The sequence below is a fragment of the Nothobranchius furzeri genome, chromosome 9 (genome assembly GCF_043380555.1).
Source record: "Nothobranchius furzeri strain GRZ-AD chromosome 9, NfurGRZ-RIMD1, whole genome shotgun sequence".
Classification (NCBI taxonomy): Eukaryota; Metazoa; Chordata; class Actinopteri; order Cyprinodontiformes; family Nothobranchiidae; genus Nothobranchius; species Nothobranchius furzeri.
The window spans coordinates 30,903,982-31,048,160 of NC_091749.1; the positions used below are offsets into that span (position 1 = coordinate 30,903,982).

Sequence of the window (144,179 nt, forward strand, 5' to 3'; positions counted from 1 at the left end):
TACAAAAACATCAAACATCTTATCAAACAGAGGCAAACAAAGTCATTCACACCGAGCCGTGTCAGGAGTCGCTCACAGGGCAGCGCCTCCTCTACTCAAACATTATTATGGTGATTGGTTTAGTGCTCTCTCTGATGAAGCCTTACCTCCTTGTTCTGTTATCTAATGCCCAGGTTCTCCTGGGCACCCGGTCCTTGTTTGTTATTCATCACACCTGCCACCTGCCCCATAATAGTTAATCACATATGAGGTTCTCCATTTTCCTTGCCAGGTCCTCGTTATCTCCCATTACAGCTCAGCTTTGTGCCCAGCACTTGTTCATGTTATAGACGTCTTGCTTTATTTGTGTGGTTGTTGTGTTGATGTTTACTTATTAAGGATCATTTTTAGTTTTTACAATACTTGATGGATCCTGCTTCTGTGTTTGGGTTTCTGCCTTTCACCATTAGATTTACCGAACGACCTAAACCTTCTCCAAAGTCACAGATTAACAAAGCAACACACACTTTAAAAGTGGTTGGACTCTGAAGGAGAATTCTACAAAAATGTTACAAACAATAAAAATGTTATATGTTGCAGAGGGGCAATGACTGCAGAGGAGTTAGGTGTCCACACCGTCCATGGGCAAGACACCTAACCCACTGGTGGTGGTCGGATGGACCAGTGGCTTCTGTGGATGGCCGTTTCGCTCCCGTCAGTGTGCCCCAGGGCAGCTGTGGCTACAGTGTAGCTCATCACCACCAGGGTGTGAATATATGTGTGTGCTTGGGTGAATAACTGATTGTGTTGTAAAGTGCCTTAGGGGGTTCTAGGTCTCTGGAAGGCACTTCATCAAATACAGGTGATTTGCCATTTAGATACCTTTGTGCACGACCTCAGTTTAGACTCTAAACTTTAGAGAAACAGATTAGCTCAAACTAATTGCTAATCATTGGTCTCTAGATGAATAAAATCCATCTTAACATCTTAAATCATAAACATTTTGTGCCCGTTCATTCAAATGCTATTTTATAAACACTTCCACTGGCATCGGTTTTGACTCAACCAGATACATTGTTTACAAAAGCTGTGAAAAAGACAAATCTGTTTTTAGTTTATTGTTTCTTTATTTTAATTATATTATATATTAATTATTATATATTAAAATTATATTTTAGATTCAGGGCTCTCCTGAAAACTTCCAGGGCTTGAGCCCCTTAACCCCACCCCAGAGCAAGGCAGTATGGAAACTCAAGAATGTTGCATCTACATTAAACGTCATACAGAAGCATCAGCTGGTTGATGCACATCTTCTCCCTCTGACCCTGAGGAGTCTCTTTGCAATCTTCACCTTCTTTAATACTCCTATCATTGCTAACCTCATGAGTGTAAAGCCATGCACTGGTCAGTAAAAAGATATTGCTACCACTGAATCCCCTTTTTCACCCTTTGCTAGTGGATTATCTGGTGAGAAGCAAAAAAATAAAATAAAATTATGCAGTCTGATGGAAGAACCCCCCAGGGAAATATCAGGATCCAACCTGAGAGATGATAAAGGAGAGGGAGGGAGATGAGGTGAGAGACAGTAAATGGCAGAGAATGAGAAAGGCAGAGGTGTGAGATAAGAAGACAGATTTAAGGAGCAAATGGATGGACGTAAAAGAAGAGGAGGAAGGGAAGGAGGAGGAGAGGTGAGTGGTGATGACCAAGCGCAAAAATTGCATTTTGATGGAGGCAAATTGAATCAGGTTTGTGATGAAGGCCGCAGGGCAGAGCGGCAGATTGAGATGGTCATGTCAGCACACAAAGATTACTGCCACCTGTGTGATGCGATGATTGCCTGCTGCCACCTTTTTCAAATGTTGCACCAGGATATTTTCTCTGACACTATGACAGAAACTCCACCTATCATCAGGTTGAATGAACACACACACACGCACGCACACACACCTGATAACTAAAAGAGCACATACAGAAACTTGGGAACAGAGAGGTACGTGAAATTGTTGGGATTTTCAGCTGAAACTGCATCAGGCTGCACTAACAGGATTATAGTGGGGAAAAAATAAAAACGGTGCATGACTGTCTGAGAAAACTTGCTGCTCCGAGTCTGTGACATAAAAAAAAGAAAGTCACATTGGAGAAATTCTGTGCTTCACATTCATCAGAAACTGCTTAAAACAGAAAACACATCTTCCTGGGTGAGTGCACATGATCTGCTTTTAATTTTCACATCAAGGCTGGATTATGCCTCATGATGGATGAAAACAACAGATTGCATGTTCCACCAGAATCATTTCCATTTTTCTGCTTGCTATTGTCACTCGTGGCTCACATGGACATCCTTCTGTCAAGCATCATCTCGGTTACAGCCTCAGGCAGTTTGTTTTAGCAGGCTGTGACTTACAGTCACACAAACATTTTTAGTAAAAAGACTTCAAACTCCAAAACCAACAGAAAAAATTTACTTTAGTTGAAAAATGATGAGAATATAATAACGCCGCTAAAGCAAATTTGGAAAACAAATGAGCTTGAAACATTTTCAGACCTCTTAACAACTTTCCAACATAGTATAGTTATAAGTACAGTGCTCCAAAAAATAAATAATTAAATAAAGGAAACATAAATAATAAAACAAGTCTATCACACTTCTGTGAAATCAAACTGTCCATTTAGGAAGCAATGATGATTGATATGTTCACCTGCTATTGTGCAAATAGAATAAACAACAAGTGGAAATTATAGGAAATTAGCAAGACAGATCTAAAGACTGTGCTGAGATCTAAAGACAACAGTGACTCAGAAAACAATCCTATTTATGGATTTCAATTTTTTTTAGTACCCATGTTAGTTGAATGGCTTCATGACTAATACCATCGTTATTTGTTAATGAACATAAGGAAAAATATAAAAAGACAAATTTATTAGAACCAAGCAAAGTGCCCTGTGGTACTCCACGATTACCTATTGAGAGAAAAAGTTTGACTTTCTGGGTGTATATGTGTATTTTCACAACAACTTGCACAAGCCTCTGTAATAAAAGGTGAGCAGGTGCAGCCAAACTGTTAACCACCCTACTTCAATAAGCAGGAGGCAAAACCTCAGCTCGCAATTGTGCAAAAAGAGATCTCTGACTTCTTTTTAAATTACACTCAACAGGCTCCATAAAAAAAAACTAAATGTAATGAGCACATCAAATTTCCACTGGCCTGTGTAAATGTAAAACAGAGTTTGGTTAAATGTTGCAAGTTTGCCCTACAAATAATTAAAATATAAAGATGTACTGTTTGTTAATGAAAAAATTGCTTGTACCACATTAGACCAAGGACAATTGTGAGATTTGTCCCAATGAAGAAAATCTTCTTTAAATCTGAACAAGGAAACCCTAAACAACTAAAATGTGAACATAAATCTGGTACTACGGTCATTTTCAGAGCTACTGTGATTTTTTTCAGCAAATGAACAAAATATAATTCTAAATAAATTGATAACGTCCTCACTAGTGGGAGTAAAAATAAAAAACATGACTTGATAGAGTTCAGTTTTCAGTCTGAAAAACTGGGTTCAAACCCCTGGAGCTGTTTGTCTTTTCTGCTTGTGAGGAACAAACTGAGTCGTGTGGGGGAGGAAAAATTATTTGTGTTGAACAAGACAAGTCTCTGTTCTGTGTTTCCTTATCACGTTCTAGTATTGTTCCAGGATTGTTGTGTGTTTGATCTGGTTGCAGCATTTTGTGACGGACGCCTTTGATTTGACCTTTGTTTGAGTTGGCCACACCCACACCCATCACAAGAAGCCCATCTTTTATTTACAAGCTGTTTTATTTGAGGACATGCCAATTTTTTTATGTGCTACACCTTCATATTTACAGTATTCAGTCTGGTATACTTCTCATTAAAATCCTCAGTAATATATTTTGGGCACGTATAATTTCATAAAGAGGGAGATAAGAAACACAAAAATGAATTTTCCTCTCCACAGCACCAGCTGCATTCATCAGAGACAACAACAAACACGAGTTTTGTTTCTGCTGAGGCTGAATCCAGTGCAGCTATATTTACAGCAGCCATATTTTATGCTCCATAAAAAGGCGTAAAGATGAAACTAGGGCAGCCCACGGTGAGAGATTCTTGCTTCCTGAAGCAATGCTCTCCAAAACCCTTGATGTTAATAATAACTTCAAGCCCCTGCATAAATTGTTTCCCAACGCCACATTATACTGTGAAAGTTAAGAACCTGATTAATTTTTTGCACAGTATGTTAGTGAGCATGTTTGTAATCACAGGACTTGATCTTTTCTTAATTAGGTTTTCAAATACACGTATGTGACCTAATGATTTACAGCTGCAGTAAGACCCCTGCTTAGCATGCAAACGCAGCATCAACGGGATGCATGGGCTGAGTCACACACCTGGCTGTCATCTAAATTCAGAGATAAAACACAAGCTGAAAATCCAAGATTTTAAAAAGCAATTTAGAAAAAATTGGATGCAACTAATCAGTTCAGACAGTCAAAAGCAGCTACTTTCAATATTTTTTTAATTATTCAGGAAAATGGAAGACTTCCATCTTCAGTCTGCAGAGGTTGAGTTGGAGACTGAAGACCGAGAGTGCCCGTAGATCGCTGTGATGAACAATTGACTAGAGGGAAATTAGAAACTCTTTAATGAAACCAGACTGTTAAAGCACAGCGGTGGTGGAATACTCAATCATTCACTCGTCTACTCACATTCATAGTTGCACACATTTCTACAGAGGATCAAGTCCAAGCTGAGCAACACTGCATGTGAGAAAACCCACTCACCTCAGTGACTGACTCATCAACATTTTTGTAAAAAGCATTCAACAGAATCAGCTTTGTTTAAAGTTTCCAGTGGCATCATGATGGCTGCAGACAACAGGGAGTTTACAATCTGCCATCAAGACAAACTTAAGGAATTTGGTTGTTGTTTTTGACCAGTCAATGTCTCTTGAAGGTCACTCAAAATCGTTGGTCCAAAACTGTTTTTATCACTTAAGAAATATCTCCAAACTGCGAAGGTTGGTGTCAAAACGTGAACTTGAAATGGTCATCCATGCCTTTATCTCCTCCCGTCTAGATTACTGCAACACACTCTTCACACATTTTAACAAATAAGCACTTGGCTGCCTTCAGTTGGTCCAGAATTCTGCAGCGAGGCTCCCAACTGGAGCAAGCAGAAGAGCACACATCACTCCTATTTTAATGTCTCTGTACTGGTTACCCAATAACTTCAACTTCCTCCCTATATTACTGAACTGTTAAAGCCTTATGCTCCAACCCGAGCCCTCAGGTCCACCCACCAGAACCTTCTAGAAGTTCCAAAGACCAGATATAAAAGTCAATCAATCAATCAAATCAATCAAAGCTTTATTTATAAAGCGCCTTCCGCAACCCTGTCAGGAAGCCCAAGGCGCTGAACATGGTAGAGTAGAAGTACAAATATAGTGAATAAATCAAAAATAAAAGCAATTCAAATTACAGAATACAAATTACAAAAAAAAGGTGAAACATTCTAGTACAGGACAGATGGGTAAAACAAGGGATAGAGTGAACCAATGAAAACTGTGAAATAAATTCAACGTAAAAGAGGGCCGAATCAAACATGTTCAGGAAACGCCAAGAGGAGGAGGTGGGTTTTTATGCGACTCTTAAAGGCTGGCAGAGATGGGGACAGCCTGAACTGAGGGTGGCAACTGGTTCCATAGTGACGGTGCTAGGACTGAGAACGCCCGGTCCCTGCAAGTACAACACCTAGAACGAGGAACAGCGAGCAGGCCTTGGTCAGAGGAGCGCAGAGCGTGTGATGGGGAATTTCTGTTCAGGAGTGTGGCTAGATAGGGAGGACCACCACCCTGGAAGAAATTGTAAACAAAGACGAGGATTTTGAATTGTGCACGATAGCAAACCGGAAGCCAGTGCAGGGAGGCCAGAACTGGACTGATGTGGTCCCGTTTCCTGGTCCCAGTCAGGAACCTGGCTGCGCTGTTCTGCACAACCTGTAGGCAACGCAGTGATGATTGACCCAGTCCTGCATATAGAGAGTTGCAGTAATCAAGCCTAGAAATTACAAATGCATGCAGTACCCGCTCCAGGTGGGCTCTCGAAAGCATAGGCTTGATTTTTGCAAGGTGTCTCAGGTGAAAGAAACTGGACCGGATCACTGAGTTGATGTGAGCATCAAATTTAAGTCCAGCATCAATTTTCACCCCAAACTTGTAACAACTGGTTTTGAGAAGGGAGAAAGAGGGCCAAGATCAACATAACGACCCACATTCCTGCTGTTGGGGTGAAAAACAATGAGCTCTGTCTTTCCCTCATTCAGATGTAGAATGTTGGCCATTAGCCAAGACTTCACCTCGTTAATACAGGACACAAAGGACTGGATAGAGTGACCTTTCTCCTGACACAATGGAGAGTAAATCTGGCAATCATCAGCATAGAGATGGAATGATAGGCCATGTTTACGAAAGAGTGACCCCAGAGGTAGCAGATAAATGGCAAACAAAAGAGGACCAAGGATCGATCCCTGCGGGACCCCCCAGCGGAGCCCCTCCCAAGAAGAAAAAACATCACCCAGTTTAACACAGAATGTCCTGTTGTGGAGATACGATCTAAACCAATCGAGAGCAGACCCCTTGATCCCAACCCATCGTTCCAAGCGATCGAGTAGAATCGCGTGGTCAACTGTGTCGAAGGCTGCCATCAGATCTAACAACAGAAGCACCACAGATGTACCCTGATCTAGTGATAGATAGATATCATTTAAGACCCTCAGTAGAGCTGACTCTGTGCTATGGCCAGACCTGAACCCTGATTGGAAAACCTCAAACAGATCAGAGTCAGCTAAATGTGAGACCAGCTGCTGTTAACAACTTTCTCAAGCAGTTTTGATGTAAAAGGCAGGGTAGAGATAGGCCTGTAATTTGTGATCACAGAGACATCAGCACCAGGTTTCTTCAGGGTCGGCCGAACAACTGCTGCTTTCGAAGCAGCTGGGACCACACCTGTGCTGAGGTTCCCATTGATAATCTAACCAAGTGATGGGCCAAGACAAGGAAAGGCAGCCTTCCAGAGACGAGGTGATCGCTCCTTCCAGACTGTTGCACCCCAACTTTTATCCTTCCATAGCACTGACAGTCTGAACACTTAAAAAAGAACAAACAGCTTAAGACCCTTTTATTTAAAACTGCTTTTACATAAATCTTTTATTTTCTTATTTTTAACTCAGATTTGTAGTTATCTTTAATTTGTTTGTTGATATTTTATCATTTTATGACTTTGTTTTTATCATTATGCTTTTATGACATTATTTTTTGTTTTGTTTTTGATCTATGAGAAGCACTCTGTGATTTTCTGTCTGTGATGAGTGCTATATAAATAAAATGTACTTACTTACTTGCCATACTTGCCCTCACTACAAGGAACCTTCCAGTTTACAAGATGTGCCTTCTTTTAACAGATTTGAAACAAATTAACAATGAAACAAGAAACTGTTTTCTTCACATTCACATAATTGACTGTTTAAAGAATCATGAGGAAAATTATGTTAAATAAATGCATTTTATGCCAGTCTGAAACATAATCTGTTATGTTGCATCTGCAGGTTTCTCTTAAATGTAACACAAACTACTATAGTCTGCTTTGTTGCAGTTATCTGTCCCTTTTCTTGGAAAACGTCTGCAAGCAGCAGTACTTCACTGCAGCGGGAACCTCAGCTGGCTATCCTTTATCTGAAATTTGCATATTTTCACTTCACTTGTTTATGTTGTGCTGCTGTTCACCGACAGATGTTAAACCTTTTCCTGGAGTGTTTTATTTTTCCTCCCAGATACATAAAAGAAGGACCATTGATGTTATGCATCAACCCCTCAGAGTAGTTTAATTATGACTTTTTGCCTTTACTTCTAATAATCTGCTTTAGAAAACAGTTATTTCGTCTCTTTTACTTTCTACTTTACACTTCAGGTCATGTGCTTCATGAAGCTTCTAATTGTAAAAAAAAATGCGTCATCCAGAAATAAAACAACAAACTCCTGAAATGCATTACAGCTGCACCTGATTGAACTCAGGTTTTCACCAACTAAATATTGGAGGATGTTTGAATAATTCCCTTCATTGGAAGGTAGCAGACTGTCTGGTTATATTTATGCATCACACCTATTCATTTATGTATAAAAACAGAAATATTTAACATTTAGTTTGCTGTAAATTACACCACCTGATATTGATGATGATCCGTTTTGTTGGATGTGAGACAATCTAGTTTTGTAACGTTTATTTCATTAATTGAAGCTTACTTTCTATTTCTGTTTCTCATAGCAGAGATGTCTTCATTATAGCAGGAAGAAAAGCCCCTTGAGCCTGAATGAGATTACATTCTGTAACTGAGTGCTTTGTTGTATTAACCCTTTGAAAATCTGAAAATCTGGCCATTTGGTAGGAAATCCAGACCTTCCTTTAAGCAAGAACAGATGAATCCAAAACCCTTTTCAGATTGACATTCTGGAATATGTGTGGACAATTCAGTCCGGTTTTTAACCCGAACTGTGTTTTCAGACTCACCACTTTTGTACCGGAACTTGTCCTTTCGGCTGACTTCACACAGCAGGGAAACGTTCCAGATGTCTGGGGGGGGGGGGGGGGGGGGGGGGGGCTGTACCCAGATATTGCGTCAATGTGGTGCAGCGGGTGTACATTAGGGGTTGGTGCCATCAATCGATGTGGTGATGCATCTAAAAGCTTAACATGTTGTTTTGGCATCGATTAATGAATGTCGATGCTTAAAAAAACATAACATCAAAGTTTTGTAGCGAAGCCGGTACTAAAAAAAAACACGTAACCGGAGCCTTAACGCGCGCGCCGCCCGGACTGTTTAGTGAGTGGCACTACCTCTTTGACCTCTTTCTCCATCCTGGAGACTGTCTCCAAACTACCGAAGAACTCAGAGAAGGCGAGGAGCATTACAAAAGCAATAGCTACTTTAATCGCGACGGATCTACGCCTGTATTCAGTAGTAAACAACAGGGGGTTTCGGTTTGTGGTGCGAACCATGGAGCCGCGCTATAAACACCCTCACCAAAAACATTTTGCAGAAAAAGAAGTCCCCCACCTCTACGAGGAAACCAAAGCAAGCGTTCTGGAGTCCATGAAGAAGGCAACCGGGATAGCGCTCACATGCGATGCATGGACATCAGTTGCCACCAAATCCTTCGTTACTGTAACAGGGCATTTTGTTCTCGCATCGGACAAGAACGGGTGGAAGTTGGTGAGTCACGTTCTTCAAACTTGAGGGATGAGTGAGAGTCAAAGTAGCACCATGTTGACATTTGCCCATCTCACACAACAGGAGGATGTAGGGGGACAAGAGGGAGGGGAGGGAGTATGGGAGGACAGATGAGTATGAGTGTCACTCTGCTCTATTTTAAAGTTAAAAGTTAAAGTCCCATTAGTTGTCACACACACAGGTGTGTGTGCGAAATTTATTCTCCGCATTTGACCCATCCCCTGGGGGAGCGGTGGGCTACAGACAAGCCGCGCTCGGGAACCATTTGGTGGTTTAACCCCCCAATCCAACCCCTTAATGCTGAGTGTCAAGCAGGGAGGCATTGGGTCCCATTTTTTCAAAGTCTTTGGTATGACCCGACCAGGAATCGAACCCCTGATCTCCCAGTCTCAGGGCGGACACTCTACTACTAAGCCACTGAGAAAGGTATTTTGTGTTCACCTCACTGTACTGAAGGTCCAGGCTGAATATATGTTCAGTTGAATTATGCACTTTTGTTCTGAAAAAATACAACATATTACCTTCACATATAGCAGTTTTTTTCTGTTACCTACATTCCAGAATGAAAAAGCTGAATTATTTTATTTTGAGGAATGCACTTTTGATCTGTATGGCAGCTTTTTTGTAATGTTATCATTTGCCAGACTCATTAAGTTTCCATGAAATAAATTTGATGGAAGTAAAAATCTTGTTTACTTGAATTAATTATCTCATTAAATCCAGGGCTTGCCTGTTTTCAGTGTTTCCCAACAATGGAGGGGACACTAATGTAAGTAAAGCTTTCGCTGATCGAAGTTAAGTTGGTCAAAGTGTCACGGTCTGAGGAGTATTCCTGCTGTCACTCCCTGTCTCTTCAGTTTTCCCTCTGCAGGTGGGCGTGTCTGGAGGTGACCAAGCTGCAGCAGATCTGCTCATCAGCCGGCCAGGTGTATTTAAGCAGCTGAGAGACTTCTACACTTCGCTGGATGATTACTCTACCTGGGTACCTTCTGAGCCACCTCTTAGCATTATATTCGAGCTCTTTGGACCTTTTGAGATTTTAGAAGTGTTTTGGATTTTTGCATTTACCCTTCCTGCTCTTGTTTACCAGATAAAACCTCCACCTTCATCTCTGACTGACTGAACTCTGGAACTCCTATCATCTGGATCTCCAACCTGCTTGTCTCTCAGCCGCTCCCTGGCCAGAACCACCTCCAGCTGCCCACCTAAGCTTCCTGGACCTCCACAAACTCAGCTCCCTCCACATCTCACCTTTTGGATCTCAGTCCCAGGAAAACCCTCTCAGCTCAGACCGGACCACTCCTCCCTCGAGTTAGTTCCCTCCTCTCCAGACTGTAACGCACAATTCAGATTCCTTATTCCCTCCTCGAGTTGGATCTAACTCCCATCTGTCCACAGATTTCCCGCACCGACTCCCTGGTGAAAGAACTCAGCTTTGTTTTATGCTGCTTCCTTGATTTCCCTTTTAATAAATTCCTATTTAAACACTTTACCCCCATCTCTATGCTGATTCTGTATGTCGTGGGTTAGATTTCTACACTACAGCATGACACAAAGTGCAAATATTTACATGTCATACAGTCATAAAATGAGAATTTTTCTTTGAATAATAGTTAAATGTTAAAAAAATTTATTTACTAACAGAGTAGTTTTAGAGGAACTGAATTAATAGGTTATTTACAAATGTAGATAAAGAAAAAGACAATCTTGTATGAAAAAAAAGCATTAAAAATGTCAAAGAATCGTGGCACCAGTAATCGAATCGAACCAAAAATCATAATCGAAGCATCGAAGCTCCCATAATCGAAATCGAATCGTGAAGTACCCTTTTTGGAACACCCCTAGCGTACATGCGTCATTTACCCAAACAAAGCCATTCAGTCAAACAGAATTCTTCTCACTGATCGGACTTATGTTAAGCATAATTCTGCGCACACAAAGACACAAGAGACCTGGATGATGAAACTCAATGGTTAAAGGAATCATTGAAGCGGTGTGAAGCGCTCTGTCGCGCGTCTAGACGGTACCGTAGGAGGCGAGCTGCCATGGTTCGCCGCATGCTACAGGAGCGAGCTGTCTAGGTGCCCACAGTGTCCCCCGGTCCCCTCCTCCTCCTCCCTGTCCAGAACTCGACCTCACCAGTCTGAAGCAGCCACCTTGTCCGTGACAAGTCCGGACCTGTTACTAGGGGTGTCGTCCGGTTTAATTACGGAAAACGTTATCCGGATGTTTAGGACAGAGTCCTGAACATTTCCGTTTTTCATGGCCTGTCTGAAGGGGGCTCAACTGTGCACAACACCGCCACATTTTTCCGTTAAAGGTAAAATGTCATAATTTTACAGTAAATAAAAACACTAAACAGATTGATGGCTTAACCATGTTGGACGGAAGGTTACATTGAAATAGATTTCTTTCACAGACAGCTGGGGGCTGTCAGTTTTTTCCTTTTAAAAAGACCAGAGATGGACAGTCTTTGTTTACAGTCTGAGCCCACAGGATTGCCGAGTCTGGGCCAGCAAGTCCTGCTAATTCGACATTGGCCAGCAAAACAAAAGAATCAAAGCCAGTCAACAGGAGCGAAAAATAAGTTTTTGTACCCTTAAGAAGCTATGGCATCCTTTTTGTTTTCCTCTAATATCAGGCAAATGCTAACGCTGAATTAACAATGCTAACAGTGAATTAGAAGCAAACGGTGGCCTTTAAAAATATCTTAAGCTACCTTTTCAATTACCAACAACTCAATATTACAGTATTCATCTACTTATCAACCTACTGTGTGGGACTCTGGCCCTGATCCGTAACTGGCAACTCTTATTGAAGTCAAGATTGGGAGTCTTGTGTGTCTTGATGTTGCAAGTTCCCACATGCCAAAAACAGTGGCAAGAAACGGAGTCAACAGGTGGGCCACAGAGATAAGATTGGACCCACACTGAAGTACACAGAACTTGCTTCTGCGAGTAAAACTGGGCAAAAGGTGAAGAAATGTCTGACCCAGCCATCAGCAGGAGAGGTGGGACAAAAGGAGGCAGACTGAAAAGAGCATATCAGGAGAAGACAGGCCTTCATGGAGAGTCCTGGACTTTGGGAGAAGCTGAAGATCAGTTGCAGAGATGACACCATATGCCTTGTGTTAAGCTGATGATATGAAACTGACAAACAATGACATTGTCTTGCTGTCATATGATAATGATATATGTGTAACTAGAAAACTTTTTCTTTGTCTAGGCTGTCCCATGATGAGTATATAAAGGGCAGCAGAGAGAGAGAAAGCGAGCGTGCGAGTTTGTTTTAGTCTGAGACGAAGACTTAGAGTTGGTGCAAGTCAACTGATTATTCTTAGTTAATTTTAGAATTAGCATTCTCCTTGGGGGAAGTGATCAGTCTTATGTCTACCTATTTTTTGTATTTTTTAATCTTGTAATAAACTTTTTGAAAAAGAATCTACATTCCTGATTCTTAAAGGTCCTCTTTAAAGGTTTGAGTGGGAGCCCCGATCCAAAACAATAGGAGAGGTAAGCATATTTTAATCACAGGTTCCTGAGTTTTCAGGATTTGCTTTACAGTTTGTGACAGATTAAAAAAAAGAAACCTTAGGTGAAGAAGCTAGTCTTCTCCTGTCCCGTGGGTAACGAGATATCCTAAGGATTGATAAGCCAAAACATTAGTAGGTTAAAATAGGCTCTGTTTGCAAGTGTGAAAAAGTCTTTGCCAGCGTGGGAAGGTTGGATTAATTAGATTAATTGATAAATCTATGTTAGTCTGATCAACTAACAAGAATCATTTTCTAGTTACCACCGCCCACAAAGCTGACAGAGGCGCAAATTAATCCTAATACGACCCAAAGAATTGTCAGCATGAATGGCCGTCAGCTGAACTTCCGCCTTAGTATTTAAAACCATTAAATAACAGGAGAAATCAAAAGGGATGTGTGCTATCACAAAAGAACGAGTACGGCATATCATTCTCACCTTGAAATAGGAAACTGATTCTAATTAGGGAGTCCAAACCAGGGTCTAATACAATAAAACTCACCAACGCCCCACGAACCCTGAGAAAGCAGCGCAGTCTTAGTTTCTAATGGAACCGGGTTCTAACGGAACCAACAAATAGGACACGCTCTCGACATTGAAACATGAACTGCAGTACCCTAAAAATTGACCACAGGATGTCATGCTTACTTCATTCTTACTTGATGCATCTTTAAAGAGGTTTTTCACCCATATTTTAATACATTTGCAGTCGTTTCTGTAGGACTGAATGCCTTGTAAGCTGTACTCTGAGGAAAAGAAGCTCTGGTACTCCAGTTTGAGGATGAAAAATTCAGCCAGAGGAAAAAGTAGCTTCAGTCGACCACATTTGGAGTCTTGTTTCCTGATATTTGGGCATCTCACCTCTGGTTGGCTGACAGCAGGGTGTCTCTACCACTGACTCCGTTTGCTCTGCAACTCTGATGTTTTATTTCCACAAATAACACAAACCTGAAGGAGTTCTGCTGTGTTGTGGAGTTGCTAATGCTAACAGTTAGCTTCTACAAGCTGAGACGTTCTCTGCTGTTTTCGGAAAGCTAAAAAACAACAGCCTCCTCGTTGCGAGCCAAGATGGGTGAGTCCGTGACAGTGTGATGTAGATCTGTGTTTTACTGTATTTTTTTTTATCAGAAACTAATGCAGGAAATAGGTGAAGGAAACAATTTTTAACATTCAGCCTGCATGTTAAACTCAGAGTGACCGATCATTTGAAAAGAATTAGACGGTTTCTCAGTAAAGGACCTCTTTAAGCTTTGTCATCATTTTCTTCATTAACTGTGCTTTCAATTAGAATTTGACATCACCTACAGTAAGTTTATCTCATGCAACATATTTTTTTCTGCAGGAATCATCTTCAGCTATTCTTATCTTGTTTCTTAAATTTTAGTTTTCTTCCACACCCAAAATGAATTCCTCTTTTCATTCATAAATGCATCCATCTTCCTTCCATCCATTTGTCTGTATGAATGTTGCAGAGCAGTGATGAAACATAATATAAGGAGAATGAAAATGTCACAGAAGACTTATTGCCACATCTCTATTTTTATAGATGAGGCAGAGCTTTGTTATGAACACGGTTGCCTGCAGCTGCCTTCACACTGCAGCACATTGTTTCTGAAAACAAGTCGTAATTATAATCCTTGTTAAATGATATAAAGTACTGCTGTTTGTGTTGAGAATAAAATATCCCAATTATTTACCACATCTTCTCTGCTAAAAACAGGATATTTAGACAGCATTTCAGCGGTCTTTGAACTAGCTGTTGCATTTTATAGCAGATGCTTTCCACACTAATTAATGCCAGCAAAGACAACTCTGACATTCAAGAGCCACAGAGAAGCAAGCTCTCTCTCCAACACACTTTCAGATAGTGAATACAAGGCACTGGTGCTGCTCTTCTCTCTGCTTGGCAGAGAGATAAAGAAACCACCCTTCGTTCACAATTTTAACTAACATCCGGGTAGTTACGGAGGTGTGGACCAATATTTTCCACCCGTTTTCCCCTCAGCTTGGCGCATCTCTGTTTGATCGCGGCTTCTGTCTGCTGCGTGGGCTGGGGCTGCCGGCTGGTTCTCCCCTCCCCGCAGCTCGGCGCATCTCTGTCTGATCGCGGCTTCTGGGGAAGTTACCCTTCATTGCATTTAGGCGATATTCGCACCATCAAATACTTTTTAGCTATGTTTTCAGCAATGTTTTCCACATTTTTAAAGTTGTCACCCAGCTCAGTGGAACACTGGATCTACAAATACACAGAACCACTGTTTTATCAAAATATCCCTGCTCACTAAGAGATTGAGCTTGGTGTAAATATCAGGGTTTACGTTACTACCATAATTGCAACCAAAATCAAAATGATCAATGCTCATTACTGGTTCTCTCCATTTTTATTTTGATAACAGGTTAATTGACAAACAAATCTTCAGCAGTATCACATTTATCTTTACAGGTAAGATCTTCATACATGAGTCATATTGGTCGTTTGTGAAAGGCTGACTATGTCGCTTCAATCATCCAGCCATTCCAAGTCGAGTCCTTCACCCCGAAACGACATCCTGTTTACACCATAGTCAAATTTCAGTTCGTCGTTTATTTCGATGTCTTTTTTGGCGATGAGCAAAATCACAGGTCTCTCTCTCCATCTTGAAACTTCATAGAGCAGAGCCATGGCTTCATGTTGGCATTTTTGCTTGAATGATTAAATTTCCTCCCAAACGTTTGCATGTCAGGGTGACATATGCATGGAAATGTCTGTGCATCAATGCACAGGTTCTCATTAGCCAGTGTTGAGAAGAAAAAAAAGATATCCCATGTCATCTGTAATGTTCTGCATCATTTTCTTCCCTTGCTTTGCAGGAATGATCTCTCCGTGATAATCGCAGATGACAGATCCTCTCACCAATCGTCTGGTGGCAACAACTCCTGTGGGAAAATATGATTAAAAAAAATTAACATTGTATTGTGATCAGCTTTGATTAGAAACATGAAGAAATCAGTTTGTTCACACACCTTGTCCTCAAAATCTTTTATAGCGATCCCAGACCATTTCTGATCCACAACCCTCTTTAAAATCCTCGGGTCCTCCTTCAGTTGACATTTTGGTGCCGGCTTCCACTTGCCCACAATATCTTCAGGCTGTGGGTAGTTTGCCGTCCACCCCTCACATTGGATCAACTTTGTTACCTTGGAGACGGTAGGAGGATGTCTGTAAAAAACACAAGACATTCCATTTAAGATAGTTATAATAATATTAGCCTAACATGTTTTTAACCAATCTGTGGATTATTAATCAATACTTACACAACATGTAACCTTTCCATTTTGCAAACCGAGTGGCCCTCCACTTATCATAAAAACAGCGATCTGCATTAAAGCCTGCATCAGTCCGCTGCATTTTGGTAGGTGGTTGCCCATTCAGTGCAATGGGAAAAACAGAGATGAACTCTTCAAAGCTCTTTGGAGGCTCCAGAGGTGAGTCTTCATCTCTACTTGTCTTCCTACAAGTGTCTCCTCCCACTGACTCATCAGAACTGAAAGAAAGAGTCTCCAGGTTAATCCACCTATTACGCAAAAATAGTGCATTATTTCATATTGACACTCACCTGTGCCCTGCTACTGAACTCAACACAACAGCAGTGTTCACAGTGTCTTCCCGTGTCCTCATTCCGTAGTAGAGTTCTGCCACTGCATTCGTGTGAGCCATGTAGTGGGCCACCCCACGTCTGTTCTTCCGGCAGGGATGAGGCAGTCTGCATTTCAACCACTCCCCTTATTTTATGGCTCGAAACATTTTCCAGTCCGTATCTGTAGGCATGTGAAGACATGTCAAATCCCATATTCACTGTTACACTGTAATTTGAATAAACATAAAATTGCATTAAATCCAATACTCACTGGGCATGAAGACGACTTAAATTGTTTGTTGCACTTCTTAGTGGTGTCCCCGTGCTGCTTATGAAAAAGCGCCCATTGTCATCCCCATCACTTGTCAGCGTATCTGGTCTGATGTACAAGTAATATGCTTCCAGCATATTTGGAAACAAATAAATTTTTTCAATACAATACATTAAAATTGAAACATTAAGTGAAAAACTTACTGCTGCCTCCTCCATTGTTAATGCAAATGATGCAATTTGCATTGTTGCCGTTTTGTGCTGATTAATGCCAATGCACACTCGTCCTTGAACTGTCTGTTGATCCATTCAGAAACCTGTGAAACAAGTCAAACAAAAAAAGTTGTGAAAGGTTGTGTATATTACTGTGACAGTGTGAGTGTCCCGTCACAATGTCCCGACTGATCATGCGCCCTGGCTACTTGGCCAAGGGGATGTCCCTTTGGCTGACTGGTTAGAGTGTATGACTCTCACCCGGGAGTCTGGGGATAGAATCCCGCCCGGGCCCTCGTTTCTCCACCTTCCCACATTACTTTCTGCTGAGAGAGAAACAACTCATGTTGAGGTTGGGACTTACAGAAAAGCCTTCTACTGCTCCTGGCCTCTGGAAATGTCCCAGGATGAGGATTGCTCCACAGTAATATCTGCAAAGTGTTTTCTGGTCCTTGGTCACTGGGTTGTTGTTCATTAACTCCCCAAATATGAGTAACATCTTTTTTTGCAGTCCGCAATAATGTTTGGCACCCAGCCACAGATGTTTGACCTTCAGTAAACTCATCGTACCTAGAGACAGAGAGAGAGAATGTAGATTTGATAACCATTTTTCCCTCAGTCCAAGAGTAAAGGGAAACTGGTCATGTAGTCTGGGCTCAAATCTTACCTCTTTCTGCAAACATTTTTGCTGTTGGCCTTAGCAACAGGTTTCCTCAACGTGCCCAGCAAAGAAATGTAGGATTCGCATCTTTGCTTTAGTGTACGATCCTGGATATCTCTGAGTTTAAGAAACTCACAAAACCTTATCATATTTTTTATGCAATTCTAAACTGTTGCTGGGACGAGCTTGGCTTGCTTTAGTTGGCTGATGTAGTCACTGGTCTCCATGCTACAACCAAGTAAATCCAGGCTAATCTCCTCACCAGCTGGTTGCAGATATCGTATCATCCTTGATACATTGTCAACCTGTAATGAAAAGACTGCAAAGTTATGCTGCAAACAAATTGTTTGGTGTTGTATATGGTGTATGGTAAGTCTGTCATTTGTTAATTATCCAAGATTTGAAAGTATTTATTCATTAGCAGGTCTACGTTAATATTTTAATTTGACTCACCTCCTGTTGACAATTTTGTACGTTCGATGTGTCCCTCAAATGTTTTTTTGAATTCAACCAGCATTTTGTTGTGGTCTGGGAAATTTTTTATGCAAGCCCATCTCATTCATGCGTTCTCGGACACTAGACGTTGGTGGCTGTGCTGGCTCCCTGTAAAAAACACAATGTTAAGATTCTTTAGACATGCTTTTACTCAGTATTACAGAAATGATTTTTTCATTTCATTAAAACTTACTTTTGCCACGATGGATCATCTGCATCCTCGTTGTTATCCAAATTGGCAGTCTCTCCCATTGGTTCAGATTTTATGACTGAACTGGATGAGGGTTGTTGGTCTTTTGCCACATTTGAATCCAGGTCTTCGGGTTGTGGTGCATTTCTTACAAAAAAGCCCCTTTCTTGAAGATCTGCCACCAGTGCAAGACGAGAGGTTTTGTCTGGGTACCGCTTAACCATGTCCAGGTATTCCCATATCCTTGCCTGGCGGGTCCAATTTTTCATGGACTCCTTTGCCCTTTTCAGCTCAGAACGTCTTTGTTCAGGTGTGCTATTTTTCAAACACACTCTGGACAAGTGGGCTGGCAGCATGTTCTGTGGCTTCTGGCAAATCAGGAAGTAGACAATGCAACGATCTTTCTTACTGATTCAAAAGTGAATTAATTACAATCTCTGGAAAACATCAAATGTTAGCACACATTTTTAGCAAAATGTTTGAAATAAAAAATTAATAACAGATATAACTGAAATAATATCATATTATTGCATGCAACAAAGGAAACCTACCCATGTACTTAATTATTTTTAAATTTTCACTTTGACTTAAGACTCCAATCATCATGTGAGGTTGTCATCATTGGACATTAAAGTAAATCATATATTTTAAGGCAAAAGATGCATTGGATTGTGGGTAATTTTTACATCTACAGCATGTGTGATGTAATCATTTGTTGGATGAAGGAGTAATTTGCACATTCAAATCCTTTTCAGCCACAAAACCCAACTCTAGGTTGCAAAAAAACATCAAACACCAGTTATTGCCCTTTTAAAACCTTTTTCAAAATATACATCTATTGTTGCTTGTAAATATGATGTCAAAAATGGTGACATCATACGCAAAAACTATCGACAGATAAAAGCACATTGTGAAATTTAAAATAAACTTACACGGTTGAAGTCATTATCTCCTCTAACAGGTTCAAATCAAAGAAGAAAAAGTTCTCAAAAATCAGGATACTCAGCAGAAGGCGTGTGTCACGTTTAGGAGGGTAGGACCCAAATTGCAGAACCCAGGATGACACGAGGCAGGAGTGGATATGTAAAGTAAAAATCCTTTATTTTGAGGAAGAACAAAAATAAATCCAAATGGCAGGAAGCCAAAATCCAAAAATCCAGGGAGTCAAATAAAATAAAATAAACACCAGAGGAGCGAGCAGATCGACAGAACAAATAATGCTGACAAACAGCAACAATGAACCAACACCAGACACAGACAAGACAGAGCTTATATACACAGGGAGAAGTGATTAGGGAAAATGGTGGCAGGTGTATGGAGTGAGAGCTGGAGGAAAGACAGGTGAACCTAATAATTAAAATGGGCAAACAGAAACAGAGGAGGGCCAAATAAACCTAAAAGACTCCAAAACACAAAACTAAACCTAAAGGCTGCGGGAAGGACTAACACACACACACACCATCACATACACAAATGCACTAATATAAACAGGAATGGGGAATGGACAAGCACGCACACACACACACACACACACACACACACACAATGAACTGGGGAATGGACACAACCCCCCCCCCCCCCACACACACACACACACAAAATGAACTGGGTAATGGACACACACCCACACACAGCTGGGGACAAAGAGGCTGGAGCTGCAACTTGGGGCACAGAGGATAACTAAAGGAACACTGGACCTGAGGGGATGATAAAAAGGTCTACAAACAGAAGACACCTTATAGAGACGCAGACATGACACATGAGGGCGCTAGAGGACAACAAAAGGAGCACCTAGAGAACAAATGGAGGACAAAAGGAGACACATGAGATAAGACGCCGACACAGACCTGTCATGTTCCTGGGAAGGTGTTTAACCCACGACATGAAGAACCATCACAGGACAAAGGCAGAAAGTTCAAACAATGATTTTTTAACCCTAACTAAAATTGCCTTGGAGATATCCAAGTGTGAAGTAGTCGGCAAGAGTCCAAAAGCCAGCAGGGAGGGCAGACGGTGTGACGGGGTGCGTCCAGGAGAGGGAGCCAGATGATGGAGGCAGAGGGCAAGTGAAGAAGGAGGAGAGGTGAACCTTGAGTGTGTAATCCAGGCGGGTTATGGTGACTTCCAGGTAGGTACATCCATCACTGGTTCAGCGATTCCAAGTATCCTGAAGATGAAACAAACTTGAGTCCAAACACCAAAATCCAAGCACAAAAAACCAGAAAAACCCAAAAACTGCGACCACATGAATGTCTGAGAATAGACAAAGCAAAACCTAGAACTGAGTGGCAAGATTCTACCGTGAGTAGTTAATCATCCAGCGATGTGAAGTGGTTCCCTCTCCTCTTAAATAGAGCTCTGCTGCGGTTGATTAGAGGATCTGCAGCTGCCGCTGATCGGTAATGCCCCGCAATTGGTGAGTGCCCTCTCCTGGAATGACAGTCTTACAAAGATGTTGTGGAGAAGAGGGAGTACTCACCCCGTCACACAACAATGCCCCCCCCTCAACGGACGCCACCTGGCGTCCTAGCAACCGACTCCTCGTAGTCCCGAATGAGGGAATGGTCCACGATGAAGGAGCGCGGGACCCAGGAGCGTTCCTCTGGGCCGTACCCCTCCCAGTCGACCAGGTACTGGACCCCACGACCACGGGGTCGGGAGTTGAGGATCCGCCGGACTGAGTAGACCAGTCCCCCCTTGTAGAGCCGGGCCGGCGGCGGAGGCGCAGGAGCAGGGCAAAGAGGACTGGAACCAACGGGTTTAACCAAGGAAATGTGAAATACAGGGTGTACCTTCATATTCCTGGGGAGGTCCAGCCGAACTGTGGTGGGAGTAGGCGTGTCCAGGACCCTGAAGGGGCAGATGAACCTAGGAGTGAGCTTCCTAGAGGAGGCCTTTAGCGGGATGTCCCGGGAAGACAGCCAAACATCCTGACCAGGAGAGTACAGCGGGGCGGGGCGCCGGTGTTGGTCTGCCAGCTGCTTGTTCCTGGCGGCAGTGCGCTCCAAAGCCGCCCGGGTAGAGGCCCATGCCCGTCTGGCCCCCCTGAGAAACTGTGGGATGGAGACTGAAGCCGAGGACTGCTGTGGAAACAGTGAGGGTTGGTAACCCAGAGACGCCTCAAATGGTGACTGACCGGTGGAGGTGGATACATGGCAGTTGTGAGCATACTCGATCCATGCTAAATGTGTGCTCCAGGTGTTGGGCTGGGAGGAGCAGACACAACACAGCATGGCGCCCAGCTCTTGGTTTAACCGCTCACACTGCCCATTAGTCTGAGGATGGTGGCCGGAGGTGAGGGCGACCTTGGCGCCCAGAGCTTCTGCGAACTCCTTCCAGACCCGAGCCACGAATTGGGGGACCCCGGTCAGACAGAATCTCCGTGGGAATACCATGCAGCCTAAAAACATGCTTCACAAGGAGTTTGGCAGTAACAGTGGAGGAGGGAAGACCTTTAAGAGGCACCAAATGACATGCTTTAGAAAACCTGTCGACCACAGACATGATACATGTGAAGCCCTGAGATTCTGGAAGACCTACAACAAAATCAAGCGCTATTTGCGACCAGGGATGTGACGGATTAGGAAGGGGACAGAGGAGCCCAGCTGGGGCTCGGTGGTCTCCCTTTTGCTGAGCGCACACATGACAAGCTGAAATAATGTCTATATACATGGAGGGCCACCAGAAGGTCCGTCGTATCAGAGCTATAGTACGTCCCACACCTGGATGAATGGAAAACCTTCCTGTGTGTGCCCAATGTAAAACCTGCCCCCTAAGCGCCTGAGGAACGAATAGCCTCCCTGGGGGTCCCCCTGGTCCGGGCTCGGTTTTGAGTGCCTCCAAAACCTTGTCCCGGATCTCCCAGGTGATCCCACCTACCACACACGACGAAGGAAGGATGGGTTCGGGCTTGGGTTCTTGGTCTGGTGCATACAGTCTGGATAAGGCATCGGGTTTAGTGTTCTTTGATCCAGGGCGATAAGAAATCTGAAAATTAAAGCGTGAGAAAAACAACGACCACCTGTATTGGCGGGGGTTAAGACGTTTGGCTTCTTTCAGATAGATTAAGTTCCTGTGGTCTGTCCATATTAGGAACGGCTGTTCCGCTCCTTCCAGCCAATGCCTCCATTCCTCGATGGCGAGTTTCACCGCGAGCAGCTCCCAGTCTCCCACGTCGTAACGGCTTTCCGTCGGGGACAGCCGCCTGGAGAAAAAGGCACACGGGTGCAGTTTATTGTCCTCGGGCGCTACCTGTGAGAGGACCGCCCCCACCCCGGTCTCAGATGCATCCACCTCTAGCACGAACTGCCTCTGGGGATCGGGTCTGTGGAGGACTGGAGCGGCGGTGAAGCGCCTCTTAAGTTCCTGGAAAGCAGCCTCGGCTTCTGGGGACCAGACAAATGGGCGTTTCACAGACGTTAAGTTAGTTAGCAGTGCGGCTACCTGGCTGTATCCCTTAATGAAGCGCCGGTAAAAGTTCGCAAATCCCAGGAAGCGCTGCAGCTGTTTCCTGGATGAGGGGGTGGGCCACTCTGTGACCCCGCAGACCTTCTCCGGATCCGCTCTGAGCCTCCCGTGTTCCACGATGAACCCGAGGAACTTGACCTGTGGGACATGAAACAAACACGTCTCTGCTTTGACATATAAGCGATTCTCCAACAACCGCTGGAGAACCGCTCTAACATGTTCTACATGCTGTGCAGAGTCCTCTGAAAAAATCTAAATGTCGTCTAAATAAACTGTTACAAACGCATTCAGGAAATCGCCCAACACAGAGTTCACAAGCGCCTGGAATACAGCAGGGGCGTTAGTCAACCCAAAAGGCATAACCAAATACTCATAATGTCCAATAGGAGTCTTAAAAGCCATCTTCCACTCATCCCCTTGCCTGATGCGCACCAGGTGGTACGCGTTCCTAAGATCCAGACGGCTAAACACCCGTGCGTTCTGCACAGGTTCGAAGGTCGAGCTGAGTAGAGGCAACGGGTATTTATTCTTTACAGTGATCTGGTTTAGTCCTCTATAGTCTATGCAAGGTCTGAGGGTACCTTCCTTCTTTGGGACGAAGAAAAACCCCGCGCCCAGGGGAGAGGAAGAGGGTCGAATGAGTCCAGCGGCCAGGGATTCCTGTATGTAGGTCTCCATGCTCTCCTGCTCAGGTCTGGAGAGGTGGTACAGACGGCTGCTGGGAAGAGGAGCCCCAGGCAGCAGCTCTATGCTACAGTCAAAAGGCCTGTGTGGAGGAAGAGAAGTAGCTCTGTCCTTACTAAATACCTGTGCGAGGTCGTGATACTCCTGGGGTACATTAGACAGGTCAATCTTCTCGGCTGATGGCGATCTGGAAGCGCTGATGTTAGGAGGGGCTGCTCCGAGGTAGGACTGGGAGCATCTCGGGCTCCACCCCTCCACTCTTCCCGTCTCCCAGTTCACCTGGGGATTGTGGCGGAGGAGCCAAGGGTGACCGAGCACTACTGCACTCTGTAGGGAGGGAAAAACAAAAAACTCTATTTCCTCCACATGATTTCCCGACACCCTGAGTTTTACCGGGACAGTCCGATGCGTGATGGTGGTTAAGCTGCGTCCATCCAGAGCCGCCACCGCGAGTGGAGTGGAGAGCCGGGTCGTGGGAATTCCCCACTGACGTACTCGTTCTGTGTCAATCAAAGATTGTTCACAACCTGAATCCAATAAAGCATCAACCGGAAACTGTTCAGCATTAGCGTACAACATACAAGGTAACACACTACGGGACCCCTTGGAGTTACTGCCCACCAGTAGTCCCGACATTACCAGTGGGCACGCCCTTTTACCAGAACCGGGCAGGCTTTGGCAAAATGCCCAGACCCCCCACAGTACATGCAAAGACCTGACCTCATGCGATGTTCACGTTCCTCCTTGCTGAGTTTGGTCTTTCCTAATTGCATGGGTTCCTCCGGGGGGAGACTCTCCGAGGAATGACTTACTGACCCAGTTGCCGGTGTGGGTGTGGGCACGTGAAGCTCCCGGTGCCTCTTGTCGAGGGAGATGGCCAGCTTGATCAGCCCCTCCAGGGACTGAGGTTCCGGGCACATGGCGAGCTGGTTCCTGATGCGGCTGTTTAGAGCCTCCGTAAAGGCGGCGATGAGGGCCTCCTCATTCCAGGCGGATCGAGCCGCCAGGGTACGAAAATCCAGGGTCATCTCTGCCACCGTCCTCTGCCCCTGTGACAGCGTCCACAGCCTCCTGCTTATGTCCATGGGGGATATGTCAGAGCCAAAAGTCAACTTAAATTCGGCCAGGCAAACGTCCAAGGGGCCTGCCAAAAAGGCAGGGTTGTGGCTCTTAGCTTCTGCCCTCCTTAATGCTTTTCCTCGTAGCAGTCCAACAATATAAGAAATGCGACTTACATCAGTGTGGAAGGCTCCAGGAGACCGTGCAAACGCCAACTGACACTGGAGGAGAAAACTGTGGCACTCCTCGAACTCTCCACTGTACGTCTGAGCAGGAGGCGCAGGGGCGGTGTGGTAATAGGCGGGTTCCGCGGCCGCGGCCCCTTCAGTATTGAGCTCAGGAATGGCGAGGTTTCCTTGGGAGGTGGTGGCTCTCTCCTGAGAGGGGTCCTGAGCCTGGAGCTGGGTCAAGCCCTGTTGAAGTTGACGGATCATAGCCTCCAGCTGTTGAGATTGTTTGTTAACAATCTGGAGGTGTTCCAATAAGACCGGCAGGGCCTGTTCCTGCTGAGTTAACCTAGAACTGAAATCGGTGAGTGATGATTCCGTGGGGTTAGCGTTTTCGCTGGATGGTTCTGTCATGTTCCTGGGAAGGTGCTTAACCCACGACATGAAGAACCATCACAGGACAAAGGCAGAAAGTTCAAACAATGATTTATTAACCCTAACTAAAAGTGTCCTGGAGATATCCAAGTGTGAAGTAGTCAGCAAGAGTCCAAAAGCCAGCAGGGAGGGCAGACGGTGTGACGGGGTGCGTCCAGGAGAGGGAGCCAGATGATGGCGGCAGAGGGCAAGTGAAGAAGGAGGAGAGGTGAACCTTGAGTGTGTAATCCAGGCGGGTTATGGTGACTTCCAGGTAGGTACATCCATCAGTGGTTCAGCGATTCCAAGTATCCTGAAGATGAAACAAACTTGAGTCCAAACACCAAAATCCAAGCACAAAAAAACAGAAAAATCCAAAAACTGCGACCACACGAATGTCTGAGAATAGACAAAGCAAAACCTAGAACTGAGTGGCAAGATTCTACCGTGAGTAGTTAATCATCCAGCGATGTGAAGTGGTTCCCTCTCTTCTTAACTAGAGCTCTGCTGCGGTTGATTAGAGGATCTGCAGCTGCTGCTGACCGGTAATGTCCCGCAGCTGGTTAGTGCCCTCTCCTGGAATGACAGTCTTACAAAGATGTTGTGGAGAAGAGGGAGTACTCACCCCGTCACACAACAAGACCATGACAGTGTGGGCTCCAAAAAAGTCAAATGTAGACTGGAATTGGATGTAATTTGTCAGTGTTATTATAGGCCCAAAGCCCAACCCATTTTACAAAGGTGGGGCTGCCCATTCTCATTCTATTCACATATATAGGTGAATTCATCACTGGTGCTCGAGGTACTGGGCTTATTCACTTGTAATCAAGAGGCTATTCACCTATTGACATTCAAACTCAGGGAGTTTGTGGTAAACAATCATTTTCCCTCCATTTTGTCTTCAGGTCTACAAAAAAAATATCCAGACCTATGTGTTTAAATAATTAGACGTGTGAGAATTAAACAATATTGTGCCTAATACCAACATGTTGGATTTATTGTTATCTTTAAAATGAAACCAAACATGAACAGTTCAATTTGTTGGAAAATAAAACAATTTCATGTAACTATTTTTTTAACTATTATATTTCTGACAGCTGATTTTGGGAGAGATAATCTGTTTCATAATCTTATAATCTGTTTAATAATCTTATAATTTTTTTCAGCAGACCCCGAGCTTTCCAAAAATAATAGCCTCATCCCTGTAGCATGAGAAATGAGTGAGCTACATGCTGGTGTGTGTATGAAAATGTTCAAAATGCATGAAATCTGCTCCATTCCTGGACTGCTTTACCTCGTTTTTCTCAGCAGACCCTGAGCTTTCCAAAAATATTAGCTTCATCCCAGTAGCAGCATGTAGCTCACTCATTTCTCAAATCCATTTTCTGGGGTCATTTTTAGACATGAGCGTCTAATAAGTTAGGCCTTTGGATGCCAGTCTTCAGGCTTAGATGTGACAAACGCAATCAGTCAATGCAGGCATGCAGTTCAAGGAAGGAGCATCAGGTTATGATAATTAAATAGCTTGGATTAAGAGCTTCCAAACAAGATATGACAACCTAGAGTTGGGTTTTGACTCGCACACACCAATGAGGAAACATGTCACTACAGACAACATAACCTCTTAATTTTTCAAATCAGACCAATACAGATTGTACTAAAACGGTTGTTACTGTCTGTTCAGACATCTACTGTTCAACTTACTCTAATGAAAGCGTTAAATTTGAGGAAACAGTGGCTGAAAAGGATTTGAACCTGCAAATTACACCTGCATCCAACAAAGGATGACATCACATGCGCTGTAAATGTAAAATTGACCCAGAATCCAATGCATGTCATACCTGTTAAATAAAGCTGTGTAGCTGTTCTGACAAAGGGTTTTAGTGCACTGGGAAGAGTTAGATTGGTAACTATGGTACACACAATAATTTACAAATCTGGCAAATTGTAACACATATGCGGAAATCTAATTTCCCAATATGGGTACATAATTAAAAAAAAATACACTTTTACTTGCTCACTTGTGAACAGCTGTACACCTCACAAGACTCTTTTGGATTATGCATTGCTTGGTCTTAAACTTTTCAGGAGAATCAGAGCTTTCCAGGAAGCCTAGCTCCATGCGTGCACAACAATGCTACAGCTAGAAACAGCCCGTTTCATCAATCCATTATCTGGGGTCATTTTTAAACATCAGCGTCTAATAAAATGTTTCCATGGATTCCTCAGGCTAGGTGTGTCGCACAAACATGTTTCACACATCAAATAAAAGCTTGAAATCGCTCCTTTACATTGATATTAAGCTCAACGGGGTGTGATAAGGCACTGTAATAAGACAGCCCACCTCATACTAGCATTTTCATCATAAAATAACGATTTGTCAATGTTGGGTAAGGGTTAGAGTTAGGTTGAGCTGGGGCTGCCGGCTGGTTCTCCCCTCCCCGCAGCTCGGCGCATCTCTGTCTGATCGCGGCCCCTGTCTTCTGCGCGGGCTGCCGGCTTGTGGAGCTCTGGGATGGAAACCTTTTCACCCGGTTCTCCCCAGCGGCAGCTCTGCGCATCTCAGATCACAGCTGTGCTTGTCTGCTGTGCTTGTGGAGTTCTCGGAGACCTCTGTGTTCCACCCGGTTTTACCCAGCGGTCAGCCCGGCGTATCTCTGACTCAGAAGCTCTGGTGTTGTGCACAGTTAACTCCGGTTGAAGCTAGGTTGCTACCTCCATTAGCTTAGCTCCCACCTCCGCGTTAGCTTTGGGTTAGCTTCAGGTTAGCTTGTAGCTAGTTCGACCGGGTGTCGTCAGTTGATCCCAGCCTTACAGCCCCACCCTCAGCTCCACCTCTCTTCCCTTATGTGGAATTGTCTGGGCTTGATGGAACCTGTGACACGGTCAAAATAGCGGTGGTGGCCACCTCCCATTTCTCCTCAAAAATGTGTTATTGGAGCCTACGGAAACCCATTGTCCAGTATTTATATGTCGATGGTTTAACCCTGTGGATTACATCCCTGTCTCTACGAATCATATAGAAAACATTCATATTGAAATAAAATCTGATCAGAATGAGCCGATTCACTTCTTAAATGGAAAAACAATGGTGAGGCTTCATTTCAGGCCCGCTCACTCCTATCAGAGAAATACAATAACATAATATGCGTGAAGCGGGCTGAGAGGGTCAATTACGCTGTTTTACAAACAAAAAATGATTTGTCACCTGCAGAGATATGACCCCAACCGATTTATTAATTATTACGTAACTCAGGCCGGTCAAGGTCTCCCGGGTTTTAGCGGCGTTCCTTATTTGTACGGGTGCGTTTTATGTTAGATATTTTCAAGACTCTTCAGATTTATATCACCTTTTGTTTAAAAAGTATTTGCTTTGGCAAAGCTGCATCTCAAAAAGGCTGCGACAGGGATCGCGTCAGATGTGTTGACGCAAGCCATCAGCAAAATCACAGAGCCTAATGTCAAACAGGGGTCAGGGCTCATGGTTTTGTCAAGGCGAGTCCGGAAAAGACCCCCGGCAGGCATGAAAAGGGATTTACTTCACAAAACGACCGGCGCTTAAAAGCCGCTGTTACAAAACACAAGCAAAAGAGGAAGAAGTATCAACAGCGAGGCTCCGACATTTTCTTATCATGTCACTGCTTCACAGTAAATCATCAGAATGCACACTGAGCGAATTGGACCTCTTCACCGTGCCCATGATGCAACTGTCTGTTCAGGATAAGGTCTACAGCGAAATTTTACCCATAGCAGCACTGACGGATAACGGACCTGTAGAATTTTTGTCCCAGGGGATGGCGACATTGAATTCGACACTGACCCGTTAGTGCTCGCTGAGTTGAGTTGTGCTTGCAAGAGTCTGCCTGATTATTTTCCTCAGCGCAAGTGCGGCAGAGCGTAAAAGCCAGTTTACCCTTTGCTGTCTTAAAGGAGACATAACATGAAAAACCCACTTTTTTATCCATTAACACAGTGTGTTTCACATTTTAAGTGTCTTAAGTGAGCAAAAAGGCTTATATTATTCACTGGAGTTGCTATTTAGATATTTAATAATTAATTTTTGGGCATATTTGTCCACCCATTCAGTTTTTCAAATTATCTATTACATCAGTAATTTATTTCGTCAGGATAACTACCAAATATGGTAATGGCCCTCGGCTAAACACAGAGCCAATCCGCCATTTTTTCTTCTCGCTAAGATTTTTTGTAGTCCTATTGGAAAAATGCAGAATGTCTGGTTATTTTAGCCACACACAGCTCAAAACTGTTCCTCGTTTTAAGGAAGGGTGGTGTGGCAGTATTTAAACCCAGGAGCTGATGACTCTACTGCTAAAAAAACACAGAAGAAAAAGCAGTGTGTGTGATTGTGTGTGTGAGTGTGAGTGTGTGCGCGCGCGCGTGGCTCGTTCAGTGTCTCCAGGCTAGTGACTTAAGTACCGAGGGCTTCATCCAGTGCTGGACTGACCATAGGGCATAGCGGGCAACTGCCCGCTGGGCCGACCCTTTCATCATTTATGGGCCGGTGTCTGTCTTTTTTTTTTCCTGGCCTCTAGTTGTTGCAGACAACTTGCCCGCGCCGCCCCACGCGACGCCTCGTAAAAGTTGGTGGATTGGCCAATTGGTAACAATACACTCTGGGCTGGACCAATAGCCAGAGGTCTGATGCACCCGCCAGTTGTTTGTGAATCTCAGTAAACAGACAGACGAGCTTAACAAAATGGAGAACAAAAAATGGAAAGCAGGAGCGGAGAAAATTCGACTAAAAAAGAAACTGACCCTCTAGGCTGATGCTGGCACATGTGTTAAAATCTCACAGTTGTTTGGTAGTGAAGGTTCAAGTAAAATCCATTTAGGAAGTGATGGAGCCTCAGCCCAGCGACAGGTTGGAGAAGAAAAGAGGGAGGAGGAGGAGAAACCCGAGCCGGTGTTGTGCCATAAATTGACTCGCTGCCAAAAAATGATTAGCCACCGCGGGATCGCGCACGGTTAGGCAATTGCATTTCTAGACAAAATTCCCCAGGATTTCGCCCTAAAACTCAGCATATCTAGCAATATGGACATTCAGAAAGCAAAGATAACCTCTTCCGGTACTTAAACAGATGTTTATCGCGGATATTAGTGTGGCAGTGTTTGTGGCACCCTGCGCGGGAGCACGAGGACGTGCTTGTGGAAAGAGGGAGGAAGATGTGGCTGTGTGAGCGTCCTGTCACAATGTCCCGATTGATGATGCGCCCTGGCTATTTGGCCAAGGAGTTGTTCCTTTGGCTGACTGGTTAGAGCGTATGACTCTCACCCGGGAGTCTGGGGATCGAATACCGCCCGGGCACTCGTTTCTGCACCTTGCCACATAAGTTTTTCCAGTTCGGAAGTTGTTTTAAGTGTTGCTATTTGTCTTAAACGTTCACAATGAGGATATATTAATCCTTTTTGCAATATTTGCGATTGAAAGATGGTTTGTGCCACAAACTTTGTGGTAAGAACTGGCTTTCTTTATGTTACAGCCTTGATACTAAAAAAATAAATAAACAATGTAAAATGGCACCCTGTATTGAATGTAAACGTTGTATAAATGGAAATAAACAATTCTCCAGCGATTTAATTTTTTCCCCTTCCTTTCTTTAGTCCACTTGACATGGAGCCACAGTTAACTAGTTTGGGGCACATTTTTACTTGAAAAAAAGTATTTAAAATGATCAAGCTTTGGCTTTAATGACACTGTGTAGGTTGCTATTCATTACGTTGCTCTATTTAAAAGTAACAAGATAAAAGCACTTCAGCACATAAAATTAAGATTGTCACGTGCCAAATAGACTACACCCTCCCGTTTACCTATAAGAAATGCCTCAAAATATCTTTAAATTCTTTACTGATGATTTAATTGTAGACAACTAAAATGGCATTTTACTTGCCAAAAAGTGATTGAATCGCTAAGATTTTCATGGAGGCTAAAATTGACCAAATAAGGGTTTTATGTATTATCTGTTGACGTTACTGTACTCATACTGCCTGTGTCATCAAAAACACCCCAAAAAGGGCAAAAAAAAAAAAAGAAGATAATTTCCCTTGCCAAAAATTGATTACAGTGTCCTGGTCACCTGTAAAGGGTTACATTTACCTAAATATTACTTTATTTATTATCTCTTGATGTTATTAGTGCCATCACAGGACGCTGGGTGTCTTTCACATTCATAAACACTTCAAAAATGGCAACAAATGATCATTTCCCTTGCCAAAAATTGATTACAGTGTCCTGGTCACGTGTAAAGGGTTAAATTGACCTAAATATTACCTTATTTATTATCTCTTGATGTTATTAGTGCCATCACAGGATGCTGGGTGTCTTCCACATTCATAAACACAGAGTCCTGGTCACCCATAAAGGCTTAAATTGGCATCAATATGACTTCATTTATTATGATGCTGGGTGTGTTCCACAATCATATTCGAATAAACGTGAAAATATTCTGTCCGAATATCTGTTTATTGTTATAAATATAACAGCTAGAAGGATTTACAGTTAAAATAGGAGAAACACGTGACTCCCCAGGAAGGGTCGTAACACCACTTGCCTCACACACATAAGTGACCAAAACAAAGCAGCATGGAGACACTCCATCTTCTACCACCTCTCAGGCAGCAGCCTGCACTCCCAAGTTCTACACGTCACCAGAACATAACCAACCGCAACACAATAAAAGCAGTGTTATACAAAATGGAAGGCCTGTAGTGTTTATTCTCTTACAGTAACAACTTATCAATTTTTTGGAGGAATTTATTTGAGAATTTTTTGGTTTTTATTAATTGTGCAATAGAAAAGTAATCGCTAGATTAATCATCTAAATAGTCATTAGAATAGTCGACTATTCGATAAAATAATCGTCAGAATAATCATTTTAAAAATAATCAGTTACCCCCAACCCTACTTTTTAGAATACAAGGATAGGAAGGATGGTGTAGGTTTACGTTTATTAGATTGATACATAAATACTACCAATAAGAAAGTGTACGTTGGTGTGTGTCAGAAACAGCATAAGGATTAATGTCTTTTCCAAAAAAAAACAGGTGATGGGCCGGTCTCCAGTCAAAATGCCCGGGCTGAATTTTTGTCCCAGTCCAGCCCTGGCTTCATCTATCTAAAAGGAGTCATTTCCATCTGAATGTGGCAGCAACGGGACACAGCAGCAGAGCGGTAAGCTTCATATAACTCTAAAATGTCGACAAACTTTACTTTAGATTTACGGGCATTAGCAGCACTAAATCGTTAGCATCCGGCTTGCTATCGCTAGCACAGTATGCTAGTAAAGTTAGCAGCCAGATTAATGTGGATTTGGCTGATTTTCATGGAATAAAACGTGATTTCTGATCAACGCCTTCTTTTACACCAGATGATAACCTCCCACTGATTGTAACAGCAGAGAGCCTGTGTGTTATTCTACGTGAGTGTGATGTAATCTTAGCATCCAGTAAATAAAGTCCCATATCAGCTAAAATGCAGCGTGACAGTCATTAAAGTGCGTCAACACAGTGGATTTAATACAAGTTTTAAAGAACAATCTCTGAGTGAAGTGAGGTTAGTTTTTTGTCTCACTGCAGATATAAAAACTAACTCTGCATCAGTCAGACGCAGCAAAGCTCACCGTCTGTATGAGCGTGAGCGTCGGAAAGCTGATTAAATCGGCTGTAAAATAATTAAAACAAAAGTAAAAATGCTCCTTTGCTTTTTTAGTGTCCACATCCAGAAGGCTGGAGCCGTGTTTCACTGACAGGCTGTCAGACTAAAGCCCTGATGAGCTCAGCTGGGACAAACTGGTCTGATGTTTAGGTAAGTGAAGATCTGCTTCTCCAAGGCCTTGAGATGCTAGTAAAAAATAATTTAGCCAGCTTGCTAATGTTACTTTTCTTCTCCTTTAAGGAACACAGAACGTTCAGATGTTGGACCTTCACGTCACCTACTGAGGAAGGAGACCCACCAGTAAAGAGACGGTCTGGACCAGACCAAAGTGAGTGATGACACACTTCAGCCACCTCACCCCGTGAATCACTCCATCTGATGACAGCAGAGTGATTTATTTGATGTTTTACTTGTTTATTCTGTTTAGAAATGATAGAATTACATTATTTTCTGTAATCGACCATCTGATCTGGATGTGTGCAGAATAACTTTCCCCAAGTTCAGCAGCAGCTGGCCTACAAAAACAGCTGCAGCATGTAGTAAGTCTGTCTGCACTGCTCTCTAATGAGCTTCCTTTCATAAGGAATCATCTGTATAATTTTAGTGTCACTATTTTATTACATTTGTAAGAATATGAAGTCACTGCAGCAAAGTGAACTTGTGAACAAACACAAACGTGACTATAAACATGAAAGCTAAAGAAACAACTTTCCTAAAGCTGCTTGTAAACAAAATATGTCATTAAAGTTATTGTCTATCATTGCAGAATATGGCGATGACATCATGGAACTGGTCTTTGGAAAAGTTTTCCCTGAACCAACTCCGTTTCTAGATGAGGTAGAGAAGATCTGCATCTCACCAACCCTCTGGTCTCAGTATTCAGACAACGGAGGTCTCCCACTGTTATCCAGGACCAGTTTGAAGCCCACATACTGCCCCTCCCTCATCATCAGGAAACATCAATCCGTATCCTGAGGACAACAGAAGACGGCAGGAGGACAGGAACTCTGAGACCTAGATACCACCAGCACCGGGACACAAAGCACCTGTGTGCACAACGCCTGTTTAACTACTAAAGCCTGTTTATTATATTGTTCTACTTATTTGCTGTGAGGTTAATACTTAGAAAATTTGTATATTAATTAGTGGTGGGCATAGATTATTTTTTTTAATCTAGATTAATCTCACTGTAATCTTGGAATTAATCTAGATTAATCTAGATTAAAATGGCTCATTCAAATTCTGCCAAAGGCATATGTGTGTGCTACCTAGATAATGAATAAAAGCAAGTCTTTGAGAATGGAGGCGTATTTCTTGTTTCAATAATGCATCACAGACTGATTAAGCAGTTTTACTACGATAACTGATGATGAAAATAAATAATGATCAATAAGTATTTGTGTTTAATAGCTTTTTATTCAGTTCAACAAATTCTGCACTGTAGGTCTACAGAATAGGTCATGATTAACTATTTACAGCCAGTAGCATTTGGTCAATCAGTCCAAGCTCTATTTCTCCTTCTTCCACCAGTCACTCAAGCAGACCAGCTTGTTCACATTGTCTGGTGACAAACTAGATCTTCTCTTCTGCACAATATGGCCTGCTAAAGAAAAAAGTATATATATATATATATATATATATATATATATATATATATATACACACACACACACACACACACACATACATACATACATACATACACACACACACAAACTATCTGGCCTGGGGAGTGGGTTAAATTTCTGGGGTGCCCTTCCAATGCCCCCCTTTAGTTTGCATGTAGGATCGCCTCTGGTGAATTGGAGCGAGAGCTGGAAATGCCACTGCTCACCTGTATGAGCAGAAGCCAACTGTTGCTGTTGTTGTCTCTGAAAACGGCAAGGGGAGTTATCCTAGCTCAACTTTTCTAAACAAATATAAAAATTTATGAGTAAAACGTTTATTATTACAGGTGAATTTGTCTCGGTTTTCTTACATCCGAGCGGTGCTTCGGCCGCGGACGGTGAAGTGTGGCCCGGGGAAAGCCCGGCTGAAAATGTCGGAGGTAAACAAAACAAAATAAAAAGAATGAAAGTCGGATTTATGGATTAAACTCTGGTGAAAGTACATAAATTGTTTACTTGTCCCGCGCGATGAGAAGGGAGAAGCGCTGCTGGTGGCGAAGGTGCGACTGTTCGGCTGCATGGGGAACATTAAACTCCGCGAGCCTGGCGTCCGTCCATACGTACGATGATCCGCGCCGAGTATACATCCGCGCCAACCAGGTATCCATCCGCGCAATGTGAAAGTCATCATAGCTTAGTATAGACGCAGATCCCAACCCAACTTTGAGAATAGATTAACGGCGTCATTTTTTTTATCGCGCGATAAGAGTCTGGCTTTGCCGCAGCGCGTTAACGCCGATAACGGCCCACCCCTAATATTAATGTAAACAATTTAAAAAATCACTGATTGTATGTTTTATTTTAGATGTAATGGTCCAAACTCAGCCTTGTAGACATTTATTGCATCCTGTAGGTAAATACACAGAACAGGCTCAGATCCAGGATGGTCCAGCATGCTCTTCTTCCATTCTGGCTGTTAGGGATTGTATCAATAACTCAATGCCTACTGATGTTTTCACCTAACGGTATTTATTTAGAATGCAGGTAAGATTTAACTATATTTGTTAGCAAAGCAGACTGATCTTGGGAATTTCACTGCAGCACTGATGTCCACCTCTCTGTACACATTAGAGAGAATTACCACTTTACAGCTAAACACATATTTAATAAAGATATAGGCTACGCATTGCAGACAATAAAAACAAAGTTGTAAGCATTAGAATTATAATGATCACATTAAAGAACATTTGGAGGAATGTTCTTTATTTTTGACTAGAATCGCAAATCTTTAAATTAAATTGTAACTGCTTTTTATCCATTTTCAGCCATTAAGACACCCAATATAAAATAAGACTACTTATAAAATTATGTATAATTATATGTATGTATATAGATAGATAGAGATCTTAATAAAATATATTCTTTTAATGGTGTTTTAATGAGCTGTATCATTTTTAAAACATTTTTTTATAGAAATAAATAAGCAAGCAGCATTCCTTGTGTGTGTGTGCGCGCGCGCGTGCCTGCTCGTTTGCCCTTCCGTCGGCCGTGACGGGTGTGTGTGAGTGACTACAGACAAATGCATGAAAGCGTTAGCAGCCTTGAAACAGCTTGATGAACTACTCTCCCCACATGTTTTTAAAATGCTAATATGCTATGCTAAATCTGCTATGCTAAATAATGATTTCTCTATAGAACTACAAAGTCCGACTGGGGGAGGAGAGTACAGGTCTGCTCTATGGAGGGGGGCGGAGTTTACAGCTCCTCCTCCAGTTTAAAGAGACAGTACCCAAAAAACGTCTCGTTCTCTCCTCAGAACAGGGGTAGATGAGGGTCTGTAGAGCAACAATAATGAGGAAATCAGACCAAAGAACTGCAGTTCCACTGTATTTAGACCCCAAATGAAGGATTTAGATGTAAAAAGGAATAACTTAAAAGCATGTTATGTCTCCTTTAAAAGGTAGAACAGGAAATGGATCTCTGAAAATTTTCACGAGTTTGTGGATGACCAACGGGGGAACTTTGTGTCGCATTTACGACTCATACCTGTCAAGTTTTGGATTTGAAAATAAGGGAAAATTTACAACACCGGCAGCGAGCCAACCAGCCGCCACAGCCGAGCGCTAGTATATCTTACATTGTAAGATAGGTGTACAAAAAATCTATAATAACCACTTTTCAACCACTTACTACAATTCAGTGATCAGAATCTGAGGCCTACCTTTGTTGACATTGAAATGCTGTGAACATTCTGTTATAATACAGCCTAAATGAAAACACAAAAGGGGAAATGAAGCATATTTATTGATTTTACATTTTTCATTTTATATACAAGTCAACACATTACTTCCTGTTCATTTCACATTGCTTGTCTTTAAGTTAAACATTTACATTTTATTTTCATTACACATTTTCTTTAGATGTATCATGTTCACTCATGTGGCTCTCTGACATTCACTAATGACTTATTATACAAATGTGTTGCAGATTTAGCATTCTTTAACACTTTTTTGGAAGGAGTGTATTTGTAGGCTGGGACAGAGTGGTTGATTTTACATGACAGTAAAGCACAAACAGTGCTGTTGTCTAATGACATCCTATTCTCTGTAACAATCTTTCTCACCATACTAAACACCCTTTCAGAACTGGCATTGCTGTGGGGAATGCAGAGTAAAGCCTTCATTAATCTTGGCAGCTCACTGAACCTCACATCCTTCCCTAGCAGGCCCCAGAATCTGTCAATGTTGTCTTCTTGGGGGAGTTGCTTGCTATCTGTCACCTGGTAGTCAATGAGTTCCTCTCTCAGCCTATCTTCACTCAAGCTCAACTGAGGAAACATGGCCCCTAGCCTTTCCACTGGAAGATAAAGAAAGTGTTGCAAATCTAAACCATGCAATATTTAATCAATTCAATCATTCTATCAATGGAGAACTGCCCTAACATCTACCTGCCCCTGGAGGAATGTCGAGGCGAGCAGCAGGGTCCAGCACTTTCAAGTCCCTCAGGAGCGGATGGTCAAGGGGAAAGGAGGAGAACATCTTCTGAAGCGCTGCTTCATAGAACCTTCTCACAGATCTACAACAGCGTAAGAGTAAAAAACTGCATAGTGGCAGCATTTTAGGCACAGTACAGCATATTCTCTCATACTGATGATGACCATTATAAAACAGCTGGGTAATATACTCACTGAAAGATTTTCTTCTCAGTGGACATGGGAAGCTCTACGCTTTTCATGAAGGCCTTTGTGTCTGCTCCAATAAAGAGCTCCTCATCAGCCAACTGATGTCCTTGTCCATACTCCACCTCCCTGAGAGGTATACCTACGATGGCCCTGGCTGGTATGAGGTAGCCCAGGATCCTCCTAATCAGCCTGCACATTTCCTCTTCCAGTCTGTGAATTTGTACTCCCTCTGACTGTAGAAAATATCATGGGTCACAACAAAATATCAGTGAATGCTACAATTAGCAAAATCACATTTAATATTTACACATACATTCAATAACACTGACACCCACCTGGAAGGCAATATTAAAATCAGATAAAGGTTTAAGGGCAGCAGTCAGGAACATGAAGTAGATCTTCATGACTGGATCACGCAGATGGCTGGCTAAATCATGTATTTTGGCGCTCCTCTCCACCTCCTCATGACTGTTGAAGTAGGCCTAGAGTACATGGGGAAACAAGGTGGCAATAGTTAAATAAAAGGAAAACACAGAATAGTAAGCTGTATGTATCTGCTGGAGTTACCATCCTTACCTGCAGTGCGTCCCACTGGTTCAACACTCTCTGGACACAGGTTAATAGACTCAGCCATCGGGTGCTGCAGTACCTGAGGAGCTTCAGGTGGTCTGAATCGGTAAAATCTACAAATTCTTTATAGATTTCACATCTTTTTGCACTGTAATATAGACAATTATTTAGTTAGTGGATGGAAATGTATGTGTATGTCTGAAGAGTATCAACTGCAGGCCTATTTATTTATAATAATTTACCTTTTATCAAAGTGGGTGTATATCCCAACCAGGAAGTCTTCCACTGGTACCTGTGCTGCTTTGATGGCACAGCCAGTGGCCAGTTGTGCTAGGTGGCAGATGCAGCCAAGGTCCTGGACATGGGGCTGGCTGGTCTTCAGTCTGCTGATAACAGAGTTGTGTCTGCCTTTCATGACACTGGCGTTATCAGAGTTAAAGGCTATCAGGTTCTCCCATGGAATTCCTCTTTTTCTATTGGAAATATGAAAAAAAAAGCCATAAAATGCCTTACACTAAATGTAAGATTATAATTAAATGCAAATTACTACACACGTCAACAACACATTGCAGTTCCCCTACCTTAATGCTTCACTCAGCTTTTCATACAGATTTTCTGCATTTCCTACATTGCATATGGGCATCTCCATGAATTTTGTAGCGACCTGCAGAGTGGCCTCATCATAGAGTCTGGTCAGGATGACGAATTCTTTGTCCGTTTTTCTGTTGTTCGACTCGTCACACATCAATGAAAAGGGCTGCGATCGGCATGTTCTGGCCAACTCCTCATCTAGCTCTGCTGCTATGGCACCTGTTGAGTGAATGCCCAGTAACGTTAGCTAACAATTTACCACCAATATGCCTGCTGGACATGATTATGACTATGTATACGCTTTCATAATATTTATACTTAATTTAAATCAACTTACCTTTGATAAGTTGCGTAGATTTGGTTTTCCCCGCAGAATATTTTCGTGCAATAGCAGAGTCCGGGAACATCTCAGCTACACACTTGTTGAAGTCGTCACAGAAGGTGAAAGAAACATTGTTTTTGGCACACAGCATTGCCATTTTAACCTCCGCATTTATGACCTGGTCAGCCTCTGTGGTATTCCTTGTTACAAATGCCGACATCGTCTGGGCATGTTTCTGTGCTTCTAGCCAGCGCTTGTGCTTGGTTGATTTCTCATGCTGACTGACATCATTCCTTCCCCCGTGGGAGACACTAAAGTCGCAACTGCAAATCTTACAAAAAGCGTGACTTTGTCCCATCCTGCTCTTCTTTAGAAAAGTAAATTCGCTGTCCCATTTTTCTAGATATTTACACGATTTCTTTGATTTTTTGGCAGGAATGCCTTCTTCACTTCCATCCATCATCGCTCTCGTTTGTTGTTCCTGTTATGTTCCCGCTGTCTGCACAAATCTCGCGACAACCAGTTCTCGCGAGGCTACAGATAATTTTAAAGAGGCAGAGGAATTTTAAAAATACGGGAGATTTACGGGAAAATAATAATTCGGGAGGACGGCAGGAAAGCAAAGTAAAATACGGTAGTTTCCCGGCCAAAACGGGAGACTTGACAGCTATGAATTTACGTAAGGATAGAGACTTGTAAAATTGACATAGTAGATCTTTTCATGGCTCTGAGCTGAATATCTGAGACACACGGGGCATGTCCTCCTGCCGAACAGCGCTTTGCGAGGTGAGAGCGGAGCTGGTCGGGGCTCAAATTCCTGCACAAACTGCTTCACCACTGGATTTGTTTTCATCATCTTGGGCCATTGATGCTCTAAAACCACAGTCACTTTTAAATGGTGCACTGATTCCAGCGTCTGCAGTTTTTCAACTGTTTTGTCATAAATATCACCAAAAGTGATTTTTCTCAGAGGACACGTTGCAGACGGTAGGAAGCATTTTGGACAACCGTGAAAAAAACACCCTAAAAACTCAAACGCGTGTGTGGCTCCTGCAATAACCACAAATCCATCGAGAAAAAACTCCTACTTTCCGCTCCCTGGAAGGTTTCAAAGCGTGCTGAATCTCTACAAGTTTTCCACCTACTTACCTGACACCACAGTGTGTTTCTGAGAATGAGGGCCGAAAAAGAATTTGAAAAGAATTGCTGAGCTTTGTCTACTGATGCCTTCATTTACATGCAAAGCCAACCCAAATGGTGTGTGCTTGGTTGATGTCTTGAATCTGGTAAACTGAGCCTGTCCACCCAAATACTTCCTGACACTGCTTAGAAAGAGAATGAGCAGTTAGTTGCTTGGCAACAACCCACCACCACCACTGCTTCCCATGTACAAGATGCATTTACAGAACAAAGGTAAGTCGATGCTTGGTAAGTGAAATGATTGGGAGCCAAGAGTATTGGAAGCCAAGAGTGTGTGTGTGTGTGTGTGTGTGTGTGTGTGTGTGTGTGTGTGTGTGTGTGTGTGTGTGTGTGTGTGTGTGTGTGTGTGTGTGTGTGTGTGTGCAGGGTTGGAGGGTCTCACGTATGAAAGGGAGGGTCTGTGAGAACTGTGGGGTGAGGTATCCTAACACAAAACAGTTATCAATCCTAACTTGACGTAAAGTGGTGCAGATTGAATACATCAAAGCCGATCATCAATATACATCTTGACAGAAGGGGTCTCGGGGACTACAATCAATAACTTCATGGGTCATTACACAACAGTCATCAATTCATTTCTTGACATATGGGCTCATTAAAGGTCATATCACAAAATGTCATAAAACAATACACCTGTCAAGTTTGACGTAAGGTGGTTTGGGGGAAAGGTCATAAAGGTCAAAGAACAATAGACCTGTCAAAAATTGTGAGGAAGGGTGGTTTCTTCATCTCTCTCTTGGCACATTTACACAAGCTATAGGTTAATTGACTGATCCCGAGTGGATGGAGGAACTGATGATGATGAAGAGGCAGAGAGAAACTGAGTAAAAAAAACAGAGAGAGATGTTGAGTAGGACAGAAAACAATTAGGGGTAGAAGAGAAAATGAGGGAGGCTTCGGGAACAATTTACCGCCTTCTCCGGTCATTAACTGATAGCTGTGGTGGGTCCTTAGCTGAGTCTGTCCTGCAAGCTGGTCTCATGGTGCTGGATGAAGAACACCTGCTGAAGGTGGCAGATGGCAGAATAAGGAGCCCAGAAATAGATGTTCAGTAGGGGAATGTTGGCTGATTCAGCTCCTGTTCTAATTTTCTAATTAATCATTTAAAAACAGTGTAATGTAGAGTGTGTCATCACTGAAAAGTTTAGATTCATCAACCTGGAAGTGGAAAAAATAATGGCATGGCACATGACACAAATAGCCATGGAAACTAATGTAGAGCCAGACGTTTATTAATTCTTTTTAGTGATTGTCCGTATGTATCCAACTTTTAATGCACTGATATTATGGCAAGATTTTATTTTATTGTGATTTTCAGTAGTAGATCTTGTCTTGTCAGATGGCACCAAATCAGTACAGAAGGAAGCAGCAACATAGTCTAATGAACATACCACAGCTGATAATCAAGCATCAAACCACAGAAAACAGAATTAACTACATCATAGAAAATTGAAATAAATTAAAAGTTTGCTCCACATGTGAATTTTCTTCTGTGAAAAGCCCCCAATTTTATTTTATTATTATTATTTTTTTTTTGCTTTCAAACCACATAGAAGATTTTGCAATATTTTCTTTAAAAAATATTCCCATCTCCTGTCTCATCCTTCCAAGCTCGGGTCCTCTACCAGAGACCTGGGAGCTTGAGGGTGCTGTGCAGTATCTTAGCTGTTCCTAGAACTGAACTTTTCTGGACTGAGATGTCTGATGTTGTTCCTGGGAACTGCTTTAGCCACTCCTCCAGTTTGAGGTTACTGCCTCGAGTGCCCCTTATGACCACGGGCACCATTGATGTTGTCACTCTCCAGGCTTTCTCAAGTTTTTCTTTTAGGCCCTGGTACTCCTCTAGTTTCTCGTGTTCCTTTTTCCTGATGTTACCATCATTTGGTATTGCCACGTCAACCACAACCGCTGCCCTCTGTTGTTTGTCCACCACCACAATGTCTGGTGGGTTAACATCACCATTTTGTCAGTCTGGATGTGGAAGTCCCACTGGAGCTTGGCTCTCTTGTTCTCAACCACCTTAGGGGGGTGTTACCCACTTTGACCTTGGGGCTTCCAGTCCATACTCTGCACAGATGTTTCTGTACACGATGCTAGCCACTTGGTTCTGGCGTTCCATGTCCGCATTCCCGGGTGATTTCTGGCCTGGAGTTTTGGTGTTCGGCGCATCCTACCTGTTCTCGGGGTGGTCGAAGTCCTCTGGGAGATCCTGGCGCATCCCACTTTGTCTTCGGGGTGGTCAGGGTCATTCGCCACCTGCTGTTTTTGCCCCGTCCCGTTCTTCTCCTGAAGCCGCGGATCCTGGAGCCTCAAGGGAATTACACCCCCTACGCATGCCATTATTCTCCGGTGTGGTAGGGCTGGTCTCCCCGCTCTTTTCCGGTGGATCCTGGAGCCTCAAGGGAGCTACACCCCCTACGCACGCCATTGTTCTCCGGTGTGGTAGGGCTGGTCTCCCCGCTCTTCTCCGGCTTCCCTTCACCCGAGCCTCCGCCGATGGACCCAGCAGATCGGGATGTGCACCTGCTCTGATTGGGATGTCGAGTACCTGCCGCCAAGCTGGGCTTCCACGCGTCGCTCCCGCTACTCAACCATTTTCTGGTCCACGCCTGCAGGTTCTCCACGCAGCAGTTCCTGCTGGGGCCTATGCCTGCTGCTGCAGTTCCTGCTGGGTCCCACGCCTGCTGCTGCAGTTCGTCTCTGTGTTCCTGGTGTCCTGTGTTCCTGGAGTCGTGTCAAGTCAGGCCAAGTCAAGTCAAGTCTACGTGTCAAGTCTACGTGTCAAGTCATCGTGTCAAGTCTACGTGTCAAGTCTACGTGTCAAGTCTACGTGTTAAGTCTACGTGTCAAGTCTACGTGTCAAGTCTACGTGTCAAGGTCATCGTGTCAAGTCATCGTGTCAAAGTCCCTGTGCCCAAGTCAAGTGTTCGAGTCCCTGTGCCCAGTCTTCGAGTCCGAGTTTCCCTGGTCTACGTTCTTGGACACGTCTGTTTGGTCGTAAGACGGAGTGCTGCCTGAACCGAGAGGCCCCTGCTCCGCAGCCCTGGATGGTGTTCCTTGTTCCCTGGTCTTGTCTTCTGTGTTCCCTTGTCATGTGTGCCCTGGTCTTCGTTCGTGCCCGTGTCTCCTGTGTTTTGTGGCTTGTGGGCGTTTGGTATCCGCCCCTTGGGGGGGGGGGGGGGGGGTACTGTCATGATCTGCCCCAGCCTCCCTGACTGTGTCTCTCCTGCCCTGATTTGCCTAATTGTTCTCACCTGTCCCTGATTACTCTGCCCATGTGTTCCTGATTCCCTTGTGTATTTAAACCTCCCTCCTGGTTGTTGTCTTTGTCGGTTCAATGTCGTTGTCCATGTTCGTTCGTCCTGTTGCTCCCGTCCTACAATAAACATCTTTTTATTTTTTACATCCGTCTGCCTGCTCATCTGCCTCCGGAACCCACCACCACACATGGTCTGCCACCTCCACCCGCAGAACATGACAATTCAATGTATTGTCTTTATTTTCATGACCATTTACATTGGTAGATTCTCACTGAAGGCATCAAAGCTATGAATGAACATGTGGAGTTATGAACTTATCCAAAAAATGAAAAAAACTGAAAGCATGTTTTATGTTCTAGTTTCTTCTAAATAACCACCCTTTGCTCTGATTACTGCTTTGTACACTATTGGCATTCTCTTGACGAGATTCAAGAGGTAGTCACCTGAAATGGTTTTCCAACAGTCTTGAAGGAGTTCCCAGAGGTGTTTAGCACGTGTTGGCCTCTTTGTAAATGTCCATGGTCATTGTATGAGAAGGTGTGCCCAGACTTGTGGCCAATACTGTGTGTGTGTGTGTGTGTGTGTGTGTGTGTGTGTGTGTGTGTGTGTGTGTGTGTGTGTGTGTGTGTGTGTGTGTGTGTGTGTGTGTATGTGTGTGTGTGTGTGTGTGTGTGTGTGTGTGTGTGTTTGTGTGTGTCCTCAGTGATATTGAGCAAAAACAGAGCTCCCACACTGCTCTCCAGGGCCTCTCTGATAGGCTGGCTCTCTGTCAGCATGTTACCATGTAAATCAAAGGTAGGAAGGGAAAAATGCTTCAGATAAAATACAACTGGTCCACCAGAGAGCTGCTTTAAAACACTGGAAACTGGTAAGAAATTTACTCAATGTGACTTCAAATATTTTCCTTGGCTGATTTCAACAAAGAAGTAAAATGTTTTATATTGATTTCTGTAGCTTTTAAAATATCGTTTTCATTTTCCAGTGGATTTGAAGCATGGATTTTATCATGGGAAGAATAAAAAGTGAATAAGCGCATTGTTTGTGTGGCATAGATATTTTCTCTGTAGAATTTTGAACAGGTAAATAAATTTTAAGGATTTTTTTTTCAGCACAAAGTTACAGAGAAGCTTTTCCTTAGAGGCTTACTCTGCAACTATTTCATATTTTTAATTCATTTTCTTAAGCCAGTATGTGCTCAAATGACTCTTTACAGGGTTAATGAAATGTCACTCAGACCCCCACCACCCTCTGTCGCCAGAATACTGAATTTGCAACTTCAGAGTGCCAGTCCAGTCCCTCCTGGAGTTAGTAAAAGTGGAGCTGACATGCTAGCACTGAAGTCTGCTTTCAGCACATTTCCTGCATGTTTTTGATAATGAATACAGCAGATTTGTTTAATTTAGTGATGCACCACTGCAGTAGACACTAATGGAGACTGAGGAGACACTTCAGCTGTTAGCACACTTGTCTTTGTGTGAGTGTGTGGTTCAGGTTAGATGTTTGCTGTGAGGTTGATCATTTTAAGATAATCCTACCATGTATGGGACAGGTTTTTTTTTATAACAGTTTGTATTTGCTTTAGTGAAGAAGCAGAGTCAAAGCTATCACTTTACCTATCAGTGTTCTAGATTGTCTTTAGTGATGAGCTCCAAGCAGTGTCCTAAATAATAATTCTGCAAGCAAGTGGTGCTGCTAGGTTGCCACGGAGCCCTAAGTTCTGCTCTATGTTCTGCTGTCTGCAGACTGAGAAGGCAAGTATCGTCTCTTGATTGGCAGTTCGGAGGGGGAGGGTCCCTTCAGGGAGTGTGAGACAGCCAACAGTTCTATGAAATGACAGCTTTTCACTGTCTCACTACTGTTGCAGCTCTTACTTCAAAGCTGAGCAACCCTCTGGGGGAGCCCCTTGTAGCCTGGGCCCCCCCCCCAGCAAATGCCTGCCCTGCCTGTCAGCACACAGCATCTATTTGCAAGCACAAGTGCTTGAAATGAGCTTCCTTTAAAAACTTAACTCCCCCTCAATGGCACAATAGAGCTCCGGGAGTTGACGTCACTTCTCCCGGCATGCAACAGTTCAAATCAAGACGGCGCCATATTGGCATGCAGAAGCCGGCAGCTGGACTATTTGTTATTGTCAGAAAACTCAATCAAACGGGAAATATGGTAGATTCCTGTTGTGCCCCAGGATGCAGAACAGACGCGGATGACATAAGGAATGAGCCATCTACAGGATTCCCCAAGATCCGGAGCGCCGCAAACGTTGGATCATTGTAATAAAACGCGCTAGTGACCGGGCTAAAATGAAACTGTGGGATCCCGAGAGTAAAGGTTTTCGCTTATGCAGCGACCACTTCATATCAGGTACTTAAACCAACGTTTCCTCAACTGTGTATGGTGTTTATTTTAAATGCTTTTGTTATGATTCTTAGTGGGCTTCCTAAACTTATTTTGGCGTGGCTTTTTCTGTCTTATTACTCATAGCAACAAGTAAACATCACGTAAAACGTTGCCTCGTGAGTTCTGCGTGCTGCCGTTTCCGTGTTTTATGATCACAGCAATTAACCGGCTAAGCTGTATTTAAGTTTTAAGCAATGGTTGACCAATTGTCAGATCACACATAACAAGCACTTTGGATTGCTATTATCTGTCTCACCGAGACTACCTACGTGTAAATCTGTTATTTGTCCGTCCATCCATCCATTTTCATCCGTGTATCCGGAGTCGGGTTGCGGGGGCAGTAGCATGACTTCCCTCTCCCCAGCCGCCGGAGCCAGCTCCTCCGGGGAAATCCCAAAGGGTTCCCCGGCCAGGTCCGGTAAGAAGTCCGCTCCAACAGCTTCTGGCGTTTTTAAAAAGTATCCCAGGGGCACGGTAAGGGTCGGAGATGTTTAGTCTATTTAATTTCTGATTGTATAAAACGATTTCTTCTGTTTTAAAGTGTGAAGTGAACTCCGACGAAGTAAAATCCAAGCGGATCCCGTTCATGTTCATGGTTACATCCGTGTTTGTTTACCTTTTTTGCATGCCAAAATGGCGTCCACTAACTGAGAGTCACGTGGGGTCCGGAGCTCTATGAGCAACTTTTTTTAAACTGAGTTCTAAGTTGACATAAACTAGTAAATAAAGAAAGAAAAAGAAGCAGAGAGTAACACTGAAAGTTTCAAAGTTACATAATTTTTAAATAATGTCTGAGAGACCGAGTTTTTTATGGAACAATTTTTTTTGTTTCTTATTTTTGCCTTTTTTTAAATAAAACATAAAAAAAAACAAAAATGGAGTGTTTTTGTTCATTTGAATCCAGAAAGATCAACTAGATTTGGTACACACACTTTAATACTGATTTTCATTCATTTGAATGTTTGTAAATACTGCCATCTTTCTAGGCTTTTTGTTTTTTGCACTTTTGTACAAATTCCTCTGAGAATTGCAGAAATGTGTAAACAAACCCTGCTGTCAAAGACATGGTCCCAATCTTTGTTGGCTTCTCGCTCTATTGCCATCCCGGTCAGAGTGGATGCATGCCACTCATCTGACATTAGCTCTATTTTGCCTCAATGCTCTGCCCACTCTTTTAATTCTATATCCATTTGTTGGCCAAAGCTCAAAGAGCACGGCAGTTTGCCGAGAAGAGTCCCGTAAGCTGGGATACAACAGAGCGCGGCAGCCTGCCAAGCGTTGGCCAAGAAAAGCAAAAACACAGGAGGGATTTAGTCAAGTGCTCATTTAAATCTGAGTGAGCAACAGACAGTTGAATTTGAATGAGATTATAAAAGGAAGACTGAGTGGGATGAATTTCAGTTTCAGGGCATTACATGTATTCCCTGTTTCTGCGTGTCTGCACCCATCGCTTCATTTGCTTCTCCCACCAGACTCCCAAAGGTGAGATAATGACGCCCAACACTGAGCAGGGAGGAACTTGGCAGTCCATCACCACAATGCTTCTTACGGTACGGCTGCTCCTCGTCGCCAATTTATTTGTGAACACACACACACACACACACACACACAGATCTGGGTTAACAGAGCATCATATCAGGGTGCATCTCGGCAGCAGCTTCCACTGCAGTGGTACGCACTGCACCTCTGAATACACCTCATGAGATCTTAGCATTCACATTATTAACATTCACACATAAATATACATTGTGTGTGTGTGTGTGTGTGTGTGTGTGTGTGTGTGTGTGTGTGTGTGTGTGTTTGGGTAGCCTTTAGGGATCACTTTGTCAATATTCCAAGGTAACAGCAGCAGGTAGAGAGGAAAAGGAGGGAGAATGAGGCAGATGGAGAAGAAACAGTGATGGGGGATTTAAAAAAAGAGCTCTGAGGGTGGGAGAGCAGATTGAGAGAGGCAGAGAGGGGAGGGTAGGAAGAGAAGAGGTGGGATGAGAGTAGAGGAGGAGGGGAGATTCATCCAGTGAGACAGAAGTTTCGGCTCTGCGCTTCACACACAGCAAAGGATAGAGGATAAAACACACACACACAGGTGAGGCATCTTCTCCTTTCTGTAAGCTGGTTTTTTTTAACTGTTCTGCATGTGGAAGAAGGATGTTTAAGTGTGAACGTGGATGCAAAAGAAGTTCAGATTAACTTAGGAGTGTAAAAGCATGCAACGTAAACACTGGCGCGCCGGCAGGGGTTTCGTTGTAATTATCCATTCAGGATGTGCTTTCTTTCTCTTCTTTCTCTCTGCTTGTTTAAGAAGTGTAAGCAGATTTTCCAGATGAGCTTAAAACACAAAAGAGGTAGTAGATGTTGCTGATGTATAAAGGGATGCTTTGAGAGTGTTGGTGGAAAAGCACTCCACTGCCAATGAGCATTGAGCAGTCGTGCCACGTCTGAGCAGCATTCATTATTTATCTGCACCGATCTTCAGAAACAGCGATACCTCTACAGGGACAGAAGGAGGAATGTATACACTGTGAGTGTTAAGATCGTAGGTTATTGTTCAAGAGATGTGAGGCAAGGAGTGGAAGGACAAACTGCATCTATTATCTGTTCATCTGAGCCACAAATGTCTGAAAAATATTTTTAGGCGATCTGTTATAAGGAGCATGCATGGATAGCTCATGGATTATTTAGCTGTGATCACCATGGTGGAGATATCAGAGATTCCCACGCAGGAAGAGAGGCTGAGGTGTTGAGATCTGGCTTATCTTTAGATGGGAGTTCCACTCAAAGGAGGCTGACTCCTTTTGTCTGCAGAGTATCTTAATCCATATCAGTGTCACACATGGCTCCTTGCAGGCATCAGATTGATCATCCAGCTCAATTTGTCGGTCGAATATAAATTTGTGAGCACACATGCTTGTGTTATTTACAGCGTCTGTGAATATGAGCATCCAGATGCTTTGTAACCTGCTTTTACTGGAGGCAGAACGCAGCTGCTCATGTCACGAGAGCAAAGAAAGAAACCAAGATTTATGAGAAGTAAAAAATAACCGCCTCTTACAAATAAAAGGTACTGTACTCAATTTTATTTCTCAGTTGCTCAAAAGTTGGAAGTTTCATTAGACTACAGCACCTGCAACTGATAGTGAGGGGTTTATTCAAATGGACTGAATAAAATGTGAAAATCATTTTTTTAAATAATTTTTTTGTAAACTGACTGCAGCAGTTTTTCCTTAGTCAAATAAGCTTTCTCATTAAGTGTAGTGAATAAAAAAGCGTTTTTATTTACAGTTTATGTGATCAGACCTAATCAAGATGGTGAAAGCAATAAAAGAAAATCAATAGAAAATATGTGTTTCACAGAAACCATGCTAGGCACTTCATAAAAAAGCCCAAAATAGGTTAAATAAACAAAGACCTGGCTACATAATGTCAGGTATAGGGAACTGGACCCAAAAGCAAGGCTGGAGAACGAGGAGGTAAAAGGCAAATGTCCTTTATTAAGGCAGAGGTCAAAAAGCAGGTAAATACTCCAACAAACAAATCCAAGTTAGCTGGCAAAATGAGCAGAAACGGATGCACCAAAACTAAGTCACAAATACTGAGAGCAAACACTAATCACGGCTGGAATGAAGAGCTAGAAGACAACAACAAACTGGCAACTGACAAGGAGAACAGAGAGAGGTTAAATACAAGTGAACACAGCTGGGATGAATCTGGTAAACGAAGGACAGGAAGTGACACAGAGGAGAGAGGAGGATGTCAAAGTAAAACAGGAAACAAAGAGCTGGGCTCCTGGCAGGGCGTGACACACAATCATCAGAACATAAATCCTTCATATTTCTTCTAATTACTGTTTGTTAGCCGATGTTCATAGAATAAAGCTAGAAATAGCTAAAAGTCAAAATTTGCGAGAAATTTTCTAAAGAGTTTGTAAGCAACAATAATAGATGAAAATCAGTGTGATCTACTGGAAACATCTCTGAATGTTTTAGAATTATTTTATTTACAAAACCTTTTGTGAAATAGAAACTTGAGGACCAACCAAACCTTCTCTTCAGTTTGAGCAACAATGCAAAACTACATAAATGTTGTGTCTCGAACACAGATATGGAAATCCTAGGACTGAACCTCTGTGGTGCGCTGAGGTCAGGTGTTGAGGCAGGAGAATAAAATTCCTGTAAAAATGAGAAGTTGCTGGTTTCCTTTTAAATCCTTAAAGACAGCTTTTCTTTATATCTGAAATCTATTAAACAGGCAAAGGTGAATTATTTATCTAACTTTTGGAATCCACACATCCTTTTTAATACTTTATATTGTGAACTGAGCTTTGGAGTTCCATCTACTGAGAGTTGTAATGGCTTTCTGCACTTTTGGTTGGTAAGGTTGTCTTCTATAGCACTGATTGTCCCCCTGATGACACTGGTGCAGCCTTAACTTTCGTACTATCACTTTGCCGGAACTAGAACAGTTGATGACTAATATGAAACCCACTGGTTCATTGAATGATATTCTTCCAGTACAGCTCTGAAAAGAAGTCCTTGCATCGTAGTAGAAGGTACAGCCATTATTAGCGACATGATTAATATTATTTTTTTGTCAAGAGTAGCTCCTACATTTTTCCAGGAAGCAGTGGTAAAACTATTATTAAAAAGACCTGGTCTCAATGCCCTGAAGTCAAGTTACAAACCAGTATATAGGTTGCTTTTCGTCTCGAAAAATATCAAGAAGGTTGTATACAAGTAATTAACTCATTAACTGCTGGCCGTATCCTGATCAATTGAGTTGTCAAATCCAGCTTCCTCCATTTGAGACAGTTGGCAAAGGTAAGGCATATTTTGACTAAAGAGGATTTTAAAACTGTAATCCATGCTTTTATTACAACTTGTCTGGATTACTGTAACTCTTTGTATTTTGGTATGAGTCAGTCCTCACTGTCTCGACTTCAGCGTGTGCAAAATGCTGCTGCTCAACTTTTAACCGGTACAGGAAGGAGTGAACACATCACTCCTGTTTTATCGTCACTGCACTGGCTTCCTGTCCATTATAGGGTTCATTTTAAACTTTTATTTGTTTTTAAGTCTTTAAACGGTCTTGCCCCGCCCTACCTCTCTGAGCTATTGCACGTTCACTCCTCCTCTCGGTCGCCCAGGTCATCTGATCAGTTGCTCCTGGTCGTTCCAAGGACACAACGTAAGCTCAGAGGGGATAGGGCCTTCGCTATTGCTGCTCCCAGACTATGGAACTCTTTGCTGGCACATGTTAGAAAGGCCTCTTCACTGGAAACTTTTAAATCATCTTTAAAGACCCACTTTTTTAGCTTAGCTTTTAAAACCGTATAAAGTTTGGATTTCTATTTGATTTTAGTGTTTTTGTCTTAGTGTGCTTTTAATTTTAAACTGTATTCTATGTTATTCTGTTTTATGCTTTTATGTTTTATGTTCAGCACTTTGGTCAGCGAGGGCTGTTTTTAAAGTGCTTTATAAACAAAGTTGGCTTGGCTTGGCTTGGCTGATCAGCAAAGCCTCTCACTGCCAGCGTTTTTTGAGTGTTTTTACTGTTTTTTGAAGGGTCACAGAACGTTTAGCTCTATGATGATGTTGACGCCAAAACTACCAAAACAAAGAGGAGACTCACTTCTTACATCAGGAAGAATGCGTGTGTTTCAAGCTTTAGTCGTTCTTTCATATTCCGTTGTCGAATCATGAGCGGTAGAAGCTTTTCCAGTTCACGCCTCACCGTTTTTACAGCAAAAACGATCTTCTAACACATGGATTTTCTGCTTCCTGATCACGTGACATGTGACGTATGCAGAAGATCAGCTTTAGAGTTGTGATGTTTGTTCTCATGGTGTGGGTGCTTGTTCCCATGCCCACACAGTCAAAACATGCAAATGGCAGCTTTAATTGTTAATGGATTTATGGTAGGATTTAAAATGATGACTTTTGTCCTCCATGGCAGTGAATGAGTTAAAGATATTTTATTTTAATCATCTATAGCTGTGGCCCCACTTGGGACACAGGCCACCCATCTACAAGCACTCTCCAGCTTGTCCAGTCCTGGGAAAGCCTCTCAATCTGACCACATGTAGCCAGTCCTCTTCAAGGCTGCCTCCAGGTCACAGCACCATGAGTGTTCCTTATCCTTTTCCTTTATGGGTTCTAAGTGAGGGCTCCACTTGTGATACTGAATGTGTGTTATGGAGAGTGGCTGATCCACCAACAGCGGCTTTGGAGGCTCTTCTTTTCCACAATTTTACAACAGACAACTAGACCGGGACAAACCGTTATCATTCTTATGGGTGATTTTAATGCCAACATCATCAGCAACACCCGGGGCTGCGTAGACGTTACGGGGAAACAGGGTCTTGACACAAAGAATGACAACTGAGCCAGATTAGCTAACCTTAGTGTTCCGGCCACCTGGTTCGTCAACCACAGGAGGATACACAAGGCAACTTGTTGATCACAAGACTTGTCAACTAATAATCAGATTGACCATATTTGTATGCTCTAGAAAGATCTAGCTACATTGGAGGAATTCGGGCTTACTCTCCAAGTTCCAGATCATACAGGAACTAAAAGAGGATGAAACAATCAATGGTAGCCTTGCAAGTAGTGAAGGAAAGAGTTGTGTCAACCTGATTTTCTAGGTTCAAAGAAAGCCAAAGAAGTGGATGGCAGGGATTCTGAGCATGAACAACAGCTGCACAAGAAGAGTATGCTGAGGTAAACAGTAGTGTGGACAGATACCTCAAGGCAGATACAAGCAACGTCTTAAGGTTGGTTTATGCTTGACGCGTCCGTGAGGTCCGCACGGCTCCGCGCAGAAAAGTTGCGTCATTTTGCGTCATTTTAACAACCACGCCCCTCCACCGCGCCTCCGCACGGCCCAGAATTTCCGCGACGCGCACCTCGGAAAATTTCTAACCACGCGGACGGACGGAAGCGGAAAAACATGGCGGACCGGCAAGAACTAGTACGGCAGAGTTCGTAAATACAGACATGTGTATGATTCTGCTCTCAAAGATCACCGTGATCAACATGTTGTTAATAATTCTTGGAGAGAAATAGCTCGCACTGTCGGAAAAGACGAGGACACTGTTAAAAATGCTGAAATACCATGTTGTAAACAGTCTTTTCTACTTCTACTATGGTGTAGTGTTGGATGCATGCCGTAGAGCTCCATGCTGCCCCGTTCAGTTTGGGAGAATATTGGCTCACCGCAGAGACGAGCCGCACGAACCATAAACACTGCGAGTTGTGAAGCGTGTTCCAGCCGCGAGCCGCATCACCGCGCGGAAAGTGAATGCGTCAAGCATAAACCAAGCTTTAGAGACCTTTGCAACCGAGGCAGAGGACTGGGAGCTGCCTACTAGGGAAAAGACATGTACACTAACATCAAGAAGCTCTCAGGCTGTTGTTGATTTATTTTCCAGGAGAGAGCAGATTGCATCTTGACTAGCTGAAGCTAACCATCAGCATTAGCAACTGCACAACACAGCAGAACTCCTCCGGACTTGTGTTCTTTGTGAAGATAAAACATCAACATTGCAAAACAGTCAGTGGTAGAGTCAAAATGCTGTTAGCCAATCAGAGGTGAGATGTCCAAATATTAGGAAATACGACTCCAAATCTTGCTGCTTTCTGCTCGCCTCTCCCCAAGCTAACTACTATTTTCTAAAACAGAAGCACAAGAGCTCTTTTCCCCACAGAAAATGACTCACAAGACATGAATTTATAATAGAAACCAATGCAAACTTTTAGAAAAAAATTGTGAACTTGGTCTTTAACCCCTACAATTCCTGGGCCCATGAACGCGATATGCTTTGTCGCATGGGCAGGACACTGATGCTAAAGGGTTAAGCCCAATGAGCGGGTAGATGTTTGGCCAGCGTTAGGCCCCTATTTGCTAAACCACACCTATGGTTATTCAAGTTTATTACAAACTTTAAATTACCACTAAAAATTTTTATGTAATATATAGACCAATACATGTTGAATCTCATTTGCTGTACACCGTTGCAGCCTTTATCTGTTTTTTTGCTAAATAACACAAATACCAAAGAAGTTGTAGCAAAAAAATTGAATTTTTTGTTTTTTGTTGTTGCTATCCTGTTATACTCTGACAGGATATCTTTATTATGACAGCCTTCATTATTTTATATTATTAGGAGAGTAATGACCTGCTGTTCCAACTGTGGCATGTGTTCTTTTTCCCAGTAGAGCTACTTATTATTCCAGTTTTAAAACCTTCATTTAGCATTCTCGAATTAAGCCTGGATCATGCTTCCACCTGCCATTCATGTAAAAAGCTGAGCAAAACAGCTCTATTTCATTTCAATGCTGATTTGTTTTTTTAGCCAAACCTTTATTTAAAAGAAAAAAGTGCAGTGCACATGCCAGAGATTATAAGAGATAGACGCTGACAAGTACAAAACCAGGCTGTCTTTTTTACTGAGTGAATACTCACGATTTTCCTTAAAAGAAACTTAAAGACAAATGTGTGGCTTTGTTTGGTTTTAGTTACAATTTTCACAAATAAATGGTCATAAATGCTTTCTATACAAATGTAAATCTATGACAAAAACAATATAATTTAGCATGAAAATGAAATAAATACAAGATGTTTTACAAATACAGTAGAAATTAAATGATACTTTATAAAATGACAAAAATTGTGAGAATCTTTTTATTTTCCTTTCAACCAGTGTAGACAGAAAACAACAACAACAACAAAACCATAAGATTTGATTTCAGAATTTTATAGTAGATAGAAGCTGGATCTTTGTGAGTGTCAGGTAAAATGAACTTTCTGTTTTATTATGTCATCTCTTTATCCAGATCACTTTAACTACAGTAAAAGTTTAACGTAGTCAAATCCCTCTGCAGCGCAGATATTACGACTATTTATCTGTATTAGGATCAGCTATGAGTCACAACAAATTGGATAATCACAGCAAAAATATGATGATTTCCATAGTTTCTACTCAATACTGTGTTGAACATTTAAAACAACAGACTCCTGGATCAGGTGCACGTGTGTGAGTGACGTTCTTGTCATCTTTACCGCAGTTTGATCCTTGAAACTGCTGCAGAAAAACATCACAGCACAACAGTCACAAAGGCTTTTGCTAAGTCATATTTATCCACAGTGAAGTTGTTCTTCTTGACAACCCAATAATCCAGACAGCTGGCTTAGTGGAGGGGTTTCATCTGCACATCTGTGGCAGCAGCTTTCTGTGCTGTTTTTGACTCCATCTGATATTTAACTGGGCTGCTGCTGCAGCTGCAACTCTGGAAACATGTTCCAAATTAGGCTGACTGTGGGATTTTTACAGAGCTGTTTCTGCTGCCGTCAGGTACACCTCTGCATGCGCCACACTGCACACTTGGAGCAGGTGGAGGTGGGTTTGTTCTCAGCCTGGCAAGCTTAAGCAAACAACATGCAGCCCACACAGGCCACAAAAGCAGAATCAAAGCGGTCATGTGAGATTCTTGACCAGCTGTAGGAAAGCAGTAAACACAGCAAGTGTGAGTAAAGTGTGATGCGAGAAGTGGATGAAGGAAAAGTCATGTCGGGTTTACTGTTTGGTATAAACAAGTTGTGGGATAAGCCCTGAGCAGAGACAGATGACACTACTGCAGCAGAGGAAGCCTCGGTGTCATCATCTGATAATCCCTCAGAGCTACACTGTCTGCTGCAACATTCTGAAGTTAACACACACAGTTTCCTAAAACTAAACCTCTCTCTGCAGCCCAACACCAGAAACATCCTGTGGATCCTTTTTGCTGTGTCATCAAACTGTAGTGCAGTTGTCTAATGATTTGGAGTGCTGCTTTTCTATCCAACGATTATGCAAATCAGAGCAAGAAAACTGTGAGTTTGCTTTCTTTTGCTGGAGATAAGTTGCAGGTGCTTAATGCTGAAGCATATTGTTCTCTGACTGAAGTGACAGTAAGCTCCTTAATTACAGCAGCAGAAATCATTTATCTCTCTGAAGCTGCAAATTATGTAATTTCATTCAGTCTGAGGATTTGTTGATGTGAGTTTAATTTATTTTCAAATGCAAATGACCTTAATATTAGAGTTGGAATCGTCTGGTTTGTGGTAAACAATCTCAACACACCACCAAACGGATACATTAAAGTTTTGACAGCAGCAAAAACAACATGAGTTAGCCCCTTTTACAGTGTGACTGAGTGTGTGATTGGATTCAACACAATAGGACTCAATTAAGAAACATAACAAAGAAAAGGAACTGTTCTAAAACAATTAATGCATTTGGTGTGATTTTATCAGTTTTCATAAGATTTTATCAGCACAAACCCATGCCTCTAGATTTAATCCCAAGACTGCACTGGCACAGAGCTGTTCCACTTATCTGATCTTACACATACACATTCATTAATCAGTACAGGACTGACCTTCACATTTCTAACTATCATGAGTCACTTTCAGACAACCAGGCACTTAAGTGGTTCAGATTTATAAACTAGGATGTCTCACTGTTGTCAGGGGCCTGCTGAGTTCTTATGATCACACAGGGTCCCATCAAAACCTCAGTTTTAGACGGTCTAGCGGCCCAAGATATTTGTACAAACTAACATTTTTGCATGGCCTAGAAACCTAGACCAACTGTCGCAGTAGCAAAAGATTTTGCTCTTCAGGTCGGTGTAGCCACACTCCATCGTAGCCTCAGCAGGTCTACCATTGGCTCGAGCAATTTTAGGTCTGACCAATCACCACAGTGCTCTATGTTTGTAGAGAGATGCTGGGCGAGCTTAACACCAGTGCACTGGTGGAGAACAATTACAAAGATGGCATCAGCTTATGCTGGAACACTTAACCCTAACCCACACTGAAAGCATCAGAGGTGCGGAATGGCTGTGGAACATCGCTGCTTCAAATAGAACCCATTTTAGTCTATGGGGTGTTTCAAACCAACAGTGATGCTGCAATTTGCAGGTGTGTCCCAGAAGTGGCCTGCCACGCCACTAAAGATATGATCGGGTTCTAGTTTTGCCGCAAGCCACTTCTGGGACACGTCAATTTCCACAGTTAACATAGGGCTAGACAGGAAATCACACAGTTTCAGTGTAAAATCCCCGGTAATTTTCAAAATAAAAGTACTGCAGCAATGCAATTTCATATAAATGAAGCTTACACATGATCCAATGACTTCATTACTCACAGCATCATTCCAAAAGTACAGTGGTGCTAATTTCATGGCTTTAATTTTGACAGTGGAGAAGAACAACATCATAAATGACATCAAACAGCAATATCAAACGTGATTTCCTTCTTTTTGGTTTAATGGTGGATAAACAAACAGTGACCTGAGGTCTCGGGGGATCTTGTGATCTCACGAGTCCAGCGAAGAGCACGGCAAGGAAACCGTGCCGCTGCTCAGACTCTCCCGTTTTTAAAAGGGCTGCTTTAAAATTTGTGATTACACCTCTCCACTGCCGTTTCGCGCCGCTGATGCTTCCAGTGTGAAACCAGGGTTAGTGCTATTGTGGCCTTGCTGAAGGAAGCAGATTAGAATCCTGACTGTGGCTTTTCTGCACAGTTAGTAAAATTCTCCCCGTGAATGTGTGGGTTTTCTTCAGGTACTCCAACTAAAGCATTTAGTCAATTTAAAAATGTCATTTTTGCTGTATTTGTATGTCATTAGACAACATCCTCACCGTTTATCAGCACTTCAACTTCTTTCTTATTTATTAAGAATGGTGTTTTAGAGCCATCATCGTCTCTAGAAAAGCTTGATGTTAACATTTATGCTGCACCAAGACAACATGATCTGTTGCATGTGTGCAAAAAGGGCACACAGTTGTATGATAAGAATAAAACACATTAAAACATTTAAATTATCAATAAGGACTGTCACTAAAAACGTTGTTTCCTCAAAGCACAAAATGACATCAGAAGTTTAGCACATCATTGATTAAGATCTTTTTTTTCTGCTCAACAAAACAAAACAAAAGAATAAAACATTTCAATGATTTTTTTGCCAGATGAGCATTTCAGCTTTGGATGACGTTGCATTATATTGGCATTGCAGGACATTTGTTCGGTTGCCATTTAATATCCATGGCTCGGAAACTGCTCAAAACTGTGAAAGCACACTGGGAAATGCCCTTTGGATGGTAAAATAGAACTTCTGTGAGAAAAGCAGAAAGTGGAGTCTGTGGGCAGGTGGGTTAAACAGGTAAACAAGTGTTAGGGAGGACAACAAATGCAAACTGTGGTCAGGAGCAGAAAAAACTGGACCCAGAAGAGAGACTGTGAGAAAATAGAAATACACTTTTAATTGTCTGGGAGTGGAAGTGTCTCAAACACCTAAAGTTACGTAACAACACATTTTTCAAACAGAGGATTTTCTCCACACCTCCTGCCATAAATAGAAAAGCTACGTCAAAGCTGTGCTGAGGGAAGACTGTTGTTTAACTCGATAACCACTAAGGACCTGGCCTGCTTTATGGAACAGAGTTAAGACTCAAGATCTTTTTATTGTCATTGCACAGGTGTGCAACGAAGTTGAAGTTGCGCTCATTAAAGACAGCTCACTTAAAGAGGTAGTAAAATTTAAGTAAAGTAAAGTAACATGGCTAAAATAGAGGCCACACACATGTTCTCTCTCTCTCTCTCTCTCTCTCTCTCTCTCACACACACACACACACACACACACACACACACACACACACACACACACACACACACACACACACACACACACACACACACACACACACACACACACACACACACACAGCCAGTTTAGGGTGAAAACAAAAGTTTTAAAATATAAATGTAAACATGGTAATAAAACAAGTCTAAACTATAAAGTGAAAAATAAAGTAAACAAAATATAAATGTAAACAGGTGCATGTTGAGGTATCTGGATACAGGCCTGTGGTCATTGTTGCTTGTTAATGCAGACTTTTTGGATATTGGTACTATTGTGGAGGTTTTTAGACAGGTGAGGACAGAGCACTGAGACAGCGACGTGTTGAAGATGTCTGTGAAGACCTCACGTAGCACCCTTCCCGGAATACCATCGGGACCAGCTGCTTTCCTCGTGTTAACACATCTGAGTGCACTCTGTACCTCAGCGGTGTGCAGGACGATCACTTCGCTGTGAATAGGCAACAGAAATATGCTTTTTTATATTAAAGATATGTTGATTCATCAAAAATGCATCTTTATGTGTTACATTTTGAAGATGGTGTCCACAGCTAAATGACCTAATAAAACTCAAATAAATTGCTAAGACTCTTGGTTTCGCAGACATCATACAAAAATCTGGTGTCATAATAGTCATTCCCAACACACACTCTGGGTGATACACACCACTTCAGCTTTAATCATTAACTGTTGGAGTCGATCCATTCTGTCTGTTAACCAAATATCTCAAAGTAAGTTCAATGAACTTTGGGAAAGTTACCACCTGATGTGCATGTACAACTGATTAAAGGGACACCAGGTAGTTTTGGCATGCATTTAGCACCCCCTAGTGTTTGTTAAGTAAAACCCAAAGTGAAACCTATCTTCTCGCTGAGCGGTCATCTTTTTAACGCTTTTATTAAAAAGCTAAAATGTCTCCAAAGCCTTCATTAGTGTTTACTGGAGTGGTTACTCACTAAATTTAACAAATCAGCTGTGTTCATGGTCTAGAACATGCAGAAAACATGCTGGAAGCAGACTTCAGCACCAGGCACGTCAGCTCCAATTTAATAGGTGCAACAAGGACTGGACTGCCACTCTGAAGTTGCAAGTGCAGTATTCTGGCCACAGGAGGCGGTGGGGTCTGAGTGACGTTTCATTAACCATGTAAAGGGTCGTTTTAGCACATACTGGCTCAACAAAATTATTTACAAATGTGAAAAAGTCTCATAGTATTCCTTTCACAAATTCAAGATGGCCAATTCAATTCAATTCAAGTTTATTTATATAGCGCCAAATCATGACAAGAGTCGTCTCAAGGCACTTCACATAATAAACATTCCAATTCACAGTTTATTAAGCCAATCAGAAATAATGTTTCCTATATAAGGAACCCAGCAAATTGCATCAAGTCACTGACTATACAGCAATCCTCATACTAAGCAAGCATGCAGCGACAGTGGAGAGGAAAACTCCCTTTTAACAGGAAGAAACCTCCAGAGAATCCTGGCTCAGTATAAGCAGCCATCCTCCACGGCTCACTGGGGATCGAGAAGACAGAGCAGGCAGACACACACACACACACACACACACACACACACACACACACACACACACACACACAAACACACACACACACACACACACACAAAGACAAGTAATGTGTCTATAGTTATATTGTGATGTCTTAGTAAATATTGCATTTGGTGAAAGATAAACTTCATTGTATTTATCCTAGTGGATAATTAAACGGATAAACTAGTATTAGCACATCAAAAGTCAATGAAAACAAAAAGTTATTATCAGGAGAGAGAGAATGTATTAGTGGTTAGCAGCAGTGTGCTAGTCGATGGCCCCCTCCATGAGGCCACCACAGCTGAGCAGAATGTCATTGTAGCTTCTTCTGGGGAGGAAAAACACTTACAGAGAAAATAAAGTTAACAGCTGAAATTGCACAAAATAGTACAGTTAAAGAGCAGACTGTAGAAGAAAGCAGTAGAGTGTGAAAAGTGGTCAGTGTGTCCTCCAGCAGTCTAAGCCTATAGCAACATAACTACAGAGTTAACTCTGGATAACCTATCCTATTTAGATGTAGGCATGTTGGAGGCAGGGCAAGGGAGAGCCGTCTTTACCGACTGTACACTCCACCTCCCTGTAATCCCCAACTTGTCCAGATTTAGGCTAACATCAGATTTTAACTATAAGCCCTATCAAATAAAAATGATTTAAGCCTATTCTTAAAAGTAGACAAGGTGTCTGCCTCACGGACTAAAGCTGGGAGCTGGTTCCACAGGAGAGGAGCCTGATAACTAAAAGATCTGCCTCCCATCCTAAGTTTAGATATTCTTGGAACCACCAGTAGACCTGCAGTCTGAGAGCGAAGTGCTCGGTTAGGAACATATGGAACAATCAGATTACTGATGTATGATGGACCTTGATTATTAAGAGTTTTATATGTGAGAAGAAGGATCTTAAAATCTATTCTGAATTTAACAGGTAGCCAATGTAGGGAAGCTAAGACAGGAGAGATATGATCTCTCTTTTTAATTCTCATCAGAACTCTAGCTGCAGCATTTTGGACAAGCTGAAGACTTTTAACTACATTCTGTGGACTTCCTGAGAGTAATGAATTACAGTAATCCAGTCTTAATGTAATAAATGCATGAACTAGTTTTTCAGCATCACTCCTGGAAAGTATGCTTCTAATCTTAGCAATATTCCGAAGGTGGAAAAAGGAAATCCGACAAACTTGTGAAACCTGGGATTTGAATGACATGTCCTGGTCAAAGATAACACCAAGGTTCCTTGCTTTGTTCTCGGAGATTAATGTAATGCCATTAAGGTCAGGCGATTGGCTAAGCAATTTCCTTTTCTGGATTTCTGGTCCAAAGATGAGAACTTCCGTCTTGTCTTGATTTAAAAGCAAGAAGTTAAGAGTCATCCAATTTTTTATGTCCTCAAGACAAGCCTGTAATCTACCCAACCGATTAGGTTCATCAGGGTTAATGGATAAATATAACTGAGTATCGTCAGCATAACAGTGGAAGTTTATCCCATGCTGTCTAATGATTTTACCAATTGGGAGCATATATATAGTAAAAAGAATTGGCCCAAGCACTGAACCCTGTGGTACTCCGCAAGTAACCCTGGAGTATGAAGAAGATTTGTCATGTACATTTACAAAATGAAATCTGTCAGACAGGTAGGATTTAAACCAGCCTAACGCTGTTCCTTTGATCCCTACAACATGTTCAAGTCTTTCTAAAAGAACATTGTGATCAACTGTGTCAAAGGCAGCACTGAGATCTAACAAGACTAGAACAGACACAAGATTCTTATCTGAGGCCATAAGAATATCATTTGTAACTCTCACTAATGCAGTTTCAGTGCTGTGACACTCTCTAAAACCAGACTGAAATTCCTCAAACAGAGCATTAGTGTTTAAATGCTGACATACTTGGATGGCCACTATTTTCTCCAGGACTTTGGATAAAAATGGAAGGTTAGATATTGGTCTGTAATTCATTGGGTCATCTGGATCCAGAGAAGGCTTCTTAAGTGAAGGTTTGATTACAGCAACCTTAAAATCTTGTGGTACATACCCATTTACTAAGGATAGATTTAGAGCTGAAACAACTAATCGATTTAATCGATTATAATCGATTATTAAAATAGTTAACAACCTTTTTAGTCATCGATTAGTTGTTTAATAATCATATTTTACCGCATAAAGTCTATTTTTTACCACAATCTGACATCGGTTACAATCTGTTAAATTTGCCGCCAGTGTGTGGCAGTAATGAGCCACTGATCTACCAGTGGAGCCGTAGAAGAAGAAATGAGCCAATAAGTGGCCTCGGTTTTCATGACGTATCACGTTACTGACGCTCATCTTGCTGTGAGAGATGGCGGATCAACAAGAAATACGGAAGAAAAATAGAAGCGACAAAACAAGAGAAACCCCGGACAAAAACCTCACGAGTATGGGAGCACTTCACTAGATGCCTTGAAAAGACCGGTGACCTGCAAAATATGCAAAAACCATGGCACGACGGAAGCATGACGTCCCTAAGTGAACATTTGAGACGAAAACGTGGGGGCTGATGCAGCAGAGGAATGTCGGGTAAGTAACAGAAAATAAACAAGCTAACGCAGATCAAATTTGGGACTTAGTTTTAGCTGAGTTCGTTATAGTGGATGTTAAACATGTTTTTTTTTTTTTTGCCGCGTCAGTTTACAGTGTTCTACTTCTGATTGACTAGATGCAATCGTGAATCTCCTCCGTGTTGTGTATCATGCGCTTGCCAAATTTAGCACGTCTGTTTATAAGAATGTTCTCGTTAAGAGAAAAACGGCACAAACCCATAACTATGTTCCTCATTCAAAAAAGGACAACTCCGCGGAGAAAAATATACAGATGAGCTGTGTCCAGGTGAATATAACGCGGCATAGTTGTACGCTTTCAATTTTTAAATACAGGAGAAATTCAGAAAGTCTTTTTTTTTTGCTATTAAAAGGCTGTTTTACCGTCTAACGCTGTAAAACGCCTCACAACACATTTTTGTCAAAATAAATGATCACTGTATATTGTTAATTAATTCAAATAATGTAATATTGATTTAGTGTTGTAGTGTGTGTGCTGCTTTATTTTATATGAGTACTTAATTCAGTTTATTTGTGTTTCTTATGCAGAAAAAAACAAGCAAAGATGGACAACTACATGGGGAACAAGACACTCACCCCCAGCAATGCATACCACTTACAAACTATATTCTAGATTCTACATTATTTTTTTATGGAATTCACCTCTTATATTTTGATGCCAAAAAATTTTTCTGGACTGATATTTTGCACTGTTTAGCTCATTTTACACCACTGACTGTGTTCATGTGCAATAAAATAGATTGCAGTCAACTGCACAATTCTCTTATGTTTTTCTTTTTCCTAACTGAAATGTATTCATCACTTGTATAGGTTAAATAGCTAAACAATAACAAACTGATTAATCGAAAAAATAATCGACAGATTAATCGATTATGAAAATAATCGTTAGTTGCAGCCCTAGATAGATTGATTATATCTAGAATGGGGGCAGTAACCAAAGGAAATGCATCTTTAAATAATTTGGTTGGGATTGGATCCAAAATGCAAGTTGAAGGTTTAGATGAAGCTAATATTTTTGATAACTCTGAAAGCTCAACTGGATCAAAACGGTTCAAGCACAGATGAGTTTCTAGAGTCACCTCTGAAGCTGCCTCACTTACTGAGGAAGAAGAAATCGCATTAGGGAGGATGCTAAAGATTTTGTTTCTAATAGAATTAATTTTACTTGTAAAAAATCCCATGAAGTCATTGCTGCTGAGGGCTAAGGGAATAGATGGCTCAGAGCTACGATTCTGTGTAAGTTTAGCAACTGTACTGAAAAGAAATTTAGGATTATGCTTATTCTCCTCAATTAATGCTGAAAAATAAGCAGTTCTAGTTTGTTGAAGCTTATTTTTATAAAGCACAAGACTATTTTTCCAGGATAGGTAGGCCTCCTCATGGTGCGTAGAGCGCCATGTTCTCTCCAATTTCCTAGAGTTTTGTTTTAAGGCTCGTAGATGAGAGTTAAACCAGGGAGCCAAATTCCTGTCCCTAATTACCTTCTTTTTTAAAGGGGCAACATCATCTAATGCCACACGTAAAGAGGAATTCACATGATGAACTAAGGCATCAATTTGTGAGGGGCTAGAACTGAAAATATTGCCCTCTGCTACATGCCTCTGAGATGCTGAGGACAGTAAAGATGGAACAGTTGATTTAAAAGACGCAACAGCGTTGTCAGATAGAGACCGACTATAATGAAATTTACTTTCATGTCTCGAGAACTCAGTTATATAAAAACTCAAAGGTTATCAGAAAGTGGTCCGAGAGGACTGGATTATGTGGAAAGATTGTTATTTCCTCACACTCAATGCCATAAGTCAGAACAAGGTCCAATGTATGATGGCAGGAGTGGGTGGAGCTATGTATTCTTTGAGTAAAACCAATTGAGTCTAAGATATTGCTAAAGGCTACATTGAGGCAATCATTTTCGATGTCCACATGAATGTTGAAATCCCCCACTACAATGACCTTATCAGTATTTAGCACCAAATCAGATAAAAAATCAGAGATCTGATCCAAAAACTCAGAGTAAGGGCCTGGTGGACGATATAAAACTATAAACAAGAGTGGTTTTACAGTTTTGCAATCTGGATTAGGAAAACTAAGAATAAGATGTTCAAACGAACTGTAGCTATTAATCTGTAAGGGACTGATTAATAAGTCCGAATGAAAAATGGTTGCCACTCCTCCTCCTCGCCCTGTACTTCGAGCAATGTGATGATTTAAATAATTTGAAGGAGTCGACTCGTTTAAGCTAACATAGTCCTCTTGCTGCAGCCAGGATTCTGTGAGAGAGAGCAAAGAGATCTGATTATCACAAATCAACTCATTAACTAACAAAGTCTTAGAAAAAATGGATCTAATGTTCAACAACCCACATTTAATTTTTCTAGTTTTGTGCTCAGTTGAATTTGTTCTAATATTTATGAGATTTCCATGATTTGCTTTATTAAGCCTGATATTTAATCTGTGTGATTTTGGCCGTGGGCAGGACACTGTCTCTATGGGGTAGTGGGTGGGTAACAGTACAGAAGCTGCAGAGGGGTGGGTTAAACTACGACTCTGCTTCCTGGTCTGGACCCTGGGTTGTCATGGAGGACTAATAAAACTGGCCATATTCCTAGAAAGAAAAGCTGCACCATCCAAAGAGGGATGGATGCCGTCTCTCCGCATCAGACCAGGTTTTCCCCAAAAAGTTTTCCAATTATCAATAGCCCACGTTGTTTTCAGGACACCACCTAGACAACCAGCGGTTGAAGGACAGCATGCGGCTAAACATGTCGTCACTGGTCCGATCAGGCAGGGGGCCAGAGAAAATTACGGAGTCCGACATTGTTTTGGCAAACTTACACACCGAAGCAACATTAATTTTAGTGACCTCCGATTGGCGTAACCGGGTGTCGTTACCACCAGCGTGAATAACAATCTTACTGTATTTACGCTTATCCTTAGCCAGCAGTTTCAGATAAGATTTAATGTCGCCCGCTCTGGCCCCAGGTAAACATTTAACTATGGTTGCTGAAGTCTCTAATGCCACGTTTCTGACTATGGAGCTGCCAATGATCAGAGTCGGCTTGTCAGTGGGTGCGTCACTGAGCGGGGAAAATCTATTAGAAACGTGGACGGGTTGGTGGTGGCCCACGGGCTGGGTTCTATGCTTCCTGCGTACCGTCACCCAGTCGGCCTGAGGTCCCGGCTGCTCGGGTTCCACTGGAGGGTCGCTACGGGGTTGTTCTGAGCTAGTTAGCCCCGCGCTAGCTAAGTAACTACGGCTGTTTACAGGTTTTTCAACAGCGCGGAGCCGGGACTCCAATTCCTACACCCTCGCCTCCAAAGCTACAAAAATGCTACATTTATTACACGTACCATTATCACTAAAGGGGGCAGAGGAGTAACTAAACATCTGACACAGAGAGCAAGAGATAGGAGACGGAGAAGCAGAGACAGAAGTAGCCATAGCCGTGCTGAGGCTAAGCTAACTGGACGAGCAGCAAACTGTTCAGTACCAAATAAACTGCGTGCGGTCTCAAATGGTTCCCTAAAAGCTAGGTGGAACAACAGAAAATGTGCGTTTTAGCGTGCTTTTGTGCTACAATAACTCAGAGATAAGTACAGAGAAATTAAATCAGCTTTAGCGAGCCCCAAACACCAAACAGCTACACGGAGTGCAACACTGAAAACAGGAAACAGGAAACGCCTTACCGCCAGGTGCAGCCAATGAGCGTTAACCTTCAGATGCCACCACTGCATAACAGCCGCAGCATATGTCTACAACCATCAGCTTCATAAATACTGAGCTAACGTTTTCATGTGATAGTAACTGAGCCTGAGAATCACTCACAACCAAATCTAAGACTGTGTAAAAGCTCGTAATATTGTGTGAAGGTGAATGTTACGTCATTTTCAAGATTTGACCAAAATGAACAAAAATCTTCTGTATTTTCTAAGTTTACAGACCTGGAAGTGGGTGACATGCACTCTTCAGCAGAACATTAGACTTTTACTAAATAAGTAAGCTGAAGTTGACTGGCAATAATTGACTTTGGTACTGCTGCATTTAAACAGATTTCATCCATTCTTCACTTGATTATAACAGCCATGTCTTTAATTAGATTTAAATTATTATATTTTAAAATCAGATAATCCATTTTAACTTTAGTTTACACATCTATGTTCTTCTCTGGAGTAATCAGTTTCAAACAAGCCGAATTACCAGCGTTAACACCTAACTAACACCCCTAACTGAGATGATTAATTTGCTTAACTTGCTACAGTTTATCTTCAGCATTTTCGTTACAAGCATGTTGAAATTTCTCCGCAGGAGTAAAATTTAAAGCAATGCTTTGTAAAGCCTCGGATGCCTCCAGTTTTGTTTTTCTGCGACTCCCAACTTTTTTCAGTTTGCTTTGATTCTCTAGAGAGGAACGATGCTTCGGTGCGTTCTCTTCATCTTCGTCCTTCTGTTTGTCTTCTCTTGTATAAAATAGGAAACAAATGGTAAAAATATGATAATAATTCATGTTAAGGGGAATAAAGCCTGTTCCTGCATTACTTTCTGTCCTGATGTCTTCCTTGGTGTTTTCAGGGCTGTAAAATATCTCACTGTGGAAAAGATTCACCTACTTTTTGAACTTTGGGGAGACGGGCTGATTAACAAAACCCAGAGTCAGAAATAAAACCAGAACAACAAATGTAAAAAGTTTGCCTTTTAGCCTCCAAGCTGTACACTAACATAATAATCCCATACCGCACATCGCATGGCCGACATGTATTTGTAATCACACCCCTAATGAGCCAAGGCGAGTCCAGTCTGCTGCCCTGCTCGTGTCCCGTCTGTCATGGATGGATCAAACCCTGCTGTGTTTCCTGGCAGGACACCCACCTGCTGTTATCTCCTGTTTCTTTTTTTTTTTTTTCTTTTTTCTACCTTTGCAGTGTAATGACAGCTTTAGAAAGCACTGATTCTGCTGCAGGTTCACTTTGTACTCTCAGCTGTGCCAAGAGAACAACAGAGTTTACAAAGAGGGTTTCGGTTCAGATATAGAAATAAATCTCTGTTGCGTGCAGCAACTACAAATCCTGGCTTACACCTCAGTCTTTTCTTTCTGGATTGTGTCTGGCATTTTAGATTGCATTCCCATCTTTCTGTGCCTGCCATGCATCCAATCCCCAGGCAGGTCCTGGTTGTCTACAGCTGAGGAGCCAGCTGACAGCTTGGTGACAAGCACTGAGGATGGGGGGATGAGAGGAGGAAGGGCAGAGGAGGGATTAATGAGCAGGACAGCATCAGTCAATGCACCTCAAGATAACAGCTCCCCCAACTCCCTTTGATATGTGTCCCAAGTGAGCAGGTTGCTACACAAGCTTGGAGCTGTGAGGTTGGGCTAGAGGTGCTCATTAGCCCCTCCAGCTCTTCTCTTTTTGTTTCTACTTGGAAAGGAAGGAGGAGAGGCGGGGATGGGTGGGGTCAGAACTCAAGCAGAAAAATCAGCAGATAAATCGGCCAACCTAAACACCAAAGAGAAATGAGTGGAGGACAAGAGGTTTATTAATGCTCAGAAGTGCAGCTGCTTCATTCTCCTTTGCTGTTTGCATGAAGAATGCTGCACACGAAGGGCGGGGGTGCAGCAGTGGGAGCAGGGTGGGAGATCTGGTGTGGAAAACAAAACTGCTAGCTCATAAGCCAGAGTTGGTACAGAACACTGATCCATTAATATGCAGCCACAGCATTAAAACCACTGAAGAGTGGTTAAAATATGAACGTGACATCACAACACCGACTGCCAATGAGCTGCACAAGAAACACAAGTCAAATTCTTGTCATGTGTCTTTGCCCATGTGTGTCTGATCTCTGAATTGTGTGTACTGAAACTCTAATTTCCCTCTGGGATTAATAAAGTATCTTTGAATTTGAATTGAATTGAAGAAAAAGCCTACATTATTTATAGCAGGGAGGGGGTGTAAAACTTGTGTTGAATAGTTTGGATTCTTAAACAGCTTCATCAGAGAAAGAGAAAGAAAACCTGTTCATTATGTATTGTTTCTCTTATTTTACGTCTTTAGTTCAAGGTGCTGCGACTTAAAAGAAAAGGGAAGGCGCAGGTGTGATGGACCATTTTTACAAAAGGTAGAAACTTCCAGGAGACGCAAATGGTTCTGCAATATTTCTGAGAAATTATTACTTAAAGGTGACAACCATTTACTTAGTAACCCTAATGCAGACTGAGCTCAGAAATCATAAAATTAAACTCTCTGCTACATGATTCAGTATCTCGATTTAATGACTTCTATTTGTGATTAGCGTAGCCTTACCATCAGGCTGTTGTTTTAGCCTTTTGTAGCATTAGTGCTGGTTTTAACACCGCAGCTTTGATTAAAAAGAGTGATTAGCTGCTCCTGCAGAGCCCAATGAAGGCTGAGGAGATATTCCAGCTGTTAGAATCAGGTGTGTTTGAGGAGGAACATATTAAAAAATACCGTAAATCCTCTAAAACAGGCCCGGGCCTGTATTAGACTCAAGCTCATCAAACTCCAGGCCTTTATTGGAAGGAGGACCAGAATTAGAGGCAGGCCTCTATTTCTATTTGAGCAAAATGAACTAATAGTTCACTGGAGTTTTTGACAATTAAAATTGCACCCACATTTTCAAAGTTAAACACATTTCTTTTAACAACGGTAGTTTCTGCTTCAGCCCTCTCCCCCCTCCCCCTGCGCAGCGGCCGCAAACTCACTGATGCGCCTGCAGCCTCTCGGAGTTCCTGCTGCTCTAAACATTAAAATAATTTTTTCATTTTCTGTTCCTCACTTCTGATTACCTTCAATGGTGTCTGTTTGTTGCAACCACCAGGTACAAAAACTAACTTGTTTTTATGTGACTATTTTTCTGTTCTGCCTGTTTATTATCTTCCTGCATCTCCTCTCAATCCTAAAGAAAAACTGCTACCTGCCTTTATATATATTCACCTTATGAGTTACCTTTGAACTGCAGTTCTAAAAGATCTACCGACCGCAAAAACAGCGGAGTGCTCGCCGGCCGCATCAGTGAGGTGCGTCACTGAGGACAAAACAGGTGATGCACCCCAATCCACAGCAGCGAAACGCATCAGGCACAAATAAAGAATAAAAGACAGAAAACATAAAAGGAAATGAGCCGACATGAACGATCGCGTGTTAAATTAGTTTTTGAGGTGGCGACACCTGATTTGATAATGTTACTGTGGCCGTGCTCAGGACGCAGATGTCTGGAGCGAGTCAACAATCAGAGCTAAGCATGTGCACGCTGGTTAAGGTTAGGATGGGGGTGAGGGGAATGTTAAATTGCAAGAGGGTAAATGTCACAATTTGGTTAAATGTCCGTTTTACGGCGGGTGTCAGTACCGACGCTCTGGCACAGCGCGTTGCCTCCCAACGCGCAGGAGTTTGTCACCTGCTGACAGCAGGCTGCTGTCTTTTCCGTGGACTGCATCTTGCCGGTCATTATCACGTGACAGCGACTAGTCGATGACAGGCATAAAAACACACTATAGAAGAAGAGGAAGAAGAAGAAAATATCATTTCTATAGTGCCTCTCAAGATAAAAATCACGAGGCGCTTCACAAAAACAAAAAACTAAATCAAAATGTAAAAATAAAAAAAAGCATGTTTAAATGTTTAAAAATATATTTAAAATGTGCAAAAATAGACTATTGTGATTAAAAAAATGTTAAGAAAGAGAGACATAATTGGAAATAGGGAAATTAGTGGATCCTGAGGAAGGTGGAATAGGTGGGGAGAGCAGAATAAAAAGAGAGAGTGGTGAAGAAGGTCATACAAAAGCCAGCTTGAACAAGTGAGTCTTCAGCTGCTTTTTAAAGGACTCCACTGAGTCCACTGATCTCAGGCTCAGGAGGAGAGAGTTCCAGAGTCTGGGGGCCACAGCAGCAAATGATCTGTCACCTTTGATCTTTAGCCTGGTGCTGCACAACCAGTAGGCTTTGATCACTGGACCTCAGGGACCTGCTGGGGGTGTAGGGACTAAGAAGATCACCAATGTAAGATGGTGCTTGTCCATGTAAGGCCCTATAGACCAGAACCAGGATCTTGAAATGAACCCTGGAGTTGACTGGCAGCCAGTGAAGCTGGAGGAGAAGCGGGGTGATGTGGGTGTGTTTGGAGGACTTGGTCAGAAGCCGAGCACAGGCGTTCTGAACCACCAGTAGACGGTTCAGGGAGGTTCTGCTCAGACACGTGAAAAGAGAGTTACAGTAGTCTAAGCGTGAGGAGATGAAGGTGTGGAGAACAGTCTCAAGTTCAGAGCGAGACAGAATGGGACTCAGCTTAGCAATGTTCCTGAGATGGAAGAAGGAAGAGCGAACAAGAGAACTGACATGAGAAAGAGCGGTGAAGTCGACTAGTGACTAGTTCATACAACCCCTGCTACTGCTCCCCAGAGTGTTCTGCAGCATAATCAGCACGTTCTCTTTGAACTTGATATCAAATTTTCGCCTCCTCTTCGTCTCCGCACGGTTAAAATTACCCTCGCGGTCTATCACTGGCAAATCAAAAGTGAGACGGGTGACACAACCGCCCCCGTACTTGCTTGTTACCACATTCCACCCGGCCACAATAAAAAACCGGCCATTATTCACCACCGCCGACTCCGACACCTCCAAAATATGATACCCGGCAGTTAATTAAATACAGGCTAATATTAGAGGATTTACGGTATTACTTGTCCATTAATGCTAAAAGGCTATTTGAGCTATTTTTAGCTATATCACGGTATGAGGCGTGGCTTTTAGCTCCTTCCTGAAGGGGAGGGGGAGCAGGGGTGGGAGCAAAAACAGGTCACATGTCAAAATCTCCTCCCCTCTCCTTGATGATGTCACACTAGGGATCCCAGCTTTAATAACACCCACAATTTTTACAGTGCCTCTAAAGATAATCTTATCAAATATTCTTGCCATGTGTGGTGTGTTAAAAGTTCTCTGGTTGCTTGGAAGCATGTTGGGAATCTTCCAGTTACAAATCAGGAACTTTCAAATGTTAGATTGTCTTGGATCTAAAGAGAAATGAGTGTGCAGCGACATGTAGCCAATCAGCCAATCAGAAAGCAAGGTGACGGAAACATGCCGCTCAGGGCAGGGGGATCCTCATCATCCATCAAACTTGTTCCAAAGCCACATTTGACTTTGATCTTTCTGAGAGATTACCCGTCCTGCCTGGGAATGTTAGAGAGTTGCCTGAGATGTTTTGTCTTTGCCATGTTGCCTCACACCACACACAGGACCCAAATGGCCGTGTGTGTGATCTCCTTTGTTTTGAAAATCTTCCTAGATTTTTAAACCCTGCCATGTGAACCAGGCCTTAGCTGTCCCGATCTAGTCGATTTGCAACAGAAGCTCCATTTTCATTGGAACAGGCTCCTGTTTGTGTCTTTGCCCCTCCTCACTTTGTTGTTGTTGTTGGAAAAATATGCAAATCCAGGCAAAGAGGCTCATAAAACAAATTCACTTTTTCAGACAAACATCTTGGGTTCAAGTCAAGGGTTTCAATAATCAACTAGGAGAACGTGTTCTTCTTTCCTCCACCCATTTATTCTTAGTTCTGTGTCCTTCAGAAACTAGTAAAAGCCTTTTTTTTTTGTTCAGAACAGCACTAAGGTACACTACACAGACTTGCAAATATGTTTTAAATTGCAGTATTGAAAACGTTTAAAAAACCTTCTGATTTCACCTCCTGGAGTTACTCTACTTGTTTTCACATCCCACTGATAAAACATGGAGGAGGTGAAAAATGTCTGAAAGGAGATCTGTACGAAATGGAATGCAGCCTGCACTTTTCATTCTCTGTCCTGCAGTGAAATATGCCTAACTGATTCTTAAGGTCACACATCCTCGTAATGAATGTAATCACCACATTACACTGCACTCTTTTTGATGCTGACTGAGGTATGGACCCTTATCTGCAGCCTCCTTCAGATCACTGCCTCTTGATTTCTGTCTCCCAGCAGGTATGTGCCTGACTGAGCTGCCTTCTAAACATCAGTAAGTCCCTGCAGTATTCAGAGCAGGCTGACATAATCTATGGAGTGCTGAGATTTTCGATCACTGTGAGGAAGGAAATGTGAGCAAAACAAACCAAAAAACTGAAGAGATTAAGGAAAAATATGGTTTTCCCTCTATGTCTTTCTGTTTAGCCTAAGGAGATTTTACTTGGAATCAGTCATGTAGAATCACTGAATGAAAGCAAACCACATATTGACTTTTTTTCTTCTTTTTTCAAAGAGGCTACACTCGATTGATCTGAAAGGTCACTGAAGTCCACTGGGAGGCTGTGCACTTAATATGTGTATCCCACAGTGGGCTGAACCCTATTGACTTCAATATCCAGACTGTGATAGATAATGATGGTCTACAACTGTAGCACTTTAAATTTACTTTACAATATAAAATCAATATTTAAGAATTCAAACCTTAAATCGGTTTAACTTGGATAGAGGCAAAGCATGAGCAGATTTCCCAAATCCTCAAAAAATGTGGAAACCTGAAGTGGAAAAAACAAAAACAAAAAAATACTTGGTGCTACTCTAATAATATGAGACACGTTTCATTAATCATACTCAGTCTATTCTCTCTGGAAGCTTTTCAATTAGGAAATAAAAGTGTTAATGGAAGTTATTGCGTCTGCATTCATAAAAACTCCTTTTCTTTTTACAGATCTGAAATTTTACACTCAGTAAGATCATAAAAAATACACATATCATCCACAGAGAGGATTATTAGCAAACCTGGGTCCTTTGAGGACAATGGAGTGTGTGTGGAGTGCATTTATGGCATACAGCCTGCTCTGACATGACTTGTTAGAAGACCGAATTTGAAACAGCTAAACAGAAATGAAAGTTGTTTTAATGATTTTAGAAGAGATTGACTTTGAGACCATTTGAAATGATGGATGTTAATATCCAACCACTCTAAAGAAAATCAGCTGGACCCATAAATCCTTGATGCCCGTTATTACAAACAATGTGGCCGGACTCACACAGACGTCATACTCATGATGCTTTTGCACCACATTTTTAATATTTCCTACTTTTTTAGAGCGTTTGTTGGAAATTATTTAAAATGTTACTTGATTACAATTACATAGGTACACAATAATAAAATATTCTATATTTCAATAATCATACTTGAAAAAACATATTTCTGGAAAGGGCATTTGAGCTTTTTCTTCACCTCCTTCTTAAAATGCCCACACAGCAATGAGTTGTGGGTAAAATCCTTCGCCAAAGGTTGACACCGATGCAGGCTTTGGTGAAGTGTGAATCAAGGGTGCAAAAGGGATGTGACCAGGGTCTACACTTGAGAACCGGGACAACCTATGCATTCGCCGTACTGGACGACAACGCACAATTGAGGAGTGCACGTGTGGAAGTGCAAGTGTTGTGACTGGGCTGCAGAAGCCGGCAGGATTTGGAATCCTATTTCCTGATATTCAGACATCTTGCCTCTGATTGGCTGACGGCAACGCAACTTTACCACAGACTCAGTTTACTCTGTAACATTGATGTTTTATCTTCACAAATAACACAAGCCTGAAGGAGTTCTGCTGTGTGATGGAGCTGCTGATGCTAATGGTTAGCTTCTACTAGTCGAGACGTTTTCTGCCCCCTCCAACAACAGCCTTCCTCGTCGTGAGGCAAGATGGGTGAGTCCATGAATGTTAATTTTCAGTGTGATGTGATTCTGAGTGGCTTTTCTAATCCGAGAGTTTCCTCGTCTCATTTTTATCAGCAGGTGATGCAGGAACTAGGTGTAGAAGACAATTTTCACAAACAGCCTGTATGTGAAACTCAGAATTACGATCATAAAAAAACACGTACGAAACAGTTTATCAATTAACTTGGCCTTTAATAAAAAAATAAGTTAATTAAATTGAATAACTTAATGGGAATGGGTGAGGTCTCCTTCTCTGATGAGCAGCTGTTGATGGATGAAAAGTTCTCAAAATAATTTTTTGAAAAATATTACAAGGTTTATGGTTGCATCCATTTTCTATAGAAGCATCAAGAGCTTTTAAGTAACATCTGTACTGTTCAGAGAGCTTAAAGTTGTGGCTCAGTCATTTAATCCATACATTTGCATTCCTAAGTTGGAATGATTGCTCGTAAGTCATACTCAAGGGAAAATAAAGCACCGGTGCGTCTGTTTGAGGAACTAGAAGTGAGCCACAGCAGAGCCGAGCTTCAGATTTGGAGGATTTGTTCCTGATATTTGGACATCTCTCCTTTAACTAACAGCAACACGACTTTACCACAAACTCTGTTTGCTCTGCAACATGTTTTATCTCAAAATACTTTATTAATCCCAGAGGGAAATTGATTGCTGTAGTAGCTCAGAATAATAATAATAATGAGTTCTGCTGTGTGGTGAAGTTGCTAATGCTAACGGCAGCAGTAGCTGAAGTGGTTGAGCGGATTGTCCAGTAATCGGAAGGTTGCAGGTTTGATCCCGGCTCCGGACAGAGAATTCTGCTGTTGTGTCCTTAGGAAAGACACTTACCCCAAAATTCCTCTATCTCCGCTTCGCTCCACCCCGCCCCCGCTTTCCGCTGCCGCTCACTTCCGAACTCAAATTATACTATACCCGCTCTACAACGGCTCCGCTCTGGTGCGCAGACCTGAGTTGCGCAAACAGGCATGCGCGGGATTTTCGAGATCTTGCGATACAGTCCGAGCAATGAACGCAGAAGTTAGATCCAAACACCAATTGTGTTGGAGAAGCATAGAAATGAACTGTTTAATCTGCCCATCATTTGTGTTGAGAGATCAGCAGTGTTTGGATCAACAAAGGGTGACTGCTTTGATAGTAGAAACTGTATGTATGGCTTATTTTTGTGCATTTAAAGTTCAATCGACATTGATAGTTTTTTATTTTTTTTTACCGTGTCCTGTCTGGCTGTGAAGCAAACAGAATTGATGTCTGAATGCTGGTAACAAGCCTTACAGATTTACTCTCAGGTGGAGCATCAAAGCGTCTGCTTTTAATGTCACGCCTGATACTTAAAACGTTATTGTTATTGTTTTTGAATGCTTTGTAATTCCGACCAGACACGGAGTCAGAGGTGAAAGAGAAAGGAAGAGACAAAAGGTGGGGAGAGAGGGGGGAAGGGGGTGGGGGTTCCACAAAAACAAACAATAATGAACAAGAGTCTGCTTCTAGACCTGCAGAAAGAGACAAGAAAAAAAAGCAAAAAAAAGGGACACAACAACAATACAACAAGATCAAGCTATCACTGCGTCAACTTGATGAAGAAATGTATAATCAACATTGTTTAACTGAACAATCACATGATAATAAATCACAGTGCATTAAGTGCCCACCATAGCCTTAAGACCTGTGATGAACGTGCCCAAGTCCATACTTATGAGAGCACCATGTGAGCACCTGTGTGTGTACCCGCGCTTGTTTATGTAAGGTTTATCTATAGGAGCGTCCAGTAGAGAGTGTGAGGGGCCACAGATCTGCCCCCCAAAGATGTGTAGGAGACGGAGGGAGCTCCAAGTCCCAGAGATCCAGGAGCTGCCCCAGAACACAGGAACCCAAAGAAGACTGCAACCAGAAAGGCCCCCGCCCCCCTCGAGAGGCACAGAGGATCGCCCCAGGGGGCCGCAAACAGCAGCCGGCAGAGCCCCGGGAGATATCAGCGGCAAGCCCACAGGCCTGCTCACAGTCTCCCACCCCCTAGCCGGCCGAGCCCGGCACCCAGCAACCCAGGACCCAGGGGCGACCACCCCCGCCGGGGACCCAGCAGAGCCCAGGGACCCACACCCCACCAGATAGCCACCGGGATTGATCAGGCAGATGCCAAAAATCTTAAACCGCCTGACCCAGGAGCCACGAACACTCAGGCAGACCATTTGATAGTTGTTAAACCTGTACATTTGAAACAAAAATGCTTTTTGTTTATCGATTTATTGTGAAATAACGGAAGTTGTGCTTGCTCCCTTTCCTGTTGGGCAGTTGTGATTACTGTCCATTGACTGCGGAGGTGCTCCGGCGTCCGGCAAACATAGAATCGATCCTATTTTTGCCGGATGGCGGAACGGCGCACTGCGCCGCACGGCCGCAGTAGTGGAACAGCTCTGATTGACTACAAAGGGACCGATTTTGCTGCGGAGTTCGTGCCGGAGCGGAGCGGAGATAGTGGAATTTTGGGGTTAACCCACCTTGCCTGCTGGTGGTGGTCGGAGGGACCAGTGGTACCTGTGCTCGGCTACATCGGCAGCCTCGCCTCTGTCAGTGCACCCCAGGGCAGCTGTGGCTACTTCATAGGTCATCGCCATCAGTGTGTGAATGTGTGTGTGAATGGATGAATGTTACACTGTAGTGTAAAGCGCTTTGGAGTCCTCTGACTCTGAAAAGCACTATACAAGTGCGGGTCATTTATCATTTATCATAACGATTAGCTTCTATTAGCCGAGACTTTCTCTGTTGTTTCCTGGATGCTAAACCATCACGAGTCAAGAAGGATGAGTACATGAATGTTAAGTGACAGTGTGATGTAGATCTGTCAGGATTTTCAAATCCTAGAGTTTCACCATCTATTTTCAACCAGAAGCTAGTGCAGAAGATAGGTGGAGGAGACTATTTTCATGTTCAGCCTGCATGGAACACTCAGAGTGACCAATTATAATCAGAAACATTCATTAAAAATGTCTTCTCAGTGTTCCACACCTTTAAAGATCTGGCTCCTGTTTTTTTGCTCCAACCCACTCAATCCCCTGATTACAGAATATCCCTTTACATGTTTTGTTGTTGTTGTTGTTGTTGTTTGTTTGTTTGACAATTAAATACTAAATATACAGCTTGGGTCCTCCAGTCTCACTTTGTTTTCCTCCCAGAAAAAAGTTTAGTTTTTTCAGCAATTGTTGATAAATCTCAAACCGGACATATTGCTTTGGCAGACTTCCTAAAAGCCTGTGGTTTGATGCTTGTCAAACTGTCAAAGATTAACAGACACTCTGGAGGTAGAATAAGCCCTACAACTATCCAGCGGGGTTTAATGACATCCATGTTTACTGCAGACACTTTGGGAAATAATCTTCCCCTTTCAGATGAGCTGCTTCATCTCTCTGTTTGTTTACAGCCTGTCTGACTCCTCGTGCCTCTGCTCTGATCTAAAAACTCATCCTCAGAACTAATATGTATACACACTTATACACCAGTTCACCATAATATGTTTTAAACACCCAATATTGTATGTGCTTTAGACAATGACACATGGATTTAGAAATATGGTTGTTGTTTATGTGGAATAAAATATTTTACTATAAATGACTTTCTTTAACTATTATGAAAACCTCACAAAGCTGACAACACTTGAAAAAGACATTTTCAAAGGAACGATTTCCAGATTTATATTAAATTTATTGTTTATGCCTGTTGAGCTGTAATGGATTCCTTGAAGCTAAATTCTTCCTGCTGGTCCTCTGTCAAATTTCAAACTGTGTGGTTTGGTCGATTCTAATGAAACGTTTTTGGGGTTCTGTTAGACCATTTTGGGCCATTCTAGCTGTGCCATGTTGTGTGCTGTTTAGTTCTGTGTGTATGATGGTATCTGGGTGTTTCTCTGACCCTGAGGGTGTGCTGGTACTTCAGTACACTTGAACGAGGTGATTAATGTCAGAACAGTACCCACAGGAAAGATAGGACCAAAATGTTCCCAGCAGGAGAACGCAACAAGAAGATTCCTTAATTATTATTAATCAAGAACAAAGAGTGATTACAAACTATTCAGTGCATATATTAGGATGTGTAGCTAGGTTTGAATTCAATGAATAACAATAATTGCTGCAACGTCACACAGAAATCCTAATTCCCTTTCCCCCAAATAATCTGTGAGCGTTGAACCCGTGTGTGCAGAATGTTTCTATTTAGAGCTTAAAACATGCAGCAGCACCATTGTGTACCCGTGTTTGATGATCATAACAGAATAAATCCTCTGCATCGCTGTGTTTTCACCCACCGTAACACGAACCATTTTCTCCTGTTACTGTTGCTATCACAACAGGTTTGGTTTAACTGTATAAAACGAATCAAGGTCAAATGAGAAATTGCTGGAATGGATTCTGTAAAAAGGACATAATGATAAACACATGTAGAGGTGGATGGGGGGTGGGGGTGGGCTGCAGGATAGCTCAGTGTGTAGTCTCTTTTATCTCTGCTGCTCCCTGAACACAGAATATAAAATGTATTCTTGAGCTGAATTTCAGATGTGAGCTTAGATTTAATGAACCATGTGGAAACTAGCATGAGTGCTGCTGGATCACACAAAGGCAGCCCTAAATGAGAATTACCAGCATCCTGTATTTTTTAATTGAGCAGGAATTAATGTTCAGAACCCCAGTTTTTGTGTGTGTGTGTGTGTTTTTATTCCTTGACCGGCTCTGGACTCTGATTGGTTACTTTCTCATCTAGTACCGCCTCTTCAATTTGCTGATTGGTACATTTATCCTTTCTCCCATCTTTTTCAGTTTTCTGACTGGATTTTTGTCACTGTCGATTTTTGTTGGCTTTTATTTGTCAACGAAAATGTTGATCAATACTTGTCATCATTTAGTCTTTATAGATGTATTGTTTTAGTTTTTGTTTAATTTAAGTCTGCAATAATTCATTCATCACAGGAAAAAAAAAGATTTTCATCAACGAAAGTACCACGCACTCGAAGTCTACACACTTCCTCCTAGTGTGTTTCCCTGAGGACCGTAGGGTGCAGTGAGAGTATTGGGACAGGGCCTAGATCTCATCTCAAACACGAATCAGTTGCTTTGTTAGTTTTGTTTTATGAGAAACTCCCAAAGAAAAACAGCATGAAGAGGAGTTAACAGACAAATTTGCAACAAAACAATACACATGTGCAGATAACAGTCAGTCATGAGTTGTTTGCAATCACAAGCTCCCTGTGACCCAACCATGTTTTAAAACATATCTGAGAGGTTTTGTCCAATTCAGTTTGAATGTGCAGGTTTCTTTAAAATCTGTTTCCCCAACTAGTCGCCAACAATTGCAGCCCAGCTCCGCTCATATGTAGACTTTACAGTAAAGATTTGTTTTTGGAAAAATTACTAGACAACATTTTAAAAAAGCATCACTCTTTAAGGTCAGATTTTAGCTTCTAATTTCTTAAACAACCATGTGGAAAGTCACATTTGGTGTTTGTGGAAAAGATGATTGAGGTCAGAACAATGGCATACATCAAGCAGAGAAGCATCTAAGAATGGTAAATGGTCTGTATTTGATATAGCGCCTTCTAGAGTCCTAGAACTCCTCAAGGCGCTTTACAACACAATCAGTCATTCACCCATTCACACACACATTCACACACTGGTGGGGATGAGCTACGATGTAGCCACAGCTACCCTGAGGCGCACTGACAGAGGCGAAGCTGCCGAGCACTGGCGCCACCGGTCCCTCTGACCACCACCAGCAGGCAACGTGGGTTAAGTGTCTTGCCCAAGGACACAACGACAGCGACAGACTGAGCGGAGCTCGAACCTGCAACCTTCCGATTACAGGGCGAGCACTTAACTCCTGTGCCACCGTCGCCCCAGAAGAAGATGGTAGAAATGACTAAAACTCAGTTAAAGAGCGAGTAATACCTAAATTGACTTATTTTTGCTGTTAACCTGTATAGATGAGTGTCTAACGGTGCTGTATACTTATGTAATCATTATTTTGGCAGTTTAGGGCAACTTACTTTAATTTAAATATTTCAGCCCAAACCATAATTCTATCTCCATCTTCAGGTTAAAACCCTGCTCCACATTGCTTTAGAGTCAGCCACAGCTGATTGCTGTAGAGCTGCAGGGTGGCGTCTGTACCGTACTACATAGCTGCGCTGCACTGGTCTCCTGCTGAGTCTCGCTGTGCCTACACCTGGCTCAGCCACTCACTTGACACGTATGACAAGTTGGAGCTTGGAGCTGTCCTCCTCCCCTTTTTTCTAATGAAGGAGGTGAAAAGGAAATCCTCCTTCCTGCAATTAGTTTCTGTGTCTGCTCTTCTTTCGAGCAGTGAGTCTGCTGGTTGTGAGTGCTCGTATGTACGTGCGAGTGTGCGCTTTTTAACAACTCTTTTTTCCAACTTGGGGGGGGGGGGGGGGGCTGCCAATCTTTGCCTCAGTGCTGCTCTCAGTCCTCCAGGCTACGCCTTTTTCTCAGGTATATTTCTAACAGGAGGTCTGGTTGAATTAGGTCTCCATCCATTCCTTGGCCCCCATTATTAAAAACTGGTTTGAAGGTCCAGATGGACCCTGTTCCAGAGTGATGGTGCATCAGGATAAGAAGAGAGGCATCATGTCTAGTGCCTACTGTGCAAGCCTGTGGGGGCAGTGTTATGATCTGGGGTTGTTGCAGTTGCTCAGGTCTAGGTTCAGCAACAGGATGTTCTCCAAGAATGAGGTCAGCTGAATACCTGAATATCCTGAATGACCAGGTTATTCCATCTTTCCTGAAGGCACGGGCATATTCCAAGATGACAATGTCAGGATTCATCAGGCTCAAATAGTGAAAGAGTGGTTCGGGGAGCATGAGACATAATTTTCACACATGGATCGGCCACCACAGAGTCCAGACCTTAACCCCATTGAGAATTATTGGGATGTGCTGGAGAAGGCTTTGTGCAGCAGTCAGACTCTACTCATCAATGCAAGATCTTGGTGAAGCATCACTGCAACACTGGATGGAAATAAATCTGGTGACGTTGCAGAAGCTTTTTGAAATAATCACGGTGAATGTGTGCTGCAATCAAAGCTAAAGGCAGTTCAACAAAATATTAAAGTGCGTGACCTTTCTTTTGTTTTTGGGCCGAGCAGTGTAGCTGAGTCACTCACAACACAGACTTTAAGTGCAAACAGATCACGTGAAACCTTTTTATTTCTATTTCTATTGCTTCTCAACTTTCTAAACGATTTAAATGAATCACACGAGACGCAGTGTGCGATATACTAGAACTGCCATGTGTTTAATTTGAAATCTCACTGATTCATAAAACTAAGAGAAAGAAGATGATCTACTATTAGAAAAAATCTAAATGTCAGATTTTATTGCCTCCAACACCCGTTTGTTTAAGGAGTTCACAGATCATCAGCAGCACTTAGAATAAAAACTCAAAGGCAGTGATTATTTTCTCATCATGAACAAACATGTCTCTCCTCTCTGCAGTAAACTCACTCTGCTTGCTGCTGTGCCTGTGTGACTTTCAAGGCTGCATGATGCAGCTCCGGTGTGAAAGTCACTTTTAAAGTTGTTTTTACTCTGATGGCAGCGGGAGAGGAGGCCTCCATCACTGACTCCCGTTTTTGTATTGAAGTAGGGAGGAAAAGTGGGGGCTGGCCCTGAGCTGGAGCTTCACAATGGATCATTGTCTGAATTCATAAAGCAGGAGAAGATTCCCTCTTTGGAATAGAAGTGAAAATGTAGTCTTGTTTTAACTGAACCTGGATATGATTAATCATTTTAAACTCTGAGGCTCTATTTGCAATTGTTTTACTCAAAATAGGAAATGGTCTTATCTATAGTGCAAGAGTTTACCTTAATGCATCTAAATGCAGTAACAAGTTATAATTCAGCAGACTAAATCCCTGGTAAAGTAGAATTTAGAGGAAGGTTTTGGTAAAGTTGTAACTTTTATTCTGCCCTCTAATCATTTCATATCACATTTAAATGAGGGAGCAGAGAATATAATAACATGTGCGTGCGTGCGTGCGTGCGTGTGTGTGTGCGTGTGTGTGTGTGTGTGTGTGTGTGTGTGCGTGCGTGCGTGCGTGCGTGCGTGCGTGCGTGTGTGTGTGTGTGTGTGTGTGTGTGTGTGTGTGTGCGTGCGTGTGTGTGGGGGGGCAGTCGGGCATGTCTGTACAATGCAACAATAGATCACTGTAAAGCTTTGATCCAATGAGAGAGCAACAGAGCAGGGTGACAGATATTTCAAGAGGATGGGGACGAAGCTCCTCCAAGTACAGATGTGATTTCTTTTTGCTACACAAAGTGATCTTTGCAGAGACTGAAGCTCATTTGTGAATCAGTAAGCTGATTGAAACAGCTGCAGAGGTGGTAAAAATGTCCTCAGATTTTAAGTTAGCTGATCACTGACATGTCAGATGTGAAAAATTAAAGAAAAATTTCAATATTTTCAATAAGACCAGTATTTTATTTTTATGTGTTAATTTGTCTTGAAACGTTAAAATATGAGCTGAAACTTTATTGAATTTTTTATAATGTTACAAAAATTTAAAGGAAAAGGAAATACATTTTAAAGACTTCTAATTGCTTTCAATCATCAACAGAATATCTATTGCCATAGATAGAAAAGAGAAAACACTGCCACCCCCTGCCTTTTGAGATGGAGAGAAAAGGCAGCATCAAGTAACTGCCGCAGATGTGCTGGTTTTGGCTCTGATCTGCGTTAATGTGGAACACAAGAACCAAGCGCACGTTTTCCCTTTCAGTTAGGTTGCTGCTGTAGCTGCACTAGTACTGTTGTTTTGTTGTTTAGATCCTTAACAGGTAACTATTGCAACATCTCAAACAGTCTCAACAGCTGACACAAAGCTAACAATACCAACACTGTGAACTCCCCGTTGTCTGCAGCCATCATGATGTCACTGGAAACTTTAAACAAAGCTGTTTCTGTTGAATGCTTTTTACGAAAACCAGACTGGAATTCATCAAAACTGTTGTGTAGTTCCAGAAAAGTAATCAGTTGATCTGCCACAACCTTTTCCAATATTTTAGAGAAAAAAAGGGTAATTTAGAAATGGGCCTGTAATTTTTAGGCTGGGATGAGTCCAAACTTGGTTTTTAAAGGATAGGTTCGATAACTGCATGTTGGAAAACAAATGGTAAAGAGCCAAGTTGTAGAGGTACATTAATAAAATGTACAATGCTTGGGCCAATTTGGTCAAACATCCTGATTAACCAGGAAGTAGGAATGAAATCAGCAGGGCATGAGGTTGGTTTCATGTGTTTCTGAATGAGGCAAATGTCCTGGAAATTTAGAGGAGTAAAGACAGACCATGATTGAGAGGGAGGGGGTTGGGGGGGAGGAAGTAGATGGGGGTTAAAAAATTTGCCCTGATATTTCTGATTTTATTCTCAAAGAATGCTAGAAAGTTGTTACAGACAGACCTTGAGTAAACTGGCATAAGAGGGGCGTGCGGAGAAACAGTCTGGTTTATGGTGTCAAACTGGACTTAAGAGTTATTTTTGTTTACAGCAATCAGCTGAGCAAAGTAAGTGGCCCTGGAAGTTTTCACTGTCTCATTCAGGGATATCAATTCTTTAAGGTGCAGCCTGTGACTTTCTAATCTAGTTCAACTTCCAATGTATTTCGGCTCTGCGGAATGTCCTTCTGAAACTGTAAATGTTCTGATTAATCCATGGACTTTTTCTTTTGCTAGAAAAAGTAACCTGCCTAACAGGAGCTACTTTATCTAAGGCAGCGGTTCCCAAACTTATTTAGCTGCGTACCGCCTTCTTTGTCCCGACCATGTCGACGCACCCCCCAGCCCCCACATCAGGGCATGGCTATATATATATATATATATATATATATATATATATATATATATATATATATATATATATATATATATATATATATATATATCTCAGACGTCAAGCTAAACAGACAGGAAATTGGTCAGGAGTAGAGCTGGAAGTCGGATTTTGTGGTGCAGAGGGATCCCAAGCAATGGTGCCTTGGAGTAGAGACTTTTGCACGGATTGGAGCAGAGAGTTTTGCATGGATGTTTTACCTTCAAACTGACTGACAATGGTCTCAGACAGTCCAGGGATACGAGATCTAACTCTTTAAGGTTTTCAATTATTTTATTTGCTTTAGAAAGCATAAAGGCATCATTGTGGGGCAGAAGGAACGGGAGGACAGACATTCAAGATAGCTTCAAGGTTGCTAACACTTTAGCTGAGCTGCCTCTGTCGGATCCGAAAGATTTGTTTTCCAAATAAAGGTCCAAGAATCAAAGAATCTAAAAAATAAACAAAGGTCCAACAAAGTTCCAAGAAAATCACAGAATCCAGAGATCGGTGACAGGAAAAAACTGTTTTTAAGAGGAATTAGAGCACAAAAAGTAGGAGCTGAAACACATCTGCCATGCCTCAAGGTCGATATCTCAGTTTAGCAATATCTCATTTTAGCAATTTAGATATTTCATTTTAGCAATCCCTGAGCACCATAACACAGCTGTTATGGATGGTATCAATAATAGTTGCCATTTTCTTTTTTGCCTCCCTCTGACCACTCTTTTTTTACGCCTGCCCCAATCAATTTGTGGCTTCACAGCTCATGGTGCAACAACATTGCACCACTGGAAAGCAACTAAATATTTTTCTGTGCACAAGCACCTCAATTTTGTCTTGGTTGCCATGGTTACCCATGGAATGCCACTGATTATTTATATGCTGAGTATTTGCAAGGTCCTTTGCATTGATCATTTATGGCAGAAAGTGGGTGTGTAGGAGACGAGAAATGCTCCAAGAACACCAGAGCGCATTTCTAGGAAGAGCGGGGTTTACTTATAAAGCAGGAGTTTTGTGCGGCTGTGTATTTGCAGTGTTTTAGTATGAGTAGTGTTTTAGTAAGGATTCTATGGAAAATGTTATTAATGAGGCCCCTGATCCTCAACTGAAAAAGAGAAGATTGCCATCTCCAGTTTGAGACTGCATCATGACCCTAGATGGAGTTCAATGAGTTTTGTTCATTGAGCATGTCCCAGTCCACTTTTGTGATACTTTAACCCAGTGACACCCTCAGGCCTCTCATGTGCTATTTTTGTGACTTTTCTCCAGTCTTTTAAAAAAGTTGGAAATTTTGGTTTGCTGGATTTCACCTGCTGCATCTTTGCTGTTAGAGTTTGCATTTGACAGAGAGGCCAGGCTGCAGCACGTCTGACTGAGTTAATTAATGAACAATTTGGTTTACAAAAGCTGCTAAATGCAGGGATTCATAAACACAATATGCTATTTAAGACTGACAATTCACCCTGAAAATTGCTGGATCAAACAAGCTGTCCCTAAAACATGATAATCTCAGTCTTTTTCATTGGGGGGGGGGGGGGGGAGTACACTGATAACTGCTTGTCTGTCTCCTTTCTGTTGTTTAATTAGAACAAGATAACGGGACAATGAAAAGCGTGTCCCTACTAATAAAGACAATGAAAGCTTACTGCCTGAGACAGAACAGCTATTGGATATTGTGACTGTGTGTGGTTTTATCACACAATGTATCACTACATACATAACAGATTATGGTGTGTGATTTTTCCTAGGAAAATTGTCTTCTCATTTTACTTGTTTTAGTCACAAAATGGGAATTGCTGGTTGTTTTTATTTGAAACCCGATATAGGTGCATTTCTCTCCTTTATTAGTACCTTTTGAGAAGGCTGTGGTCACCAGTCTGGGGGTAAAGTTGGATGTAGAGCTCACACTGGACAGCCAGGTCAATGGAACAATCAGATCCTGCTATTTCCATCCCAGGAGAATAGCTAGGATTAAGCGGTTTCTTTCAAGTAAACATGTGGAAACTGTCATCCACGCCTTCATTCCCACCAGACTGGGCTACTGTAACTCGCTGTATGCAGGCATCAAGCAAGCCTCCATAGCAAAACTGCAGAAGGTCCAAAATGCGGCAGCCAGGTTACTGACTGGTACCAGGAGATCTGAACACATCACGCTCGTCTTGGCATCCCTACACTGGCTCCCAGTCTCTTTTAGAATTTTGTTTAAAGTTCTGGTGTTTGTTTTTAAATGTTTAAATGAGTTGGCTCCACGTTATCTATCGGATCCGATTTATCCTTATGTTCCCGCAAGGAACCTTCGGTCAGCACAGCACGGACTGTTGGTCATTCCCAAACACAGACTGAAATCTCGAGGGGGTCATGCTTTCTCGGTGCTGGGGCCGAGGCTCTGGAATGAGCTACCTACATGTGTTAAACAGGCCACCACGCTCGGCAACTTTAAGCGCCAGCTGAAAACACACTTTTATTCTTTAGCTTTTACTCAAGAAGATTCTCGTTAACGGATGGCTTTGCACTTTTTTGCTGCCCCACCTAGATTTTATCTACATGTTTTTGTTGGTTTTTAAATGGTTTTATATGTTTTTATTTTTTATGTTCACTTCTGCTGTGCAGTGCTTTGTTTGGTCCTTGGGCCATGTGAAGGCGCTGTATAAATAAAGTTTAGTGGTAGTAGAAGTAATTTCTTATTCAAATATTTATTTTATCATGCATCCATGGAGCATCCATGTGTCTCCTGATTACCAGTTGTTATCAACTTGTTCATTGTTTCCTGGTTATTTTGAACATTCCTGTATTTACAGTCTTAGCTCGTGTTTGTGTCTAAAATTAAAAATAGCAAAGCATTCTTAGTCTCTAACTCAGAAACAATCAACAGAAAACCTCATCAGGAGAAAATGAGCTGTGATTCAAACACAAGCTTGCTGATCTGTAACAACCAGAGATGAGCAGTGAGGCATGAAATGACATGATGGGATTTTATACTGTAGAAATAACTGGATTTCATTCCAAATGTTTGAATCAATGAACAACAAAATTATTTATCAGGCCTAAAGGCATCTGGCAACTGAACTATGAGATTCGTTAATTATAACCTTCGGGTATATTAGTGACAAAGTTCGGAGTGGAAAACACAGAATGCAAATTTTTTTCAGGATATTTTTTGTTTCTACTAGGCTTCCTGTAAGGGTTTACCTGGTTATTTGTGTTTCTTTCACAATAACAGTTTTACAGATGAATGGATGGGTTTTCAGGTGAAGACCGTCACATGATGTAGAAGAAAAAAAACGTTTGTCCCTCTTCTCTTTTTTGCCTTTCTGCAGATACAATGCTGCCTCAATCAAGTGTTCTGATTGGCTTGCTGTGCCTGGGTTACGCAGGCTGCGTATGGGGTTTCGCCCGTCTGCTGGACAATGCAGAGCTACGCTCAGCTTTCTCAGTTGCTCGCACTAACAGCATGGAAGGTGGACCAAAGATGACAGTGACCTTTGACTCTGTGTACGTCAATATCGGTGGGGACTTTGATGCTAAGGCAGGTTTGTTTCGCTGTCGGATCCCTGGGGCCTACTACTTCTCCTTCACAGTGGGCAAGTTTCCCCACAAAGACCTGTCTGTGATGCTGATGAAGAACAGGAATGAGGTGCAGGCCATCGTATATGAGGAAAACGCCGGAGAGGAGAGGAAGGTGCGTTTAACGGCTTTGAATTTTGATTTTGTGGTAATGTTTGAGGATCCCTCTCCATCTACAAACTGATGCAGGGTTCTGAAACAAACATCTTGTTCATACTAAGTGAAAAATATTTTTAAAAGATTTTTGTGTTCACAGCAGGTGAGGTTGTCCAGCAATTCAGTCTTTGTGCATCTGTTTGTAACAATCCTGGAAAGGATGCTGAGATTTTGTTTACACATACTCCTCAAAGGAACCACAGGTGATACATTTCTACTTTTCAAGCACAAAGGACACAGAATACCTGGGCTGTGATGAGCCCAAACAACATCAGGCTGATTTCCTGTCAAAGAAAAGTTTCCAAGAGAATTCATGGAAAAGGATTTGGGCGATAAAGACTGTTGCAGTCAAGCAGGCCAAACATAGAAATCACAACGTGTCAGCTTCTTCTCAATGCCACAAACCTGATAGACTCAGTTCACCCAGAGAGATAATCATGCTGATTTGGACCTGGCCCTCCCCTTTTGACAATTTGAAGTACATGGCCAGTTACTAGGGCTCTAAAGATAATCTTATCAGATATTCCTGCCGTGTGTTGTGCGTAAAGCAGTGGTTCCCAAACTTCTTTAGCTGCGCACCGCCTTCTATAGAGCTCCGGGAGTTGACGTCACTTCTCCCGGCATGCAACAGTTCAAATCGAAACGGCGCCATATTGGCAGGTAGAAGCCGGCAGCTGGACTATTTGTTATTGTCAGAAAACTCAATCAGACAGGAAATATGGTAGATTCCTGTTGTGCCCCAGGATGCAGAACAGATGCGGATGACATAAGGAATGAGCCATCTACAGGATTCCCCAAGATCCGGAGCGCTGCAAACATTGGACCATTGTAATAAAACGCGCTAGTGACCGGGCTAAAATGAAACTGTGGGACCCCGAGAGTAAAGGTTTTCGCTTATACAGCGACCGCTTCATATCAGGTACTTAAACCAACGTTTCCTCAATTGTGTGTGGTATTTATTTTAAATGCTTTTATTACGATTCTTAGTGGGCTTCCTAAACTTATTTTGGCGTGGCTTTTTCTGTCTTATTACTCATAGCAACAAGTAAACATCACGTAAAACGTTGCCTCGAGAGTTCTGCGTGCTGCCGTTTCCGTGTTTTATGATCACAGCAATTAACCGGCTAAGCTGTATTTAATTTTTAAGCAACGGTTGATCAATTGTCAGATCACACATAAAAAGCACTTTGGATTGCTATTATCTGTCTCACCGAGACAGATCTCAGACAGATCCTGAGACGCTCCTGCCTGACATATTTATTTTATTCACGGAAAAAAAATCAAACTAGTGATTTCTCTTGGCGTTCAGTTTATACATTCAAACAGCACAGCACTCTATTTAAACAACTTACGTGTAAATCTGTTATTTGTCCATCCATCCATCCATTTTCATCCGCATATCCGGAGTTGGGTTACGGGGGCAGTATCGTCGAGAGGCCCAGACTTCCCTCTCCCCAGCCACCTGAGCCAGCTCCTCCGGGTAAATCCCAAGGGGTTCCCCGGCCAGGTCCGGTAAGAAGTCTGCTCCGACAGCTTCTGGCATTTTTAAAAAGTATCCCAGGGGCACGTAAGGGTCGGAGATGTTTAGTCTATTTAATTTCTGACTATATAAAACGATTTCTTCGGTTTTAAAGTGTGAAGTAAACTCCAATGAAGTAAAATCCAAGCCGATCCCGTTCACATTCATGTTTACGATCCGTGTTTGTTTACCTTTTTTTTACCTAACTAACTACTAACTGAGAGTCACGTGGACCCAAAAGCAGTGGCGGCTGGTGAAAAATATTTTTGGTGGGGCTGTGCTATTTTTTTATTTTTAAACAAACTTGTGCTTTCTGAGCTTTGTGCACAACTTCACTATTTCCTGAATTAAGCACAGCTCTTTTATTTCCTGTCTTACATCATTGGACAAACTGATTAATCCAGGTGTGTCTGACTATTGGCAAACTGCCTTGTGGACCAAGGTTGAAAAATACTGCATTAAATTGCACATAAAATAACATGACCATAAATGGTAAATAGGCAATGCAAGAGGCAAGTAACAAAAACATTTTGTTTAATTTCAACATTTGAGTGAACACGAAAAATTATGAGCAGGTCACTGTTACAGTAATGGTAGTAAACACTACTTAGACAAAATGCCAGAAATTTACACTGTTAGGACTTATGGAAAGTGGAAACACTTTCATAGGAAATAATGTCATCAGTATCCTCTTACAAATGTCATATTTCCCACTTTTTGGGACAATAAAACATTTCTGGTTCTCAATGAGATGTTTTTCTTCAAATGTAAAAACATCTCATTGAGAATCAGAAATGTTTTATTGTCCCAAAAGCTGGGAAATTTGTTTGCTGCAGCAGAAGTGTAACAAGTAAAATGGAATCAGATTGATGTATGTACAAATTTACTTGAAATACACATTTACGTGATTAAATATGTATAATAGGTATGTGTGTTGAAATTAGTTTTTACAGTTATTGCACATTAAACATGTTATTAAATAAATGTGCCGGTTTGTGGGACAACCAAGGATTTCTGATTCTGATTGTCTTGTTCACAGAAATGTAACGTACAGCTTACCTCTGCACCCAGCTGTTGTTCTCCCTATCCAAACGTCCTCCGTTTCTTTGTTGGCTGCTGCACTGATGCGCTGCATTCCTCAGTCAGAGAATGAATGGAGTCCCCAATGAGACACAAGTTCCACATCCACCTTCTGTGGATCCCAGCCGTTTTGAATAACAAACACAGAAAGCAAAATAACGCATTAGCGTGATTGCATCCAGCTAGCCACTGCTTCCTGGTGTACCAATTTTGGGAGAAGCGTCGTGTGTACAGTTTACCTCTCTCCTTGTCCTGCTGGCTTATCTTTACGTTGGGCTGATCTGGTCCAAGCTCTTTGACATTAAGTTTTTCCACCATAGTTCTCCTCTCGAACGAATACTGGAGAAGAGACCGAACTGAATTTAGTGGCTGCTGAGATCCGGTATCCATGTTGTAGGCGCACTGGCATCCATGTCTACGTCTGCGTCATGACCGTCACGAGTCACGACCAAAAACGTGCTGGAGTCGAGACTCTCCGAGTTCTACTGAACACCAACGAAAGCCTTGGCGGTAGCTCTATCGCCCATCATGCTTCTGAAACGTTCTGAAACAACGTCGACGTTGATTGGATACATTCCCATTCCTACCCTTTGATTTTCTTGTCAGCAATTGGACAACTGGTCTCGTCCTGTTTGGGCGATTGAAAAACAGCACACAGCCTCCACCGCTTGGCAGAGACCGGCAGAGACCAATACATATATATATATATATATATATATATATATATATATATATATATATATATATATATATATATATATATATGATTTATTTTTGTTACAAAACACACAATTAACTTAGAATATGTGATTATTGTTAATTTTATTTATTTATTTTTAAAAATTAAAATTAAAAACACAGGGGAAACTGGGAGGGCGGCGCCCTATCGCCCTCTACTGGCCAGCCGCCACTGCCCAAAAGTCTACAAAAATAAACCTTCCCCATTGTTTTTTTCTTTTAAAACCACATTTACATTGCTAATAGGTCCTATTGTTCAGTTCTGCAACACTATTGGCTGTTAAAATGTGTAAATAGGCCCATTTATCTGGCCTCCTAGAACAACATGTGAAAGGTTAAAAAAAGATTTTGCAGTTGTTTTCTAAATTTGGGTTTCTGGGGGTTAAACCTGTAAATTGCACTGGTACAGATGGATACGGCTGTTGTTTTCCTTCAGGAGTATGCAGGTACAGCATGCGCACCTCATGCATGAGCTTACTATTGAAGCTGCAGTTACGCGTTTGGCCTGAGGGGGCAATCACGAGCATAACAATTTCAAACTCTTTATAGCCTCTTTAAGAGATTTTGCAAGATTTCCAGTCTGATCGGGAATGTGTGTGAAATTGGTTAATATGCAGTTTTTGCCATGTGGCTCAATACAACTGGTATATTTGTGATTTTTTTCACCCCCTGTGGCGTTCTCATGTTTTAAAATCATCCAACAATTTTAAAAGTTACATTCATTTTGACAACTTGAAGATATCACAAAACTTGACTCAAACTCAGGCCTTACAAGGAAGAAGAAGAGTAGCTCAGATTTGTTGAAGACAATGGGATAAAGATAAAATGGGATTTAAAAATGTGTAAATGTCTCATAAAAATTTGTAAGGTTTGGTATTGACTTCAAAAGCGATTATATCCAGTTTCCACTTAATTTATCACAAAACTAAGGGTTCTGTGGAGTCATCAAAATGGCTGCAGACCGGGATAAACTTTTGATGGGTTTCCTAACTGTAATTAAAGAGGACATTCAACAGCAGCTCTCCAATTTAAACCAGAAGTTCCTAAATTTGGATGAAAAGATTCTAAATTTGAATGAAAAGATTCTATCTTTAGATAAAAGACTCGATGCTCTTGAGAATGCTTCCTGCCCTGGGAAGGTTTTAGCCCTGTCGTTTGCCAATCTGCTTCCAGATGTCAGAAAAGGTCAATATTCACCCTGATCAACCTAATTCATTATTGTTTGATCTATAACACAGAGTTCAGTATTATTTAACTGTGTATTGATCATGAATAAGAAATTGTCCATGAACTCACCATTACTGATCACTCATTCACTGTAGCAGCACGATTTCCTCATTTGATTTCAGAATCATAAGTTTTAATGTTCATCAACTCTTTTTAGTTTGGTTTGATTTGTTTTTCCAAGAATTCCATTAAAATTATTGTAGCCCACCAAAGGACAACAATTTGGTTATCTGTTCACCGTAAGGTCAGAGGTCATCTCATGGAAGTGTCCAGGCTGTTCCCCCGGTACTGGTCTCCAAACCAGTAAACACACTGCTCTAAGACCTTGCTGCTAAGAAGGGAAGCCATAATAAGCCCTTCTTGGCAGTAAGGTTGTAGAGCAGTGTGTTTACTGGTTTGGAGACCAGTACAGGAGGAACACAATGCTCCAAGCAGGTGGAAAAGCCTGGACACTTCCCTGAAATGATCTCTGACATACAGTGGACAAATAAACCAAATTGTTTTCCATTTGTTACGTTACGTTACGTTATGTTATGTTACGTTATTTATGTTATGTTACGTTACGTTACGTCACGTTATGTTGTTATGTTATGTTACATAACGTTATTTGTGTTATATGTTATGTTATGTTACATTACGTTATTTGTGTTATATGTTATGTTACGTTACGTTATTTGTGTTATATGTTATGTTATGTTACGTTATGTTACGCTATGTTACGCTATGTTACGCTACGCTACGTTACGTTACATTACGCTACGTTACGCTACGCTGTGCTACACTACGTTACGTTACGTTACGCTACGTTACGTTACGCTACGTTACGTTACGTTACGTTACGTTACGTTATGTTACGTTATGTTATGTTACAATACTCATTACCCACAGTGTTCATGTAACATTGTTTTCTCAGTTCTTATTTGTACTCTTATTTATGTCCCTACTTTGTAAATGCCACCCACCTCTGGTCAAAAGCCTTTTTCGTCCACCTTCGGATGCTGTTTGGCCGTGATGTTTAGCTGGACTTCTCTGTTTTCACCGCTGCCTCCTGAATAACTCCACATTGAGTTCATGCTAGTATCAGCTTGTTATTCTCAGACGTAGGACCTTTCTCACCAGCTAAATGTATGGAACAAATATATGTGCTACCCTTGATCTGCTCAACACTGTGAAATTCCAAATAAAAACTGCCACTGCCTTGCTTCGTCAGTCTTTGGCTTGTCCCATTCTCTTTCCAGCTGTTTTATGTTGTCACAGACCTACCCGGCTTTGGTAAATGGATAAAAAAAAGGTCCACTCCGTCATCCGATCTGAGTTTTAAGAGTATGATTAGCACCTCCCCAACCAGCAACCTTGCAAATACTGCCATTTAAATTCCTTTAGGAGAAAAAAATACAACTTTGAGACAAACAGAGCAACTTAGACCCATAGAAACCCATGCAAAAAGCATGCTTGTTTGTCTCGTACTACATCCTACAACTCATTGCAACATTACATCATGATCTATTTTTAGCTAATGTAGAGTACACTAATAGAATCATCTTTTCATTGTTTTAATTATTTTCTAAACACAGCATAGTCGAAGTTGCGGCTAACGCTGTAGCCTTCCCGACAGACTACAGTGTTAGCCGAAACTTGTCAGGAAAAAAGGTAAAAACAAATCTTCTACTTTGCTTTGTTTGGAAAGAATTAAAATAAATGTTAGAATCAGCCAGAATAGATGTTGTCAGGTTTTAGCTGTACAACAATTCTAAATCTTTATTAGCACCTGATCACTGGCGCATAGTGGACATTTGACAGAAAAGATTCTGGTATTTTGTTCATCGGCAAATTATCTCTATTTTACACAGACATTTTTTACAGTGTACTTCTCAGGACAATTGTTGCAAACCCTTCCACCATAGGAGTTCTAAGGCTCTTATTTAATGCATACATAAAACAAACTGCAATACTCTTAAAGTGTCATTTTTTTATTTGTTCTTTATTTACATGCAAACCATGATTTGTGCAATATTACAGGACAAAGGAAAATTCAACCCCATCTATAGTCTACGTGGCTAAAGGCATGCACATTATTATGTGTGTTCATGAGGAAATAAAATGCTATAAATGTCAGTGTTCAGTTTTGTTGTTGGTGTAATAAATGAAATAGAATTCATGAGCATGACTTTCTGTCTTTAATTCAAGAACATATCAGGATATGTTTCTCTTCTTGGGGGGAATGTTTAGGAAGGTCTTTTATTGTGTCGGAGCTTAGCGAAGATCTAACAGCAGGTGTCTGTATCTGGGTGGAGACCGGCAGTCAAACAGACAGGATTATTCCTCGATACCAAACGCTATGCGAGTTCAGATTGGATTATGTGTTTGTTCTCGGTGCCTTGATGTAAAACAGGCCTGGATCTGCCTCCCCAGCTGGGGTAATATTATCTGCTTGAATCCTCAGGTGCAGAGCCAGAGCGTCATGCTGCAGCTGGAGTTTGGTGACACCATCTGGCTTCGTCTCCATGGCGACCCTCGCTATGCGCTCTACAGCAACACTGGGCACTATACCACCTTCAACGGTTACCTCATCTACCCCGACACCTATGGCTACCAGATGCACCACCACCAGCACCATCCCACTTCTGACTCCCAGCAGCAGGAGAACCTCCATCTGCAGGCCACGGAGCATATCAAGAGCAACGCGCGAGACATAACAGTGGAGAAGGAGCTTTCTCACAAGAAAGAAGAAGAGAAAGAGGAGGAGGAGGATGAAGAGGATGATAGAAGATCTGCCTTCTCAGTGGGGCGCACCCAAAGTATTCTGGGAGTAGATCAGGTGGGCATGCCCCAGCACCGACCAGTCAGCTTCAACACGGCTTTCGTCAACATTGGAGAGGACTTTAATGTGACAGAGGGATTGTTCACGTGCCGCATTCCTGGGGCGTACTACTTCTCCTTCAACGTGGGCAAGCTGCCCCAGAAGACGCTGTCCGTCAAGCTGATGAAGAACCATCTGGAGGTGCAGGCGATGATCTACGACGACAGCCAGGGTGAGAAAGCCCTGCAGAGTCAGAGCCTGATGATGGCACTGAAATCAGGGGACACAGTCTGGCTCTACTCCCATCAGAGGGATGGATTCGGAGCCTACAGCAACCACGCCAAGTACATCACCTTCACTGGCTTCTTGGTTTACCCAGACATCACCCCCTCCTCCCCCACCAGTGCCACAACCAGCCAATCACAAGCTGACAAGAGGCCCTAACTGCAGCACCTCGGTGAGGGACTGAACATTGTGAGAGGGGTTCATATAAAGCCTGAGAGTCCACAGAGCATATTGGATATCTGAGTTAAAATAGGCATGAATGCTGCTCTATGGCTGCTTCTCTCTTCATATGAATTTACTCTCAGAGTCACACGGACTTCAGACTGAGCAAGGCACCTAGAATAAAATCTCATCTGCTTCCCAGGACACGACTCACGTAAATGCGAATATTTCACTCCAAAATGAAAACTCCATCATTATGAGCTAACCTTTGTGTCGGTCCATCCTTCAGCCAGAGCCAAAGGTTTTATACTTAGAGGTCTTCTTTACAGCTCACAAAGCCCACTCAGTGTTCGCTGTTGGTGCACCATGATCAGAGCGTTTCCTGATCAGACGGCTGCTCTTTGAGCCCACTCACAAACATCCGCCGGTGCTGCACCGGCAGAAGGAAAAGAAAACAAACAGATTTTAAATACCAACTGAGGTCTCACTAATGACACGTCTTTAAGCAGAGCTGAAAATTCTCCAGCCTACAAAACCTCAGACCAAAAAGCATGAAACTCTAAAGGCTGAATGTACTTATAGATTTGCTGTGGTAACAAATTAGCAAGATACTAAACCACATTTTGTCTTACGACACGTCTACATTAAACATAGTTTAATTAAAACATGTACGTAGTCGCTGTAATAACAATGTTTATTAACATAGAGCATTTGTTTATACTTTACCTGACTAATAAATACTTATATCTCCGTACAACTAATCCCAACCTCAAAGGGATAGATCAGATTATTTGAAGTGGGATTATGCGGAGTCAATCTGAGCAGTCAGTATCTTACCTGCAGTCAGAGTGTAGTAGCCAAGCTAACAGCTAACGCAAAGCAGGAATAAGTGTAGAATAAATGTCATCATTTAAATTTAAACACTGAAACCCAAAAGCAGCCCTGAGCAGGAGGTGCTCTACCGTGTCTGCAGGAGCAGCAAAGTGTTAACCCATCATTCACTTTGCCAGACTAACGATCAATTCAACGTTTGCTAAACTACTACAGGCTTGGTCACATCTAGTTGAATGAACAGGCCTCTCAATAGCTACCGGATTTTCCGGAGTATAAGTCGCACCAGCCATAAAATGTATAATGAAGACGAAAAAAACATTTATTAGTCGCACTGGACTATAAGTCGCATTTTGGGGGGAAATTTTTATCATTTTTCTTACAAAATCTGAGACCAAGTGTTTCACATTGCAAGACAAGTACCGGTAACTGTAACAGAATAATCAATCAGGCAGCAGCAGCGCGCCACGGTCTCCAGCAGAGGATGGCGGTGTTTCAAACCCTCCCAGCAGGCGGGGAGAGCGCCTGCAGCACCCCGCCACAGGCTGCAGCAGGTGATGGCGGTGTTTGAAACTCTCCCAGCGGGGCAGAGGAGCTGAAACCTGGACCGGAGGCGGCCCACAGCAGTGCGGTATACATAATTTGGTACATAAGTCACTTTGGTATATAAGTCGCAGGACCAGACTATGAAAAAAAGTGTGACTTTTAGTCCGGAAAATACGGTACTCTTGACCACTTCCCAGATGACAGCCTCAGACTGCAGTGGATTTTTGCAACATGTAGCATCAGCAGCCACTGATCAGTTTAGAACAAGAAGGGATTTTAAATAGAAATTAGACCAACTAGAACAACAGCCTCAAGCCAAAAATGTTGATATGAGAAATTGCTTTTGTTCAAACTGCCCTAGAGGTTTGGAGTTTGCTTTGTTTTCTTTAGCAGAAATCTGCTCTGCTGGGATTAGCAGTTAGCTTGGTTACCCTTGATTATCCAAACTGGGATCACGCTGAACAATTTCAGTTTAAAGAAGATGAAACTGCGTTTCTAATCCAGGCTTTCCACCAGATGTGTTAGACACACGTAGACGCGTTTTCACCGTGACCTCAAGTGCTCCCTAAGTTACTGGGAGCACTTCAGACGCACGGTGCTTGTGAATGCCTTCAGCTGGTCCTGCAAGATCACACAAGCATAATCATTATATCATTTGCACATGTCTTTTATTTTGAAATTTGGCAATTGCTTAACTCTGCTCCTTTGTTTGATTTCCTGTCTGGCCCAATCTGACCTGCTGAGATTTACATGTAGCACGTAAAAAACGTAGACCTGGCCCGTATTTAGCAGAGCAGCACCACATAACACTTTGTGCCCAGTGGAAACAAACAACTTCAACTGTGGCTATGGCTACGATTTGCGCTTCGCAGACATTATGTAACACTTAACATCTGATGAAAAGTCGGGATGAGTGTTAATGTTTGTTGTAATTAAAAAGTTAAAGTGATACACATATGGGTCTATAACATTTGCATTTTTTCAGCATGTAGCTCTGGTTACCTCTGGTTATTTGTCAATAACACTAGATGCTACTTTAGAAAATGTGATTTGCATAGAAAGCACAAGTAAAAATCTGGATTAATGGCTCCAAAGGAGACTGAGAACGGTCAAGTTGGACCTGAAAACAGCAGCAAAAACATATAAGTGATTTTATGTGTCAGATAAATGTAATAAGAGTACCAGTGTAAATGTTAAGTGTATAATGAAATAATTATAAACATGAGTAAATGTTGCACCACTGTGGACATAAACGGTAGTTTATTCATGTGCAGTGGGGTCTGTAATTTGAAGCATGTTGACCTGATTCACAGCATCAGGCTGCTGGTTGATAATCACAAAATTTTCATTCTCTAGTGAAATATTCCTCAGTGCTGGTGTTTTCTTTGTCCTATAAGAAGTGATTCCCTTTGTTGGGTCTGTAGAGGCATGTAAACAATGTGAACTGTGTTCTTGTTTCAAAAAGAGTCTCTTCCTTTGTCTTTTGGGAGTTTGGCAGCAAGAGAGGCGAACGAGGGGACAGAGCCCACACAGGTTTTTGTGCAGATTGCGTGTCCTAACAGCGGTGACCATGCCACCTGTGAGCCTGCAGGGATCTGGACCATAATGTGGTTGCTAATTCTAACTGCATTTATTTCATGTCTTCAGATGGTGACCAATGTGTGGAAAATTGAATCGCTTCACCTGTGCTGCTGTAACAAGTGTGTCTGTTAAATTTTATGGCGTCTGGGGAAAGATGATACAGTTCAAAATGTCATGCGCCTCTTTTTTATTCTCTGTTGGAGGGCCGGAGGAACTTGAGTTTGATTCAACATTTTGATGTTTTATCACAGACGATTGGCTTCAAGTCAGGTAAACAAACATCCACAAAATGTTATATTATGAAATAAAGTCTGAACTAAATAGGTAGTGAAAAATAAAATCCTGATTTAGAAATTGATTTGGTGCGGCTCAGTTTGTGGCGTAACTTTGTTTTGTAGAAAGATTCTCACATGAAAAAATGATGTTTCTCATCAGGCAGAATGTTAAAACGAGGAAAGTGGAAGTTAAAAATGAGAAGAAAATCAAAGAAACAGACTAAAAATCAAAAGAAGGTTTTAAAATGTTTGAAAATTAAAACAAAACCTCATTTCCAACTAGAACCCATGGTATGAGAGGCAGATTTGCTTTTAGGAAACCATAGAAATCGTCATCGTTTTTATCAAAGCAAGCATTTGAATTTGACTTTTGTTAGTTTCTTTAAAATACTTGAAAATCTCCAAATGCTAAAACCTAAAATGAGCTAAAAACTTTCCTGAGGGGAGGAGTTCATTCAGCCGTTGCTTCACCGTGAGGGAAATAAAAATCAGACCCTCCCCTGCTGCAGTGACGTCTACAAAGAATCTAAATTCTTGTCCATTTCTCGCCACTCTTAGCTTGTCAGTGAGCCTTGCAGCAGATAGCAGGTGTTTGGTCACAGTCTAAATCCTGGAAGTTCTTGCCTTGGTGTGTTGGACCTATGATGGCTTCAGAAATTAGAGTTTGTTCTACAAAAATGTAAAAAAGAGAACTGCACAGAATGCATGGTGAGTGCAACAACATGAGTGTATTTGTTAAGACTCTCAGAGACCTGTGTTATGCATGCAATAAAAATAGTCTTCTAAAAAACGACTTTATGATTCCTGAGCAACATCAAAGGCGAGGTACGTGTTGACTGTGTTTTAATTGACTTATCTGTAAAAATCTTAAAATGTGTTTTTAGTTATTGTTTCTGTTTTTAATGAACTTGATCAAAGATTATGTATTTCAAAGAATTTCATATTCAAATAAGGCTAAAAATGTGGTTCAGGTTTGAGTGGTTGTTTTAAAATAAAAAAAAATTTTCAACTTTTCTTCAAACAAATTCAAACCTGCTGGTAGAAAATACCGAAAATCTTTTTGACCGGCGTTGTTTTCTGTCGTCTGGCAAAAGATGATTTTTGTTTTACATGTTTTAATTTATTTTTTCATGTAAAGTGAATGAAAACATATTAATATTTAACAAAATAAAATAACATCTATTACAGTGTGGACTGTCCTGTTTCCATGGAATATTTATGCTCTGATCAGCAACAACCAGCTGGAGGAAATATCCAGATTTTGTATCTGTGCTGCAGTGCCATCTAGTGGATAATTCTGGCTCCTCGTTATGAACACGGCTCTTCACAAACATCCTGGATGTAGGTCAGAAAGTCAGAACTAGAAGCCATGATAAAAAGTACAGAAATGTCAGATCCAAGTCCAGGAAACGTCCCACACCATCATCCCAAAGAAAGCATGAATGAATGAGACCAAAAATATTGAAACTCTTGCCAACATGTGGAAATTAAATTTGTTCCATTTTAAACATCACATCCACATCTGTGCAGCTGAAGGAATTAAATAAGTAAACAGGCTTATTTTAGTTTCACAAACATGAGCCACGTCTAAACACAGCTCCAGTTCTCATGAAACATCTTCGTATTTAGTTTAAGACAAATGAACACACACACACACTTGTGACATGAGGAATCTAAGATTCGTCTCATCTCATCTTTAAGTTACACCATAAAGATGAGAGGAATCATAAGTCTATGGTGGGCACCTAATGCACTGTGATTTATTATCGTGTGACTGTTCAGTTAAACAATGTTGATTATATATTTCTTCATCAGGCTGACGCAACGATAGCTTGATCGGTATTGTGTCCCATTTTTTTTCTTCTCTCTTTCCGCAGGTCTAGAAGCAGACTCTTGTTCATTATTGTTCATTTTTGTGGACCCCCCCCCCCACACACACACACACACCTTTTGTCTCTTCCTTTCTCTTTCACCTGTCTCAGTGTCTGGTCGGAATTAAAAAGCATTCAAAAACAATAACAATAAAGTTTTGAGTATCAGGCATGACATTAAAAGCAGAAGCTTTGATGCTCCACCTGACCTCCATTCAGATATCAATTTTGTTTGCTTCACAGCCAGACAGGACACACACAGAAAAATAAAATTAAAAAATGAAAAAAAGAGTTGCACCATAAAAACACATCAAACCATCTAAAGAATGTTTTATTAGTACTTTTTATTTACATAAATATTTCAGGTGAAGTCCCAGAATAACAGGAGGTGTGATGATGAAGAACTGTGTGTGAACAGAAGGACATCACTTCTTCTCCGAGGAGGCGTCACCAGCCTCCAGCTTGGGCTCAGCCTGTTGGGGCTCTCGGAAGGCAGGGAACACCTCCCAGGGTGTGTTCAGATCGAACTTCCTGAACTCCTGCGCTAGTTCCACGGGCTCCGCCACCACACGCTTCACCTCATCATCATAACGCAGCTGCAGACACACACACACACAAGCATGCACACACACACACGCTATAATTTGTTATCAGGTTCTCTTTAAGCACAATGTTTAAATGTTTGTTGTTCTTTTACAAAAACATGAGTGCACAAGAACCTTGGCAAACTCCAGATCATTATTATTAATTTTTTAAATCAGGTGGAATTTTAAATGAATCACTTTTCAGATCAAGCTTAAAATGCAAACATAAACTTTTGTTTCTTAACGACGGGCCTTGTTAATGTTCCACCCCTCACCCATGAAACTTCATCGGTTCTCCTTTACTGAAGAAAAATAAGTTACTCTCCTTGAACAGACACCATTTATGATTTAAAAAGGAGTGAAGGATGTAAAAGAAAAAGGAAACAGCCTCCGGTTTTCTTTTCTATAAAACTACAGTCTCATCCTCGCTGCTTCACATGTCACATAAACAAGTCGCCACCAGCATGGATAAACTAGACGTTAGAAGGCCCCTTGGCTGAATCCAGCACAGGTTTTAGGTTGAGTAAGTTCTAGCCTAATAATCATCCAGATCCTAAAAAAAGACTTCTGTGTGAGAAATGTCTTCAAAAACCAGAAAGAGAAGTCCAGTTACCTAAAAAAATCACTTTTAGGAGAGTTTCTCCTGGACTATTTACACGAACATGATTAAGATGCACAGTGACAACATCTAAAACTCTGAGAGCATCAGTCTACTCTAGAAACAGGTTCGACTCGTCATCGTCTTCCTCTGCTTATCCGGGTCCGGGTCGCGGGGGCAGCATCCCAACTAGGGAGCTCCAGACCGTCCTCTCCCCGGCCTTGTCCACCAGCTCCTCCGGCAGGACCCCAAGGCGTTCCCGGACCAGACTGGAGATGTAACCTCTCCAACATGTCCTGGGTCGACCCAGGAGCCTCCTGCCGGCAGGACATGCCCGAAACACCTCCCCAGGGAGGCGTCCAGGAGGCATCCTGACCAGATGCAAAAACCACCTCAACTGGCTCTTTTTGATCCGGAGGAGCAGCGGTTCTACTCCGAGTCCCTCCCGGATGTCCGAGCTCCTCACCCGATCTCTAAGGCTGAGCCCAGCCACCCTACGGAGGAAACTCATTTCGGCCGCTTGTATCCGTGATCTCGTTCTACCTACCCAGCAAGAGCTGAAGGTCGGAGCTGGATGAAGCTAGGAGGACCACATCATCCGCAAAAAGCAGAGACGAGATTCTCCTGCCACCAAACTCGACACACTCCACACCACGGCTGCGTCTAGAAATTCTGTCCTTAAAAGTGATGAACAGAACCGGTGACAAAGGGCAGCCCTGGCGGAGTCCAACCCTCACTGGGAACAGGTCCGACTTACTACCGTCTATGCGGACCAAACTCACGCTCCTCTGGTAAAGGGACTGAATGGCCCTTAACAGAAAGCCACCCACCCCATACTCCTGGAGCGTCCCCCACAGGGTGCCCCTGGGGACACGGTCATAAGCCTTCTCCAAATCCACAAAGTACATGTGGATTGGCAAACTCCCATGCCCCCTCCATCACCCTTGCAAGGGTATAGAGCTGGTCCACAGCTCCACGGCCAGGACGAAAACCACATTGCTCCTCCTCAATCTAAGATTCAACTATCGATCGGACCCTCCTCTCCAGTACCTTGGAGTAGACCTTTCCAGGGAGGCTGAGGAGTGTGATCCCCCTATAGTTGGAACACACCCTCAGGTCACCCTTCTTAAAGATGGGGACCACCACCCCGGTCTGCCACTCCACCGGAACTGCCCCCGATGAACACGCAATGTTGTAGAGACGTGTCAACCACGACAGCCCTACAACATCCATAGCCTTGAGATACCCAGGACGAACCTCATCCGCCCCCGGGGCTCCGCTGCTGTGTAGTTGTTTGACTACCTCAGCAACTTCTGCCCCCGAGATTGGACAGTCCATCCTCAGGTCTCCCGGCTCTGGTTCCTCCTCGGAATGCACGTAGGTGGGATTGAGGAGCTCCTCAAAGTATTCCTTCCACCGTCCGACTATAGACCCAGTTGACGTCAGCAGCTCCCCACCCCCACTGTAAACAGTGTGAGCGAGTTGCTGCCTTCCTTTCCCGAGGCGCCGGACAGTTTGCCAGAACCTCTTTGGAGCCGATCGATAGTCTTTCTCCATGGCCTCACCAAACCTCCCATGCCCGAGATTTTGCCTCGTCAACTGCCACTGCTGCACCCCCGCTTGACTCACTAACAGCAAACTCCCAACTGGTTAAATCAAACTAGGGATGTTCCAATCCCATTTTAGCTGCCGACTCGAGTCTGAGTGACTTTACCGAGTATCTGCCGATATGAGAAAATTACAAATCAGACAAATACAAAAACATAAAATGAATAATAGACTGGTAGGGCTGCCATCTTGGATTTATATATACATTAAAGGGAAAAGAAAAAAAACAAATCTTCAGTTTTTTATAATTATTTTGGCATTTCCCCACTGTGGGATCAATAAAGTCTATTCTATTCTATTCTTCACAGAAACACAACTCAGCACACAAAAGTTGGTGTTGCTGGACATTTTTCTCAGTTTTAAGGCTTTTTGTCAGACTCTGAGCCAGAAAATTGCTGCAGGCAGTACGTCTAAACTCTCCTGAGGCAAGAGCAGAGTGAGATTTGTAAAAAAAAAAAAAAAAGCACTTTTTAGTTATGAAAACTACAACATGCTTTCGTATGCCAATTGCAAGGTATTTTATTCATTTGTTTCCCATTTTGAAACTGACAGAAAAAAATAAAAATAGGAAAGTTATGTTGACATCTTTTTTTCATTTTTGTGCTCATGCAAGAGTGACTGGGTGGCAAAAACAGACACAACATGGCCTGTTATCAATATGCAACGTACACTTTTAGGAACTTTTAGTACAAAATCCCTGATATATAAACATTTTACCATCCAAAGACAGGAGGATGTTTTGAGAGAAGCTTATTGAAGACAAAATTAGTTATTAAAAGCCTGTATGAGCTCTGGGATGACGGAAAACGTGGGTCCGATCCGCCTGTTTTTTGTTTTTTCACAAATCTGCCAGGGAGATATCTATTCTTACTTAACAGAAAGCCCAAGATACTTCACTCATGAAAATGAAAGGCTTTCAAACATCTGGAGGTCTACGGTTGTTTTGTTTCAAGATGGGATTTGAGGCCCTCTCCACTGCAAAATGGCAGTATCATTGGGATCATTTAGATTTACAACTTAGTAGGTCTTGGTAGTAAAGCACTGGACGTCACAAATGATCATCCTACAGAATGAATGAATGAATGGATGAATGAATGAATAAATAAAACATACCCTGCCCCCAAAAGAATAAAAGTTTAATCACCAAAGGGAGGAACATCAAAACCCCCCGATCAAATCGCACACTGGGCAAGAGGTTCAAGTTAGCCTGCTAGCAAGGCGATATGGCCTAAAATCAATATCACGATATAATGAGGATTTCACTTCAATAACGATGAATGAATAATAACTACAGGTATGTGCAGAAACAAAAGTTGTCCACTAGATGGGGATGTCACATGTATTAGTTGAGTCACATTTTGACATGACTCAAGGTGGTACAGCTTCTTAAAGGGACATGAACGTTACCAACCTACACACATCTGTTCATTTTTTTATTATCAAATGTATTGACATGGGAAAAATTATCTCATTAAGAGTCAGAAATTTTGATCATGATAAATTTTCGATATATTGCCCAGCCCTACTGCTAGTTAACGGCTGAATGTGATTACATCAGGTTATGGTGTGTTTTTTCTTTTTTATTTGTGTCCAAAAAAAAATAAATAAATAAAATAAAAAAAAACTGATGTAGAGGAACTTGCTGAAATTAAAACTAAGCCATCGTTATTCCGTTTGAAAATTTATCTCAGGTTGAATTTAGAATGTCATGTTTGTGGGTTTATATGGTTACATCCGATTCCGATGCTTTGAAAACCACAAGATCGGACCGGAGCATCCAGAAATAAAATAACCCTCACAAACAGAGAAAAGCCTTTTCCGAGTTCCTAGAAACGAAGCCTAAGAGGGCCAAGTGAGCACAAATATCTGGTCTAGTTTAATTATACAGGTGCTGGCCAGTAAATTAGAATATCATCAAAAGGTTGAAAATATTTCAGTAATTCCATTCAAAACGTGAAACTTGTACATTATATTCATGCAATGCACACAGACCAATGTATTTCCGATGTTTATTACGTTTAATTTTGATATTTATAGGTGACAACCAATGAAAACATCAAATCTGGTATCTCAGAAAATTAGAATATTCTAAAGGCCAATGAAAAAATGTTTGTTTCTCTAATGTTGGCCAACTGAAAAGAATGAACATGAAAAGAATGTGCATGTATAGCACTCAATACTTAGTCGGGGCTCCTTTTGCCTCAATAACTGCAGTAATGCGGCGTGGCATGGACTCGATCAGTCTGTGGCACTGCTCAGGTGTTATGAGAGCCCAGGTTGCTCTGATAGTCGTCTTCAGCTCCTCTGCATTGTTGGGTCTAGCGTATTGCATCCTCCGCTTCACAATACCCCATAGATTTTCTATGGGGTTAAGGTCAGGCGAGTTTGCTGGCCAATCAAGGACAGGGATACCATGGTCCTTGAACCAGGTGCTGGTGGTTTTGGCACTGTGTGCAGGTGCCAGGTCCTGTTGAAAGGTGAAGTCTGCATCCCCATAAAGTTGGTCAGCAGCAGGAAGCATGAAGTGCTCTAAAACTTCCTGGTAGACGGCTGCATTGACCCTGGACCTCAGGAAACAGAGTGGGCCAACACCGGCAGATGACATGGCACCCCACACCATCACTGACGGTGGAAACTTTACACTGGACCTCATGCAACGTGGATTCTGTGCTTCTCCGCTCTTCCTCCAGACTCTGGGTCCTTGATTTCCAAAGGAAATGCAGAACTTGCTTTCATCAGAAAACATAACTTTGGACCACTCAGCATCAGTCCAGTCCTTTTTGTCCTTGGCCCAGGCGAGACGCTTCTTGCGCTGTTTCTTGTTCAAGAGTGGCTTGACACACGGAATGCGACACCTGAATCCCATGTCTTTCATGAGTCTCCTCGTGGTGGTTCTTGAAGCGCTGACTCCAACTGCAGTCCACTCTTTGTGGATCTCCCCCACATTTTTGAATGGGTTTGTCGTCACAATTCTCTGCAGGGTGCGGTTATCCCTAGAGCTTGTACACTTTTTTCTACCACATTTTTTCCGTCCCTTCGCCTGTCTGTTAATGTGCTTGGACACAGAGCTCTGCGAACAGCCAGCTTCTTTAGCAATCACCTTTTGTGTCTTGCCCTCCTTGTGCAAGGTGTCAATGATTGTCTTTTGGACAGCTGTTAAGTCAGAAGTCTTCCCCATGATTGTGGTGCCTTCAAAACAAGACTGAGGGACCTTTTAAAGGCCTTTGCAGGTGTTTTGAGTAAATCAGCTGATTAGAGTGGCAGCAGGTGTCTTCTATATTCAGCCTTTTCAGAATATTCTAATTTTTTGAGATACCAAATTTGGAGTTTTCATTAGTTGTCACTTATGAATATCAAATTTAAATGTAATGAACATCGGAAATACATTGGTCTGTGTGCATTGCATGAATATAATGTACAAGTTTCACGTTTTGAATGGAATTACTGAAATATTTTCAACCTTTTGATGATATTCTAATTTACTGGCCAGCACCTGTAATAATTTTAAAAGACTGATGAAAAAAAAAGGGGGGGGGTGACTGATGGCAGAACTCACCTCGACGTAACCTGAAAGAGGGAAGTCCTTTCTAAAGGGGTGACCCTCAAAGCCGTAGTCGGTCAGAATGCGTCTCAGGTCAGGATGGTTGGCGAAGAACACACCAAACATGTCCCACACCTGTTTAAACACACACTCCCTGAACACAGCTCTGGTGATGGTTTGCTGTAGGATGTCAGCATAATCTGTAGTGACTCACCTCCCTCTCATACCAGTTGGCAGCCAAGTGGACGGGGACAGCAGAGTCCACTGGTGTTAGCTCATCTGTGTAGGTCTTGATGCGGATACGGGAGTTGTAGCGCAGCGACAGCAGGTGGTACACGATCTAAAAACCAGACAGACGTGGGATCACCAAAGAACATTCAGCCTGATTAAGCTGAGGAAAAACGTCTCTAAAGCTGATCCTCGACACAATGCTCCCCTCGTATGTTGTGAAGGATTTATTAAAAGAGGTGGTGTGTTCACATGCAGAGGATTTGTCTGCTACCTCAAAGCGGTTCTGCCGTGTTGGGATGTCCACAGCCGTCAGGTCGATCATGCTCCTGAACTGGGCGTTGGTGTGGTCCCTCAGGAAGGTCAGCACAGGGACCACACCATCAGGGTGGATCATCACCTCCAGCTCATTGTAACATGTCACCTACACAAACACACACGGATAAAGTCTTCAGACAATTCTGAACAACAGGTTTAAGACCGGCAGTAACTGCAGCCAACTAGCACACCAACAGCAGTCCCAAGTAGGGCTGGACAATAGATCATTATTGATATTTATCTATCGCTAGACATGTGCTGTGTTCAGGGTCCGAAATTAAATTTTTTACTCACCGGCCAAGTTGGCTGGTAGATGATGAAAATCTACCGGCCAAGCATATTTTTTACCGGCCAAAATTCTAAATGATTTAGATCTACCTAAAGCATGTTATTCTATATTATGTTGATTCCAAACAGAGTGACAAAATAATTAAAGCATCAGTTAATAAGAAAAACAACTCTTTTGTCATTTTTACTATTTATTTATTTATTTTTAGAGATGTTTTTATGAACTCTTTCATTGAAATCTAGTCAGACTCCTTGTTTTCTCTGTCCATGAAGTCTGGCCTCCTGCTTCTGACACCGTCTTTGTGCCAAAGCATTACAGCCTCATTTGGGTCATAGTCGTTGATCTCTGGAGAACACAGCTGCACCATGAGAATATCTGAAAGTGTGTCAGGGCTAGGGTTGTCACGGTAACCGGTGTAGCAGTAAACCCCGGTAAAAAAGTAGACAATAATAATAACCGTCTTGTTTTAAAAAAAATATTATCTCGGTGGATTACCGTGGCTGCGGTGTAGGTGCGGTGACCCTTACCAGCCACCGTATCATCTGCTGAAGTTGCCGGCGGCACATGCGCTCTTTGTTGTTTATGACCAAAACTTTCTTTAAGCTGAAGCTGAAATAATGGCAGGAGGAGAGGGCAGCACTCGGGACATTTATTATCCCTCAAAGAAGACAAAGTCGGAAGTACGGGCATTTTTTGGATATTTGAAGAATGCCGAGGGACAGTTGTCTGTGAAAGGCAGCAACGCTACGTGGCCATCATAATGTAGCCATTGTCTCACGACTCCGCCATCTCCGGTTCGCCACTTTTCACAAAATCTTCTGGTTGCCACTGGTCCTGGTGGTTTTTCTTCCAGTTCGACGAGTTTTCTTTTGGAAGGCTGGCTGACTCCAGTTAAAAACCGCCACATTTCACCGCTAGTTTTAACACGAAGCTAACGGCTAACTTGATAAACTGATTGAATGGGATAGGTGGAAATGACGTTGGATGCGGCGTTCACATTTCGCGTACGTTTGTGTATGTTGCATGCAGGCGGGAGGAGTATCAGACATCCATGGAAGATGACTGATAAACATAACTAATTTGGTGCAAACATTTACTCGCCAGGTGGCAGGTAGAGCTCAACAATTTACTCGCCAAATGGAGCAATTTACTCGCATTTGGTGAGTGTTAATTTCGGACCCTGGCTGTGTTGGAAAAAATATGGGTCGATAAACGTTTCCTTTCTTTTTGCCTATCAGATAGATTAATACTAGACTCCCAACCAATCAGCAACACAGATCCAGGCACGCTCCATCACCAGGGCCTCGCCTCTCAAACCTAAACAGACAGCAAGTGACTAACCCCAAAATTCCACCATCTCCGCTCCGCCCCCACTTTCCGCTGCCGCTCGCCGTCGCAGCAAGAAGACGAAATTGTCCCAAAAGAACATTTAGGATTTTACAAGTCCTTTGACAAATTTGTTAAGGGAGCTGAAGCCAGTCCTTGTAAATATCACTATACTGTGAATAATGTGCTGCTGCAGCTGAACCTTGATTTGAAGAAAATCAGGAATTGAACTGAAACCTTAATTTCTGCTAGAAAAACAAACTCAGTTCAATCTTTTCCTGAAATCATTCAGTCCTAGTAAAATGAATATGTTTAAATAAAGTATGGAATTTAAGTCAGTTCTTGTCTGTTCTTTTTGGAAATTGTTAATTATGGAATGGCATAAATGGCCAGGGCCGCACTTTAAATATACAGGTTAATATGATTTTTTTTTATCAATGTGCTTTGTTCTCTATTGTCCAGTCCTAGTCCTAATACCAGCAGTAGCGATTAAGAGGGTGGATCAGTGTCATTCTAATTGTTTTGGACTGACCTGAACCTCCTGAACATATTTAGGCATTATTTCAGCCACATACTGTCCAAATGTTGCCAGCTGGTTGTGAGTGACGGGATCCTTGGGCCTGATTGTAGCTGCACAAGGGACAGAGAGGAAGGGTTAGTTCATCCAGATGGAGATTCACTTTAATACACGAGTCAGAGGTGTTGTAATGTCTGACTAAAGACATTAACTCTTGTTTGATGGCAGCATCAAGGTAAACTGAAGCTGCTCATCATGCCTCGTGCGTGTTTGCCTGAATATATTCATGGTGTGAACTCACGGGAGGACTCGGTGCTGGAGCTCTGGGCTCTGGTCTGTTGTTGGAGAAGACACGAACTCCGAGCAACTAAAGGGAAGGAGAAGATGAGTCGTGTGAGGGTTAAACTTCAGAGCTGGAGAGGAGCTGTTTAGGCTTTTGCGTTTCACCTGCATTTGTCTAAATATCGGATTTAAAACAGCAAAACAAACACATGTGTGTCCATTCTGCCTCACTAGCTAGCATTAACTAGCTCGAAGGTCAGCCGGAATTTACACGACTGAAGCCCACATACAGCCATTTCTGGGAGCACATCAATCAGCACGGTCTTAAGTGTCTCACAGAAAATTCAGTACAGTAAGACAAAAGCAGGTTTTAACTCAGCTTACTGTTAAAGCTCCTTCCGAGTCCTCCGCGGACAAACCTCACAAACGACGCCGACATGTTTGATTTTAGGTTTGACAGCGGAGACGGTGAGCGTCTCCCCCTATCGGTCCGGAGGACGAAGTGCAACCTGAAAATAAAATGAATACGTAAATAAACAAATGCTCTTTTGAGTAAAAATTTACCCACATTTGTGTTAACCACACCTTATTTTGCTCATGCTTAGACTATTGCAACTGATTTTTAACTTCTTTGAGCAAAACCTCCTCCGCCTCCTGGCTTTGCAGGACTTCTGGCTACAATCACCTACAATCTGACGACCTACAAACACACCACATCATGTTACTCCATTTTCAGTTTAAGTGGCTGCTGGATAGCTACAGAGTTCAGTATAAAACTGTTTTCTAACTGTTCTAACTTTTTCTTTCAAATTTGTTCTATTTCCAGTTTATCATTATTATTATTATTATTATTATTATTATTATTATTATTATTATTATTATTATTATTATTATTATGCTACTACTACTAATAATAATAATAAACAGTTAAATCACGTATCTGGTTCTCAGGTCCTCAATGGGTGCGGTGGCGCTTGTAATCCAAGCTCCATTTTTGGTTCTTTTTTAAACACAGATAAGGTTTTTCTTTACCTTGCTGATGGTTTCGTTTGCGGCTGCAAACATACTCAGAGCTGACGCTGATGGTGGCGTCACTTCCTACTCCGTTTATACGCGGGCAGCAGAGGACGTTGTTGCCCTCTGCTGCCCGCTCTCCCCTCACCGACGATGCAGTCCCATGCGCAATCCAACGTGTAAACTCCATCATCTCTGTTCATGGTCCCACATCCACGTCTCCTTATCTCTATAGCTTCCTTTATCCATCTTTTGTATTTCTGTTGTTCGCTGTTTATGATCCTTGTGTTGTCCCAGTCCATTATATGGTTTTCTCTTCTGCAGTGATCTGTTACGGCTGACTTCTTTATTGTACTTTCTGCTTCTTCTTTTGCTGCTCTTGTGTGTTTTCGACTTGCCTCTTTCTCACACCGCTTTCTATGTTTTATTGTTCGTGTGTTGAGTTGGCGTCCGGTTTCTCCTATGTATGTTTTATTGCAGAGTTTGCATGGGATTTCGTAAACAACTCCACATTTAAGTCTAGCTGGTATCTTGTGTTTTGGGTGCACTAGTCTGTTTCTAATTGTTGTGTATGGTTTTGTTGGTGTGTTTATGTTGTGTTTTTTCATTGTTGCTCTTATTTTTTCTGTTATGCCTTTGATGTATGGTAGGGTTATCACTGGTTTTGGTTCTTGTCTTTCTGGGTTTCTAGTTCTTTGCTTTGGTTGTTCTTTTCTTTCTGTTGTTGTTTGTTGTTTTCCTTTGTTTATCGTCCATGTCGGGTACCTGCAGGTCTTTAAAGCGTTGTCTATGTGTATGTCCTCTTGTTTACGGTCTCTTCTTTAATTTAGTCATCAGGCTTCTCTCCCATGGAACCAGCTCTCAGCTTCAGTCTGTAAGACAGAGCCCTTGCCTACTAGGCTTTAATTTGATAGAGCTTATATGGTTAAATTCTGAGTGATGTTAGCAAGTGGAAGAGTAGGAGCAGTCAGGGAGGAGAGTTAAAAAGAGATGGGAACTTCAGATTCAGCACTTCGGACAGCTCTAGGTGCCTCTGAGTCTGTAGGTTCGAGAGAGCTCAGTCATCTGTTAAATCCCAGAGACAGGCATGAAGATCTGCGACACACACACACACACACACACACACACACACACACACACACACACACACACACACACACACACACACACACACACACACACACACACACACACACACACACAGATAGATAGATAGATAGATAGATAGATAGATAGATAGATAGATGATAGATAGATAGATAGATAGATAGATAGATAGATAGATAGATAGATAGATAGATAGATAGATAGATATACATTTACCTGCCTGTTGCTGTTCGTGTCTAGTGCCACTAAACAGCCACAAGAGGGCGACATTCACCTGTATCACTGGGGCGAAAACAACAGACTGTCTGCCTAATCTAGTGTTTTAGAAATTATAATCAAATTTTACCTGATCAAGTTTTGTCAAACCCAGTTTCACTTATCCTTGCCATGGATTCAACATCACAGAGATGAGACTGCACTTAACCTGCCAAACGTGAACGCCCTTATTGGTAGTCGCAAGCTATGTAAATACTGTTCACTCTGTTTCATTGTTGCATGTGCATGAAGTTAATCTGTTTTAGTTTTACAGAATAGAATAGAATAGAATAGAATATACTTTATTGATCCCACAGTGGGGAAATTCACTTGTTACAGCAACACAAACACTTAAGACAATAATTTGAAGAAGATAACAACAAAGGTACATGTACATACACATAGGCAGTAAGTTATTATTGTAACTTTCGACCACTAAAAACCATGTAGCATGATGAATTGTCCATTTCTGACCTAAAAGGCCTTGCTCTGTTTTGCTCTGCTCAAAGCAAAACCAGAAGTTTTTGACACAAACCTAATCTTCATGAGATATTGCTCAAGGTCTTCTGCTCTGCTACTAAACTGTGTCTTCCTTTCCAGCTCAAGAGAAGAATGAAGACAAAGGACTCTTTCTTTTAATAAGAACTCTATTTTTAATAAAGCTAATCAAATAAAGTGTTAGTCCAATTATAAAATGTGAACCAATCTGTGAAATGACAATGTTTATGATTAGTAGATTATAATAAGTAATATAACTTTAAATGTTTCCACTAGAGACTGATCACACGTAATGTTAAGAATCACATGACACATTTCCTTTTTCTGATCCATTCAGAACCTTCCAGGTCTGACGCGAGGCATGTTTTGTTGGTGCTTGGTAAATCTGTCCCTTCTTGATTCGACCGTAAATCAAAACATCAAAATTATAAAACTATGCCCACGTCATCTTAAACTTCAGTTCAAAGCTTTCTAGAGGTTGTCGGAGTGGCCAATCTGTAACTTTCCTCTTCAGCCAAAAGAACCTAACGAAAAGCTGGATAAAATCTGTTGCATGTTCCACCTGCTGCTACAGTTCCTTTCAGAATAAAAGCTGAACCATCACGACCCCTTTTTGGGTCTTGCTAGATGCCAATAAAACTGCCGTGACCTGGAAGTATCTCAAGACTGGTCTGGTCGGCAACCGCTGCTTTTCTACTGGCTTCGGTGCCAGAGGAGGTCAAGCTGGACCTCGACATTCCTGATCTAACGGGGACTTCCGCCAAGGGTACGTAGACCGACAGATGGCGTCTCAATGTGTGTTATAATCTCCAAACCAAAGCTTAGTGCAAAACATCACCTTCACTCCCATCAGAACTAATCTTTTCTCCGGATTTGCTGGTTCTGAACAACATTTCACGCATACACCATCCTCAGTCTTAGTTCACCTTAGTTACATCATACATTTAGTGTTTAAAGTTAGTCTAGTTTTAATTTGTTTTGTAATAAATCTTTAAACTTTTAAAACTGACTCTTTCGTCTCTGAGTTAATGCGAAGTGTTACATAATCCCTGCAATAAAAAGCTCCAGTCTTTTGGTTTAAACTGTCCAAAGATCCAAAAGATTGATTTCATATTTCCTAAGGAATCTCACATTTTATGGTTCATTAAATAATATGTAAATTTAATCATTACAACCACAAATAAAAAATGAAACTCGGGTCCCAGAACTATGCAGAATACCAATTTATTATGTAGATCAGGTATTACAGTCTCTTTCTGTCAGGATCAGAGCTGCCTGCACCCCAACAGACCATGGCAGTCTGCACCCTCTGAGTGTTCCGGCTCTTGGAGGGTGTAGAAGCTTTTATCCTCCTCTCCTCCATATCTTATCCTCAAAGCCCTTTGTCTGTCTCTGTCTTTGGGTGCACGGCTGCTTCTGCATTTTGTCTGGAAACTGAAATCACTAAAATGGATCTCGTCAGTTTGTCTCTCAACGCGACTGATAAATTTTTTTTCAACGATGAGAACGGGAGAAGGGGCTCCCAGAAGCCCCTCCGCGACAGACCCAGTTGGACACATCATGGACTCCTGGAAACAGTAGAACTTGATTTGTTTATCTCAGCTGTCTGTGGAGGATTCTGAAGATGTGGGTTCACTGGGGGTGTCTGGGACTGGGGGGCCGTTGCCCCCCTCTGGAGGTGCTTGGGTTGCCTCGGGGGGTGGACTACTGGCGGTTGTGAGTGGGGCCCCTTGGATGTCTTGGCGGCGGCCATGGGTCACTGCCTGGCAGCTGCATTGACCCTGGGCGGGTCTGGGGGCTCGGGGTTTGGGGGGGGCCGGCCCCGTGTGAGGATCTGGGCGGGGCCTTAGGGGTCGGGTCCTGACATGTATGCTGCCAGGAAGAAGGCAGGAACATGCAGCAGTGCCTGGCCCTGTTCAGGGGCCTCGGGTGGACCTTGGCTCCTCTGCTGTCCCATCACAGGAGAGGGGGAGGTCCAGGAGGGGGAGGACCCAACCTTACCTGGATGTCCTATGTCTTATATATTCTGGAAGTTGTGCAAATGCAGGGATGGGCATAGATATTCTGCTGGGGTGGGGCTGGGCTGGTAACCTCGGACTCCGTGAGGCTCTGCAATGCTGCTGCTTTGGGCCCTGGCAGGATGGGTTGGGGTCTCCATGCCCTGGATGGCAATTTGACAACAGAGGTGCCTATTGGGGCCAGTAGGGGAGCTGGCTCCCTGGAGGGCTAAGCCCAACCAGCCATTCCTCCCCATCCCCGCATATTTCTCTCCTCCTGCTCCCTCACATCATCACACAAACATACACATAGGACCGTGGGGGGTGGACAAGTCAGGAAGTGTGGGTATGGACCCCATTTCCGCATTCCTGTGGCAACCTGCCCCCCAATTTTATTTGCACCTTATACACTTCCACCGACGACATTCCACGCAAACACACACTTAGGGCCTTGGGAGTGAGCACATTCAACTGCATTTGGCAGGGGGATTTCTCAGCGTCCTCCCAGGTGCCGGTGCCCACTTCCAATTTTAAACTGCACTTAGACACTGAGGGCTGTGGGTGCAAGTGGGGTGGTGCGGTGGCATCAGCTGGCATAAGCCAGACAATGCCTGCACTGCCCACTCACCACAGCCATGGAATACACCTCATGAACACACAACACTATGTTGGAGCAGGCGGAGGGAGACTAGGGGTCTTAGCACACCTCGGCTTCCTGGGGCTGGAGGCCAGGAGGGAGATCTGGCCATCTGGTTGGGGTCTAGGGTGGTGGGTTGCTGTGCTCAGCGTTGGACAGGGGAGACTGCTCATCAGCACCCCAGCAGAAAGGGTCAAACTCTGGTAACCGGTGATGGTTGTACCTAATGTGCAGCAGTACCGGGACCAGACTTAATAGGGTGTGTATGGGGAGCATGAGTGGGTGTCTGGTGTGCATTTTTGTAAGTCTTGGGTTGTATGTGCATGTGTGAGCATGAGGGAGGGAGTGTGTGGCTGTGTTTGTGTATGACTGTATATGTCAGGTGGGGCCTTTGACTCCTCCCCTCTCCTGGGACTTCTTTTGATGATATAGATGTTGGGGTTATTAGGAGCGAACAATTAGTAAGCTTCAACTTACTTTTGGATTCTTCAATAACTTCTGTAAATATGGGAATATTTACTAAGTTATTAATTAATTAAGATATTCTTAGATATCTTCGGGGCACCACCCTTTAATTAGAAAGGGAAATGAATCCAAAACCTCATCAGTCTTTCTTGAAGTTCGTATAATCCTTGGAGCAGAGACTTCTCTTCGACACAACAAAGCTACTGGACACAAAAATCTGAATTTTATAACATTTAATTAAACAATTTGTCAAATGAATAAACAATGAAATAAATGAATAATAACTGTGTGATATGATTGAAGATGGATGTGTTTGCGTGTGATGGAGGATGTATGAATGGGGTCCTTTGTTCTCACAAAGGAGTAGTGTGTGTGTGTGTGTGTGTATGTGCTTGTGTATGGATTCAAAATGGAGTCTTGAATACAAGATGGCTGACCCCTTTGTCTGGCTAAAATGTGGGTGGCAACTTGCACTTTAACTTCCAAAGCACTTAGAATCAGTAGTAACTTAACCTTAAATCACTCAAAACATTTCAAAGGATCATGAAACAACACAAAAGATTAATCACAAATTATATCTTTTTAGTTTAACTGCTTGGCCGTAGCAGAAACCATTTAAAGATACCAAACAATGATCAATAAGCAGTTTATTCTTTCAAAATGACCCGACGGACATATTGGGAGCGAAAGAGGAAAACACGTCTGGTAATTTGAAGCAATAGCGCGATTTTATTGCTTATTCTGGACTATAGAGGAAACGGAAGAAGAAGGAGAGAGAGAAAGAGATGAGTTTCTGATCACCAGAAGAGCGAGGCGTCCCTCCCTCTTTGATTTGACGGTTCTCCGTGTTTCTCCGCAGCTTTCGGCGTCGTCCGTCGGTTTGATGCTTTCTCCGTTGTTTCTCCCCACGAGTGTTTCTCCAACGGGCTGGGCACAAAGAGAACGAAGTTTCTTTTGTGCTGAGTTTGACAACTTACAGCGCCTCTGAGAGCTGGATGGAGCTCTGCTCGTTCCCAGTCAGGTCCTGATGGAGTTGGAGTGGCTTTCCAGTGGTTGCGTGGGCTCAACTTGGGCACTTAGTGCTTCCGCATGCTCAAGGGAGTCGGAGCGTTCGACAAGCGTGTCCTTACCACCAGGTATCCTGGGCAAAAGAACGAAGTTCCTTTGTCTTTCCTGATGATTTATGGTCTGAGTTCGCGGGAAAAGCTCCACAGCCTCCCGCACATGCGCAGAACGTGTTTCTGGTATCAGGCGGTGACATCATCCCAATGCTTCCGTGTGCAAAGCATCATGGGAAATGAAGTTTCTTGGCGCTGATGTGATTATTTGCTTTTCAGAGCAATTTAATCACAGTCATTTTGGAGAAAATCACTGCATAGTAATTTCCTCATGAGGTCAGACCCTACACATAGATCTCCATCCCCCCTCCCCCTGCCACACCTGGTGTGGGGTGTGGTGCCTTGGTCTGCCTGAGTGTTTGTGGCTCCCGGGTCAGGGGGTTTAAGATTTTTGGCGTCTGCCTGATCAATTCCTGTGGCTGTCTGGTGGGGTCTGGGTCCCTGGGCTCTGCTGGGTCCCTGGCGGGGGTGGTCGCCCCTGGGTCCCGGGTCGCTGGGTCCCAGGTCGCTGGGTCCCGGGTCGCTGGGTCCCGGGCTCGGCCAGCTAGGTGGTGGGAGGCTGCGGGCGGGCCTGTGGGCTTGCAGCTGATATCTCCCGGGACTCTGCCGGCTGCTGGTTGTGGCCCCCCGGGGTGATCCTCTGTGCCTCTCGAGGGGGGTGGGGGCCTTTCTGGTTGCAGTCTCCTTGGGGTTCCTGTGTTCTAGGGCAGCACCTGGATCTCTGGGACTTGGAGCTCCCCCCGTCTCCTACACATCTTTGGGGGGCAGATCTGTGGTCCCTCACACTCTCTATTGGACGCTTTTATAGAGAAACCTTACATAAACAAGCGCGTGTACACACACAGGTGTTCACATGGTGCTCTCATAAGTATGGACTTGAGCACGTTAAACACAGGTCTTAAGACTATGGTGGGCACTTAATGCACTGTGATTTATAGTCGTGTGATTGTTCAGTTAAACAATGTTGATTTTATATTTCTTCATCAAGTTGACACAGTGATAGCTTGATCTTGTATTGTTGTTGTGTCCCTTTTTTTTTTTTTTTGCTTTTTTCCTTGTCTTTTTCTGCAGGTCTAGAAGCAGACTCTTGTTCATTATTGTTTATTTTTGTGCCCCCCCCCCCCCCCCCCCCCCCCCGAACCACCCCCTTCCCCCCTCTCTCCCCACCTTTTGTCTTTCCTTTCTCTTTCACCTCTGTCTCTGTGTCTGGTCAGAATTACAAAGCATTCAAAAACAATAACAACAAAGTTTTAAGTATCAGGCGTGACATTAAAAGCAGACACTTTGATGCGCCACCTGAGAGTAAATCTGTAAGGCTTGTTACCAGCATTCATACATTAATTCTGCTTGCTTCACAGCCAGGCAGGACATGGTAAACAAAAACAAAAAAAAACAGAAGGTGAAAAGAAAGGGTGAAAGCACCTTACCCTGTGGAGCTCCAGTACTACACACAACCACCTCAGACGTATTGTGGCCTGTTGGTGAGGTAGTTAATGGTCCATGTAGTCAGATGTTTGTCCACTCCAGCACCTCTCATCTTCTGCTGCAGTAGACACGACTGGGTAGTGTTGAAGGCACTTGAGAAGATGAAGAACACGATCCTCACAATGTTTTTTTGCATCTCGAGGTGAGTCAGAGCCCGGTGCTGCAGGTAGATGAGGTCGTCCTCCCCCACATGTTTGGTTTATATGAAAATTGCAGCGGGTCTATTTATTATCTCTGCTTGCTCAAACATCTGTTTAAAGATAGGATGGAAATTTCAGTACTTCGGTGTTTAAAAGGACTCTAGAAGGCGCTATATCAAATACAGGCCATTTACCATCTCTGCTCTGTCATAGGGATGAAGGAGCTGAGATTGGGAACAAGGCTGAGATCCTGGATGAAAGCTGCTCAAATGAGCTTTGGACTCCATATTAGAACACCTCCTGATCTTCTCTCTGGATGTTTTCAGTCACACTAGGAGGAGATCCATTAACCCAGAATTCGCTGGAAGGATTATTTATCCTGGGCATGCTTTGGGATCCCATGAGCTGGAGAGTGTTATGGTTTACTGGTTTCCTGGTCTTGTGACCTTGGATCAGAGTTGGAGAAAGTAGCTCAGATGTTTTTACACCTGGCTTCTGACATCTCTATGCTGGTGCTGTCCCAATTCCACAGCTGCTGCTGTTGCTGCTGGAGAATGCTGCAGTCTGATGGAAGTTTTTGGTGGATTTAAGTTTCTTTCTTCCAGCTGCCTTTAGACAAGCTGAACTGTAACTCTGTGACAGTCTGATTCAGACAGACAGCAAACATTTACCAAAACCCCTTCACGTGTCTGTTTTTCACACAACTTTTAAAACTAATGATTATAAACTATTGAGACACACAATACAGCAATGGTGAACCAGGAGCTTTAAACTTTTCATCCTCTGATGACAGTCCCCTGCAGCTCGTCTCTCTGTGCTTTTGGTGCTGTTTAGGATTCAAGTGTCCGTCTGTGTGAAGTCCTCTTTGGGCAAACAGCTGAGCTCACTGAGAAGAGCTTCAGAGAGCCGAGCAGACTCGCAACTCGTGCAGCGGGGCGACTTTAACGCTGTTCCGCCAGCTATAGACGAGAAGAGATGCAGCGTGATTTATCACGTATCTGGAAATAGGAGTGTTTTGGACACGTTTACAAAGAACTCAGACTTAGAGAGAGAGAGAGAGAGAGATAGAGAGAGAGAGAGAGAGAGAGAGAGAGAGAGAGAGAGAGAGAGAGAGAGAGAGAGAGAGAGAGAGGAGAATGTTCAGACCAAGCACTCAGCTTTTTAAATGCCAGGGTCAAAGGGCCAGCGTCTGTGAGCTGCTAAGTGATGGTGTGTGTGTGTTTGTGTGTGTGTGTGTGTGTGTGTGTGTGTGTGTGTGTGTGTGTGTGTGTGTGTGTGTGTGTGTGAGAGAGAGAGAGAGAGAGAGAGAGAGAGAGAGAGAGAATTGAAAGCAGAACACCAGAAACATGTCCTTCACATCAAGTGTCCTGCTGGTTTTATTAAGAACATTATTAGTCTGATTGTATCCCAATATTTAAATAAAATAGTTAAAATCAGCTTAATGAGGTAAGAATGACAAGATGATAATGATCTGAAATCAACATGTCTCTGTAGGACTCAGCTGCCCAATCCTTTCAGCTATCAATTGTGACGTCAGGGGGCGCGGACATTTTGTGGGCAAATTCACAATCAAGACCGGAAAGCAGGAAACTAAACTATCAGAATAAAAGCCCAGTGTTTCTATATTTTTTGTTTATTTGCAGCACGGTCTTTTAACGTAGTATATGAAACAGTTCCCTGTTCAGCATGCTGACAAAGACTAAGCTTTGTTTTTGACAGTTAAACTTTATCTTTCATTCAATGTTTTCTTTGACTATAAGATAAAGTATAACCATCCAAAACAACAAACTGTTTCTTTTGAGACAGACAATTCCCAAAACATTATTTCAATAAATGAAAAAAAGCCAAACTAAGAAACATATCAAATAACGCCTCAGACAGTTCTAACAGTAAAAAATGGTTATTCTAAGAGGAGTCTGTGTTTATCATCTTTATTTTTTTCTTCTTTTGTTTGTTGTTTCCTTTTAAAAACACTGAAAATATTTAACATTAAGGAAAAGAAAGCCAGTGCTGATGTAACAAGCAAATCATCCCAAACTAAGGAAAGTAGCTAATTGACCCTAACTAACCAAATCACCAGACATGCTTAAAACACGTAAATACTAAATATCTAAAAGCTGTCTGCAGTGAAGCTAGAGTGACACTTCTCATTAGTCCAGAGCCGATTTTCAACTTCACTTTTGTTTGAATTTAAAACCATTTTAAAATGCGTTTTCAGAACTGAATTTAGGTTTTGAACATTTGAATAACTACTATCTCAGAGTAATTAATTAGTTTACATGTTTACAAGGCCAAACAGTGAATAAGCTTCTTCATTTCTGTGTGCAGCGACGTCATGTTTAGTGAAGACGGTTTTATTTTGTAAATCCCGCCCCGGAAGTGTGTGTAAATCTTCTGGGCGTGCACCGTGGTGGGTAGAGAGGGGGTGGGGCGGTAACGTCGATGGTTTCTACCGGAGCGTAGTCCCGTTAAACGGCAGCGGAGGAGCGGACGGACATTTCCAGCGCCTCAGACTCATACACCGAACAGAAAACAGAAGAAAGTTTAAAAGGTAGGATCAAACCAGTCCTGGTTTATTCTAATCATCCTAAAAATAAAGTTTGAGCTGTTGATATACATTTGGTTTTTAGGTCAGCTTGTTAAAAGACGCTTTGCTGTTTGTGTTTGTTGTTTTACGTCAGTGGAAAATCCAGATACTCATGTTTTATTGTTGTTCTGATGTCTGTAGTTTCTTTGTTTGACTTTTAGCCCGATTCTGATTTAGTTCGATGAATAAATTATTGGTCAGGATGTCAGAGAGGCGGGTTAGAAAGATGTGAGATTCAGGTTCAGCACCTCGGACAGCTCCAGTAACCTCTGGGTCTTTAGTTCAGAGACAGGTATGATCCGTGAAGAGGGAAAATACACAAAGAGTAACATTTTTTCTGAGCTGTGATCAAGAGTTTCAGATTTACTGTTGCCACTTAAAATATTCCGATCAGTCAGAAATAACCTGAATACACATAAAATGCACCTTTAGGATGATGATTTACTTTATTAAAGGACTACATTATTGAAATCAGACTGCTAGGATGTGAAAAAGGTAATTAACCCCGATGGCTGGTTACTGTCAGACCGGTAGAATGAAGAAACCACTTCAGTAGCATAGAATAGGGGAAAAAAACTTGAAAATTTCTGAAGAAATGTTTAAAAGGGACCTGACCACTGGCACAAGAAATTGGCCACGTGCTATGGAGGCCAAATGATGATTTTTGGGTAATGTTGGGTGAACCCCCCTAAAAGAAAATGATATTTAGGTGATGCATTAACGTCTGCGGAAGAATAATTATAAAGGTGCTTAATGTCAATTAACATTTACACACAGGACAGACCCAGAGGACATTTACTCACAGGATAGACTCTATTCTGTGAGTAAATGTCCCCTGGGTCGAAAGACTGTGTGTAAATGAGCCAGGGGACATTTACACACAGTCCATTTTAGGGCCAGCACTTTTCTCACTGTATATTTTACTATTGTCCTCTGTCTTCGCCACACACAACATTACTTTTCATTGCTTTGCTGATGACCTTCAGATATATCTCCCACTCATCCCGGATTCAGTTGTTTCTTTAATAGCCTGTTTAGCTGATTTGAAGCAATGGATGTCAATTAATTTTATGAAATTGAATGACCTGAAGACAAAGATTTTAGTTTTTGGCTCTGGAGACCTGTTAAAGGATGCGGTGAGCCCACTTGGTTCCCTTTTGGATTTCGTTAAGCCTTATGTGGTTTTTTTTTATGGATGGTTCGTTTAAACTGGACAGACAGATAAGTGCAGTGGTCCAGTCTGGTTTTTATCACTTGAGAAAACTTGCAAAGGTTAAGTGCTATTTGCCGGAAACTGTCTTTGAACATGTTATTCATCTCTTTGTCTCCTGTCGACTAGATTACTGCAATTCACTGTACTATGGATTAGGGCATTCCTCGTTAAACCGCTTGCAACTGGTGCAAAATGCAGCAGCCCGCCTTTTAACAGGTACAAGGAAGCATGATCACATCTCTCCAGTGCTTGCTTCCCTTCACTGGCTGCCAGTGCATTACAGGGTTCAGTTTAAATTGTTGCTTTTTGTTTATAAATCACTTTATGATCTGGCCTCTCCTTATACAGATAATTTATTGTCACCCTACAGTCCTACCAGGAATTTGCGGTCGGGCTCACAGTTTTAGTGTCAGTTCCAAAGGCTCGCCTAAAGACGAGAGGAGATGGGGCTTTTTCTGTGGCCGGTCCTACACTCTGGAACAGTCTTCCTCTGCAGATCAGGACCTCACAAACTCTGGAAGCATGATTAGACACTCCTTTATATAGTTTATCAGCAAAAAAAAATGTGATTTGGGGGTGACTTGCTCTTTAAGTCCTTGCTTAAAACTCATTTACTCAACCTGGCATTTATCTAGGATGATTTTATTTAATCATTGTCATTCTTTCTCATTTTTATTGATTTTATAATTGTGTGATGTAATGCTGTTTTTATCCTAACTTGCTGATTTTTATGGTATTATGGTTTTTAGTTATACTTGTTTGCCATTTCATCTTCTGTGTTGTACGGCACTTTGGGTTGTGGAAGCAATAATAAGTGTGCTTTAGAAATAAATGTGACCTTGACCTTGACAGACTCGGGGGACATTTACACACAGGTCCAGGATGGTTTGGTGTGGACCCTAATAAATGACATAATCAGCTGAGAACTGCATCTTTTACTTTAACTGAGACTTTATTGAAATTTGATCTGATGTGAAACCTTTAAAGAAACAGTGTGTAGTTTTTACCGTTAATCTCTGGAAACATCCATCAAAGTGTAGTTGAAAATGAATTAAAAGATTTCCAGTTGTTGAAAAATGTTGGAAGCTTCATAACATATAACATATATTATAACATATATTATAACATATAACATATAAAAACCAGGTCTAAAATACACGAGAGCAGGTCCAAGTCTCTGGGCGACGTCATATTAGACACCATGTTTCCTTCTACAGGAGCCCGTGAGGACAAAATACATTTACTGATTTGTAACAAACGGTTACAAAACTTTCACCATTCATAAACGTTGTTTTACACATTTTTCTCTTCACCCGTTGCCAGCGATGAAAGGGAGTCTGATGTGACTGACATTTTGCTGGAGGTTGTGCCCCCAGGGATCTCTGACTCTAATGGCCTTCCATTGGTGAGGTCTCACTCGAACACAAAAATACTGCTTGCTTTAAAGGATTTAGGTATGCGCTGTCCCCGATCGGCAGGGAAAATGCACACCGTCACCATAAGACACAAAAATAAGCTTGTCTGCATCACGGAGATCACACAGCTCTGGGTGGATGAAAACAGAACTTTATGTAAAGTCATTTGCTTTGATGAAGTGTTTTTGGTCACTGAGGTTCAGAGAAATCCACCACTTCCTGTTCCTGAAGACATAACCTGGACCCAATCAGAGTTTGTGTCTGTTTGGACAAATGTTGTCTTTTCCTCTTGTTTAAGACACATTGATTGGCTGTCTCCATTTCCGGTCCTACCTCTGCACTCGTGTTAATGTCAGAGAGGACAAAGAGCTCAGGAAGACTCTTAAGCAGGTCAGCACGTGCATTAGGTCTTTGTTTGGCAGCTCGATGCCGTTTGTAACCAGGAGTAAACAAGCAGGAAATCAGCTCTGTAGGCAGAAGGAGGCTGATCTAAAACCAGGTCTGAGGGAAGCGCCACACCTTGGGACATGCTCCTTTCAGACTTAAAGGGACTCAAGCCTCTACTGAGGACTCACCAGCTTTCATATTGAGCTCACATATTTCATTGTTTTATTGTCTTTTATCAGCTTCCATGACTAAAGCAGATCTGTCTAAACATGATAAACAAACACATTTGGCTTTAAGTGACCATTACCCACATTATTTCATCGATCAGAGCTGAACCCAGAAACCAAAACCTGTTAGAAAACATGACTCTATGTTTCCGTCATTGGCTCATAACACCATCACCACCACTCCATCAGAAGGAGGTGAGAAACCCCCACCAGCCTCCTGTCCAGACCAGAACACGTCTTTGCCTCTCGTCAGTGCTGCTTCCTGTTTGAGTGTTAAAATGAGCAGCAAGCTCACATTCCTCACCCTAAGGGGACGGCTGATTGGTCGATAAATTATTTCATAAATATCTTATAAGTGAAGTCACTGGCGTACCTAAAAAAGCTCTTTTCTGGCAGACAAATCACATAGCAAAGGTAATTTTCATTTTTTAATTTAAAACAAAGTTTTCTGATTCCTCACACAGATATTTTTATTTTTAAAACACGTGTTTTATATTATCTGGGAAATCCATTTTAAACCTTCTTCAGAGCTCATTTTCCTCCAAAGTGAAATGTTCTTCTCTTCCTCTCTTCTACTTTATTTCATTTGCTTTAATAGCAGAGGATGAACAAATCAGCAGATCTAACCCTAACAGAGCAACGTGGCTGGTATTTTGTCCCATTTCTGTTTTGTTTTTTTGGATAAAGAATTTCCAATTAAACTAAGTACATTCAAAAACAATCAGAAAAACTGAATATTTGAGGGAAAACAAGCAATGAAGCTGTGTCTCATTTAACAGGTTTAAGCAACACAAAATATCGCCTGTAATAGTTTTTAACCCATGATAAAATGGTCTTTGGTGTGTTCTACTGATCAGTTTCAATTGTGTTTTTAGGAACGTGACATGATTACTAAATAGGAAGTGGACTTCATGCTTTTGTCAGACAGCCCCCTCGATACAAACACGGAATGTTCTTTCATTTTCTTTATTTCACACCTTTGGTTGTCTGGCAGCTGAAGTAACAGCTTCACTCAAAGTAGTTTCTCAACACACACACACACACACACACACACACACACACACACACACACACACACACACACACACACACACACACACACACACACACACACACACACACACACACGCGCGCGCGCACACACACACACCCCTGAGCTCCTCCAGCACATGGTTTCTGACTTGTGAGTGATCTGATCCTGTTATTGATCAGGATGACACGGCGGGGCGGCAGTAACCAGACTCCCAGCTGATCTCTGCAGATCCGCTCTGCTCTTCGTGGTGAAGGTTAAAGACATTGCAGCATTTACAAATAGACAAATTAGATTTTAAATGCCACTTCTGGGAAGAATTTGCAAACCTTCTCTTGAAACATCGATTTGTTTGTTGATGGTTCAGTCCCTCAGTTACACAAACATCTCATCAGATGGCCCAGAGTGTTTGGACGTCCTCGGTCTGAGTCAGTGAATAAAAACCTGTTTGATGGAAAATAAAGAAAGAGAGAGTGGTCAGAGTTATGTAAGTGTGTGTGTACGTGTGTGTGTGTGTTTGCCTTCAGATTAATCCAGTGGGTTTTATCCTCGGTGAATGGGACACTGCAGCTTTGCACTGATTATCCCTGCAGGCCACAAATGATTGCTTTGACTCTCCTGTACGTCCCTCTCTGCTGTGTTTGCTTTCCTGCTCTTCGCTTCGTCTGTCTGCGTTGTCGTCTTCGTGCTGACAGGTTTGGTTAACGTTGACAGATCGGAATTTTCAGTTAGTAGGTGAAAGGTAGGAGTTGTTTATAATTTCAGTAAATAAATGTAAAAGTGTCTCTTTCAAAACAAAACTTTAACATGTTTCCTGTGACGGACAAAACTACCTCTTTTCCATCTCTTTTAACATCATTTATTTGAATCTGACTTACTTATTTTGCTTTTCTGTCCAATTCTGATTTATTATATTATATAATCAGATTTTTCAGCTCAGATGAGACAAACGTGTCTAAATGCTGGAACCCTGCAGCTTCTCTTTATTCTGGGTCATGTGAAGTTGCTAAAAATCAAACCAGCATTTGACTACAGGAAATGGAACTTGGACATCTCTCTGAGCCACTTGGTAGCAGCTGTGTGTCGTTAAAACAGGTTTTCTGCTCGTTTCTCTGTTTTTAGCTTCAATAAGACACGACTTAGAATAAATCCTGATTTTATTTAACTAATTAATTTGCTCCAGATTTTCTCCGTGATTTTCCACAGCAGATTTGTCCCTGTGTGTCCCTCCTGCCTCTCCATAGGGAATGTTTTAATTCGATGAGGCCATATTGCCACAGCAGGTGCTGCTGTTGACAGGAAGTCAGCTTCGTTCACTTTCAACCTGGATGGAAATCAGGAAGCTCTGTAACTGAGCTGGCTTTGAACGTGTGACATTTAGCTTTTAGATTATATAACAAGAACAAGAAGGACTGAAAACTGATTGGATGATTTATAGTTAAACCTCTCAGATATTAAATCCTCAAGCTGAGAGTCCAAACTTTCATTGCCACAAAAATAACTTTTCTAAATTTCCATATTTGCAGTTTAACTCATTTTAAAGATGATAAAATAAAGAAAACATGACAGAAAGATGAATATGCTGCTGTTGGTGCTCATGTTTTTATGGGGATGGAATTCCCTGAGCAGGAAATCTATGGTAAATGTGATGTGACTTTGCTTTGTGCTCGTGTTTAGTCATGTCTAAAGTTTCAGATCTCTACTCATAACATGCATGACTAAGTTTGATTTAACACTGAAATATTTTAACCTTTTATTAGTTTTTATAGTCCAGTAATTTTAAATGAAACTTTTTAAAGACAAAATCTACAGTCCGCTGGATGAATAAGCATTAAAGCCTGAGTTTAAGTTTGCACTTCTTTAGCTGGAGAGTAACTGGTGACTAGAGCTGGTTATTTGTTTTCCTTTTCCTAAAGAAAATTAAAGAAATTCATCTCTAAATATTCCTCCTGGCACTGTCCATGGTCCTGAACAGAGATAAATGAAGAAAGTCTCAGTTCACTTTCATTTACTCTCATCGTCAGCACCACTTTTCCTCAGTAGGGTCACGGGGAGCTGGTGTCGGATGCCAGTGGTCATCGGTGAGATGCGGGGGACACTCTGGACAGGCCACCAGTCCATCACACACAGAGACAAATGGCCAGTCACCCCTAGGGACAGTTAGGCTTAAACTGTGATTTTGGTCTGTGGGAGGAAACATCAGGGAGAACATGTCAACTACTCACTTATTTACTCCATCATTTGTTTGCTTGTATGCTTATTCATTCATCCGTTCGTTCGTTCATTCATTCATTCATTCAGGACTGAAAGGAGGTCAGTGTTTTAATGTGTCAGTCCAGTAAGTGGATCACCTACAGAACTTTCCTCTGTGCTTTTTCTAGACTGACCTATAACCTTTGTAGCCTTTGTCCATTCATTAAAAATTGGAGTCTTTATATAGAAATAACTGCTAGTGTGTGTGTGTTGTGTGTGTGTGTGTGTGTGTGTGTGTGTGTGTGTGTGTGTGTGTGTGTGTGTGTGTGTGTGTGTGTGTGTGTGTGTGTGTGTGTGTGTGTGTGTGTGTGTGTGTGTGTGTGTGGTATAGCAGCAGTCATGCAGAAAGTGGAGGCTGACTGAATAGTTTGGTCCTCAGGCTCTCCTGCTGCTCGGATCACATCTTGGTATAAATTTGCAGCTTTTAGGTCAGACATTTGTCTGCACCAAAGGTTCAATTTGTATTTATATAAAACTGGAACAAATAAAACCTTTATTTTTGTCAGATCATTTAATGTTATTTACACAGGGATGGTTTTATTTTCTGTTGTGTGGTTTTTATACCGACTGAGAAAAGATGATGTAATGTGCAGGTGCTGAACCTCCTGAGCTCTGTGTGTGTGTGTGTGGGAGTGGGGGTGGTGGAGACAGTGAGAGATTACCTGACATATTAAGCACTAGAATAAAAATGTAAAAACTCCAAATTCATTTAAATATTTGTGATTTAGCTAGAGAAAAAGTGTTTGCTGTGTGATTTGTATTCTTGTAGAATACAAATACAAATCTGTACAGATAGATCTTCTATTAAAATGTGTAAACCAGGGGCTTACACATTTCAGCTCTTCTAAAAGTGCTGAAGGAATCCTAGACTGAACAACTCTTTAGTGTGTTTATAGCTTGTTAGATTAGGCTTGTTCAATAATAAATGTGTTTAATACCAAGAAACACATTATACACACGAGTCTGAACATCCTGCATGGATGGATGTTTAAATGAGTCATATTTAATGCCTAAATTACCAAATTCTTTAAATTCATCCTTTTGCCACAAATTCACAAATTCATCAGCAGTGATTTATCTGCAACATGAGTCTCAGACCTGTACACACACACACACACACACACACACACACACACACACACACACACTGCTGTGACCCAGCTCTAACCAGTGAATAATGAAACATGGCTGCCTTGATGCTGTAAGACGTCGGCCCCACCCAGTCATGTCCTCTGTGTCTCAGCAGAGGAAGCTCTAACCTTCACTCCTCCCTGTTGTTAGGTGGGACACAACGTCTCTGCAGTCTGTGGTGTCCATGGACATTTACAGAAATGTCAGGTGGTATTTTTGGTTTTAGCTACAGATTATGATTATGATCCATTGATGTTTGTTGTGCTCTGGTGAGGTGATGGTACTGGTGATCAGACTGGGACCAGGAATAGAAGCAACTGGACGTCTTTTATTGAGGAAAATAACTGGTAGATATATAATGTTGTAGATTCTTTCTCTCCAGGTCTCTGGCATTGGAGCTCTGAATCTGATTCCTCAGATAGTTCCAAACAACTTCATGTGTGTTGAACAAAACCTGACATCAGTATGAAAGATCAGAGGATCCATTAGTAAACCAGCTAACGTTTATCACACTAATGAGGCTCTCACTGCTGGTTGGACCTTCAACTCTGAAAGTTTTTCATCTGAAAATCACATCAAGAAAACAACATCCTTTGTCTTCTTCTCTGAACCAACTCAGACCCTCAGCAGGGTGAGATGCCCAGCAGGTTACATCTGGTTCAAATAAGGCTTCAGTCTGGGAATTAACTGTTAATTTAAACCATAGTGCCACTTATCTTCAGCGCATCTGTGGAAGAAAGTTCTCATCTGATGGAAATATTTTCACAAGTTCATAGAGTTGAACTGCGTTTCCCAGAAAGCTTTGGGCATGGCTTTGTGCCGTTCCCTCTGCTGCAGCCAGATTTACTTACAAGTAATCAGAGAAGCCAGCAGTGACCGAAAATGCTAATGTCCAGCCGGACTGCTGTTTTGTCAATATTCACCTAGAGTGGAATGAGTCTGGGTGGGAAGGCAGTGGGCTTCAAAAGCAGCAGATTTAGGTTGGAGCCTGGATAAGCCAGAGAGAAACAAGCAGCCAAACGACGGCCAGGCTGACCTGCTTTCTGTGACTGAGAGCAGCTCTCCTGGCATCCTACTTACTTTGCAAACGTTGTTTATCTCAGACCAACATGGTTCCAGACTGACAGAAATCTTTTCGAGGCAAAGTCGAGACCGTTTATCACAAGGGGGTGACATTCTGCAGCTGAGGAGGATAATTAACAAGAGCCTCTTCAGCGATTCAGTGGGGGGACTGTCCGGTGCTGCAGGTGAAGGGAGACATTTGGGATTGTGTTAAAGACACAATGGACTATTTTTATGTTCTTTATTGATCTGAAAAGACCTGAAAACAAAGTCAGTATGGCTTAAATGTGTCCTGATTCCTAGTAACCCACGGTTAATAGTTTATCTATTTCTCTAAACAGAGAAGACAAGAGATATGTCTGATGTTTGAGGCACATTGTGATTTCAGAAAAGGTTAACAACATCCTTTTGGTTTAGCATTTTCCAAAGTAGCTCTCTTTTGGGAGTTCAAGTGTATCATTTTTGCTTCTGCAGAGATGACCCTTAGGCTCGGTTTACACAAAAGTATTTTTAAATATTCAGACAATTTTCAAAACCTCATCTCACATGTAGAGGTAAAAAACACCATGTAATACAATGTGGATTCAATACAAATCATGGGGTGAACGAGCATTTGTGCATGCTGCCCCAAAGCTGTGGAACTTGTTGCTCATTATAGTTCGGCAGGCTCCATCATTGGCGGTTTTTAAATCTCATTTAAAGACCCACTTCTACGATGTGGCTTTTAGACAGTGACTCATTTTAGTGTTTTATTGTGTCAATGTTTTAATGTGTTCTTAGTATTCCTCATGTTTTATCTGCCTTTGATCAGTATTTTTATCTTCTGTTTTAGTTGCTTAGATTGGTTGTGTTTTGGTTTCGCCTGTGCAGCACTTTGTGCAGCTCCCATGCTGCGTTTTAAATGTGCTATATAAATAAACTATGGTATGGTATGGTATGGTATGGTATGGTATGGTATGGTATGGTCATAGGTTTTTTCCCACAATGTGTGGCCCCACGACAAAAACTACACACAAACAAATGTCATACATGGTCAGACAGAAAATCTTGTGAGATCAAATGTAAACAAACAAGGTAGAGGAGGAGAATGCAGAGTGCTTCCATCATCTGACTTTCTGATTGGCTCCACGTCACACTCAACAGGATGCACGTTTTTTTGTCCCAGAAAGTCAGACCAAGACATTCCAACACCTTTGATCGCCCTGATCTGTTGTGCATCTGATCTCTTAACACACCACACATGGCAGAAATATCTGATGAGATTATCTTTAGAGCTTTTTTGATAATTAGGCATGTCCTTAAGATTGTTCAAAGGGTAAAAAATATGCAGGATTATCCTGCCGTGTCAACCGGGCTTATAAGAAACAGAGTACTAAAGCATGGTGGAGGCTTCATCATCCTGTGGGGCTGTTGAGGCTTCATCATCCTGTGGGGCTGTTTTGTTGCTCCTGATGCTGAAAACAGAAAGCTAAAGTCGGGCGGGCACTGTGCGACTTTTTCATTAGTAATGTTCAGCTTCAACTCAAACTGTACGACTTCCTCGCAGAGCAAAACTCACGAATCACATTCTCACAATGTATGAGTGGTAGCAACATGGTCCGTTGTCTAGATTTTGATTTGTATTATATGATTATGTATTAATATCCAGGGAAGGACCTGGTGGTGGTGGTGAAGTGGTAATGGTGTTAGAATATCAGCTGTTTGATCCAGTATAACCCTGTAAACACACACACACACACACACACACACACACACACACACACACACACACACACACACACACACACACACACACACACACACACACATTTAAGTTTTTTTTAATAATATTGATTTACACCCATTCTATTATATAAATAGAGAAAACCCAAATGACCAACAGAACCCTGACTGTAAAGGTGTGGAACTCTGAAAAACTTTTTTTTTTTTATCATTTCTGATTATAATCGGTCACTGAGTTTTCATACAGGCTGTACATGAAAATAGTCTCCTATACCTACCTCCTGCACTAGCTTCCTATTGGCCCTTTGCACCGACGTCACCTAATCACGTGGGTCCACCATGCTGGATGGCAAAAGCGTGTTAACAGTGAGCGACACAAGTACTAAACAAATGGAAAATTAGAGCCTGAAATTGTTTTTGCTATCAAAACAAACTCCTCCAGCATTCCTTCAACTAGTTCATGCCCAGTTCAGTTATCAAGCGGGGCTCATAGAGAGCGCTATGCTTTCTAGCTTACCAATGTTAGCTTACGTTCTCTCTGCAGCTGTTCACCGATGTAAACATGTTGCTAACTTTGCCTAAATTCACCCCGCTGGATTTATAACTTTATGTTGAAAACAGCTTTCACTTTACACCAAAGCTGATTTTTTAAAAGTCCAGATCCCTACCAGCTTCTGTTGCTGGTGGTGTTACCAGGTTCAGCTGCTGCTCTCTAACAGGTGTTACACCAAATTCTGCGACCCATCACAGTTTGTGACCCCAGAGGGAAGTGTTGCGTTTTGTTGCGTGTGTACGTCCTGAATTGGCATAGAAGAAGAAGATGCTATGTTCAAACCATAAACTACGTAAGCTTTGAGGAAGTTGTACGGCGGGGACCATGGTCACACATGATAGCGGCTATCACAGAATGTGACCACCTGCATCTCAGTAATAATGCAGATGTATTTAATTTTCACTAAAGATATTAACAACAAAAGACGTTTTGTGATGTTTGTGTCATTTTATTTCCCTTTTACGTATCTCCACCAGTACATATGAGTGGCATTGGAGTGACAGGAATAAAAAATGTAGCAACCAGATAACCTGCAGTGGTTTCTAATAAACTGAGGATGTAGATCACAACAATTTATTTCAATAAATGGAAGTTCTGAACATTTAACCTGCGGACCTCGCACGTTGTAAAATCAATGTTTAACGTTAGCAAACATTTCTTGTCAAAGCCCTGCTTGTCGCTGCAATTTATTGTCCCGTTTGTTTGCAATAAACATTAACAAACACTCTTTTTAATATCCATGGTCCGTGCCGCACAACTTCCTCAAAACTTACGTAGGTTACCGTTTTAACGTAGCATCTTCTTCTTTTATGCCAATTCAGGATGTATAGATGCACAAAACGCAACACTACCCCCTGGGGTCACAAATTGTGATGGGTCGCAGAATTTGGTGTAACACCGGAATGAGAAGATCTCTGAACGGCGACGCTCATATAAATAAATAACGTAATTTTAACACACGTAATCATACACCGGATCGTTAATATTGTTAATAATTATCTCGCTTTACACTACAGTGGATGGCGTGCATCCTCCGTGGTGAAATGCCCATCCATCAGGATTATCAATAACTAGTATAAACAAACACATCACATTCATCCCTGTCCCTGTCTTCCTCGTGAAATAAATGAGCGTTAATCTTACCCGGTAAAAACATGTTCGCTGCCAATCTGAAGGCTGCTAGTCCGCTTGATTGATCGCAGCAGTTCATCTCCGTCCTCAGTCTCCATCAAAGTCATTAAAAAAACAAAACGAGTTGAGTTTACATCCTTGTCTGTTTGTGCAGCCAACCACGCAGCAAGCTAAACCCATTTTACTGTCAAATCAACTAAATAAAAGCGACAACAGGCTACAAACTGGCTTGTTTTGACTAGCTTCACTTGAGTTTCAATGGGTGTAAGCGGCCTTTTTGCCATCCATCATGGTGAAGGGGGAGGTCACATGAGTGGCGTGACATCACATGCAAAGGGTCAATAGAAAATAGATGGTGAAACTCTAGGGTTTGAAACTCCTGACAGATCCTCAGTCACACTGTCACTTAACATTCATGGACTCACCCATCTTGACTCACGACGGGGAAGGCTGCTGTTGGGTTAATGTCAGGAAACAGCAGAGGACGTCTTAACTAGTTTAATCTAACCATTAGCATTAGCAACTCCACCACACAGAAAGTCTCCTCCGGGCTTGTGTTATTTGTGGAGATAAGACACCCATGTTGCAAGTCAGTGGTAGAGTGGCATTCCTGGTTTCCAATCTAAGGCGAGATGTGCAAATATCAGGAAAAAAGACTCTAAACCCTGCCATGTTGTGCCACTTTGTAGAGCAGCAGACTTGTCCATCCTGATCCACGCTCTTCTGGTCTTTTTTTTTTTGCCATGAGTACAGCTTGCAAGGCATTCATACATTTCAGAGACCACTGCAAATGAATTGATTAAAGGAGTTTCCCACACATTTTCTCATTATGACTCTCTGGTTAATGCCATTCCATAAAGAGCTCTGCAGTCTGTTTTCTCCCTGATCGCAAAAATTAAGTCAGATTTTAAACTACAATAGCATCTACTGTATGTTTGTTTCTGTCACTTGAGTTTTTTTTTCTTACAGAAGACCTGTTGTGGTTCCTCACCGTCTCTCATCCTGTTTCTGCTGCTCTGATCAACACCTTTTGGGATTATTCTAATTAATATTTCAATCAATAATTTATCTGTGCCCTTTCAGTCTCATTTCTGTCCCTCATCAGGCTTGATTTTGTTGTTTCCTTGTAGGTTTTTAAAACTGACAGCAGCTGTAATTAGCCCCCAGTCTTTAGCATATTTATCATCCACAGATGAAAACCAGGCTTTTAGGAAAGTAAATCCAATGGACTTTAACCTGAATCTCATACTAATATACAGTAACTCCTTCTGTTTCCCAGACCTGCTCTGAGAATATTTATAGTCAGCGTGGGCGTGAAAAGCAGATGAAGTCAAATAAGACAGGAGCTGGAGTCTGAGGAGTGTGTGAGTGTGTTTGAGAGAGGAAGAGAGTAAATCCTCTTTTCCTGCTGACTTTAATCTCTCCATGGGCTGAGCCTGGCTGTCCAGCAGCTGTCAGTCAGGATGAGTGATGGGTGGGGGAGGGGCTGGCCGGACCCTGGTGTGTATTTGAATAAGAGGAGTGTGTGTGTTGAACTACTACTCCTGCTAATGTAGGCCAATGACATTATGATGGAAGTTGGTCTGTTTTTGATCAAATCAGCTGATCTCACACATCTGAGCTCTGATTTTATGTTGTGAATGCCTCGTGGCAGCAAACACATGTCACTTTAAAACCTGCCAACACGACAGCTCTGGTCATTTTTCTGATCCTCTGTGGCAGACTTGTCCTTATGGACTGATTTAAAGGGACAATGTGTAGGTTTTACCTTTAATCTCCAAATATCCAACAAAATGTTGATCAAAATGAATAAAATGATGCCCAGTTGTTGAAAAAAAACATCTAGCGTTTTGGGGGGATGCCATGTTTCCTTCTGGCCGGCTCGGGGTTCTGCGATCGTCAATGACGTCAGACTAGATGATTGGCTGGATATACAATCTATGGAAGTTACGTTACCACATTTAGGCAGTAAGAAACATGAATTTAAAAACAAAACTGCTACACTCTTTTCCAAAACCTATATGAAAGAGCAGAACTGAAAAAGAGATGCTATGTATTTTGGCTGAGTGGTATTATTGCCATATACTGATGATGTCATCAGCAGGCACACGACAGATCTGGAAACTACAAAAAAACCACAGAACCTCCTCTCCCTTAGCATAGCTGCTACTTACCACATGGCCAGATTTATGGTGGTTCTTTACTAGAGGCCGACCGATATGTTTTTTAAGGCCGATGCTGATTTTTAAAGAATTTTGTTGTCGATCGCCAATATCTAAAGCTGATTATTAAGGCTGATATTTATACATTTTAGCAGCACATTGATTGTGAAAGACAACTGAACACTCACTGTGTGCAATATAAACTAAATAAGTCAAGAAATCTCTTAATATTTATTGAACTTCAAATTTAAAACAAACTTAAAACATTAACAATGTGCAAACTGTTTCAAAACAATAGAAAATAAAACAGATTCAAGGGTTTAAAATAAAGAAAATTAAACAGTGCACAGAATGGTGGTGCAAAAATAGTGGCTGGTTGAGGTGGAATCTTCAAGTAAAATAACAAAACAAAGTAAAGCACACTTCCAGATTGTAGTAAAAAAAATAATCAAAGCTATACATAAAGTGCAAACATTAAACACCTAACTTAAAGGGACATTCCACTGTAATTATTTGTTAGATTGCTCAGAGTTAAAGTGAGAAAAGGGATTTTGTAGCTAACAAGCTCAGTCATTTTCCTGATCTGGAAGAAGTAAGGTTTGATTTAGCTTAGCATAAACTATGTAAGTAAAAGGAAGGTTCTAGAACAGAAAGTGGTAATGGTGTTAGAATATCAGCTGTTTGATCCAGTATAACCCTGTAAACACACACACACACACACACACACACACACACACACACACACACACACACACACACACACACACACACACACACACACACACACACACACAGAATAGAACCTTCCTTTTACCGGTCCTCGAGAAATAATCCTACTCGAGAAATAATCTGAACATGAATTTTTAATCTATGAACAATAACATCACCTTAATTTAGACTAAATCGTTTTCAAAAGGGAAACTAAAGAAAGACTTAGCACAATCAGTGAGTTTATTTCTGACCATAACTCACAGCCTTCTACTCACAAGCAAAGTCAAGAAGCCTCCAGGATGAGAAGAAAAATGTCTTCAAGATAGCCAGAAATGTCCAGCTGTGTTTTATACTAAAGCTCAGGGTGATCATGACAGAGAATCTACACCTAATGGTTGAGTTAGTGTTAGAGGTCAAAACTGAAACTTAAATGTAGCTGCTGTCAGTAACAACCAAACAGATGTAAAACATTTCAACTCTCAACAGACTAAATAATTAAAAAAGTTAAAAAAAATCATCTCAATTCAGTGTTGTGAGATTTATTATGTGATTACCATTATTAGTATTATGTTTATTTACTTAATATCTGCAGCAGCTCCTAGTGAGCATAAGCATCATCACAAGCTGCTGATCTAGCTTGATGCTCTTTATTATTTTACGGGTTACAGACAAGTGTTGTGTTTGACTGTTGATGCTCCGTGTTTTTTTTTTTCTGCAGCGAGGCTTACAAACTCATTTCACTCCACCCAGAGCTTCTTCTTTAACACAAATTAAATCTACTGTCTGGACGCCTTTAAACGAGCTTCCTCTGTGCCGTTTTTCCGTTGTAGGATACAAACTTTACAACACTCTGACGGAGTAAGAGTTCAGCAGACTTGTTTGTTTACATTTTTGCTATGCTGCGTTCAGGGTAGTTCTAGGCTCCACAGTAGCAGCGACAGCTGGTTTGAACGGCTCTGAGAGGCATTAATAAAAATTTGCAGATCGCGTTTCTTTAACGAACATCAGCTGCAGATTCTTCCAGTCGGCGGACTGGGCATCGAAACTAGGAATTGAATCTTTAAACTTTCACAATTTCGGGAAAACCTGACAGTCCCATGCCCAACCCTAATCCTGTTTATGTCACGTTAGGAGCCAGGAGGTGGTTAGGACCCAAAAGATGCAGAAATTCCAGATGACGACCGGGTGGAGAAACAACATAAAATCCTTTATTAATGACCAAATCCAAAAATGGCAGGGAGCCAAAAACAAAAGGTCCAAATAACAAAACCTAGAGAATCCAAAAACCAAAATCTAGAGAGGGGGGGTGGGGGGGGAACGAGACAAGGGTGACACGAACAATGACCCAACAACAAACAGAGATGCAGACAGGGTTAAATACACTGGGGCATGATGAGAGGCAGATAGGCTGCGGGTGTGTGGGGAGAGAGAGGAAACAAACATGACCTAAGAGCTAAAACCTAAAGACAAGAAGAGCCAGCAAAATAATATTCTAAGGGGGAAGGAAAAACTACAAAAACCGGTGGGGAAAGAAACACACTGAAGAGACTAATTAAATAAAAAGCTGAACCTTTTATAATAACTGCAGAGGGGTGACTAGGGGACACATGAGGAACACAGAGACTCATAAGGAGATCCTTAGAGGGGGATGGAGCACACAAGGAGACACATGAGGGAGACGCAGACCATGACAGTTTATGCCTTCTACCAACAGACAGTTTTACTAACAAACCCCAGTACATTTTATCACGCTGGCGCTTCCTTTTGTTGCTGAACGGAGAACAAAACTAACTAGCATCTGAAGCCAACACGTTTCAAGCCTAGTACTAAAATGCTAAACAGGTTTCGTGACGAGTTTGATGACCACTCGATAAATACATTTTAAAGGCTAAATCAACATAGCTTGTTCTTTCTTCTGAAGATGAGAAAAAAAATCTTGTGACCTGGAGCGCAGCGTTGTTGAGGGGACTGGCTCACAGTGTGTTGGGGTCCTTCAGCCCTTTCTTCAGTCTAGTAGTGGCGGCAGTTGGCCACACAGGTGCCTGATTTTTATTTATTTTTTAATTTTTTAATCGGCTTTTAAAAATAATTTTGGGCAATGGCCGATATAGAAAATTTTAAATATATCAGCCAGCCAATATGCTATTTGTAGTCCTGAACATATTTTCACACAAAACCTAAAGTCACTTTTTCCCCCTGTTCAAACATTAGCGCTTTCTTAGCATCCAAATGTGTCTTTAACATTCACGGACATCATACGTGAAATCCATGGCGCATAACAGATGGAATTAGAAAACAGCATTTTTAGCCCCATTGACTTGCATTCATTTTTCATTCTTCCTGGGTCCCATGGTCCGAAATTAGATGGGCGTGGCTGTGGATCAATGCCATGCTGCTGACTGTTATTTTCACCTTCAAAACTGAGTCATTTTTGGCCTTTACTTAAAGATGCAATTCAATTCAATTCAAAAATACTTTATTAATCCCAGAGGGAAATTAAGAGTTTCAGTACACACAATTCTGAGATCAGACATACTGTACATACATAGACACATGGCAAATTTGGAAAACAAATTAGCTTAAAACATTTTTTCAGGCCTCTGAACAACATTCTAACATAGTATAACTATAAATATATTGTGGAGAGTAAAATTTAAAAAAATAATAATAAAGTGGTTCTCTAATATTGGTCTAACCTCCACCAATAACATGTTTCAGACTAAAAGCAAGTATTGGTTGTCGGTGTGGCTGAACTAACACACTTCCCTGGCTCCTTCATTCATTACACACTCGTATATTTTGCAGCAGAACACCACTGGTGTGAGAGGTTCTCAGCTCAATAATAGAGAAGAGAAGGAGAAACGGTCAGCTGCTACCCCTTCAAATTTAGGACAAACTACCAGAGTCCCAAAAAGAAAACACCACTTGAAGTCACAGATAACAAAAGACATTTGGACCTAGAAAATGGCAACTGGTGTTTAGCACTATCTCGTTTCCTCTGGCAACACGGGTTTCTCTTTCCAATGGACACAGAGCCCTGGAAGATAACAGAGAGGAGGGGTGAGTGTTCTGTGTCTATGTTTGCATTTAAAACCTAGCTTGTTCTGTAAATTCGCCACATCAGCTTTAAGTGTATGCTACATTCTTGCGAGAAAGACAGGAACAATTAACCTCTCTCTTTCTCTCTCTCTTTTATATCATGACTCCCTTCTGTCATGGTCTGCGTCTGCCCATTTCTTCATGTGCCTCCTGGTGTCCTCCATCCCTCTCTAGATTCCCTTTTGTGTCTCTTAGCGCCCTCATGTGTCCTTTGTCTGCGTTTCAGTTAGGTGTCTTATGTTGTAAAGTCAATTCCTCCCAGGTCCTGTGCCATTCCCCTTCTCAGTGTTTGTGTGTATGTGTTTGTGTGAGTCCTTCCCTCAGTTTTAGGTTTAGTTTTGGGTTTGAGGTTATCTGCCCTCCATTGGTTCTGTTTCCCCCATTTAGATAATTGGTGTCACCTGCCTTCCCTCCAGCCCTCACTCCACACACCTGTTTCCTGTTTCCTTAAATGTTCTCCCTGTGTATTTAAGCCCTGTCTTGTCTCTGTTTGGTGTCGGTCCATTGTTGTTTGTGTCAGCGTTGCTTGTGCTCTGTGTGAGCTGTCGTCCTCGCTTCTAGGTTTGTGCTCTGTGTGAGCTTTTGTTCTCCTGATACTCAGGACTCTGGTTTTTGGCTTCCTGCCTTTTTGGTTTATTTTTTGCTCTCCTAAATAAAAGGATTTTTATTTTTAAACACTCCTGCCTTGTGTCATCTGGGATATCTGCATCTTGGGTCCTAACAACCTCCTCCTTGCTCTAAACGTGACACCTTCCTCTTCTTTTTTGCTCTAATGTAAAACATGCATTCCTGTTAGCACCACTTCCATGATGAGTCACAGTTTGCATTTTATTAAATGATTATCCTTTTTTAAATCGAAACCTTATAAAAAATTTTGCACCTCTCCAACATAATCCTGTTTATCAGAACTCTGACGATTTATAATCCAAAGTTTTTGAACATCCCAGATTAACAACACTTACAGCATGTTGACCAAGACAAGAACCAATGAATATCAGGTGGTTACTTATATGAGCATGAACTTTTTCCCACAGCCATTTATGATTCATCAGTTAAAAATGTGAAACTCTGTGGAGTTTTGTAGTCAGACACATAAGTCCACAAATAAACACACATCAGTGATATTATTCTTATTGCTTGACAGTTTCAAAAAGATGCTGTTGTCTGAAATTTGAAGAGAATTCTACTCAGGAGTTGCTGCAGAAAGAAAGAAATCCCTTTATTTGTATAGCACAACAATCAGAAATGACCAAAGTGATGAACAATGACTAAGAAAGGACACAATAAGACAAAGTAAACTGCAGTAAAAGTTGTTAAAAAATTGCTGTAAGTAATTATAAAATCAACAAATAGACAATAAGAGATATTAAAACAGTTAAGAACACTCAAAAGCTAAAGAAAACAGACTTCAAATTAGATTTAAAAATCCCTGTAGGGGAGTTTTTCACCCAGGTAGATAGATTGTTCTAAACTTTTGGGGCGGCTACTGCGACTTATCACCCCAGATACCACTAAAATACAACAGATCAAAGCAAATCATAATGAGGATTAAAGAAATGTCCATCACACACTTGTGTTTATGCATCAATCTATTTTCTTTTTTCTGTTTAGGAATGTTGATTGTTGTTTAAAATAAAGCACCAGGCATTAAAGTGATTCTATTAGGGATGAGCGAGTACACCACTATCTGTATCTGTATTTGTATCTGTTGAACCAACAAAATTATTTGTATCTGTACTCGGAATGGGCGTGGCATAATCCGGAAGTGGGCGTAGTTTAACCGGAAGTGGGTGTGGTTTACATCAATACATTATTTTAAGTCTGAAATTGATATGGAATGATCAGAAGTTTGTATGTGTATTGTTTACTTGAAAACTATTTACAGAGCAGCCTCAGAATTGAGAATAAATATTTTTGATCATAATAGTAAAGAAACTTTTACAGAACAAGTGTTTCAATAAAATCAGAACATCAATATTTAGGTGCATGGATTAATACATCTGAAGTCATGCAGTAGGAACTAGGAAATATGAAATGCTAGAACCAGACATAACTTTATATATATTTTTTTATTTTAATTTGATTAAACTGATTTTTTTCTTAACGTTCTTGGCATTTTGCCCCACACAAAGTTAAACAAAACAATGTTGATTAAGCTGTGTGTGTCTGAGAGAGATAGAGAGGGTGAGAGGGAGAGAGATGGAGTTAAAAAATAAAAAACCCGACCGGAGCGGAGGTAGTGAGTTAATGCAGCACGTCAGCTCTGTCTTGTCAAATGCACCATGTACAGTAAGTTATGAAAAAAGTAACTTTAAATATTCAACTGAAAAAGAGGCGAGCTGAAGAAAACCTAGGGAAAACTGAAGAAACGTGAGCAACAGTGAAGCAATCACAGCAAGATCTGTTACTGTCTGTGTGTGTGTGTGTGTGTGGATGAGCCGGACGGACTGCGCTCCCGGCCGGCTAGAGAGTTTTGTGTGTAGGGAGGGGCAGGCGCTCTATGTGACTGGCCAATCACAGAGCGTGAAGACAGTCAGTTACCCAATGAGGATTTTCCTTCAGCACGATTACAGATATTTACGAGGTTTACTCATTTCATGCTCGTATTCGTCAAAAATGCTCATCCCTAGATTCTGTGCAGTTTTGGCTTTCTCTTAGCACCCCCTAGTAGTAAAACCAAAAGTGAAACTCTCCTCCTTGCTTGCTGTTCATCTTTTTAACACCTTAATCTAACAGCTGAAACTCTCCGGCCTTCATTTGTTTCTACAAGAGTGATTACATGTTTACTTTATGAAGTCCCTTGAGACGACTCTTGTCATGATTTGGCGCTACATGAATAAATTCAATTAAATTGAATTAATCTCTAAATTAAATAAATCAGTTGTGTTCACAAAACATGTGGGAAACATGCTGGAAGCAGACTGGGGCACTGGTATGTCAGCTCCACTTTACTAACTCCAACAGGGACCGGACCGGCACTCTGAAGTTGCAAGTGTGACATTTGATACACCCAGTAAAGGATCATTTTAGAAGATACTGGCTCGACAAAATGATTTAAACGTATGACAATTTTGCTAAATATCCCTTTAAAGAAACACAGCACAGGCTCATGCTGAATTTCTTTAGCTCAAGGTTGGATGTTCATAGGCTTTAGTGGTACGTACTGTTAAAATGACATCAGGTTTGTGCTTTTGATGCACTTTAGGAACATGAATCTCTATCAGCACCACAGCATCGCTGTACCTAGCCGGTATGATTCTTGGGTTTTTGCCATGATGAGACTTTCAGTGACCAGAATAAACCAGGGTATTTTTGTCACAGTAGTGTGAAACTCACAATGACAGCACAGAACTTTTAATGAGCGTATTTTTGTTTTGACAAAGTCTGTTTTAGTCTCTTCTTCTAGAAGACGTTTGTTCAGCTTGTGTATTATTTTCTTCTCTCCTTGTTTCTCTCTGCCATTGCGTTCTGCTGCCCTTCAGCTCACCTGCAGGGCTGCTGATGAGGGAACAACCTTCCCGCTGCTGTCGCCCTCGTGTTTTGAAGCTCTGGGTTACAGCAACAGAAAAATTTATGATTTTAAATGTTTTCCTGACTCAACACGAGACAGAAACACACAAACTCTGAAAGCAGACGAGAAGCGTTTAGAAGCAGTTTTGTCCTCCTTCTCATTTCAGCCTATGTTAACTTCGTCTTGACGACTTCACAGGGATGGAGGGGAGAGATGTAGACAGGTGCGATAGAACATTATGGAGCATCCAGCTGAGCCTCTGAGGTGGCCTTGTCTCCTCACCTTAGAGTTCAGGCTGATGAATCCAAATTAATATTTGGGTTTTTTAACAGCCTTTAAAAGCAGCTTTTGTCTTGTTTACCTGCAAATACCATAATCTTGAAACCCTAAAGAGTTTTAGATCCATCTTAGAGCAAAGCCTTTTCACATCACAGACCTGCTCCTCTTTTAATGTGTTATCTTCCCAGAGCAGACCGGCAAAAATCCCAAACCCAGTTACTTTTCTACTCTCTACGGCAGTCAATTAGATCCAGTGAAGCTTTAATGATCCCCGAGCTGAAGACAGATAGGTGGTTATATTTATGTCGGCAAAGAGATACAGCTACAGCCGTTTCTGCAACTGAAACATTAGACTCCCAAATGAGGTCTGATTGGAACAGGTTGGATGATTTACATAATTAAAACCCTAATTGTTCATTGGGACAGAAGAATGTGTGAGTGTGTGAGGAGTGAGGGAGGGAGTGAGTGAGAGCGGTGTGTGTGAGGAGTGAGTGAGTGAGTGAGTGAGTGAGTGAGTGAGTGAGTGAGTGAGTGAGTGAGTGAGTGAGTGAGTGAGAGCGGTGTATGTGAGGAGTGAGTGAGTGGGTTAGTGAGGGAGTGAGAAGAGTGAGTGTGAGGAGTGTGTGAGGGAGGGAGGCAGGGAGAGAGGAGTTAGTTTGGGTTTCCTCCACCTTCATCCCAGACCTCAGCAGCAGGATGTCCTTCACTCCAACAGCTGAGCAACAAGCACTTATTTATTTCATGAATGAAATCTTCAGAGTGTGATTGATGAGCCTGAGTCTAAAATAGATCCCGTCTGTTCTGGTTCAATATTCATCAACAGATCCTCCTGGTTC

General features: G+C 42.0%; 4 protein-coding genes and 1 long non-coding RNA gene across 9 annotated transcripts in view; 3 read left to right on the top strand and 2 right to left on the bottom strand.

The window, feature by feature from the left end:
- The first annotated feature begins 31,990 nt into the window (after positions 1–31,990).
- LOC129156089 (uncharacterized) lies at positions 31,991–33,844 on the top strand. The gene is made up of 4 exons (XR_008560290.2): positions 31,991–32,240; positions 32,778–32,873; positions 32,964–33,051; positions 33,490–33,844. It is a non-coding gene; the product is annotated as an uncharacterized lncRNA (long non-coding RNA).
- Positions 33,845–37,091: 3,247 nt separating this feature from the next.
- Positions 37,092–39,660, bottom strand: LOC139071666 (uncharacterized). Of its 2 annotated transcripts, none has more exons than XM_070554484.1 (7): positions 39,010–39,660; positions 38,663–38,891; positions 38,324–38,554; positions 38,088–38,229; positions 37,847–37,993; positions 37,518–37,744; positions 37,092–37,405 (listed from the first exon to the last, which is right to left on the bottom strand). In XM_070554484.1, the coding sequence occupies exons 1-7, from the start codon at positions 39,455–39,457 to the stop codon at positions 37,267–37,269; spliced, it is 1,563 nt and encodes a 520-aa protein (XP_070410585.1). In that variant the 5' UTR covers positions 39,458–39,660; the 3' UTR covers positions 37,092–37,266. The 2 variants fall into 2 exon arrangements, with proteins under 2 accessions (XP_070410585.1, XP_070410584.1); XM_070554483.1 differs by having other exon boundaries at positions 37,092–37,429.
- An 8,137-nt stretch (positions 39,661–47,797) lies between these two features.
- Positions 47,798–100,179, top strand: c1qtnf4 (C1q and TNF related 4). The gene is made up of 3 exons (XM_070554762.1): positions 47,798–47,934; positions 87,546–87,907; positions 94,956–100,179. The coding sequence occupies exons 2-3, from the start codon at positions 87,551–87,553 to the stop codon at positions 95,754–95,756; spliced, it is 1,158 nt and encodes a 385-aa protein (XP_070410863.1). The 5' UTR covers positions 47,798–47,934; positions 87,546–87,550; the 3' UTR covers positions 95,757–100,179.
- Positions 100,180–101,178: 999 nt separating this feature from the next.
- Positions 101,179–111,511, bottom strand: ndufs3 (NADH:ubiquinone oxidoreductase core subunit S3). 2 transcript variants are annotated; one of them, XM_070554764.1, is made up of 9 exons: positions 111,187–111,511; positions 110,740–110,854; positions 110,539–110,663; positions 110,174–110,239; positions 109,888–109,985; positions 107,697–107,846; positions 107,409–107,534; positions 107,210–107,329; positions 101,179–101,459 (listed from the first exon to the last, which is right to left on the bottom strand). In XM_070554764.1, exons 1-9 carry the CDS (start codon positions 111,359–111,361, stop codon positions 101,289–101,291), a joined length of 1,146 nt encoding a protein of 381 aa, XP_070410865.1. In that variant the 5' UTR covers positions 111,362–111,511; the 3' UTR covers positions 101,179–101,288. The 2 variants fall into 2 exon arrangements, with proteins under 2 accessions (XP_070410865.1, XP_015809492.3); XM_015954006.3 differs by lacking the exon at positions 110,740–110,854 and having other exon boundaries at positions 111,187–111,204.
- Positions 111,512–121,282: 9,771 nt separating this feature from the next.
- LOC107382039 (synaptosomal-associated protein 25-A) overlaps positions 121,283–144,179 on the top strand; it is an 82,202-nt gene continuing 59,305 nt past the window's right edge. For 2 of the 3 annotated variants that reach the window (XM_015954011.3, XM_015954007.3), the window contains exon 1: positions 121,283–121,421. The gene's annotated coding sequence lies outside the window, so the exon portion shown is untranslated. Of the gene's footprint in view, positions 121,422–126,449; positions 126,472–144,179 lie in introns of those variants that run through there. The other variant, XM_015954008.3, reaches the window with a different exon arrangement.

Bases quoted from the DNA above. Each gene is read 5' to 3' on its own strand.
- LOC139071666 (XM_070554483.1), bottom strand. From the start codon at position 39,457: ATGATGGATGGAAGTGAAGAAGGCATTCCTGCCAAAAAATCAAAGAAA. The intron at 37,745-37,846 runs GTGGGTGTCAGT...TATTTTCTACAG, and splicing joins ATTTTAATATTGCCTTCCAG to TCAGAGGGAGTACAAATTCA. The intron at 37,430-37,517 runs GTGAGTATATTA...GCCACTATGCAG, and splicing joins ACTGAGAAGAAAATCTTTCA to TTTTTTACTCTTACGCTGTT.
- c1qtnf4 (XM_070554762.1), top strand. From the start codon at position 87,551: ATGCTGCCTCAATCAAGTGTTCTGATTGGCTTGCTGTGCCTGGGTTAC. The intron at 87,908-94,955 runs GTGCGTTTAACG...TTGAATCCTCAG, and splicing joins ACGCCGGAGAGGAGAGGAAG to GTGCAGAGCCAGAGCGTCAT.
- ndufs3 (XM_070554764.1), bottom strand. From the start codon at position 111,361: ATGATGGAGTTTACACGTTGGATTGCGCATGGGACTGCATCGTCGGTG. The intron at 110,855-111,186 runs GTAAAGAAAAAC...GTGTGTTTGTAG, and splicing joins CAAACGAAACCATCAGCAAG to GTCGTCAGATTGTAGGTGAT. The intron at 107,535-107,696 runs GTAGCAGACAAA...TCTGGTTTTTAG, and splicing joins CACGGCAGAACCGCTTTGAG to ATCGTGTACCACCTGCTGTC.